Source organism: Oncorhynchus mykiss, chromosome 5 (assembly GCF_013265735.2).
Source record: "Oncorhynchus mykiss isolate Arlee chromosome 5, USDA_OmykA_1.1, whole genome shotgun sequence".
NCBI classification, from domain to species: Eukaryota; Metazoa; Chordata; class Actinopteri; order Salmoniformes; family Salmonidae; genus Oncorhynchus; species Oncorhynchus mykiss.
The window spans coordinates 65,594,933-65,739,111 of NC_048569.1; the positions used below are offsets into that span (position 1 = coordinate 65,594,933).

At 43.0% G+C, this 144,179-nt stretch overlaps 5 protein-coding genes across 5 annotated transcripts; 4 read left to right on the forward strand and 1 right to left on the reverse strand.

The window, feature by feature from the left end:
* The first annotated feature begins 9,186 nt into the window (after nt 1-9,186).
* notch2 (notch receptor 2) lies at nt 9,187-66,517 on the forward strand. Its single transcript, XM_036978102.1, has 34 exons — nt 9,187-9,536; nt 30,066-30,147; nt 42,933-43,198; nt 43,494-43,835; nt 44,186-44,308; nt 44,476-44,709; nt 44,864-45,019; nt 45,169-45,354; nt 45,464-45,577; nt 45,676-45,789; nt 48,656-48,889; nt 49,646-49,756; nt 49,872-50,064; nt 50,344-50,489; nt 50,630-50,743; nt 50,853-50,972; nt 51,061-51,213; nt 51,401-51,629; nt 51,863-52,064; nt 52,205-52,358; nt 53,345-53,529; nt 53,606-53,738; nt 54,250-54,501; nt 54,607-54,719; nt 55,185-55,729; nt 56,355-56,708; nt 56,824-56,966; nt 57,190-57,394; nt 60,103-60,184; nt 60,287-60,440; nt 60,559-60,878; nt 61,004-61,151; nt 62,484-62,581; nt 62,746-66,517. The coding sequence occupies exons 1-34, from the start codon at nt 9,464-9,466 to the stop codon at nt 64,132-64,134; spliced, it is 7,467 nt and encodes a 2,488-aa protein (XP_036833997.1). The 5' UTR covers nt 9,187-9,463; the 3' UTR covers nt 64,135-66,517.
* A 512-nt stretch (nt 66,518-67,029) lies between these two features.
* slc35a3a (solute carrier family 35 member A3a) lies at nt 67,030-82,909 on the forward strand. The gene is made up of 8 exons (XM_036978103.1): nt 67,030-67,395; nt 67,981-68,193; nt 68,363-68,517; nt 76,119-76,241; nt 76,336-76,510; nt 77,030-77,148; nt 81,442-81,575; nt 81,689-82,909. Exons 2-8 carry the CDS (start codon nt 68,004-68,006, stop codon nt 81,777-81,779), a joined length of 987 nt encoding a protein of 328 aa, XP_036833998.1. The 5' UTR covers nt 67,030-67,395; nt 67,981-68,003; the 3' UTR covers nt 81,780-82,909.
* Nucleotides 82,910-83,181: 272 nt separating this feature from the next.
* On the reverse strand, nt 83,182-87,040 carry fam78bb (family with sequence similarity 78 member Bb). Its single transcript, XM_021603936.2, has 2 exons — nt 85,751-87,040; nt 83,182-84,859 (listed from the first exon to the last, which is right to left on the reverse strand). Exons 1-2 carry the CDS (start codon nt 86,011-86,013, stop codon nt 84,337-84,339), a joined length of 786 nt encoding a protein of 261 aa, XP_021459611.1. The 5' UTR covers nt 86,014-87,040; the 3' UTR covers nt 83,182-84,336.
* A 21,594-nt stretch (nt 87,041-108,634) lies between these two features.
* Nucleotides 108,635-110,497, forward strand: foxe3 (forkhead box E3). Its single transcript, XM_021603937.2, has one exon. The coding sequence runs from the start codon at nt 108,819-108,821 to the stop codon at nt 110,067-110,069; it is 1,251 nt and encodes a 416-aa protein (XP_021459612.2). The 5' UTR covers nt 108,635-108,818; the 3' UTR covers nt 110,070-110,497.
* Nucleotides 110,498-118,533: 8,036 nt separating this feature from the next.
* On the forward strand, nt 118,534-120,935 carry foxd2 (forkhead box D2). Its single transcript, XM_021603939.2, has one exon. It carries the CDS (start codon nt 119,019-119,021, stop codon nt 120,129-120,131), a length of 1,113 nt encoding a protein of 370 aa, XP_021459614.1. The 5' UTR covers nt 118,534-119,018; the 3' UTR covers nt 120,132-120,935.
* The last annotated feature ends 23,244 nt before the right edge of the window (nt 120,936-144,179 follow it).

Genomic DNA, 144,179 nt, shown 5'->3' on the forward strand with positions numbered 1-144,179 from the left:
TATGATGGCTGCGTGGTCCCATGGTGTTTATACTTGCGTACTATTGTTTGTTCAGATGAACGTGGTACCTTCAGGCATTTGGAAATTGCTCCCATGGATGAACCAGACTTGTGGACTTCTACAATTTGTTTTGAGGTCTTGGCTGATTTATTTTTATTTTCCCATGATATCAAGCAAAGAGGCACTGAGTTTGAAGGTAGGCCTTGAAATACATCCACAGGTACACCTCCAATTGACTCAAATTATGTCAATTAGCCTATCAGAAGCTTCTAAAGCCATGACATAATTTTCTGGAATTTTCCAAGCTGTTTAAAGGCACAGTCAACTTAGTGTATGTCAACTTCTGACCCACTGGAATTGTGATACAGTGAATTATAAGTGAAATAATCTGTCTGTAAACAATTGTTGGAAAAATGACACAAAGTAGATGTCCTAACCGACTTGCCAAAAGTTTATTAACAAGAAATGTGTGGAGTGGTTGAAAAACGAGTTTTAGTGACTCCAACCTAAGTGTATGCAAACTTCCGACTTCAACTGCATTAGGAAACTATTCAGACCCCTTTACTTATTCCACATTTTGTTACGTTACAGCCTTTTTCTGAAATGGATTAAATAGTTTTTTCCCTTATCAATCTACACACAATACCACATAATGACAAAGTAAAAATTATTTTTTAGAAATATGACATTTACATAAGTGTTCAGACCCTTTACTCAGTATTTTGTTAAAGCAGCTTTGGCAGCGATTACAGCCTCGAGTCTTCTTGGGTATGACGCTACAAGCCTGTTTTTGGGGAGTTTCTCCCATTCTTCTCTGCAGATCCTCTCAAATTCTGGCTGGGCTCTGGCTGGGCCACTCAAGGGCATTCAGAGACTTTTCTCGAAGCCACTACTGCGTTATCTTGGCTGTGTGCTTAGGGCCGTTGTCCTGCTGGAAGGTGAACCATCACCCCAGTCTGAGGTCCTGAGCACTCTGGAGCAGGTTTTCATCAAGAATCTGTCTTTACTTTGCTCCGTTCATCTTTCCCTCGATCCTGACTCGTCTCCCAGTCACTACTGCTGAAAGGCATCCCCACAGCATGATGTCACCACAATGCTTCATCGTAGGGATGGTGCCAGGTTTACTGCAGACGTGACGCTTGGCATTTAGGCCAAAGAGTTCAATCTTGGTTTCATCAGACCAGAGAATCTTGGTTCTCATGGTCTGAGCGTCCTTTAAGTGCCTTTTGGCAAACTCCAAGCGGGCTGTCATGTGCCTTATACTGAGGAGTGGCTTCCGTCTGGCCACTCTACCATAAATCCCTGATTGATGGAGTGCTACAGAGATGGTTGTCCTTCGGGAAGGTTCTCCCATCTCCACAGAGGAACTCTGGAGCTCTGTCAGAGTGACCATCGTGTTCTAGGTCACCTCCCTGACCAAGGCCCTTTTCCCATGATTGCTCAGTTTGGTCGGGCGGCCAGCTCCAGGAAGATTCTTGGTGGTTCCAAACTTCTTCCATTTAAGAATGATGGAGGCCACTGTGTTCTTGGGGACCTTCAATGCCGCAGACATTTTTTGGTACCCTTCCCCGGATCTGTGCCTCAACACAATCCTGTCTCGGAGCTCTACTGACAATTTCTTTGACCTCATTGCTTGGTTTTTGCTCTGACATGCACTGTCAACTGTGGGACCTTATATAGACAGGTGTGTGCCTTTCCAAATCATGTCCAATCAATGGAATTGACCACAGGTGGACTCCAATCAAGTTGTAAACATCTCAAGGATGATCATTGGAAACAATATGCACCGAGCTCAATTTCGAGTCTCACATAGCAAAGAGTCTGAATACTTTTCTAAAAACCTGTTTTTGCTTTGTCAATATGGGGTATTGTGTGTAGATGGATGCAACAAAAAATAAATCATCAGTTTTAGAATAAGGCTATAACAAAGTAAAACGTGGAAAATGTCAAGGGGTCTGAATACTTTCCGAATGCACTGTATATATATTTTACAAAGTGCAGAAAACCACCTTCCCCTTTAACTCTAGTGTGGTTATATGAGAAGCCACAAGCTGGTTGTCAACATTCCAAACAACAGCCCTGTTCCGTCTGTGACATGTACTCTGTAGTTAGAGCGTGCATGATTCGTGTGCCCTTCTGAATTGTGTGCCCTTCAAATGTCCTTTTTAATATGTATCAGCATCTCGCAACTTCAGCATCTCGCCCCTTCAGCAATTCCTTCCTCGCCCCTCTGTTCTTTGCAAATCTCAAAGCTCCCATGTTCCCCTTGCTGCTTGTAAACAATCAAGTCACAATGTTTTTGAGGCCTGCAAAATCTCTCACTGCCCTGTCCCCCCTGTTATATCTTTCGATATTCGGTAAGTTCTCATACTCCACCTCAGACACAGATCTACTATGTAGCATTAGCAGGGAATGGGGAGTAGAATTTCACCACATGGGAAAGCTGAAATGTCAAACTGAGAAAAGGATCGAAGGAGTTGAGAGAGTGATGTATTGCTCCCCCTCCTGTCCTTTCTCTCACCCTCCTCTGTATGTTACCATGGCAGCAGGGGGTGCGTGACAGTCATGTGAAAACAAAGCTGATTGGATTAAAATACTTAGAGTGATCAGGGGTCAGGTAAAACTGCACACGCACTAAACACACCATAAACTGATTATATATACACACACACGCACGCACGCACACACACACACACACACACACACATTAATGGCATAGAGCTTGGCATACAAATTTAGACCACAGCGACATAGATACAATAGACAATGCATGACACGCTAACTTGATTAAAGACGTTTACTGCAAAAGACTCGCAAACACACAAATAGATACACATAGTCCCTTATGTCTCCTGCACATTTTCTACTTTAAAAAGCAACAGCACCTTTAATTGATGACAACCAAGCCACATGCTGTAAACCTTGTTTGATGGGAAATTCAATGGCAGATTATTGTTCCAAGCTTATGAAACATGGATTCATTCAGTCCAGGCCAAGAGCCTCACTAGACAGGATGTGAGAATAAAGGCCCACACACACAACTGTCCTATGTAAAGTACCATGACTTTAAATGATGGATGTGACTGTGCAACGTACATGCAGTGTTACCAGTTTCTACTACAGTAATACAAGCCCCTCTATTGTAGTTCTACAACTTAGACATAATCATATTTACTATAACAGTATTGAATAATATCAATAACAATCAATGTCATTAAACCAGTGTGTTTCTCTTCTCCTAGCTTTCCTTATGCTTCCCTGTCTCTTCCTGTTCCTCTTCTCTCACGCTCCCTCCCATTCAGCTCCCTCCCATCCAGCAGCTGCACGGTAGTGGACGATGGGGTTGTAAAAGCGAGGGCCGAAAGAGGAAGTCAGCGGGACCTTGTGAGTTATTATCCCCCCAACCCCCAACGTACACACAGGGGCCTGGGAACTGTCCTCTTCTCATAGAGGACCACAGTGCAGCGTGGAGCAGGGCTGTTCTCCGGGCCTGCTTCCTCCATCCCCATCTGTGTACCTTACCACCCGATCACAGGCCTGCTATATGTCCACAGCCGTCATAACAACACATGAGCATATGTGTACAACAAGACAGCATTTTCTTCATAATAAATCCACTTGCTCACCATTGCCTTACAACAGATTAGTTCCCACCGTGATCACTTGCGGGTACTGCCCAAGGTGTCTGTTGCTGTGTGGCCCTAAACACGTCAAAACGTGATAATTCATGGCAAAGCCATGGGTCTGCCAACAGAAATAGAAAATGTACGTAAATGTATAACTCAATAGGTCGGACATTATACCGGGTACACAAAGATATAGACCATTTACAACACAGTCAGATTTCACCTGTGGAGGCCCATGGTTATGGTGTTGAGATGCACCATCTGGGTTTATTAATAGTGTCCTATCTGGATCCCTGGCCTCTGGTCTGAGAGAAAACTGTGAGGTGTGAATAACAGTCATGCCTTTCCTCTAACAGCTGGTGATGATACAATTAACCTCCGCCTGGAGAAACGCCAGTCTCACTCACTTTACACTCGGGACTCCCGAGTGGCGCAACAGTCTAAGGCACTGCATCTCAGTGCAAGAGGCGTCACTACAGTCCCTAGTTTGAATCCAGGCTGTATCACATCCGGCTGTGATTGGAAGTCCCATAGGGCAGAGCACAATTGGCCCAGCGTCGTCCGGGTTTGGCCGGGGTAGGTCGTCATTGTAAATAAGAATTTGTTCTTAACTGACTTGCCTAGTTAAATAAATAAATAAAAAACACAATTTCTCTGTATGTCAGACACTAACTCACAAACATGAACAAACACACACACCAGTGCTTTCATCTCACTTGCACCTCACTGATAAACACTCATCACTGATATAGAAGAACATCTGACTTACAACAGCAACACTTTTTGTATCCCCCCCCCCTCTCTCTCTCCCACTCTCCCCTCCCTCCCTTTCTTTCTCTCTCTCTCTCTTTCTCACTCACTTTCTCACCCAGTCTGTGTGTCAGTGTGGTTAAAATGGACTATGGCAGATTAGTTTGACCTTAGTGTACCGACAGGATATGACTCCAGAGGGGAGAGAGCTGGCACCATGATCTCCAACTCCAGCCCATATACCAAGTCAAACGACAAACATACACATGCATTTGTTATTGTGTATTACAGAGGTCCTGGTATTGACCTGAGAACCTCAGGGCTCACCATATTCCTCTAACTAATCTGCTCCAGTCATATCAGCTCCAACTCTACCATACCACAAACAGACCTTGACCCAGCTAGGAGCTGGTTCTATGTATCATGTCTTTGAGTCTCCAGGTCATAAATATGACAGGGAAATAAACCCTGCAGAACCCAGCTCCCACTGCTGGGGCCATCCTTTTCCCACAGTGCAGTATAAATAGCCCAGAATAGTGTAGACCGGGTGACAGCATGGCCACTCAGGAAAGGATCCCACACGCAACAGCACATTCCAGCCCACCTGGCCTTGACAGCGCCCAGGTCACCTTTCAGGATATACATCCCCCTCCTGGCTACCCAAATAACCTCACACATTCAAACCGCTTCCCCCCCGACCCTCTGCTTTCTCCACATCCCCCTCAGTAGGATCCCTTTGCAGTGAAGGCATCCAGGCTACCTCATGCCTGCCTGGTTACTGGGTCCTCGGCTGACGCTCAATGACCTTCCAACCCTGACCACTGTGGAACGCCATGACATGGCACGTTGTAACTAGGGTTTGAGTTTTAGTGAGGTCTGGAAAGAGGGGAGGGGGGTTTGAAAGTTGAAATGTTTTGAAAGTTGAAGCTCATTTATTGCATTTCTATTAAATTAAAAAAACTTTAAAATGCTATTTGGAAAACCCTATCCATTATCACCTTAACTGCTGTAGGTTCATTCACCTCAGTAAATCTATAAAATAGACTATTAGCTATACAATTGTAATATAAAAAATGGGGGGAAATATATCGGACATATCTGTAAGCGACTATTTGTTTACTAGTTGTGCACTCATTCTCCGAGAGTCGGTTTTTGTTTGTTTGTGGGATGTCAATAGACACCGCAGGAGTCGCGGGACAAGTTTAAAATAGCTTTTTGCCCGGCATCTCGCCAAAACCGTCAGCAGCGTCTCTAGACTAATGCCCATTGCGCAGACTGCGCGTTGGGGTAGTTCGTTTTACGTCCGCGAGAAGGCGAAGATAGCCGTTTTAGAAAGTGGTTAACGTTTTGGTAAAAAGGCACATCCAGGAGGCAAATCCGGGGGACGCAGGTGAACATAACGAACTAACCACTGTTAATGATTCCATTCGTTAGCACAGATGCAAGCGCCAAGTCAGATACATAATATGAGTTCTGAGCTTTGATCAACTGGGAACAATGTTGACCGGTAATTTATTTTCAATATATATTTTTATTGTATTTATTTTTTCGAATGAGAAAAAAATTACCGAGGTCCGGACTTCGGTGTCTTCATATGTAGGCCTGGTTACGGCCATAAGCGCGCCAATGACAACACAAGCACAAGTAAGCGCCTCACGCGCTTCTCACCAACTTGTTGTGATGTGGTTGTGAAGTAGCCTTAAGCATATTTGCATGTATGAACATCAAGTGCAAAATGATATTGTGTGCTGCTGTAGAACTGAATTGGGTTTTGTAGGTCACACTGCATATCTCAGTCAGTGTGTGGAGACATTGTGGAGACCCAGGCCTAGTCACTTATCTATAGTCTAGTCATAACAAATAGTTGAGGGAATCAGTGGTTAGTTGTTATTTAAGGTCTGAACTTGTGACTTGACAAGACCAGAATTCAACAGTATTTATCCAACTTTATTATCCAGCGTGTATTGTCAGTCAATGTCAAAAGTCAGCAAGGTAAAGGAATACCACAATGTGTAAATAACATTTGATATGGGTTTCTGTCAAGTCAATCATGTACTGTAGTTGAATTATGAACATGTTTAATGATCTGGGTCTTCTCTATTTCCTGACATTAACATTGGCTCATGTAACCTCAAGTCACACCAACATGATTAATGCAATGCGCTTCTTATTTTGGAAGTGCATTTCTGCTACTGTATCACTTCATCTCTAGCATAGACTAGAAACACTAAAGATATGTTAACAGTACAACATGAAAACAGTTGCCTCAAATGCTGGGGAGGGGGGGGGGGTTATAAGGCACTGCATCTCAGTGATAGAGGTGTCACTACAGACCCTGGTTCGATTCCAGACTGTGTATCAAAACTGGCCGTGATTGGGAGTCCCATAGGGCGGTGCACAATTGCCCCAGCGTCGTCCGGGTTAGGGTTTGGCCGGGGTAGGCCGTCATTGTAAATAAGAATTTGTTCTTAACTGACTTGCCTAGTTAAATTAATAAAATAAATTAATAAAAAACTATCACCAACTGTATAATTATTTCAATATTTTGGTCTGTGTTCAGATATTTTCTGTGGATTAGTCCAGGAGCCTACTAGTGGCCATGTTTCATAGATGAGTGTCGTGAATTACATGTAAACAACTCCACCAACCATCATTGTCTATATGTCTACCTCAGAGGAGGCTTGTAGTAGGAGCTATAAGAGGATGGGCTCATTGTAATGGCCAGAATGGAGTTCATGGAACGGAGTCAAACGTGGTTTCCATATGTTTAATACCGTTCCATTTATTCCATTCCAGCCTCCCACCAGCCTCCTCTGGTATAACTATATATTCCTCTCACTTGCCAACTATGCCCCTACAGAAGGTTACTTCTTTCTAGAATGACATCCAGTGATTTGGTTTCCCACGGCTATGAAATCGGGGTGGGAAGGGACCAATCCACGGGCAATCACTCTTCAGCCCTTTATCTGCCCCCTGACACCAATGTCCACCGCTATAAATCTTTTGCCTGGCAGCTAGAGTCTTCCTGATAATCCCTACAGTGGTGTGAACCACACTAGTCCAATATTGACAAACACACACATTGAATCTCCAGAACTATACACACACAGAACTATACAGAACAATTCAATATATGTTGGTCTACATCTTCCTCAATTGAACAGATCAATTTATCTTAGTTTGTATTCTTGTTATGCCTCCCAAATCATTAAATGGGTACTACCGACTCAAATACATAATTTGTGACACTGCACTGTTCAATCAAAGACTCTGAAATGAGTGGGGTAGTTTCCAGGTGTATGTCCTTGGTTATTAAACATATTTGAGTTGTTAATAAAAAACAGTCATTAATGAACATATTCTAGCCAGACACCAATGCATCAAGTGAAGGATGAACAGCAACCAGGTGAAGTACAGCAACCAGGTGAAGCTGGTTGAGAGAATGCCAAGAGTGTGCAAAGCTGTCATCAAGGCAAAGGGCGGCTACATTGAAGAATCTCAAATGTAAAATATATATATATATATTTTTTTTACTGGTATTGTATGTCTCATTTTCAAGTAACTTATGGTCTTGGGATAAAGTGCCATTTTACGATCTAACTCATGATGTATCATAAAACTATTTTGATATTTGTTGCATGAAATGTTTCTACAGCAGTGAATTTGTGTCCTGTCTGTTAAAAGAGAATACAACATGTTTATTGAAGGCAGATGGGAGAACTGAGAGAAAGAGAAAGTGGTGGCTCTGTAAATGAATAGAAAGTGAGCAAATTTTTTTTGTTGTTGTTGTTGCTTTACATTGCATTAACCCTGCTGCCATAAGGCTTGTCTTGACATTGATTACCACTACAATAGAGTTAGGTGGAATCCCTGAGGAGATCAATTTGCTCCCCCTGGACCCAGCTCTTTCATGAGCAGTGAATAGGTACAGCGGGAAGTCCCAACAGCAGGGGTCCTGCAATGTTTCTCTAACAGAGTGTGAAGACAAACACATCACTGTGATGAGTTCTTTGTTTAGGTCATGAGTCTGTTATTTACACCTGGATCAGAATGATATGACCATGTCAACCTGCAATAATTTTTGTAATTATCTGTGGATACAGTAATAGATAATTCAGTTTGTTGTTATATTGGAGGTTGAATGATACCAATAAAGTGATGCTCTTTTGCTCAAACTGCATGATGGAAATAAGATTTTGATAAGATCACTAACCTGTTTCTAATATTGAACTATGTCAAGACCTACAATAACTCTAATGTATGGCATATCACCCACTATTTTACTGTAGACTACCAGATTGCTCTGTGACTCATTTTTATTTACATTGCTTTTTTACTAATCTATTTAAAGTAATTTTGTTCATCAAAACAACATTGACAGTAAATACTATGGTATACATATTGAAGGCAATATTCTTTCACAAATACCAGTAAACCTGCCGATGAGGGCAACCTATAGTTGCACAATGTGTAAGTGGAAGTTAAAAGGCAGAACGGAAAATCGTCAACGTCTATTCGGAGAAAAATACAAATAAATATATCAACGGGTTCGTTTAGAATCGTACGAAGCTTTGAGAAGTTGAAAAGGAGTGAAAATTCCTCCGCCGCGGCGACAGAAAAAAAATACAAGTTCAATTCGAAAGGTGGGTTTTTAAAACAGTTCTACAATTAAAACCACTCAAATATCTCAGTAATCCAATTGTAATGCAATGTTGGTTGGGTGAGTGTCAAGTGTATATTCAAATGTGACGACACTCAAACAGATAGGCCAACTCCTCAGATAGATCCTCCTCTGTAACTTCTGCGGAGGAATATATTTTCCTTTGAGTGACTTCAGTAGTGACGGGGTGAGGGGATAGTAGTGAAGAAACTTTGACCAGGGTGACGTTGTCTTTTATAGGAAAATATAAACAAAAAATAATATTTTAAAGTTAGAACAGACGCGGAAGAAATAAGGGGAACGGGTGTTTTATTATTTTTACTCAGTAACAGTATTGTTCTTGGCGACAGACTTGGAGTTCATTTCACCTAACCAGAGACGGAGCTCAGCCTCGCGCTGGCGACTCTATGTGGATTTTACAGAAATCATGGGCCAATTACCCGGTTTTGCTTCGGACAAAGTATTAGTCTTCGTCGTCTGCTGCATTCGGCTTTCTTTGGGTAAGATACTGCGATGTTTTTTGTAATACCTTTTTTCGACCTAAATCGTATTCTCTCGCTAGTTTCTTAGCATCTCTGCACACATGTCTGCATAACAACGCAGATGTGATTTTGACTTATTGATTCGCAAGGTGATTGGGCTACGTTTGATACAAAGTAACACATTTCGATACTTTGAAACTTTGTCACTTGCTTCTATATGTCAGTTTAGTAAATACCCAGAAAGAACGTTGTAGTGGTTACATGGCCTTAGCAGATCGAGAAAAGGTGAAGAATGGGAAAATGTTGAAGGACAGCTACTGTTTTCTTTAGCAGTTTATTGTTCAGGGTACATTGCATAGGCCTATTTCTATTTTAAATATGTGATATAGTACGCACAATATCACGTAAGATTGATAGATGATGTTTAATTATAAATTATATTTAGTTGCCGAAATTGAGCTATATTGACTTTATTCTCTAGAGCTCGCACCGCTGCCCAGATGTTAGCTAACCATTGCGCTCGTCCATTATAGCTAGGGCTACAAGTGAAAGGAATTCAAAATGGTTGTGTTGTGTTAGCTGTGAAAGTCGGAATTAAAATCTACGAATAAATCTATTCTTTGTCATTTAATTGAGTTTGATGGAGTGTAGATTTGAGATGTCCATATGGTATTTTTTGTATTTTTTTGTTTTGGCAGTATGTGTTTAATGCTTATTGCTGATTGGCTCAAACAATATTGTTTTCTGACAACACGCATATTGTCACATATTGACGACAATCACAACAATCATCGTGATAACAGTACTATTGTTAATACACGCATTCAAATCATCACACCATGAATTATTAGGCAAATACCAATGATATACATACAGAAATTGTTATTGTAAGGGACAGATCGAAATATACAGGGGGGTGGTCCAAAATAGCGAGAGTTGTCAAACTTTTTTTTAGCTTTGGGGAGGGTAGTGCTTTTTTCCCCTTTGGTTTACATTTGCTCTTTTGCTTGTATTTTCCCTATAAACAATGGCTTGAGTTATTTTTATATTACCCTAATAAAGTTGAGAAACATTTGTGAATGTTTGGTATTGTGTTGCTATTACTATCTCTCTGGGGTTAGGCATATGCTTTTCTTCCTATGTACTGTTGAAGTCGAAAGTTTACATACACCTTAGCCAAATACATTTAAACTCAGTTTTTCACAATTCCTGACATTTAATCTTGATAGAAATTCCCTGTCTTAGGTCAGTTAGGATCACCAATTTATTTTAAGAATGTGAAATGTCAGAATAATATTAAAGAGAAAGATTTATTTCAGCTTTGATTTCTTTCATCACATTCCCAGTGGTCAGAAGTTTACATTCACTCAATTAGTATTTGGTAGCATTGCCTTTAAATTGTTGAACTTGGGTCAAATATTTTGGGTAGCCTTCCACAAGCTTCCCACAATAAATTGGGTGAATTTTGGCCCATTCGTCCTGAGGAGCTGTTGTAACTGAGTGAGGTTTCTAGGCCTCATTGCTCGCACATGCTTTCTCAGTTCTGCCCACACATTTTCTATAGGATTGAGGTCAGGGCTTTGTGATGGCCACTCCAATACCTTGACTTTGTTGTCCTTAAGCCATTTTTCCACAACTTTGGAAGTATGCTTGGTGTCGTTGTCCATTTGCGACCAAGCTTTTACTTCCATGTCTTGAGATGCTGCTTCAATATATTACAAAAATGTCCTCCCTCATGATGCCATCTATTTTGTGAAGTGCACCAGTCCCTTCTGCAGCAAAGCACCCCCACAACATGATGCTGCCACCCCCGTGCTTCATGGTTGGGATTGTGTTCTTCGGCTTGCAAGCCTCCCCCTTTTACCTCCAAACACAACGATGGTCATTATGGCCAAACAGTTCCATTTTTGTTTCATCAGGCCAGAGGACATTTCTCCAAAAGTACGATGATCTTAGTCCCCATGTGCAGTTGCAAACCGTAGTCTAGCATTTTTATAGCGGTTTTGGAGCAGTGGCTTCCTTGCCGAGTGGCATTTCAGGTTATGTCAATATAGGACTCGTTTTACTGTGGATATAGATACTTTTGTACCTGTTTCCTCCAGCATCTTCACAAGGTCCTTTGCTGTTGTTCTGGGATTGATTTGAACTTTTCGCACCAAAGTACGTTCGTCTCTAGGAGACCGAATGCGTCTCCTTCCTGAGCGGTATGACGGCTGCATGGTCCCATGGTGTTTATACGTGCATACTATTGTTTGTACAGATTAACATGGTACCTTCAGGTCGTTTGGAAATTGTGTAGGTCTACAATTTTTGTATGATGTCTTGGCTGATTTCTTTAGATTTTTCCATGATGTCAAGCAAAGAGGCACTGAGTTTGAAAGTAGGCCTTGAAATACATCCACAGGTACATCTCCAATTGACTCAAATGATGTCAATTAGCCTATCAGAAGCTTCTAAAGCCATGACATAATTTTCTGGAATTTTCCAAGCTGTTTAAAGGCACAGTCAACTTGGTGTATGTAGGCTTCTGACCCACTGGAATTGTGATACAGTGAATTATAAGTGAAATCTGTCTGTAAACAATTTTTGGAAAAATTTGTTGTGTCATGCACAAAGTAGATGTCCTAACCGACTTGCCAAAACTATAGTTTATTTAACAATAAATGTGTGGAGTGGTTGAAAAACGAGTTTTAATGACTCCAAGCTAAGTGTATGTAAACTTCCGACTTCAACTGTATATACAATACTAGTCAAAAGGTTTGGACACACCTACTAATTTCAGTGTTTTTCTTTCTTTTTACTATTTTGTACATTGTAGAATAATAGTGAAGACATCAAAAATATAAAATAACACATGGAATCATGTAGTAACCAAAAAAGTGTTAAACAATTCAAAATATATTTTATTTTTGAGATTCTTCAAAGCAGCCACCCTTTGCCTTGATGATAGCTTTGCACACTCTTGGCATTCTCTCAACCAGCTTCATGAGGTAGTCACCTGGAATGAAGGAGTTCCCGCATATGCTATCATGTAGTAACCAAAAAAGTGACTTCCCTGACTTTATTGTGCAATCCTGATCACTTTATAAAACATCTTTGTGTGTGTGTGTATATATATATATATATATATATATATATATATATATATATATATATTCTTTACTCACAAATAAAATCAATCAATCCAAACCGTGCAGCAGCCAATTGATGAATGAAAAGAGACGTCTGTTACAAAACACCAAAAAGTTGAATGACATTCGGAGATTGTCAAGTCAAGCCTTCTTTACTGGGTAAGCCTACAAGGTAGGGAGGGATGTATTTTCTGTTTGTGAAGATTTACATAGTATATTTATTGTGGTGTTGATAATGCAAACCATGAGGGGGGAGGGTGTTCTGTTTATTTTACAGTACAAGGGGAGGGTCATGTGAAAATATTTGTATTGTTGGGGAGGGCACATTTTGTTTGACACCTTGAGTTGGACCAGCCCCCCACCAGTACATTTCTATATAGAGGTTGACCGATTATTTGGAATGGCCTATTAATTAGGGCCGATTTCAAGTTTTCATAACAATCGAAAATCGGTATTTTTGGGCGCCGATTGTTTTTTTATGATTATTTTTTATACCTTTATTTAACTAGGCAAGTCAGTTAAGAACACATTCTTATTTTCAATGACGGCCTAGGAATAGTGGGTTAACTGCCTCGTTCAGGGGCAGAAAGACACATTTTCACCTTGTCAGCTCGGGGATCCAATCTTGCAACTTTACAGTTAACTAGTCCAACGCAATAACGACCTGCCTATCTCTCGTTGCACTCCACGAGGAGCCTGCCTGTTACGCGAATGCAGTAAGAAGCCAAGGTAAGTTGCTAGCTAGCATTAAACTTATCTTATAAAAAACAATCAATCATAATCAGTAGTTAACTACACATGGTTGATAATATTACTAGATATTATCTAGCGTGTCCTGCGTTGCATATAATCTGACTGAGCATACAAGTATCTAAGTATCTGACTGAGCGGTGGTAGGCAGAAGCAGGCGCATAAAAATTCATTCAAACAGCACTTTCGTGCGTTTTGCCAGCAGCTCTTCGTTGTGCGTCAAGCATTGCACTTATGACTTCAAGCCTATCAACTCCTGAGATGAGGCTGATGTAACCGAAGGGAAATGGCTAGCTAGTTAGCGCGCGCTAATAGCGTTTCAAACGTCACTCGCTCTGAGCCTTCTAGTAGTTGTTCCCCTTGCCCTGCATGGGTAACGCTGCTTCAATGGTGGGTGTTGTCGTTGTGTTGCTGGTTCGAGCCCAGGGAGGAGCGAGGAGAGGGACCGAAGCTATACTGTTACACTGGCAATACTAAAGTGCCTATAAGAACATCCAATAGTCAAAGGTTAATGAAATACAAATGGTATAGAGGGCAATAGTTCTATAATTCCTATAATAACTACAACCTAAAACTTCTTACTTGGGAATATTGAAGACTCATGTTTAAAGGAACCACCAGCTTTCATATGTTCTCATGTTCTAGGAACTGAAACATTAGCTTTCTTACATAGCACATATTGCACTTTTACTTTCTTCTCCAACACTTTGTTTTTGCATTATTTAAACCAAATTGAACATGTTTCATTATTTACTTGAGGCTAAATTGATTTTATTGATGTATTATATGAAGTTAAAATAAGTGTTCATTCAGTATTGTTGTAATTATCATTATTACAAATAAATAAATACAAATCGGTATCGGCTTTTTTGGTCATTCAATAATCGGTATCGGCGTTGAAAAATCACAATCGGCCGACCTCTAATCTGCACTGTACTATTACTCCTTTGTGATATTAACCAGATTCAACAGTCCTGGTGCAGACACAGTCATAGCACATAAATGGTGGTCAATAGAAAAACATGAATTCCAGCCAGGTAAGGGACACTAACATAAAAGTGATTACATGTGACTGTAATTTATCAATTTTACATGGACTCTCACAGTTTACAACAGAGGAGTCACACAAAAGAACACAAGACAATGCAAAACTGCTGCATGTAGGAGAAGAAGCGGGTGGAATGTTGCTGTTGGTGTTTCACATTCCTCCCCCTTTCTTTCTCTCTGTCCCTCATGCTTTCTCTCTTCACTCACTCTCACAGTGCAGCACTCGGCTGTAACCTCCCTATTGTGTCAAGCAGATGATGCTGTCTTCTGTTGTGCTGTATTAAGTGTCATCACTTGAGGAGGGAGCCTCTGCCTATTTTTGTGGCACACGACCTAGTACTTGCTCTTAGTGATGGCTGCATGTATTTACTCAGTCCATAAGGCATGTGTGTGCACTGAAAAAGCCCAGTGATTGTGCCTGTAACTGCATTGCTTGTTCTGCAGTCCGACCCATGCTGGAGCGTGGTGTGAAATGTAATTTATCTGTGACATGCTGCACCCTCCGCATGGAACACAAGCATCTGTTTATTGACCTGCCCACAGTTCTGCATTACTGAGCAGCTGGTGGCTGAGCGCCTGCTCTTTCCACTGCCAGTGGTGGGCACCGTGGTCGGCGCATCAATCCGTCCCAGCTCTGAGTCTGCCTCTACAGACAATTTTTGATATTGTTCTGTTTGTTGCTCCTTCCTCTCAACCCTTTCTCCTTCCTAAGCTATAATGCTCATATTAGAATAAAACACCACATGTGTTTTTGCCCTGTTATTTTGGTTCGGGTAGTAGTAAAAAAAATAATCAAGTGGCGTTACAGCAGAAAAGAACAGAGCTGTGTGACAAGGTCAACGGGCAAGAAGCTATGGTGCTCCAGATGTGTTTTTAGTCAAGTAGAGGGGGTGCGATCTGATGGGGGTCTTGGTCTGGTTAATGCATACATCAAAAGCACAGGCTGCCAAACTGAGCCTGAAGTGGTATCAGTGTTGGATGAGTGAAATAGCAGAGGAGGTGAGAGAGCAGCATGGAGTAAGAGAAGGGGGTGCTGCTGTGAAAGGTGGGGGGGGGGGGGGGGGGGGGGTTACAGAGTGTTGTCTGCATTGTTGAGCAGGTTAGCAAATTAACAGGGAATTAAGATGTCCTGCATTCCTGCCCTAGCAGAACCCAGTAATCCTGGAGCCACCAGGGCAGAGAGCTAGTGCCCATGTACAGGGCTCTACAGACTGTACACTACACCCCTGCCCGCAGTGTGAAGGCCACTCCACCAGCAGAGCATAGCCCTCCTCTGTGTACACAGCTTTAGATCAGGGGTGCTAACTACTTGAAACAGCAAGATTATCATTGGGACTTAATTGTCGCTCTTAGCACTCTGCATTTTTTTTAAAGTCACCTCCCTCACTGTATGTGACCTAGTCCTAGTACAAACCTAGCTTGATGTTGATGCTGCTGTTTGTGCGGCCACAGATGTAAGTAACCCTTTGACAAAGTTGTTGAGCTTAGTTTCTCTGCATGCTGAGCCAGGGTATTTTATTGCAGGCTCCCATGGCAACTGTTTGGCCCCTGGATATGGGCTATAGCAGTGTTTCCTAACTCCAGTCCTTGAGTACCCCTAATAGCACACATTTTTGTTGTAGTCCCTGACAAACTCATCTGATTCAACTCATTGAGGGCTTGATGATTAGTTGACAAGTTGAATCAGGGGTGCTTATCCAGGGCTACAACAAAAATGTCTACGGTTGGGGGTACTCGAGGACTGGAGTTAGGAAACACTGGGTTAAAGCAATTCCAGGAAACTGGGTTACTTCCTCAGTCGGTGCGAACAACTTCCTGTCCTCTCCAATATTGGACTGGAGCCAGTGCTCGGGGACGCCCATGTGTGTGCATCCTTTGTCAGTGTTTCATAATTACTTCCCCATCTCACTCCTCAGCCATTAGTTCAAATCCCCTTCGTCACTCATTCCCTCTCCGCAATGGGACCCAACTAACAGAGCCTCCCCTCCCCAGGGTTTGTAGTGGTTTCAGTAACAAAGCAGTGGTGAGCATTGAGGGGGGAATCAACGTGTGCCAGCCAACTGCACAGCAACATGCCAAGGCCCCTGGCCCTGACTAGAGACACTGTTTGTTTGTCTTTGATCTGTGCCCTTTTTTCAATTCCCATTTGTTCCAAAATATTTTCATTAATGACTGTCTTGTGATATATCCTCATTGGAGCTTCTGAAATAGACATGGAACTGGTTAATATTGAATTTCTGAAATGGACAGAGATCTCTGGTTGTCAAATGTCTTACAGTGCACAGACCAATGCAGGCGCATGCACACACGCACAGAGAGAGAAAGGAAGAGGGAGCGTGAGGAAGAGGGATAGGTATTCACTTCCATTTCTACTCATGTGGTCATTTCATTGTCCAGCCCACACAGTCTCTGACCGCAGTCACACATGCACCTGCTCGCATCACTACACGTGTGGTGGAGGAGTCATTACTGGCTCTCTGTGTGTGTGTTGTCACAATACCAGAAGTTTGACTTTGATACTAATACCAGGTTTAGTATCACAATACTCTATACCATCACGATACGCAATACTGAAACGATACCAAAACACTAAACCACAGCAAAAAAAGAAGGCATATTAGCCAAAGTCATAGATTGGGACTTGATACAGACAGATAAACTCAGCTACTACTTTGTTCAATCATTGGGCATCTTTTGAATTGCATTTAAATAATTTTAAAAAACTATATGTAAACTTTTTTCAGAGACTGCCATGTATGCGTTAATGAATCAATTATACAATAATACAATCAATTTGACTTTGTTTTTACCAATATAACTTGTATTTGAATGTTAAATCAACATGTAGCCTAGACCTATTCACAGTACAGGTAGCCTAGTGGTTAGTGTTGGGCCAGTAACTGAAAGGTTGCTGGATCGAATCCCTGAGCTGACAAGGTAAAAATCTGTCGTTCTGCCCCTGAACAAGGCAGTTAACCCATTGTTCCCCGGTAGGCCGTCATTGTGAATAAGAATTTGTTCTTAACTGACTTGCCTAGTTAAATAAGGGTTACATTTTTGTATAAAAAAAATGCATATCAATAGGAGTGTGTGTGCATGCATTGAGTTATTTATCTGGTTTTGGCTGATTTCATGGGTCTACTGATCAACAACGTTTGCATGGATGTAGTTTTTCTTGTAAAAATGTGCGCTGTATCTTTTAACAAGTAATTACATCATTCATGAAGCAAGAGGGGGGCGGCCTGTCAGAGCACAGTCAGTTTGCTGGGGCAATAGATCATCTCTGGGAGAGATGTGAGAGAGAGACTGAATAAGTGAATTAATAATGTTTTTGGTGGCAGAGGAGAGAGAGGCAGTCGGGACTGGGCTGTATAGACAGACGCCTGCCCCAGTCGCCCCTCCGTTCAGCCTCTGCTTCACATTAGCTCCTCACAGCCTTACACTCACATCAGCGGGGATCACAGGCTGCTCCCACCCAGACACTGTAAATCTCATCTGTTCTTCCTTTCTTCTCCTTTCCTGTCATGCCATCTCTTTTTTTCTTCTTCATCTCTGTTCCTGCACTCACTTTAGCCATCCCTCATTCAGTTGCAATGTTGAGGAAACTAGATGGAGGAGCTGAGGAAAATTAATACAAATATAGCTCTAGTAGTATGTGTGGGAAGGAGGAAGGGTATGTTTTAGTCATCTAATACCCTTTGTGTTCTCCCTCTCCTGTCCAACTGACCCCAGTTTTCCTTAGCTGCCTGGTTCTTATCATGTCTACAATGTCAGGGAATTCCCCTAAAGTACATTTCACTGAATAGGAGAGCCTCCATTAGGGGGAAGAAAGAATGTCAGTTTGTAGTTACAATAGGCTGGTAAAAGTTATTTATCAGCGGGGTGTGTGGTCGTGTGGTGGTACTGTTTGTTGTGTCTGTGTGAGAGGAGTGGGGCCAAGCTGCAGTGGGGAGGACCCTCTCCTCCCTCTCCCAGAGTCCCCCCAGAGTCCTCCCTCCTTTCCTTCCTCTCCCAGAGACAAGGCCTGCTTCAAGGGCTGTCCCTGACAAAATAATGAAATAAGTATTGGTCTGCCGGAAGTCATCTGTTCTTTTGACCAATTGATTGGTTGACATTTTTAAATGTCTATTTTTTCGTATATAGACACACCCTATGTGTTTCAATAAAATCAACTATATGCATTCTATATGCATTGAGCTTGTCTGATGCTTTAAGTTTACGGTTGGATTAAATAAGACAAACACCTCGAGGGCGCCGTTTTCATATCTCAAAATAATTGTCATGTGTTTAATCAAAATTCTATCCAAATCTAAACGGAAATGATACAAACCTAAAAAGTAACTTTTATTTCCATTGCCAGCTATGTAAAAATAGCCTACATAAAACCAACAAATAAAAACTTTGCAGCCTGCAGGTAGAAATGATCCTGATAAAAATCCTATAAATCACATTGGCTACACATGGCCTGTCTTCAATGAACTTGAAACATTGTATCAACTATTAACTTGGGTCTGGCCTGAAGCTTGCACTAGCGAACTTGCAACATTGTATAAAATATTCTGGTCCCTCAGAGTTTCCTGTACCAGTGAGCATTTTTCTACGGATGGCCATGCTTTCCACCTGGCTACCCCTACCCCGGTCAACAGCTCTGCAACCCCCACAGCATCTTGCCCAAGCCTCCCCATTTCTCCTTCACCCAAATCCAGATAGCTGATGTTCTGAAAGAGCTGTAAAATCTGGGCCCCTCCAAATCAGCTGGGCTAGACAATCTGGACCTTCTCTTTCTAAAAGTATCAGAGAGTAGTACCCTGAACAGCTAATCAAATGGCTACCCAGACTATTTACATTGTCGTCGTCCCCCCCTTTACACTGCTGCTACTCTCTGGTTATTATCCAACTTTAACTCTGCCTACATGTACATGTTACCTTAATTACCTTGACGAACCTGTGCCCCAGCACATTGACTCTGTACCAGTACCCCCTGTATATAGCCTCGCTACTGTTATTTTACTGCTACTCTTTAATTATTTGTTATTTACAGTGGGGCAAAAAAGTATTTAGTCAGCCACCAATTGTGCAAGTTCTCCCACTTAAAAAGATGAGAGTCCTGTAATTTTCATCATAGGTACAAATGAGAAAAAAATCCAGAAAATCACATTGTAGGATTTTTAATTAATTTATTTGCAAATTATGGTAGAAAATAAGTATTTGGTCAATAACAAAAGTTCTATTTTGGTTTCATCTGACCATATGACATTCTCCCAATCTTCTTCTGGATCATCCAAATGCTCTCTAGCAAACTTCAGACAGGCCTGGACATGTACTGGCTTAAGCAGGGGGACACGTCTGGCATTGCAGGATTTGAGTCCCTGGCGGCGTAGTGTGTTACTGATGGTAGGCTTTGTTACTTTGGTCCCAGCTCTCTGCAGGTCATTCACTAGGTCCCCCCGTGTGGTTCTGGGATTTTTGCTCATCATTCTTGTGATCATTTTGACCCCACGGGGTGAGATCTTGCGTGGAGCCCCAGATCGAGGGAGATTATCAGTGGTCTTGTATGTCTTCCTAATAATTGCTCCCATAGTTGATTTCTTCAAACCAAGCTGCTTACCTATTGCAGATTCCTTCTTCCCAGCCTGGTGCAGGTCTACAATTTTGTTTCTGGTGTCCTTTGACAGTTCTTTGGTCTTGGCCATAGTGGAGCTTGGAGTGTGGCTGTTTGAGGTTGTGGACAGGTGTCTTTTATACGGATAACAAATTCAAACAGGTGCCATTAATACAGGTAACGAGTGGAGGACAGAGGAGCCTCTTAAAGAAGAAGTTACAGGTCTGTGAGAGCCAGAAATCTTGCTTGTTTGTAGGTGACCAAATACTTATTTTCCACCATAATTTGCAAATAAATTCATTAAAAATCCTACAATGTGATTTTCTGGATTTCTTTTTCTCATTTTGTCTGTCATAGTTGAAGTGTACCTATGATGAAAATTACAGGCTTCTCTCATCTTTTTAAGTGGGGGAACTTGCACAATTGGTGGCTGACTAAATACTTTTTCGCCCCACTGTATTTACCTAACACTTATTTTTTTTTAGAACCGCGTTGTTGGTTAAGGGTATGTAAGTAAGAATTTCACTGTAAGGAGCATATGACAATTTCACTGTATTCGGAGCATATGACAAATACATTTTGATTTGATCAGGTAAGCCTATTTTTTTATGACGTTTCCACTGGATCAGAGCATGACATTTGAGTGGTTATCGAAAGGGAGAGAGCTGGATAGATTTTTCAAATACATTGAGGAACAACGTATTGTCGTTCTCAATGGATGCAAAAACAGACTTTGTTTGCTTGATGTTTGAGGTAAAGAAAACATTACTTTGTGAAGCTCCACAGGTCATTAGTGGAGGTGCGTTAAGCCAAGCAGAAATACTATCAGTTCCCCAAATGGGCACATGTTCTATGCCTACATTTGTGTGCAGGCCAGGTTGCCTATAAACCCACTTCTATGTGTGTGCGTCCTTACTCAACATTGACAGGGGCGCTCCAAACAAAAGACTGACTAAATTGACAAAACTCGTAAATGTAATGAAATAAACCAAAATTTGTTTCTCAAATTTTCTAGCGTAGGTTGTGCACTCTGCAAACAATGTGTCCACTCCTACAATGAGAACGGAAAGACTGACTAAATAAACAAAATATAATAATATTGAATGCATTAACAACCATAACCAAAGTAACACACATTGTAGATTAGAAATGATAGGAATTAACGGTAATGTACTACTGGTGATATATGTAATGGGGAATTGATATACATTAACAATCAAACGCAAACAAAAACAATTCACACAATGAAGTTATGAAACAATGAATGTGCACAAATTGGCAGGAGAGAGCGCATTCTAGACTGAGAAATGCATTATGCATCTGGGCGCATGGTCAATCTGAAGTCTGCATTGGCCATGCAGCATTTACGTGATAAGGTCTCAGCAGAAGTCAGGGCAAGAATGGCCTCAGCCGAAATCAGGGCATTCATACTTTTTGCGCTTTGCGGAGTAGTACAGATCTGTTGTCAAGGAAGTGAGTTTGTGTTTTCTACAGGATGTACCACCCCCACCTACTGTCAACCAATCATGTCAATGCAGAGCTATACAGTGTTACAACATTTGGGGGGGTGAATGGCGATGCAGTACAGAGCTCGATTTGGCCTCTGCATGCCTCTGGAGGCTCCGCAATTGCCTCACAAACCTTTTATATGGAGCCTCCGACCACATTTTCGGATCAAGTATTGGCTTTTAGTCTAGGCCTCAGCAATTGATTAGTTCACCGAGATGGGCACAAATATATATACTTCTGGACTAAAACAATCTCGGTTGACCAACAGCCTAACAACCAAGCAATCGACCAGTCGACTAATTGGGGTCAGCCCTACTTGCTTCAGAATGTAAATGTAGTACGTAGTGACAGCCCATCCCAAATCCTGAGATCATTGCTCCTGCAGTGCTTCCCCTAGGATTTTCTTCAGCAGCAGTGGCAAAGTTAGCTTGGGATAGTGGGCCTGGCCAATTGTGCAGTCTCCAACCAAAATGTTTTGAGATCGGCCTCTTGGCCACAAGAAAGACAAAGAGCTAATTTCCTGAAATTATATACTTTGCTATGGGCAGAGAGAAAATTACACAGTTTTAAAGCTAGTTTCCTGCAATTGTACACATTTTGACATGGCTTATGCAGTGTTCTTATGCTATCTGAGTGACTCAAACATTAAAACAAAATCAGTGGCCCCATGCCATGCCATTTTTTTGAATTTTAGATTCTCCCTAATGGAGAGTTAGTTTTTAATTTCGTGATTGTTAGTTCTCAAAGATGTTATTTAAAAATATATAACTCCATTATCTTTTCTACATACTTTATATCTGGTTTTAGTCATTTAAGTTTACACTGAAAATGTTTTACCGACCACTGGTAAATTAATATAGGGTAAACACTGGCCTGGCATTGTGACGGCGTGTATGTGGAGCTTGTCAAACCAGCCAGGGGAAAGATCACAGCTGCTAACTCGCTCACTCTCTCCTTCTTGTTGCTCTTTTTAGCGCTCTTTCTTGTCGCTATACTTTGCTATTTTTTCTGTCCTCCTACTCAGTTCTGTTTTTCGCTTGTCTTTTTGCTTTCTGTTTCTTTACCCCTTTATATTCTACTTCCTGCTTTCTGTCTATTTCTCTCCTTCGTGTCTAAAAAGTTGTGAATTTTGGATCAATGTGGTGGCTGGCTTGAGCAGTTTTTACTGAAGAATTTCCTATTAATGAGCCAGTGTCTGTAGAGTGAAGCCCCAGACATGAATTTCACTGTTCAATCATGTGCATATTTTTGGCCCCTCTTTTTTAACCACAATGACCACAAATGAGACAGGACAGGAAAAGTATGTCTGCCTGCAGCACTTCCAAGTGTGTTTCTGTCACAAGAAGGCTAATAAGCCTAGCATATCGTTTTAGAAATGTTTTGATTTGCATTTTCTTGCAAATATCCCGTTGATAATAGCCTCTTTATGCCTATCTGTGGTTAATGCACATGTAGGATCAGCCTTGAATCATCAGTCACATGGGGACAAAAGTGAAGGATCCAGACAGAGAGTCACCTCAGTGTGATCTGTAATGTCTTCGTGTCTAAGTAGCATGAATAGTAGGTGTATTATTTTCATGGTCAGTTAACATGCAAAGTCACACATGGTATCACAGCATAGTTGTACACTGTACATCAGTATCTGGTCTGATATGTCAGCTGATGAGTGTGTGTTTTTGCCTCAGGTGTTCCAGGCTCATTCGGTTGCCCTAAATGGTAGTGGTAATTTCCATGTAAAAGGACTAGGACTGTCAAATGATTAAAATAATGAATTGAGTTAATGGCATTAGTTAATCGCGATTAAGTGCATTTTTGAATTTGCTCATGTGGACCTAAATAAACAATTTTCCATTTAAAAAGCTGTGCATTGAGTTATAGGCATACTAGACTGAACACAAATATAAACGTAACATGCAACAATTTCAAAGATTTTACTGAGTTACAGTTCATATGAGGAAATCAGTCAATTGAAATAAATTCATTAGGCCCTAATCTATGGATTTCACATGACTGAGAATACAGATATGCATCTTTTGGTCACAGATATCTTTAAAAAAAGGTAGGGGTGTGGATCAGAAAACTAGTCAGTATCTGGTGTGACCATCATTTGCAGCGTGACACATCTCCTTCACATGGAGGTGATCAGGCTGCTGATTGTGGCCTGTGGAATGGTGTCCCACTCCTCTTCAATGACTGTGTGAAGTTGCTGGATATTGGCGGGAACTGGAACACGCTGTCGTACACGTCGATCCAGAGCATTACAAGCGTGCTCAATGGGGGTTACGTATGGTGAGTATACAGGTCATGGAAGAACTGTGACATTTTCAGCTTACAGGAATTGTGTACAGATCCTTGCGACATACAGTGCCTTGCGAAAGTATTCGGCCCCCTTGAACTTTGCGACCTTTTGCCACATTTCAGGCTTCAAACATAAAGATATAAAACTGTATTTTTTTGTGAAGAATCAACAACAAGTGGGACACAATCATGAAGTGGAACGACATTTATTGGATATTTCAAACTTTTTTAACAAATCAAAAACTGAAAAATTGGCCGTGCAAAATTATTCAGCCCCCTTAAGTTAATACTTTGTAGCGCCACCTTTTGCTGCGAAGTCGCTTGGGGTATGTCGCTTGGGGTATGTCTCTATCAGTTTTGCACATCGAGAGACTGACATTTTTTCCCATTCCTCCTTGCAAAACAGCTCGAGCTCAGTGAGGTTGGATGGAGAGCATTCGTGAACAGCAGTTTTCAGTTCTTTCCACAGATTCTCGATTGGATTCAGGTCTGGACTTTGACTTGGCCATTCTAACACCTGGATATGTTTATTTTTGAACCATTCCATTGTAGATTTTGCTTTATGTTTTGGATCATTGTCTTGTTGGAAGACAAATCTCCGTCCCAGTCTCAGGTCTTTTGCAGACTCCATCCATCATTCTTCCAGAATGGTCCTGTATTTGGCTCCATCCATCTTCCCATCAATTTTAACCATCTTCCCTGTCCCTGCTGAAGAAAAGCAGGCCCAAACCATGATGCTGCCACCACCATGTTTGACAGTGGGGATGGTGTGTTCAGCTGTGTTGCTTTTACGCCAAACATAACGTTTTGCATTGTTGCCAAAAAGTTCCATTTTGGTTTCATCTGACCAGAGCACCTTCTTCCACATGTTTGGTGTGTCTCCCAGGTGGCTTGTGGCAAACTTTAAACAACACTTTTTATGGATATCTTTAAGAAATGGCTTTCTTCTTGCCACTCTTCCATAAAGGCCAGATTTGTGCAATATACGACTGATTGTTGTCCTATGGACAGAGTCTCCCACCTCAGCTGTAGATCTCTGCAGTTCATCCAGAGTGATCATGGGCCTCTTGGCTGCATCTCTGATCAGTCTTCTCCTTGTATGAGCTGAAAGTTTAGAGGGACGGCCAGGTCTTGGTAGATTTGCAGTGGTCTGATACTCCTTCCATTTCAATATTATCGCTTGCACAGTGCTCCTTGGGATGTTTAAAGCTTGGGAAATCTTTTTGTATCCAAATCCGGCTTTAAACTTCTTCACAACAGTATCTCGGACCTGCCTGGTGTGTTCCTTGTTCTTCATGATGCTCTCTGCGCTTTTAACGGACCTCTGAGACTATCACAGTGCAGGTGCATTTATACGGAGACTTGATTACACACAGGTGGATTGTATTTATCATCATTAGTCATTTAGGTCAACATTGGATCATTCAGAGATCCTCACTGAACTTCTGGAGAGAGTTTGCTGCACTGAAAGTAAAGGGGCTGAATAATTTTGCACGCCCAATTTTTCAGTTTTTGATTTGTTAAAAAAGTTTGAAATATCCAATAAATGTCGTTCCACTTCATGAATGTGTCCCACTTGTTGTTTATTCTTCACAAAAAAATACAGTTTTATATCTTTATGTTTGAAGCCTGAAATGTGGCAAAAGGTCGCAAAGTTCAAGGGGGCCGAATACTTTCGCAAGGCACTGTAGGTCTGTGCATTATCATGCTGAAACATGAGGTGATGGCGGTGGATGAATGGCACCACAATGGTCCTCAGGATCTCATCACGGTTTCTCTGTGCATTCAAATTGCCATCTATAAAATAAAATTGTGTCCGTAGCTTATGCCTGCCCATACCATAAACCCACTGCCTCCATGGGGCACTATGTTCACAATGTTGACATAGGGCAAACCACTTGCCCACACAACGCCATGCTATTTGCCTGGTACAGTTGAAACCGGTTACGACACCGAACTGCAGTCAGGTCAAGACTCTGGTGAGGACGACTAGCACGCAGATGGCCTTCCCTGAGACAGTTTCTGACAGTTTGTGCAGAAATTATTTGGTAATGCAAACCCACAGTTTCATCAGCTGTCCGGGTGGCTGGTCTCAGATGATCCCGCAGGTGAAGAAGCCGGATATGGAGTTTCTGGGCTGGCGTGGTTAAATGTGGTCTGCGGTTGTGAGGCAGGTTGGACGTACTGCCAAATTCTCTAAAACAACGTTGGAGGCAGCTTATGGTAAAGAAATTAACATTCAATTATCTGGCTACAGCTCTGGTGGACATTCTTGAAGTCAGATTGACAATTGTACCTGTGTAATGATTATGCTGTTTAATCAGCTTCTTGATATGCCACACCTGTCAGACAGGAGTGGATTATCTTGGCAAAGGATAAATGCTCACTAACAGGGATGTAAACAAATTTGTGATGTACATTTTTTTGTGAGAAATAAGCTTTTTGTGCATATCTAACATTTCTGGGATCTTTTATTTCATTTCATGAAACATGAGACGAACACTTTACATGTTGGGTTGATATTTTTCTTCAGGTTACACTACCGTTCAAAAGTTTGGGGTCACTTAGAAATGTCCTTGTTTTTGAAAGAAAAACACATTTTTTGTCCATTGAAATAACATCAAATTGATCAAAAATACAGTGTAGACATTGTTAATGTGGTAAATATTTTAATGGCTGATTTATGGAATATCTACATAGGCATACAGAGGCCCATTATCAGCAACCATCAGTCCTGTGTTCCAATGGCACGTTGTGTTAACTAATCCAAGTTTATCATTTTAAAAGGCTAATCGATCATTAGAAAATCCTTTTGCAATTATGTTAGCACAGCTGAAAACTGTTGTTCTGATTAAAGAAATAATAAAACTGACCTTCTTTAGACTAGTTGAGTATCTGGAGCATCAGCATTTGTAGGTCCAGTTACAGGTTCAAAATGGCCAGAAACAAATACCTTTTTTCGGAAACTTTGTATTCTGGTTAGAGCCAGTTTGCGCAGTTCTGTGAAGGCAATATTACACAGCGTTGTACGAGATCTTCAGTTTCTTGGCAATTTCTCGCATGGAATAGCCTTAATTTCTCTTAACAATAATAGACTGACAGGTTTCAGAAGAAAGGTCTTTGTTTCTGGACATTTTGAGCATGTAATCGAACCCACAAATGCTGATGCTCCAGAAACTCAACTAGTGTGTAGAATAATACCCAAATATGCAAAGAAGGATATCACATATCTATATAACTTTTGTGTACCTATTCAGGATACATCACCATGAAGAGATTCATTCATATGAATCTCGTCATCCATAATTATGCGTTTACATGTAGTACAGATCAGGGACCCATGATGAAATTCCGTTACTGGGTGTAAATCCACTTCACTTACTGTAGTTCAATAAACAAAATATTTTTTTTTCAAATTCAATGTGTCGTGTCATAGCTGACACCCACCCCATTCTTTCTACAGACATAGTTGAATCTTAATTCAGAGCAGATATTCAAGAGTTTTTGGAAAACGAGGACACGTAAAAAACAGTAGCTTTGGATTTGTATGTGAGCCTGCATCGTGTAATTCCTTTCAGAATGGTATGCTTACCATATGTGACAGTCTTCTCACAGGAAGTAGTGTTAACGCTGAGCACACTTCCTGTGCTGTGATGACTGTCCTGTCACACAAGGGTTGGCGTTGCTGTGAAGTCGTCTGACCTGCCCTCTTTCTTCCTGGAAAAGCTCCCTCTGGGTTTTGGCAGTGACTCATCCACTGGTTGATTATGGCAGTGAACCCCAGGCAAATACTTAGACCACACTAAATTAGGCATCAATTTAAAAGGCTTACACTTTATTTTTTAACGTTGTCTTTCTAGCAGCTAAAGATTTTTACAAATGCATGTTCTGTTCCTTCCTGTTGAAAATACACATTTTTAGAATGGTGCATACATGGTGATCTGAAATGCTGTCAGCTTTTTTCATACCTTGAGTTTAATCAACACTATCAGCGCTCATATTAAATTTGAACATTTATATTGGCAAGTAACATCATCATTCTATTTGGCATGTGCCACCACCTGGTATTCATCAGAACCACTTGAGTTTAGTCTCTGGTTGAATCCTCACCACACGATAGAGGATGTGTTTGGGCCTAAGTGTCTGATTGGCAGCCAGATAAATGAGCTTTGTGGTCACTGATGTCTCTGTCTGCTGTGTGTTCACTCGCTGAGCTATCTGGCTCTAGTAGTTTCCTATGTTGCTATGATCCCCTGGGGATGGGTTTTGCAGTACTGGTGAGTTATACATGAGTTTGATTGGTATAAGACTGTTGAAATATATATTAGGATAATTTGATCTACACTACAGTATGTGGACACCTGCTTGTCGAACATCTCATTCCAAAATCATTGCCATTAATATGGAGTTGGTCCTCCCTTTTGCTGTCATAACAGCCTCCACTCTTATGGGAAGGCATTCTAGTAGATGTTGGAACATTGCTGTGTTGACTTGCTTCCTTCCATTCAGCCATAAGAGCATTAGTGAGATTGGGCACTGATGTTGGGTGAGTAGGCCTGGCTCGCAATTCATTCCAAATGTGTTCGATGGGGTTGAGGTCAGGGCTCTGTGCAGGCCTGTCAAGTTCTTCCACCCTGATCTCGACAAACCATTTCTGTACGGCCCTCGCTTTCCTGTTTCAGCATGTCAATGCTTCTGTGCACAAAGGGCCTTCCCCCAAACTGTTGCCACAAAGTTGGAAGCATAGAATCGTCTAGAATGTCGTCGTATGCTGTAGAGTTAAGATTTCCCTCTGGAACTAAGGGGCCTAGCCCGAACCATGAAAAACAGCCCCAGACCATTATTCCTCTTCCTTCAAACTTTACAGTTAGCAGTATGTATTGGGGCAAGTAGCGTTCTTCTGGCATCAGCCAATTTCAGATTCGTCCGTCGGACTGCCAGGTGGTGAAGCGTGATTCATCACTCCAGAGAATGCGTTTCCACTGCTCCAGAGTCCAATGTCGGCTTCACACCATTCCAGTTGACACTTAGCATTGCACATGGGGGTCTTAGGCTTGTGTGCGGCTGCTTGGCCATGGAAAACCATTTCATGAAGCTCTCAATGAACCGTTCTTGTGCTGACGTTGCTTCCAGAGGCAGTTTGGAACTAGGTAGTGAGCATTGCAACCCGAGGACAGACGTGTCCCATTCTATGAGCTTGTGTGGATTACCACTTTGCAGCTGAGCCATTGTTGCTCCTAGACTTTTCCACTTTACAATAACAGCACTTACAGTTGACCGGGGCAGCTCTAGCAGGGCAGACATTTTACAAACTGACTTGTTGGAAAGGTGGCATCCTAAGACGGTGCCACGTTGAAAGTCTTTTTTACATTTAAAAAATTTTTTTTTACCCCTTTTTCTCCCCAATTTTGTGGTATCCAATTGTTGTAGTAGCTACTATCTTGTCTCATTGCTACAACTCCCGTACGGGCTCGGGAGAGACGAAGGCTGAATGCCATGCGTCCTCCGATACACATCCCAACCAGCCGTACTGCTTCTTAACACAGCGCGCATCCAACCCGGAAGCCAGCCGCACCAATGTGTCGGAGGCTACACCGTGCACCTGGCAACCTTGGCTAGCGCGCACTGCGCCCGGCCCGCCACAGGAGTCGCTGGTGCGCAATGAGACAAGGAGATCCCTACCGACCAATCCCTCCCTAACCCGGACGACGCTAGGCCAATTGTGCGTCGCCCCACGGACCTCCCGGTCGCGGCCGGTTACGACAGAGCCTGGGCGTGAACCCAGGGACTCTGATGGCACAGCTGGTGTTGCAGTACAGCGCCCTTAACCACTGCGCCACCCGGGAGGCCCGCCACGTTGAAAGTCGCTGAGCTCTTCAGTAAGACCATTCGACTGCCAATTTTTGTCTATGGCGATGTTTATCTATGGCTGTGTGCTCGATTTTATACACCTGTCAGCAACGGGTGTGGCTGAAATAGCCGAATTCACTAATATGAAGGGATGTCCACATACTTTTGTATATATAGTGTATGTTTTCAAGAGGGTTCTGAATAAACAGATATTGGAAGGCCTATAGAAAAATATCAATAGCATTATTTATTATTTATCCCGGGAAAGGGGAGTGGGTTTGGATGGAAAATCCCAGTAAATTTTGGTAACCCAGTTCCAACCATTAAACCCTATTCTTGTTGTATTCCTGTCTGTTACAGCTCTTCAGTGTCTGGATGCTGTTAAGCCGTGTGTGAACAATGCTACGTGTGCCACCTTCACCAACGGGACAGGGTACTGCAGGTAAGACTGGCTTGGCTGAGGAGGAACCCCTCAGCTGATTGTTGATTCCAGGACTAACCCAACCCAGGGGATAAATCCAACCCCATCTTTCCACAGGCACAGGGAACACTGACTAAAACCAACACGGAGAGCACCACCAAAACATATACCTCCAAAGAGATCTCGGGGGATCTCCCAAGTTGTTGTTGCCAAATTAGTGACTCTGCCACTGTATTCATTGGTAACACTATCATTCACTGTCTAAATCCAGATAGGGTATTGCTTTTTAATGTTGGGGAATTCCACATTAACAGAGTGACACTGAGACTGACTTTTCACTTTAAAATGTATGTGAAACAGAACCCAATGATTGCAAAATTAAACATTTTCCACATAAAATTTGACAAAAACACATTTACTTGAAGAACAGTGCAGATGCAAAGTTTGATAACAGAATACCGGCACCAACAGCACTAACAGTCATTCTGTTACCAAACCTTGCATCTGCACTGTTCTTCAAGTTCTTCTCTTAACACAGGGGCCCCCCAGGGGTATGTCCTCAGCCCTCTGCAGTACTCCATGTTCACTCACGACTGCGTGGCTTTGTATGACACCAACTCCATCATTATGACCATCCTGTGTCACTTTACTTGGACTAAGAAAATACACTTTATGACACTGTCAATAAGCATTATGACCAGCATAATCATATAAGCCAGATAGGCCTATCACGTACATGTCCTTATGTCAATCATCAGTCAAAAAGAGGGTGTCTTGTCCTGCTCCTGAAATATGCATTAGGGTAGGTGCATGTCTGACATCAATGTGTGCGCAATTACAATGGTTATTTAATATGGTACATTTCAGAAAATTGTATATAACATAAACATACTGTTGACAAGTAGGTTATGGTGTAATGGAATGTTTTGCCTTGTGTGGTAGGTTTTGTGAGTTTTGACACTTATGTAGGTGTCATAACCAGCCATAAAATAATGCAGGTCTAAATATATGTTGTGACGGTGTTATGACCATATTATGACAGGTTATGTCAGCTGTTATGACATAAAGACATGGTATTGACTGTGTCATAATGTGTTAGGTGGCTGGATGTCAAGTACAGTGCTACCTAATTTTCATTGGAAATTGTTAAGTAGACCTTTTGCATAAACAAACCATACAATTTTAACTTTGCAATCATTGGTTTTTATTTGACATACATTTTACAGTGAAAAATCTGAGTCTGTGTCACTCTGTTACCATGGAATTGCCTTGTTCTGTAAAGGTCTGTAGTTATTTAGGTTTGTCATGACATAGTCCTAAACCTAATTCCTTTGAAAGTGCTTGTAATTATGACCTTAGCAGAGAAAGAACAGATACTCCCAATCTGATCACCAATTATGGAAGCACACAGCTGGATCATAAGCCTATTACGTTTCATTTAATGGTATGTGAATCACACTCTGTTTCTGTTCCCAAAGGTTTGCTGCTTTCAAAATAAATAGAAAACATCTAGGCTATAATCAATGTTTGCAAATACACTACATGACCAAAAGAATGTGGATACCTGCTCGTCAAACATCTCATTCCAAAATCATGGGCATTAATATGGAGTTGGTCCCCCCCTTTGCTGCTGTAACAGCCTCCACTCTTCTGGGAAGGCTTTCCACTAGATGTTGGAACATTACTGAGGGGACTTCGATGGGCTTGAGGTCAGATCTCTGGGCAGGACAGTCAAGTTCTTCCACACCGATCTCGACAAACAATTTCTGTATGGACCTCACTTTGTGCACGGGGGCATTGTCACACTGAAACATCAAAGGGCCTTCCCCCAAACTGATGTGACAAAGTTGGAATCACAGAATCGTCTAGAATTTAATTGTATGCTGTAGCACTAAGATTTCCCTTCACTGGAACTAAGGGGCCTAGCCAAATCCATGAAAAACAGCCTCAGATCATTATTCCTCCGCCACCAAACTTTACAGTTGGTGCTATGCATTGGGGCAGGTTGCGTTCTTTAGGCATCTGTCAAACCCAGATTTGTCCTTCGGACTGCCATATTGTGAAGCGTGATTCATCACTCCAGAGAACGTGTTTCCACTGCTCCAGAGAGCAATGGCGGCGAGCTTTACACCACTTCAGCCGACGCTTGGCATTGCGTGTGGTGATCTTAGGCTTGTGTATGCAGCTGCTTGGCCATTGAAATCCATTTCATGAAGCTCCCGATGAACAGTTATTGTGCTGACGTTGCTTCCAGAGGCAGTTTGGAACTCGGTAGTGAGTGTTGCAATCGAGGACAGATGATTTTTACGAGTTACACACTTCAGTACTCGCCGGTCTCTTACTGTGAGCATGTGTGGCCTACCATGTTGTGGCTGAGCCATTGTTGCTCCTAGACATTTCCACTTCACATTAACAGTAGTTACAGTTGACTGGGGCAGCTCTAGCAGGGCAGACATCTGACTTTTTGGAAAGGTGGCATTCTATGACAATGCCACGTTGAAGGCCATTCTACTTTCGATGTTTATCTATGGCTGTGTGCTCGATTTTATACACGTGTCAGCAACGGGTGTGGCTGAAATAGCCAAATCCACTCATTTGAACTGGTGTCCACATACTTGTGTATATATAGTGTATGTTACTCTACAGGTGTAGGGAGTCCATTGTGTGTCTTCTCCTGGTCTAGAACACGACAGTGACCTTGGTAGCTTTTTACCATCAGTGGTTGTAATGAGAACGACTAGGAGGATAAGGGAGCCGAAGGAAAATAACACTGAACTTGAGTCAAACACACTGGTTTTAAGGGTGACTATTGAGTAACTGGCATTGACTGCCCCAGAGGGAAGTTTCAACATTCGAGTTTGTCCCTCTTCTCTATTATCTAAAAATATAAATGTACTCCTTTGTCCCATATTGAATGTCTATGATGATAACGGTAGCAGCAGAGTTGAGTATGTGAAGGCTGAGGGGCCTGGCAGCGGGCTGCGCCTCCTGAAGAGAGGAGTCTTTCAGTCCAAGGCCAGTCAGGTGACCGAGAGCAGGGCAACTGTTAGACTGATTAACCAATCAGTCTATGTGCCGTCGTCACACAGTCACGGCTCCTTCCCGCCGGCCGACCTCAAAAGAGTCATTGTGTGAAAATCCCATTATGTATTTATTAGACTTCCAACATATTAAAAGGCAAGCAGTGAAAAATAAACAGCGACCTTCCATTCCCCCTCAAGACATGTGTAATTATGGACTGTTGAGCAGCCCAGGGGTGAGAGAGATAATTATGATGACTACTGTTGTGTTGACATGTTGTCTTTTGGACAAGACCGGACATTGGCAGGGGACGAGGAAGGCAGGCTGAAATGTGCTTGAAGGCGGATTGATGGCTGCCTGTTGGCTTTTGTGCAAATGGACAGGAGGATTCAGAGAAGGGAACAGGATAATTCAGAGAAGGGAACAGGAGGATACAGAGAAGGGAACAGGAGGATACAGAGAAGGGAACAGGAGGATACAGAGAAGGGAACAGGAGGATACAGAGAAGGGAACAGGAGGATACAGAGAAGGGAACAGGAGGATACAGAGAAGGGAACATGAGGATACAGAGAAGGGAACAGGAGGATACAGAGGAGGGAACAGGAGGATACAGATAAGGGAACAGGAGGATACAAATAAGGGAACAGGAGGATACAGAGAAGGGAACAGGAGGATACAGAGAAGGGAACAGGAGGATACAGAGAAGGGAACAGGAGGATACAGAGAAGGGAACAGGAGGATACAGAGAAGGGAACATGAGGATACAGAGAAGGGAACAGGAGGATACAGAGGAGGGAACAGGAGGATACAGATAAGGGAACAGGAGGATACAAATAAGGGAACAGGAGGATACAGATAATGGAACAGGAGGATACAGATAAGGGAACAGGTGGATACAGAGAAGGGAACAGGAGGATACAGATAAGGAGATAGGGGTACATTCAGCTGATGCTTAGTAATGCTTTTTCATTGAGGTGACACCCAAGCATTCCTCTCTCTCTATCTTTTTGCTTACTGGGAACGTATGAGAGAGATGAGTCTGGGAGGGAGAGGCTGGTTGGCTGGCTGGCAGAGCAGAGTCTGGGAGGGAGGGGCTGGCTGGCAGTCTGGGAGGGAGGGAGGGAGAGGCAGGCTGGCTGGTTGGCAGAGCAGGGTGTGTTTCAGCTGTTGGACCGGTGGGACTACAAACCTTCAGCCAGGGTGTGTGAAAGAGGCGTGTGTCACCGCTGTGTGTTTTGTGTCGCCTGTCCGTTGAGCCTGGGCCCAAGTGTACCTATATGTCACAGCACAGTGTTGATCTTAACATTTAGAAAACATAAGCTACGCTAGACCAATAAGGCCCAAAGAGAATGGCCGTTGGAGGATGTTCCTGTTTTTAGGAACATTCGCAAGATACAAGAGCCTAGTACCTGAGCACAGCAACCCTAGGGCGAGTGATGGCATCCAAACTTTTTTTTCTTTGCTGAACAAAATCCCTTTGTCTACTGCAGTGCCATGGTGCAAACTGATTATTTCTCCTCTTACTCTCTTGGTCTCTCTTTCTTTTCTGGCTAGATAATTTAGTGTGTAGTTTGTTTGACCTGACAAGTAGAATTTGCCTTGGGGCAGAGGGAGGAAGAAAGAGAGAGTAAAGAAAGGAGGATGTCTCTTTAGCAGTAATTTGAGGAGAGTATCTCAGAGCAGACTCGTCGCTGATGAGCGGTGGGGAGGAGGGGAGAGAGAAATTACCCTGTCACTGCCCCTCACTCATCACTCTGTCCGTCAGTCATCTCTCAGTCTGCCGGGCTAGATGCCTCTGGACACAACTTGCCTGGCTTCTTAATCCTTTGCTCTCTCTCTCCCTCAATGTATCTCCCTTTTCATTATTCCCACCATCTCCTCCCTTTCTTTTCATTTAACCCCTCCACCCTACTTTTTGTATCTCTGTCTCAGTCCCTCAATCACTCTGTTACCCCTTGTCTTTGTCCCACTGACTTAACGTTACCCCCTTTCTACATGTCTGTCAGTCCTTTCCCTGCAGAGAGCCATGATGTGATTTCCTATCCCAATGGAGCATCACACAGCCTCAGGTGAAACAGGAGAGAACCAGAAACTCTAGCAGTAAGGAGGGAGAGCAGAGTGGCAGAGCACTGCTGTAGCTCAATCACTTCCTCACTCCTTTCACTGCACTCTACTCCATACCTCTACTCCACTCCAGCAGACTAGCAAGCATACAGCCGCAGTAGCTGATAACACGCACACACACTGAGTGGCCAGGCAAACACATGACCAAAACCTAAGTCAATAAAACCCTGTGATTTTGAAGAAACAAACCCAAGGCGTTGATTTTTCTCTTCCTACTCTCGAGTCATCACAGTCCTCTTACCACCACAGCTCAACTATATGCATTGATAGTGTGGAACCACACAGATAAGAGGCTAAAGCCAGGCCCAAGGGCACCTTGAGACTAGGGAGTGGCTGGCCTGGCACTGGGACAGTCAAGCAGGGAAAGAGCTGAAGTGTGGCTGGCACAGAGGGCTAGGAAGAGGTCTGCCAGCAGGGGTGTTGGTGGATGTTAGGGAGGGGTATGACTGGGGGCTGTGTGTATGGTCTATGGGAAGGTTCAGGACGGGGTGGAGATGAGACCATTCATCATTATCAACTCTTGTCAACATGACCCGCTAGCCAAGAGGGACTGTCCCTTTTGAGGGTGTGTGTTTGTTCCTGCCACACACACACACATGCACCCCCACCTCCCACATGCACCCCCACCACCCACTCTCACCCTCAATGGGAGGAAGACTTACAGAATAGTGGGGAATATAACAACCAGATTCTAAACCCACAAGACACTGCAGTGACAAGTGGAACTCTGTGACAAAGATCTGTGGTGATAATGACAATAATGAAGAGGTGAAGCCACTCTGAAGCCATCCCACTGTGGTCTAATGTCCCATCTCTGAAGCCAGTACAGTTAAGCTGGGCTAACCATGTGAAGTTTAAAATGAGAGCCTTTTCAAAGGCCCAGTGGTTGTATGACCTCAATGAAATATGTAGGCCTCCTAGACCTTAATAACTAAATGGCACCACACAACAGAGGAAAGCAGATGGAGCATACAGACTCAAAATGGATTCCTCCTTCTGTCTGTCAGATCTTGATTCTTTTGGAGTGTGCTTTTAAATACAGTTTGCTATTTTACCACACAGCCCAACATTGGACTCCACCCTCCAACAGTCTCTTTTTCTCTCCTCTCTTCCGCCTTTCATTCCCCTCTCCCGTCTCCCCGCAATCCACCCTTTTTCTCTCTCTATTAATTACTTTCCATTCGCACCCCTCCCCCTTTCCCCCCCATCAGTCGTGTTGTTTTTGCAGCCTTTCTTTCTTCTCTTTATGAAAATAGGTTAAAGCTGAAGCTGAACGAGACCAAGTGTTTGCTTCCAAAAATACCACTCTGACATGTCTTCTGAGTAAAGAGCGTAGAATGCAGTGAGCAAAAAGGAATGGGAGAGTTTTATTGTAAAGAAGCCAAGAAAAGCAATACCTTTTCTATTATGCCCATGGAGTGTCATATAGCCTAGATCACACAGTCCCACAAGGATGATTCTGTGATTCAATTTTTACAGCTAGGAAATATAGCACATTTTCAGTGTGGACCTCCAGACCTCATTGAATACCAAATGTGGCCCCCGGGGAAAAATGAGTTTGACACCCCTGGCCTAGATCTTCTAAAAAGAGGCACACATCTCCCAATATTTTCAACCTACACCATCATTTTTGGTTTTGAATTTTTACTCTCTACTGTAGAATATATACTACATACTTGCACCAGAGAGTCCACCTACGCTCCAGTCCAACCAGCCAAAGCTAATGAGTCGAGTGTGAAATGTGAACAGGAACTCTGTTTGTGCAGCCCAGTCAGTGTGTGATGGCCAGAGGGAGAGAAGAGAGGAGGAGGGCATGACAGAGCTATTAGGCATTAGTGAGCGGGCGGGGATAAATGAGAGAGTTAGAGAGGCGAAATCCTCCCTTTAGCCCTCACCCACGCCCCAGTGGACAGGACCGGGAGAGGTCAGCCATCGGAGAGCCAGAGGTAGAGGGAGAGGGGGTGCAGGGACTGGACGGGGCCTCTAATGTGAACCAGCTGTAGAAACCTGACACCACGAGAAGAGAGAGGAAAGCTGCAGGGAACTGAACTGAGAGAAGGAAACGGGGAGGGAAAGAAAAATCCCACATTGAGGTTAACAAAGAATCCTATAGATGAGTTTGGCTGCAGAAACTCTGGGTTATTCCTGAAAGTAGAGCTGACTACAGTCTAGCTATGTGGTGAGGAGCAGTCTGGACCCTATTTGACTGAAGGGCTTTGTGCATGATTTATACAATTTATTTTTTTGTTCGAGTTCAAAAAAATGTATTTGTTCAACATTTCTGTGAACAGACTCCACAGGCCAACATGTTTTGTTGTATTATATACACTGAGTATATCAAAAATTAGGAAACACCTTCCTATTGAGTCGCATCCCTTTTGCCCTCAGAACAGCCTCAATTTGACGGACATGAACTTTCACAGCCATTGAAAGCGTTCCACAGGGATGCTGGCCCGTGTTGACTCTAATGCTTCCCACAGTTGTGTCAAGTTGATTGGATGTCCTTTGGGTGGTGGACAATTCTTGATGGAAACGGTTGAGTGTGGAAAAACCCAGCAGTGTTGCAGTTCTTGATACACTCAACTGTGTGCCTGTCACGTATTACCTTAACCCGTTCAAAGGCACTTCAGTATTTTGTCTTGCCCATTTACCCTCTGAATGGCACACACACAATCCATGTCTCAAATGACTTAAGGCTTAAAAATCCTTCTTTAACCTGTCTCCTCCCCTTCATCTACACTGATTGAAGTTTATTTAACAGATGACATCAATAAGGGATCATGGCTTTCACCTGGATTCACCTGGTCAGTCATTGTCATGGAAAGAGCAGATGTTCCTAATGTTTTGTACACTCAGTGTAAGTCATTTTAGGTCCTCTCCCCTAATAGTAATGATATGTGTCATGCACAGCCTTGTTCTTCTGTTGCAAGGGATAGGTACTGATTTGGTTAGGGGCAATATTATACTGAAGTGCAGCATGCAACAATTTCAAAGAGAGTTACAGTTGATATAAGGAAATCCTTCAATTGAAATTAAATCTGGTGTGACCACCATTTGCCTCATGCAGCGCGACACATCTCCTTCACATAGAGTTGATCAGGCTGTTGATTGTGGCCTGTAAAATGTTGTCCCACTCCTCTTCAATGGCTGTGTGAAGTTGCTGGATATTGGCGGGAACTGGAACACGCTGTCTTACACATCAATCTAGAGCATCCCAAACAGGCTCAATTGGGGACACGTTTGGTGAGTATGCTGGCCATGGAAGAACTGTGTACAGATCCTTGCAACATGGGGCTGTGCATTATCATGCCGGAACATGAGGGGATGGCAGGGGATGAATGGTACAACAATGGGCCTCAGGATCTCGTCATGGTATCTGTGCATTCAAATTGCCATTGATAAAATGCAATTTTGTTCGTTGTCCGTAGCTTAGGCCTGCCCATACCATAACCCACCGCCACCATGGGGAACTCTGTTCACAATATTGACATCAGCAACAACGCCATACATGTGGTCTGCGGTTGTTAGGCCGGTTGGACATTCTTACAAATTCTCTACAACTACAGTGCCTTGCGAAAGTATTCGTCCCCCTTGAACTTTGCGACCTTTTGCCACATTTCAGGCTTCAAACATAAAGATATAAAACTGTATTTTTTTGTGAAGAATCAACAACAAGTGGGACACAATCATGAAGTGGAACGACATTTATTGGATATTTCAAACTTTTTTAACAAATCAAAAACTGAAAAATTTATACGGAGACTTGATTACACACAGGTTTATCATCATTAGTCATTTAGGTCAACATTGGATCATTCAGAGATCCTCACTGAACTTCTGGAGAGAGTTTGCTGCACTGAAAGTAAAGGGGCTGAATAATTTTGCACGCCCAATTTTTCAGTTTTTGATTTGTTAAAAAAGTTTGAAATATCCAATAAATGTCATTCCACTTCATGATTGTGTCCTACTTGTTGTTGATTCTTTACAAAAAAATACAGTTTTATATCTTTATGTTTGAAGCCTGAAATGTGGCAAAAGGTCGCAAAGTTCAAGGGGGCCGAATACTTTTGCAAGGCACTGTATGTTGTAGGTGGCTTATGGTAGAGAAATTAATATTAAATTCTCTGGCAACAGCTCTGGTGGACATTCCTGCAGTCAGCATGTCAGTTGCATACTTCCTCAAAACTTGAGACATCTGTGGGATTGTGTTGTGTGACACAACTGCACATTTTAGAGTAGCCTTTTATTGTCCCCAGAATAAGGTGCACCTGTGCAATGATCATTCTGCTTACTCAACTTCTTGATATGCCACACCTGTCAGATGGATGGATTATCTTGGCAAAGGAGAAATGCTCAGTAACAGGGATGTAAACACATTTGTGCACATCATTTTATTGAAATAAGCTTTTTGTGTGTATGGAACATTTCTGGTATCTTTCATTTTCACTCATGAAACATGGGATCAACACTTGACATGTTGTGTTTATATTTTTGTTCAGTGTAATTGAATAGAGCACAAAAACCTGAAGGACAACCTATGTATCGCTGACGCTGTGACATTTCATTTTGTCAACACCGGTTTGATAATACCAATTTAATTCAATCAAATTTATGTCATCTTTTCTTTCAACACTGTTAAATTTCAGACAGATTTTTCAAATAAGTGCACATTAGTTTATAGCCATCTACACAGTAAAACATATTGTTCCCTTTAATCATACAGTATAGGTCTTACTGCTGAAACATAAAACGAACACTAACGTGGACATGGTCGGCTTTGTTTGACAGGCTGCTAATGTGATCTATGTTAGGGGAGCAGGGGCCGTGTCATCATTCTTTCAGAGGGTTGAGAGGTTGTCATGGAGTAGAGGGGAGTGCACATTCCCAGGGCATTAGTATTGTTGCGATACCTCTTAGTACAGCCTGTCGATGGTGTGGATAGTGTAACTGGAGAGAAGTGCTGAGACAGGGAGGAGACAAGATGGAGGGATGGGGAGGAGTTCTGGGGAAGTAGCTATGCCTGTGGAGCATGTCCAATCGGAGAGAGGTGAGGTGAAGAAGTCACAGCTCTTTGAAGATCTGTTTTCCTTGTCTTTCTAGAGGTTGTGTGTGTGAAACAACAAGTGTGTTAAAACAGGTGTGTGAACCCTCGGACTGTGTGATGAATACTTGGGTGAAGACAACACACACTTTCTATTGATCTATTCTGGGCTTCTCTCTGTCATTAATCATGACAGCTGGAGTTTCCCATGCTCTCTCAACCTAATATTTTCAAGCTGCATTTAGTGCAGAATAAATATAGTATGTGTGAGACTCTATTTAAAAAAGATTCAAATGATTCTCATTTACTGTGGTCCTGCATGTTTGTCTGTCAATTATCTGCAGGGGAAAAAATATTACCGGTTTGAAAAACTGTGTGTATGGGGTAGAGGTCGACCGATTATGCCTCATGCAGCGCGACACAATGACAATTACAACAATACTGAATGAACACTTATTTTAACTTAATATAATACATAAATAAAATCAATTTAGCTTCAAATAAATAACGAAACATGTTCAATTTGGTTTAAATAATGCAAAAACAAAGTGTTGGAGAAGAAAGTAAAAGTGCAATATTTGCAATGTAAGGAAGCCAACGTTTAAGTTCCTTGCTCAGAACATGAGAACATATGAAAGCTGGTGGTTCCTTTTAACATGAGTATTCAATATTCCCAGGTAAGAAGTTTTAGGTTGTAGTTATTATTGGAATTATAGGACTATTTCCCTCTATACCATTTGTATTTCATTAACCTTTGACTATTGGATGTTCTTATAGGCACTTTAGTATTGCCAGTGTAACAGTATAGCTTCCGTCCCTCTCCTCGCTCCTCCCTGGGCTTAAACCAGGAACACAATGACAACAGCCACCCTCGAAGCAGCGTTACCCATGCAGAGCAAGGGAAACAACCACTCCAAGGCTCAGAGCGAGCGAGTGACGTTTGAAACGCTATTAGCGCGAGCTAACTAGCCAGCCATTTCACTTCGGTTACACCAGCCTCATCTCGGGAGTTGATATGCTTGAAGTCATAAACAGCACAATGCTTGACGCACAACGAAGAGCTGCTGGCAAAACGCACGAAAGTGCTGTTTGAATTAATGTTTACGCGCCTGCTTCTGCCTACCACCGCTCAGTCAGATACTTAGATACTTGTATGCTCAGTCAGATTATATGCATGACACGCTAGATAATATCTAGTAATATCATCAACCATGTGTAGTTAACTAGTGATTATGATTGATTGATTGTTTTTTTATAAGATAAGTTTAATGCTAGCTAGCAATTTACAGGCAGTCTCCTTGTGGAGTGCAACAAGAGGCAGGTCGTTATTGCGTTGGACTAGTTAACTGTAAGGTTGCAAGATTGGATCCCCCGAGCTGACAAGGTGAAAATCTGTCGTTCTGCCCCTGAACGAGGTAGTTAACCCACAGTTCATAGGCCGTCATTGAAAATAAGAATTGGTTCTTAACCGACTTGCCTAGTTAAATAAAGATTAAATAAAGGTGTAAAAAAAAAATCTGCCACTCCGATTAATCGGTCGACCTCTAGTATGGGGGGGTGAGATGTGAAAAGGCTGTGTTTGTGTTCCTGTCGTCTGTTACCTGAGCCTCCTCAGGGAGATAGGTGTGGTGGCCTGTATCTGAGGCAGCAGTTCACTCTATGGCTGAGAGTCTCTCCACAATATGTTGGCAGTGTGCCAGACACACACACACACTCAACAGCACTGAGGAGCAAAAGGCCCCTGAGACAGTGTCTGTCTAGAGCAGGGTGACTGACCACTGATGATGCTTCAACATCAGTCTCTGACCACAACCCGCAGATAGAGCTTTAGAAAATACAGACACAACCAAGACAAAATACGAGACTTAAATACACACGTCTAGCTGACTACAGTACAAATTACACTGCCAAATAGAAAGAGACAAACTGAGAGGGAAATGTCAGACCGAGAGAAGCGGAAAGTGAAAGTAGGGGGTGGTGGGACAGGGGTAGGGGATAGAACGGGTGGAGTGCAGGTTTTCATTTTTCCTCTTGTGCAATATTGTAATTCCCTCTGTGCTGTTCGTCATGTGGTTAAATCACTTTACAGAGAGAGAAGAAAAGAGAAATGTATTCCCTATGTCTTGTGACCTAGTACACACACACACACACACACACACACACACACACACACACACACACACACACACACACACACACACACACACACACACACACACACACAGGTTCCAAGTGTTTGTCCAACTCCACATACGATTGTTCTTGTTTTTAGTTTTTGCCACTTGGGTAACTTCCATGTAAAACCACCTCGTCACATCCTTCTGCTTTTTGATATTTCAAAAACTTGACCTTGCTGTCAACCTTTCCCCCACTCAGTTCTTTTCAAATGTTTTAGCTCCAGCAAAATGTACATGACTAGTCCAAATAGTATTTTCCCTGTATGAATCACACACACCCTCTCCAATATAAGATTCTCACACTATGACATGTACTGTCCACTAGTACTGCTTTTCTTCCTCTTTGATGTATAGTGTTTGTTGTGTATGTTTCTATAGCTGATAATATGCTGTCTTTAATGTAGTAGCTAGCTGAGAAAACACCTATTGTCCTCTGTCTACAGGTGTGCCGCAGGCTTCCTGGGTGAGTACTGCCATCACAAAGACCCGTGTCATCCTGGTTACTGTCTGAATGGAGGGAACTGCTCAGTGGCTGTGTTGGGCATCCCGGGCAGCCCCACCTGCTCCTGTCCCCTGGGCTACACCGGGCAGCACTGTCAGACCCCCCAGAACTCCACCTGCTATCCCAACAACCCTTGTGCCAACAGAGGAGTCTGCACCTTGCTCTCCCTCGACAAGTACAAGTGCCAGTGTGCTCACGGATGGACAGGTCAGCTCCTCTCTGACTCAAAGTACTACTGTACAGTCCATTCCTGACAAGTGCTGTGCAGTTCACTAGTCCAAACCCCAATACATTATTTCCACTAGTCATCATATGTTTGGTACACGTGTTCAGGACAGTTCTTGGCCTTTGCATTGATCATAACTCTGTACTGTATGTTGTGGTCATGATAAGTAACCAAGGTTACAAGGACATGAGGCTCTGTTTCCTCTATTTTTCTGTTTTATAACCTTATATAAGCCCACTCATCTCTCTCTCTCTCTCTCTCTCCCTGTGCATCCAGGCATACGATGTGAGCGTGTGGACACCTGTCTACCAGGACCCTGTGCTAACGGAGGCACCTGCAGCTCTCTGTCCGGGGACAAGTTCAGCTGTACCTGTCCTCCAGGCTACTGGGGTCCTCGCTGCCTCAACGACACTGACGAGTGTGCTGCCTCTGCCCCGGTGTGTCAGAACCAAGGGGCGTGTGTCAACACCCCCGGCTCCTACAGGTGTAACTGCGCCCCCGGGTTCACCGGCCGCCACTGTGAGACCCCCTACATCCCCTGCGCCCCCTCGCCCTGCCTCAATGGGGGCACGTGTCGCCAGACTTCTGAGACCAGCTACTGGTGCCACTGCCTGCCAGGTAAGAGAGACCGAGGGAGGGAAGGAAGGAAGGAAATAAAGAAAGAATGAGAGAAAAGAACTAGAGAACGGCTTCATGAGGCCTGTAGCATATTGTTGCAATCAATGTTTGAGGTGCAAGCACTAGAATCCTGCTGGCGCTGCAACACTATTCACCATGTATTGAAACCCTACTGTACCCAGCAGAGCTATGGGCACAACAAGCACTGTCAACCATAGCCCATGTTATCTTTTTACATTATAACTTGTTATCACTATGATAACTGATACATGATATGACAGAGGTTGCCAGCCAGGTTGATAGCAGTGAAATAATAAGTATCATTCCTATTTTTGACACTCTCATGGAAGGTTTCAATGGGACTAACTGTGACAACAACATTGACGACTGCCCCGACCATCACTGCCGGAATGGAGGGACCTGCATGGATGGCGTCAATACCTACAATTGCAAATGTCCCCCGGAATGGACTGGTAAGTATAGAGAATAGTCTATGATTTTTTTTCTGTCTGTCTTTTTTTCTTCTTTGTTCAGTGTCTGTGTTTCTGTGTCTGTCTGTGGTTTCTCTCTGTGTCTAAATGGGGGACTTTTTTCTGCTCTTGTCTCACGTGTCCAACTCTCTTCCCCAAACCCCCAACAGGTCAGTCCTGTACAGAGGATGTGGATGAGTGTCGCCTGCAGCCCAACACGTGTCAGAACGGGGGGACCTGCAGCAACATCCAGGGCAGCTACACCTGTGTGTGTGTCAATGGCTGGAGTGGCCTGGACTGCTCTGAGAACATAGATGACTGTGCTACGGCTGCCTGCACCAAGGGCTCCACCTGTATCGACCGTGTGGCATCCTTCCTCTGTGTCTGCCCCTACGGAAAGACAGGTGTGGACAAACAGCCTGTCTGCTGCGTAGACATATACAGCTGTCTCCTATAGACTGATCAATGGATAAGTAGAAAGATAGTGTATTAATCCCCAAGGGGAATCTATAAGCACAGAAAACACAGGCCAAGTGACTGTTGAATATTCCCTGCCAGGTTTGCTGTGCCACGTGAACGATGCCTGCATCAGTAGCCCGTGCAGGGACGGGGCACAGTGCGACACCAACCCCATCAACGGCATGTTCAACTGCAACTGTGCCCCAGGCTACAAGGGAAGCACCTGCAATGACGACATCAACGAGTGCATCATTGGTGAGGGACAGATCAAAGCACATGATGCCCAAAGTGTTTTGTGAATAGACTATACAGACTATTCTGTAAGAAGTATCCTTCCTCTCTGTTTGATACTTTCTGTACTCCTTTATAGTTCTGTTTAACTAACCTCTCAGGCTTCCCCTCAGGTCCAAACCCCTGTGAGCATGGAGGATTGTGTGTGAACACGGATGGCTCGTTCACATGTAACTGTGCAAGAGGTTATGGTGGGCCGCGCTGTGAGACAGACATCAATGAGTGTGTCTCCAGCCCCTGCCAGAACGATGGCACCTGTCTGGACCGCATAGGAGACTACAGCTGCATCTGTATGGAAGGTAAGTGTGATCAGTGATTCCCTATCTCTCTTTCTCACACACACACACATACACACACACACATACACACACACAATACTGTTGTGTAATATTCTCTCTCTGTTTCCAGGATTTGAGGGAACACACTGTGAGATTGACATCAACGAGTGTGCCAGCTCTCCATGTCTGAACCAAGGGATCTGTCTGGATCAAGTCAAACGCTACGTCTGCCAGTGCCCTCTAGGTTCGTCTGCCTTTTTCTAATCAAATTCATTTCTCAATAGTGTTTCAGAAGGTGTCTAGCTACAGTATTTGACGCTGAGTTCCATCCCTGGCCTTTAGGATTCAGTGGGGAGATGTGTCAGATCGACATTGACGAGTGTTCCAGCACGCCCTGCCTCAACGGGGCCAAGTGTATCGACCGACCCAACGGATACGAGTGTGAATGTGCTGAAGGTACTAACCGCGCGCGCGTGTGTGTGCACTAATGTTCAAAGGTTTGGGGTCACTTAGAAATGCCCTTGTTTTTGAAAGAAAAGCACCTTTTTTTGTCCATTAAAATAACCTCAAATTGTTCAGAAATACAGTGTAGACGTTGTTAATGTTGTAAATGACTTTTGTAGCAGGAAACGGCAGATTTTTTTTTATGGAATATCTACATAGGTGTTCAGAGGCCCATTATCAGCAACCATCACTCCTGTGTTCCAATGGCACGGTGTGTTAACTAATCCAAGTTTATCATTTTAAAAGCCTAATTGATCATTAGAAAACCCTTTTGCAATTATGTTAGAACAGCTGAAAACTGTTGTCCTGATTTAAAGAAGCAATAAAACTGGCCTTCTTTAGACTAGATGAGTATCTGGAGCATCAGCATTTGTGGGTTCGATTACAGGCTCAAAATGGCCAGAAACAAAGACCTTTCTTCTGAAACTCGTCAGTCTATTCTTGTTCTGAGAAATGAAGGCTATTCCATGCGAGAAATTGCCAAGAAACTGAATATCTCGAACAACGCTGTGTACCATTTCCTTCACAGAACAGCGCAAACTGGCTCTAACCAGAATAGAAAGAGGATTGGGAGGCCCCAGTGCACAACTGAGCAGGAGGACAAGTGCATTAGAGTGTCTAGTTTGAGAAACAGAAGCCTCACAAGTTCTCAACTGGCAGCTTCATTAAATAGTACCTGCAAAACACCAGTCTCAACGTCAACAGTGAAGAGGCGACTCCGGGATGCTGGCCTTCTAGGCAGAGTTGCAAAGAAAAAGCCATATCTCAGACTGGCCAATAAATAGAAAAGATGAAGGTGGGCAAAATAACACAGATACTGGACAGAGGAATTCTGCCTAGAAGGCCAGCATCCCGGAGTCGCCTGTTCACTGTTGACGTTGAGACACCCGTACCCTGTCAGAACACAACTGAATGTCTCAAACGCATTAAGAAGGAAAGAAATTCCACAAATGAACTTTTAACAAGACACACCTGTTAATTGAAATGCACTCTGGGTGACTACCTCATGAAGCTGGTTGAGAGAATGCCAAGAATGTGCAAAGCTGTCATCAAGGCAAAGGGTGGCTACTTTGAAGAATCTCAAATAAACAAATCAAAATATATTTTATAACTATTGTTTTGGTTAATACAATATTCCATATGTGTTATTTCATAGTTTTGATGTCTTCACTATTATTCTACAATGTAAAAAATAGTAAAATGTCGAAAAACCCTTGAATGAGTAGGCGTGTCCAAGCTTTTGACTGGTACTGTGTGTGTGTGTGTGTGTGTGTGTATACATATATATATATATACATACATACACACACACACACACACAGTTGAAGTCGGAAGTTTACATACACCTTAGCCGAATACATTTTAACTCAGTTTTTCACAATTCCTGACATTTAATCCTAGTAAAAATTCCCTGTCTTAGGTCAGTTAGGATCACCACTTTATTTTAAGAATGTGAAATGTCAATAATTGTAGAGAGTGATTTATTTCATATTTTATTTCTTTCATCACATTCCCAGTGGGTCAGAAGTTTACATACACTCAATTAGTATTTGGTAGCATTGCCTTTAAATTGTTTAACATGGGTCAAACATTTTGGGTAGCCTTCCACAAGCTTCCAACAATAAGTTGGGTGAATTTTGGCCCATTCCTCCTGACAGAGCTGGTGTAATTGAGTCAGGTTTGTAGGCCTCCTTGCTTGCCCACACTTTTTCAGTTCTGCCCACAAATTTTCTATAGGATTGAGGTCAGGGCTTTGTGATGGCCACTCCGATACCTTGACTTTTTTGTCCTTAAGCCATTTTGCCACAACTTTGGAAGTATGCTTGGGGTCATTACCCATTTGGAAGACCCATTTGCGACCAAGCTTTAACTTCCTGACTGATGTCTTGAGATGTTGCTTCAATATATCCACATAATTTTCCTGCCTCATGATGCCATCTATTTTGTGAAGCGCACCAGTCCCTCCTGCAGCAAAGCACCCCCACAACATGATGCTGCCACCCCCGTGGCGGTTTTGGAGCAGTGGCTTCTTCCTTGCTGAGTGACCTTTCAGGTTATGTCGATATAGGACTCGTTTTACTATGGATATAGATACTTTTGTACCTGTTTCCTCCAGGATCTTTACAAGGTCCTTTGCTGTTGTTCTGAGATTGATTTGCACTTTTCGCATCAAAGTACGTTCATCTCTAGGAGACAGAACGCGTCTCCTTCCTGAGCGGTATGACGGCTGCGTGGTCTCATGGTGTTTATACTTGCGTACTATTGTTTGTACAGATGAGCGTGGTACCTTCAGGCGTTTGGAAATTACTCCCAAGGATGAACCAGACTTGTGGAGGTCCACAAGATTTATTTTTGATTTTCACTTGATGTCAAGCAAAGAGGCACTGAGTTTGAAGGTAGGCCTTGAAATCCACTGGTGGACCTCCAATTGACTCAAATAATGTCAATTAGCCTATCAGAAGCTTCTAAAGCCAGGAATTTTCCAAGCTGTTTAAAGGCGCAGTCAACTTAGTGTATGTAAACATCTGACCCACTGAAAAATATAGTGAAATAATCTGTCTGTAAACAATTGTTGGAAAAGTGACTTGCACAAAGTAGATGTCCTAACCGACTTTTACAAAGCTATAGTTTGTTAACAAGACATTTGTGGAGTGGTTGAAAAACGAGTTTAAATGACTCCAAAATAAGTGTATGTGAACTTCCGACTTCAACTGTATATGTATATACATTTCTTGCATGTTAAAACCATGATGTCTAAACTAAAGCTTTAACACAGGGAATATTTAACCATTACTCAATGTGTGGTTTCTCTCCCCAGGCTTCTATGGGCCACTGTGTAAAGAGAACATAGATGACTGTGACCCGGAGCCCTGCCACCATGGTGTGTGTCGTGATGGCATCGCCACCTTCTCCTGTGACTGCGACCCGGGCTACACCGGCTCCATATGTAACATCCAGGTCATGGAGTGCCACAGCCTCCCCTGCCAGAACCGCGGACGCTGCATCGACCTGGTCAACAAGTACCAGTGCAACTGTCTGCCTGGCACCTCAGGTGAGCGCAGCGAAAGAATGGGTGAAATATTTATCGTATTTCTTTGTTTTTGGGTTACAAAAACGTTCGTAATAAAGAGGAAACCAGTGCAATAACAGAATGTTTGGGCAAACAAAAAAACTCACATACACTGTGCGGTGTGGACGGTGCATCTCTGTCTGCAATCTATTTGTGAAACTTTGGTCTAGACTCTAGACCATGACTGATTTCTAGTTTGTGAAACTGTAGAAGACCATGACTTAATTGGTGTTTGTTATTTATCTCCAACTGACCCTTTAACTGCTACTCACTCAGTGCTGTCAGCCCCAAAGCTCTGTGCTGTGCTCCTGTGAACTTGAAACACCAGCAGCTTCTACTCTATTCTGTGGAGTAGAAGTGGCTTCCAGCAGGGTAGAGCAGAGCTCTCAGCTCAGAGCACCCAGACAGGAGGGGATCAGTCATAAGGGTAGGCCCAGCTCTGCTCTGCCCAGTACGCTGCCCTGGCCTGGGGGATTTGTGCAGGCCAGTGCACTGGTACTGTACACACACACGCAGGAGACAGCTTAGGTCGCACATACTTTCACTCGCTCAGCTAGCTCACTGTCTTTGTAACACACCTGTTAAACATGGTCAGCTAGTCCACTGCTCCCCCTGGTGGATGCCATTAGAACTGCAGCCAACGTAATGGAGTGCATATTCAAAAAGCTTCCAAATGCATCCTTCCTTTCTTACATTTGACTCAAAGCTAAATGGTTTGTCTTCTGGTTTTCTTCTCAGGGGTGAACTGTGAGATCAATGTTGATGACTGCGCCAGTAACCCCTGTGAGTATGGAGAGTGCCAGGATGGGATCAACGAGTACAAATGTGTCTGTGCTCCAGGGTACACAGGTAAACACACACACTTTCCCCTCTCAACTAATCAGATGCTTCTTCATGTTAATGACAGTACATGCCTGATTGTTCCAGTGAATTAATTAAGTCATTTCTGAATTATTTCTCTCAGGTGCAAAATGTGACGTGGACATCAATGAGTGTAATTCCAGCCCGTGTATGAGTGGGGGCACATGTGTAGACAAGGTGAACGGCTTCATCTGCCAGTGCCCCCCTGGCACCCACGGCCCCCTGTGCCACTCTGGCACCGACCACTGTGCCCCCCGGCCCTGTGTGCACGGAGACTGTGTAGAGCAGCAGAGCGGGTACGCCTCTCCTCACCTTATCTATTTCTCTCTGTCACTCTAGCTCTCTATCACTCTTTCTTGAGTCATTTTTGAGTCATTTTTCCTACCCATCGACATATATGATTTCAGGTTATATGAATGGAAATGTTGAATTGTATTAGTAGCCAAATTAGCTGACACCATGACGTCAGCTGATCTTCCTGGGCTCCAACACATAGTTCATATGATAGAAATGCATACTTTAGGTTACTCTCTGTCTGTCATGAACCCTTACTCCCTCCCTTGGTCTGTGTGTAGGTACCATTGTGAGTGTGAGTCTGGCTGGGTGGGGCAGCACTGTGACCAGGAGAAGGATGAGTGTCAGTCCAGCCCCTGCCAGCACAGTGGCAGCTGTGTGGACAGACTCAATGGATACTCCTGCCAGTGTCGCCCCGGATTCACAGGTCTGAATCAGGCTTTTCTAAATCCTTTATTCATTATACAGATGATCCCATTAAACTGCAGTCCTCAATAGAGTAAAGTGTTATTCTGTTCGCTGTTTTATTTAAAAACCCACAAATTTCCTTCCTCCCTTTCCCCTCAGGTGTGAATTGCGAGGTCAACATAGAGGAGTGTGCATCAAGCCCGTGTGAGAACCATGGTACCTGTGTGGACGGAGTCAACAGCTACACCTGCCTGTGTGCCGCTCCGTACTCAGGTAACAATACCATCCGCTCTACGGTACTACCCAGGACATATTCCCTCTGGTGGAGCTGACGTTGATTGTGTCATGGCCATTTTGGATATGAACAATATTGTGTCCACAGGAAAACACTGCGAGGAGGAGTTGGTTCCCTGTGCGTCTCATCCATGTGAGCGGGGAGGTGTGTGTCAGCCAACCCCAGACTACACCTTTTACACCTGTAGATGTCCCAGTGGCTGGCAAGGTGGGTATTCACACAGAGGGTAAAGGTGTGAGTGTGTGTTGGGGAGATTTTCTACCATGATGTTCATTAAAATGGGATGTTTGAATAGGCCCTCGTTGCACTGAGGATGTGGATGAGTGCAGGAAGAACCCGTGTCAGAACAGCGCCCGTTGCATCAACAGCCAGGGCAGCTACGTGTGCAAGTGTCAGCCAGGCTACAGCGGTCTCAACTGCCAAACCAACATCGATGACTGCTCCCCCAGTGAGTTATCACCCAGCTCTTGTGCATACTCCCACGGATAGCCCAGGCATACTCACACTACATATTGTGTATATTCTCTATGAGCATCTTGTGTACTGTACTCCTCTGGAGCTAATGTATCGATCTTCACAAACAGCTTCTATTGTGGGTCTGTTGAACTTCTTGTCTCTCTCTTGCTCTCTCCCAGACCCGTGTCTGAACGGCGGTTCCTGTGTGGATGGAGTGGGAGGGTTCTCCTGTGACTGCCGGCCAGGGTTTGATGGGGAGCGCTGTGAGGCAGAGATGGATGAGTGTGCCAGTCAGCCGTGCCGGAACGGAGCCGTGTGCCGGGACTACGTCAACAGCTTTGTCTGCGAGTGCCGGCCAGGTTTCGACGGAATCCTATGTGAACACAACATCCCAGAATGCACTGAGAGGTGGGTTACAAAGGACTATAACTACAGTCACTGTGTTAAAGTGTTTGAAGTTGATTCACTCAAAATTATTCTTCAATGAGTTTTCTTTTTTGATATGTGGCTACATGTGGACTGGGACGCATTTAGTAACAAGTATTGAAAATTGATTTCCGTTGCAAAACGCAACGACTTCCATCATGAATGACCACATATCTTTGTTTCTCTCTCTCTCTCTCTCCCTCTATTTCCCTCAGTTCCTGTCTGAATAACGGGACCTGTGTTGACGACATCAACACCTTCTCGTGTCGTTGTCGTCCTGGTTTCTACGGGACCTTCTGTCAGTATGAGCAGAATGAGTGTGACTCTCAGCCCTGTAAGAACGGAGGGACCTGTACAGACGGCCTAGGATCCTACCGTTGCACCTGCCCTGTGGGCTACAACGGGCAGAACTGCCAGGTAGAGAGAGAATGTGTAAAACGGTGTTGAACTGAAAATGAAAAATGACTTAAAGTTATCTGATTATAACATCTCTCTTTGTCTGGTTCTTCATATGAAACTCAACACTAACATTTCCTACTCCATTTGTCCCATTGCAGAACTTTGTGAACTTGTGTAGCCAGCCACTGTGCAGGAACGGAGGGTCCTGTTCCCAGTCACAGACTACCTGGTCATGTCACTGTCCTGTGGGCTGGACTGGTCTGTACTGTGATGTCCCCAACATGTCCTGTCAGGACTATGCTGCTCGGAATGGTGAGCATTCCATGTCTCTACAATCCACTGTGTTTTATTCAGTAACCTCTCTCAGTAAACGGTCAAATAGCCCACAGTCAACCAAAGGGAAAGTTCAGGATTTTGGCAATGAGGCCCACTATCTACTTCCCTAGATTAACCAGATTAACCATTTTTATGTATTTGCGTCCACTATGAAGGAAGTTAAAGGTAGTTTTGCGAGCCAGTGCTAACTAGCGATGACTTGTTATCAACTTCCTTCAAACTGCATGCAGATACATAAAAATGGTCTCCACGAGTTCATCAGACTCTGGGGAAGTAGATAAACGGCCTCATTGCCAAAATACCAAACTATCCCTTTAATCAAATGAAATGTTTACAAAGACAGATGGATGAATATAAAGAACATGACGATATAAAGGTATTTATAAACTGGGTGGTTCGAACCCTGAACACTGATTGGCTGACAGCCGTGGTATATTTAAGCAATAAGGCCCAAAGAGGTGTGGTATATGGCCAATATACATGGCTATGGGCTGTTCTTATGCAAGACGCATCGCAGAGTGCCTGGACACAGCTATGGGTGTATTGGCCATATATCTCAAACCCCCGAGGAACCTTATTGCTATTAGAAACTGGTTACCAACATAATTAGAGCAGGAAAACTAAATATTTTGTCATACCCGTGTTATAAACTGGGTGGTTCGAGCCCTGAATGCTGGTTGGCTGGAAGCCGTGGTATATGAGACCGTATACCATGGGTATGATAAAACATGTATTTGTACTGCTTTAATTATGTTGGAAACCAGTTTATAATAGCAATAAGGCACCTCGGGGTATATCGCCAAAATACCACGGCTAAGGGCTTTTTTCAGGCACTCCACATTGCGTCGTGCATATGAACAGTCCTTAGCTGTGATATATTGGCCATATACCACACCTCCTCGGGCCATATTGCTTAAGTAAACCATGCTGATTATGGCTAATATGTTGTGTGTGTCTGTCAGGTATTCCAGTGGAGATGGTGTGTAAGCACATGGGTCGCTGTGTGAACGTCGGTAATGCCCACCAGTGTCAGTGCCAGCCTGGCTACACAGGCAGCTACTGTGACAAGACTGTGGACGAGTGCCAGTCTAACCCCTGCCGCAACGGAGCCACCTGCATGGACTACCAGGGCACATATGAGTGTATGGTAAGTTTTGTGTGTGTGGGTGTGTGGGTGTGTGGGTGTGTGAGTGAGAACATCTAACAATGTGTCTCTGTTCCAGTGCAAGGCTGGCTACCAGGGGGTGAACTGTGAGTATGACGTAGATGAGTGTCACTCTAACCCTTGTCGTCATGGAGGAACCTGCATCAACCTCATCAACCGCTTCTCCTGCGCCTGCCCACCTGGTACACATGGTAAGCAGATACCAGAAGATTATTTCTAGTTTTATCTATCTCTTTCGCTCTCTTGTTTTCTGGCACATTGGTTTTACATAATGTACAACTACAACTCTGACCTCAACTGATGGTCTTTCCTCTCTTTCCCCTCTCCATTTCCTCTCTCTTTCCTCTCTCTTTCCCCTCTCTCTTTCCTCTCTCTGTCCCCTCTCTCTTTCCTTTCTCTTTCCCCTCTCTCTTTCCTTTCTCTTTCACCTCTCTCTTTCCCCTCTCTCTTTCCCTTCTCTCTTTCCACTCTCTTTCCCCACTCTCTTTCCTTTCTCTTTCCCCTCTCTCTTTCGTCTCTTTCCTCTCTCTTTCCCCTCTCTCTTTCGTCTCTTTCCCCTCTCTCTTTCCACACTCTCTTTCCCCTCTCTCTTTCCTCTCTCTTTCCCCTCTCTCTTTCCTCTCTCTTTCCCCTCTCTCTTTCCTCTCTCTTTCCTTTCTTTTCCCCCTCTCTCTTTCCTCTCTCTCCTCTCCCCCTCTGTAGGTGTTCAGTGTGAGGTGAACATGGACGACTGTGCTCCCAAGCCTGGCTCCTGGGGGCCTCGCTGTCTGAACGGGGGCCAGTGTATGGATGGGGTGGGCCGCTACACCTGCTCCTGCCCCCCTGGCTTCGCTGGGGAACACTGTGAGGGGGACGTCAACGAGTGTCTCTCTGGACCCTGTCACTCTCCTGGCAGCCTGGACTGTGTGCAGCTGGCCAACGACTACCAGTGCCGCTGTCGCCTGGGCTACACCGGTAGAGAACTACACCCCTCTGTATATGTTATAAGACACATCAACAACTGTTATCTAGCTTACCCCACACTCATGCTGTGTAACATGACATCGGTCTCTTTTTTAGGACGCCTCTGTGAGTCCATGGTGGATCTGTGCCAGTCTAAGCCGTGCCATAACAGTGGCACCTGTTCCATGAACATGAGCTCAGTGCATGGATACTCATGCACCTGTCAACCAGTAAGTCATTATAATGTTACTCTACCCTTTTATAATGTTGTTTTTCCAATGACTGCTGTGTTTCTAAGTACTCCATGTACCAGCTTGCTGATCTTTATCTCTTTCTTTTGAATGGATTGGCAGCCCCATTGATATTGCATTGTGCTGTATAACATTGTATTTACCTCAAATGTAGCTATGGATTGAGTGGCTGAGTGCATATTCTTTCACTACTGGCTTGTTTTCCTAACTACTAACCATTCTCCTCCTCCTTATTCTTACATTTGCTTCAGAGGGCGAGACAACATAGTTCAGGTATGACTGAGAAACAGCAGTGTTCTAGGAAGAGACCAAACATTCTCACAGGTTTTCTGACTAGTCAACTGCAGGAATGTATGTTATGAATGTAAAACCCAGTCCACAGGTGTCTGTCCAGCCAGTCAGTTCACATGTCTGACGCCTTCTCTGTCTCATCTCTTTACTCAGAGTTTCACTGGCTTCAACTGTGGAGAGGTAGAGGGCTACAACTGTGCCCAGCTGCGTTGTCAGAACGGCGGGCACTGCCAGGATTCTCAGGGTGGTCAGCTGCACTGCCGTTGCCAGCCAGGCTTTAGTGGGTCGCGCTGCGAGACCGTGCACAGCTGCCAGAACCGACCCTGTTTGAATGGAGGCACCTGTATGAAGGACCCACACAACCCATACCAGTACAGCTGTCGCTGCCCAGCCCACTTCTCAGGCAGGCACTGTGAGAATGCCATCTTCGACCAGACCCCCCGCACCCCCTCCTGCCCTTATGTAGAGTGTGAGCAGCGGTCCGGGGATAAGGTGTGTGACCCGCAGTGCAACAACCATGAGTGCCAGTGGGACGGAGGGGACTGTTCTCTACATTGGCGCCGGCCATGGGTCAACTGCACCGCCTCCGTGCCCTGCTGGGAGCTGTTCCGCAACGGCCGCTGTGACCACGAGTGTGACAACTCTGGCTGCCTCTTCGACAGCTTTGAGTGTCAAGAGAGCACAAAGTCCTACTGCAAGTATGTACAAAAGTTGTTAACAACATAAACACATCAATACACATGTTTATTAGGTACACCCATCTAGTACTGGGTCAAACCCCCCTTTGCCGCCAGAACAGCTTGAATTCTTCAGGGCATGGAAATGTTGCTCAATTGGTATCAAGGGACCTTAACGGGTGTCAGGAAAACATTCCCCAAACCATTACACCACCACCACCAGCCTGTACTTTTGACACCAGGTGGGATGGGGCCATGGACTCATTATGCTTACGCCAAATCCTGACTCATCAGCCATGACGCAACAAGAACCGGGATTCATCGGACCGGGCAGTGTTTTTCCACTCCTCAATTGTCCAGTGTTGTTGATCACCCATTTTGCCCATTCTAACGTTCAATCGAACAGTAACTGAATACCTTGATGCCTGTCTGCTTTATATAACAAGCCACGGCCAAGTGACTCAGTCTGTAGGAGCGAGCCATTATTGTGAACCTAATAAACTGGCCAATGAGTGTACATGTCTTATTAAGATTATTACGAGAAAATGTATACAATAAATTCAGATTCAAATGCTTTTTAACCCATAGGAACTCCTAGAGTCTTCCAAATTCCATAAACCCTCCCTCTCCCCTTTCCTATCTACAGGTATGATGACTACTGTGCGGACCACTATGCCAACAAGATCTGTGACAAGAGCTGTAACACAGAGGCATGTGGCTGGGATGGCCTGGACTGCTCTGAGGACACCCCTGCTAAGGTGGTTGATGGCACTCTGGTGATCGTAGTGTTACTGCAGCCTGAGGAGCTGCTGGGAGACGTGAGAGGCTTCCTGCGCTCCCTGGGAACTCTGCTGCACACCAACCTCCGTGTTAAGATGGACGCCCAGCAGAAACTCATGGTGTATCCTTACTATGGCCTGGAGCATGACAACACCATTGAAGGACAGTCTGCTACAATGAAACGTAGAGGCAAACGGGAGCTGGACAAGGAGGTTATCGGGTAAGGAAATGTCTTTATCCTGACTGTCTCTCTCTCTTTCACTGCTAGATAAGATTAAGTGTGTATAGTCCTCCATGTTGTGAAGTAAGCCTAACCGAAGTTTTGTTTGTTGCAGGTCTAAGGTTTACCTGGAGATCGATAACCGAGAGTGTGCTGAGAGCTCCATGGACTGTTTCTCCAGCACAGAGCTGGCTGCATCCTTCATCGCTGCAGAGTACCTGAAGTCTGCGCTGCCCTACCCTGTGGTCTCTGTCGACAGTAAGTTCCTCTCCTTTTTCCCATTGTGACACCTCTAAACTACCCTAATGGTAATGTTACATCAGCACACACTTCATTATCTTTGATTATAGACCTGATTAAACTCACTTATCATGTTCTTTGGTAAACATGGACACTTTCCTCCATTACTCATGCTCTGAATGCAGAGCCCATTTCAGATAGCGTCACCTAGTTAAGAGTTCCATGTCTCCTCCTCCTCCAGGTGACCATATGGACCCCCAGAAGCCCCCCTTCATGCTGTACCTGGCTGTGGGAGCAGCTGTCATCATCCTGCTCATCCTGGTGCTGGGTGTCCTGGCCGCCAAGAGGAAACGCAAACACGGCATCCTCTGGCTCCCCGATGGCTTCCTGGCCAAGAAAGACGACAAGAGGAGGGAGCCCCTGGGTCAGGACGACTTCGGCATGAAGTGAGTGTAGAAAAGACAAAGGTTGCGTCCGAAATGGCACCCTATTCCCTGTACAGTGCACTCCTTCTGACCAGGGCCTGCGTATGGTCCATATATACAGTGCATTCGAAAAGTATTCAGACCCCTTGACTTTTTCCACATTCTGTTACTTTACATCCTTATTTTAAAATGTATTAAATGTGTTTTTTTTCCTCATCAATCTACACACAATACCCCATAATGACAAAGCAACATTTTGTTTTAGCATATTTGTATATATAAAAACAATAATGAAATTACATTTACATAAGTATTCAGACCCTTCACTTCATTGAAGCACCTTTGGCAGCGATTACAGCCTCAAGTCTTCTTGGGTATGACGTTACAAGCTTGGCATAATTGTATTTGGGGAATTTCTCCCATTCTTCTCTGCAGATCCTCTCAAGCTCTGTCAGGTTGGATGGGGAGCGTCGCTGCACAGCTATTTTCAGGTTTCTCCAGAGATGTTCGATCAGGTTCAAGTCCGGGCTCTGGTTGGACCACTCAAGGACATTCAGAGACTTGTCCTGAAGCCACTCCTGCGTTGTTTTGGTTGTGTGCTTAGGGTTGTAAACATGTTTATTGAACCTTTATTTAACCAAGCAAGTCAGTTAAGAACAAATTCTTATTTACATTGACGGCCTACCAAAAGGCCTTTTGGATGGTGCTCCAGTCTGAGGTCCTGAGCGCTCTGGAGCAGGTTTTCATCAAGGATCTCTCTGTACTTTATGCCGTTCGTCTTTCCCTTGATCCTGACTAGTCTCCCAGTCCCTGCCGCTGAAAAACATCCCCATAGCATGATGCCAGGTTTCAACCAGACGTGACGCTTTAAGTTCAAATAGTTCAATCTTGGTTTCATCAGTCCAGAGAATCTTGTTTCTCATGGTCTGAGAGTCCTTTAGAGGCCTCTTGGCAAACTCCAAGCGGGCTGTCATGTGCCTTTTACTGAGGAGTGGCTTCTGTCTGGCCACTCTACCATAAAGGCCTGATTTGTGGTGTGCTGCAGAGATGGTTGTCCTTCTGGAAGGTTCTCCCATCTCCACAGAGGAACCCTGGAGCTCTGTCAGAGTGACCATCGGGTTCTTGGTCACCTCCCTGACCAAGGCTCTTCTCCCCCAATTGCACAGTTTTACCGGGCGGCCAGCTCTAGGAAGGTTCTTGGTAGTTCCAAACTTCTTCCATTTAAGAATGATGGAGGCCACTGTGTTCTTGGGGACCTTCAATGCTGCAGACACTTTTTGGTACCCTTCCCCAGATCTGTCCCTCGACACAATCCTGTCTCGGAGATCTACAGACAATACCTTCGACCTCATGGCTTGACTTCATGGTTTTTGCTCTGACATGCACTGTCAACTGTGGGACCTTATAGAGACAGGTGTGTCCCTTTCCAATCATGTCTAATCAGTTGAATTTACCACAGGTGGACTCCAATAAAGTTGTAGAAACATCTCAAGGATGATCAATGGAAACAGGATGCACCTGATCTCAATTTCAAGTCTCATAGCAAAGGGTCTGAATACTTATGTAAATAAGGTATTCCTGTTTTGGTTTTGCAACAATTTTTTAAAAAATGTTTTCACTTTGTCATTATGGGGTATTGTGTGTAGATTGATGAGGATAATGTTTTTTTTTTAATCCATTTTAGAATAAGGCTGTAATGTAACAAAATGTGAAAAAAGTCAAGGGGTCTGAATACTTTCCGAATGCACTGTATATACTGAACGAAATATGAACGCAACATACAAAAATGTCAAAGATTTTACTGAGTTACAGTTCATATAAGGAAATCAATTGAAATAAATTCATTAGGCCTTAATCTATTGATTTCACATTACTCTGAATACAGATATTCAGCGGCAGGGTAGCCTAGTGGTTAGAGCATTGGACTAGCAGCTGAAAGGTTGCAAGTCGTTCTGCCCCTGAACATAAGAAGTTGTTCTTAACTGACTTGCCTAGTTAAATAAATAAAAAAAATAAAAATATGCATCTGTTGGTCACAGATACCCTTAAAAGAAGCGGGGGTGTGGATCAGAAAACCAGTAAGTATCTGTGACCACCATTTGCCTCGTGTAGTGCGACACATCTCCTTCACATAGAGTTGATCAGGCTGATGATTGTGGCCCATTGAATGTTGACCTACTCCTTTTCAATGGCTGTGCTAAGTTGCTGGATATTGGCGTGAACTGAAACGCTGTCGTACACATCAATCCAGAGCATCCCAAACATGCACATTGGGTGACATCTCTGGTGAGTACACAGGCCATGGAAGAACTGTGACATTTTCAGCTTACAGGAATTGTGACATAGATCTGTGCGTAATCATGCTGAAGCATGAGGTGATGGCGGTGGATGAATGGCACAACAATGGTCCTCAGGATCTCGTCACGGTTTCTCTGTGCATTCAAATTGCCATCAATAAAATGCAATCATGTTCGATGTCCATAACTTTTATTTCAGCTCAAGAAACATGGGACCAGGAACTTCACATGTTGTGCTTCTTTTGTTTATATTACATTTCGGCACTATACTGGGAATGAAGACAAATAGTGTACCTCTATAGTGTACAGTACCATACTCTAGTATGTTCAAACTGGTACTGAACTGAGAAAAATGTTTGACCAATGTACCATAATGTAGAGCCTCATTCTCCTGATCCATACCATGTCTTCTTCTTCCTCTCCTCCCTGCAGGAACTTCAAGACCCAGGATGGAGGGATGATGGATGGAGGCCAGAGATGGATGGAAGAGGAGGCTCCGCCCAAGAAATCAAGGGTGAGAATGAGAAAGGGGAGAGACATTTTGGGTCAGAAGGCTCACCAGTTGCATACCAGCATGATGTATTTAGTTAGTATCTAAACATCTCCTCTCCCCCAGACTGAGGACAAGCCCCTGCTGCCACTGGGTGTGGATGGAGGAGTGGACCGACGGGAGTGGACTTTACAGCACCACAAGGCTGCTGACATCTCTCTCACTCCACCACAGGCTGATCTGGAAGCAGACTGCCTTGATGTTAATGTCAAAGGACCAGGTAGAGTTTAAGGTTGATTAGGATTGTTGTCAATCAAGTATAAGGATACCTGACGGATTGCCCTTGGTGTAACTGTATAATTCTTTACTCTTAACCAAATAGAAAAATTATCTTCCAGATGGCTTTACCCCCCTGATGCTGGCTTCTCTACGAAACGGAGGGGCATCTGATTGCGGCCTGCAGGCAGAGGAGGAAGAGGAGAGTGGGGGAGATGAGCCGGGACCCAACGTCATCTCAGACCTCATCACCCAGGGTGCAACACTCATAGCCCAGACAGATCGCACCGGGGAGACGGCACTCCACCTGGCTGCTCGCTACGCCCGGGCCGATGCCGCCAAAAGGCTGCTGGATGCCGGGGCAGATGCCAATGCTCACGACAACATGGGTCGCACACCTCTCCACGCTGCTGTGGCAGCCGATGCCCAGGGAGTGTTCCAGGTAAGAGGCTTGAAAGACACTCTTATTAGAGCAGTTAATTAACTAGTGGTGGTACTGTGCTCACATGGGCAAAGGTTGAAAAATCATATTGAGCTTATTGAGTTAACACTCTGTTCCCTTCTCAGATCCTGATCCGTAACCGGGCCACCGAGTTGGATGCCAGGATGAACGATGGAACCACACCTCTGATCCTGGCTGCCAGGCTGGCTGTGGAGGGCATGGTGGAGGAACTGGTCCACTGCCACGCGGACATCAATGCTGTCGACGACCACGGTGAGCCCTGGCATTGTTTTTACATGTAAATTGTATATCAAGGGTCTCCAACAGGTTGATTGTGAGCTACCAGTAGCTCGCAGCCCACCTATGAGTAGCTTGGGAAAGAAATCTGAAAGTACATGGAATTTTTCACGTGCTCCACCGCAAAGTATCATTAACAAATCTCACAAGTATCAGACACCCCAAGGTCCCAGCTACTATCTAATCTATGCAACACTGACATTATCACACCCCTGGTTAGCCACTATTGGCTTAAATAGCCAAATCTAACACAATATCTGCCAATTAATTTCCAGCAATATTTCCCCAGTCTGTCTGTGTGTTATGTGCTTTTGTCTATCACTCCATGTGTAGCCAGTTGATGTGACAACTGTCTTGTAGGTTGACCGAAAAATACTTTCCCCAAATCCTCCTCAATTAAAAGGTAGCTGCAAAGTAGGCTTACCAGGCTTAAGTATATATTTTGTATCTATTGTTATTTGCTAACTTTGCCATGAAATTAGCGTCAGCAGTACAGAACCATCGCTAGCCCGGCACATTCGATGGAACATTCCTCACTCATTAGATGCGCGATTAAAGGGGAAATAAACAAAAAAATGTAAATGTGTTAGTTTTCTTCCAGACCCCAAAAATGTGTCTTCCGGTGTGATTTAAGCATTGACATGGACTCAGAACATCCTATTTCATTGTTTCTCTATGAACAATAGTAATTTTGAGTGAAAAACTAACTAAATCTCAAACCAGGAAAAATAAAACTGAGAACATAATTTGGGAAAATATGATATTGCATTTGGGGGGGGAAAATAACAGATTTTATAGGGCCCACTTAGAGTTGTTTATGAACCATTATTTTACCAGGTATATTGGCAGAAAACAGTGCACTACTTTCTATTGTATACTAAGGACCTGGGGAAGAGTTGTAGGCGAGAAGAGAAGAATGTGCCAAATTGAAAGCTTTAAAAAAATGTTGCTCTCATGCTAGAAAAGGTTGGAAGGTATGGTATGTTTTTACATTATTTTATACAGTTAATCACATTGGGATGAGAGACTTGTCCTAAACTGAGACTAACTGTTCAGTAATACTGTACACAGGAAATATTGTTTCAGCCATTTTCTCACTGAGTGCTGCCATACAGAGCAAGAAATAGGGAAACAAATAGGAATGGAGTCCAATTACCATTATAGTACGATTAGAGCTGGGTCTTTAGTTTGCGTTGCGGTTTTGTCATTTGCATTTCCTTCATGCTATTGCTCGAGAACCATAACAGAGCAATTTGCATATTCGTCTCAATGACCAGTATTCTCTCTCTCTCTCTCTTTCTCTCTCAGGTAAGTCTGCTCTGCACTGGGCAGCTGCTGTGAACAATGTGGAGGCCACCCTAGTGCTGCTGAAGAATGGAGCCAACAGAGACATGCAGGACAACAAGGTTTGTATTTCACATCCCCGTCTTGTTTTACACAAGTTTTCCTACCTCAAACGTAGCTTTTATGTCAAGCTTTGTCCCATATTCTATCACTTTAGTATCATTTTTTATTAGCTCTGTACATTTACATGTCTTCATGGGTTGTTTTGCCTGTTATGTTCCTCCAGGAGGAGACCCCATTGTTCCTGGCAGCCAGGGAGGGTAGTTTTGAGGCGGCCCAGGTTCTGCTGGACCACTACTCTAATAGGGACATCACAGACCACCTGGACCGGCTGCCCCGTGACACCGCGCAGGAGCGCATGCACCATGACATTGTTCGTCTGCTCGATCAGTACAACCTGGTCCACAGCCCTCACAACGGCCCCAACCACATGGGCGGGGGAGTGGGACACTCCCTGGTCTGTGGGGGCAACGGAGCGGGCTACATGGGCATGCGGCCCGGGCCCCAGGGCAAGAAGAGCAGGCGGGGCGGGGTGAAGGTTGGAGGTCCTGGCGGAGGTACAGCCAAAGAGCTGAAAGACATGAAGGCTAAGCGGAGGAAGAAGCCAACAGGAGGAGAAGGGCCTGCAGTGGGAGCTGTTGGAGGAGCCAGTGGCAACGGCACTAAAGCTGCAGGAGGGCTGTCAGAGAGCTCAGTCACCATGTCTCCTGTGGACTCCCTGGAGTCTCCACACTCATACACAGGAGATGCTGCCGTGGCATCCAACACAGCCAACTCTCCTCCTCTCCTGAGCAGCCCCTCCTCTAGGCCCCTGCTGCCTCCCGTCAGCCACATGCTGGGCCAACAGCAGAGCTGGCTGGGTTTGAAGCATGGATACGGCGGCCACATGTTCAGCCTCCTTCCCCAGCAGATGGGTAACGGCCATTCTGGTATTTCCCAGCACCACGGCCAAGGCCTGCTCACCCCCATGAATGTCACCATGAGCCGAGAGCAGCTGCCTCCCATCGTTACCTTCCAGATGATGGCACCGGGGGGCGGGCAGTCCCTGCTGAAGCAGCCCCAGCCTGGGCAGGTGCAGTCACAGGGGCAAAACCAGGGCCAGCCCCGCTCTCAGCAGGGCCCTACTCACCTGCACTGCACCCAGGGCATGATGTACCAGATGCCCGGCGTGGGCCTCCAGCACAGCCTGTCCCACAGCCTTCCCCACTCTCATGGCCTGGCCCACAGCCACGGCATGGTGCATGACGGCCAGTCCCGCCAGCAGCTCCCTCCATATCAGGCTATCCAGAGCCCCGTGGATAAGTACCCCACCCCTCCCTCTCAGCACAGCTACGCCACCGCTGGCTCGGAGGGCACCACCCCGGGGCACCCGGCTCACCCGCCCAGTGAGCACCCGTACCTCACCCCCTCCCCCGAGTCCCCTGACCCCTGGTCCTCTTCCTCCCCCCACTCCAACTCAGACTGGTCTGACGTCACCACCAGCCCCACCCCCCTGGGGAACCCTCATGCACTGCCGCCTCCCCGCCACACACATATTCCGGAGCAGCCACAGTCCCAGCAGACGCAACAGAACCCCCAGCAGCCTCAGCATGGCAACATGCAGGTGTTTGTATAGATGAGGACTCTCTTAAAGCGCTCAACTCTTAAAAATGTTGTTGATCTTTGTAGTTAAACTACAACACTTAAACTCTTATCCGTCACTTCTTTCATAATTTGTTTTTGTCTTATCGTCTCTCTGGTTACAGTAATCACTTTTACACTTCATTGTTACATGCTTTTCTTACGTTTTGCACTTAAAGATAGAGTGTATAGTCTGGTTTGAGCATTGCTAACTATAACCAAAAACTGTTTGAGTACCTTGGACAGTTTGAAAGTGACTGATCATCAGAAATCAAACAAGGAACCAGAGCCAAACATTGATCATGTAATTTAAGGAAAATGGACTGTTCAAGAAGGCACCAAGACAGAATCAACATTGGATATTCTTCATTTGGCTTAATCGACTTCTTTTTGTCATCCCTTTTGGGCCGTTTATTTTGGCTGAGCCTTATTTTTGACATTTTTGAAGGACATATTTGCTCATTTAACATTTTATCGTTTTCATTCACTTTGTTTTATGTAGACCTGCCAATGACATACTAATGTTTCGTTGAAAATTAACTCTACTTTTTATATGATGAGTCCGTTCACTTATGTTAAGTTGTGTTCTTTAAGCAAAAACGTAGGCTTTGTATTCTGGAATGTTTCTTAGTAGGATGTGGTGAGGCTATTTTGAGGGGCTGTCATCGTGTGGTTAGCAAGATACACACAACCTAAAAACATATAGATACATTTCTTCAATGTTTGGTTCTAAGCTAAACTGTGGTGTAAATAGTTGTCATATAAGTCACTGTATTCTTTTTCATTCTCGCTTCTGTTACAGTGTAGCCTCTGTACTCCCTCACACCCTGGGAGGGATGTTAGTAAGTTGTGGCTGTGGTGTTTCTGTGTCAGGAGAATCTGTGTTACTGAAGAGTTTAACATTTATGGTACGTTTATGGATACAAAAAGAATATATGGTGACTGATGAAATACCAGATGAAAGAGAAGGGCATAATTGGATGTTGCACTATGTCTCTCTCTATAGATGGTCTTTCACCATAGGGGTTTCACTATGGTGTGTGCAATACGATGAATAGGCTTTACATCACCAAGCCAACCCCCTTAGTAAGTCCCCACTGTTAAAGAACTTTGACTATGATACCTGTTACTTTTACAGCTGTTTTTACTATTCTATTTTACATGAATATTGTTGTATATTATCACTTCTCTCAACAGTTTGACTGGTTCTGAAGTTGTACTTTTTTTGTTTGATATGGCAGTTGCTTTTTCCCCAAAATCATTTAATCGCCTTTTTGCTCAATTACAATCAGTGTATTGGTGCACCTTCTTTAATTGTTTTGTGATTCATAAGCCAAGTCTGAATATGTTTAGGATCTTTGTTTTGTGATTCATAAGCCAAGTCTGAATATGTTTAGGATCTTTGTTTTGTGATTCATAAGCCAAGTCTGAATATGTTTAGGATCTTTGTTTTGTGATTCATAAGCCAAGTCTGAATATGTTTAGGATCTTTGTTTTGTGATTCATAAGCCAAGTCTGAATATGTTTAAGATCTTTGTTTTGTGATTCATAAGCCAAGTCTGAATATGTTTAAGATCTTTGTTTTGTAATGAATAGTTTTGTTTTCGTAATGTTTCTCATATGAGCACAGCCTTATGTGACCACTCTGTGACTACAGACAATCATTGATTGTTTCTATATTGCACCGTTAAATGGTACATCAATGTCTCCAAGACCAAATTTACTTGTTAGCCAAAAACGAATTGCAAATCATTGTATATCCACAACATTGTTCACAGTTTAAAGTGTTGATTGGAAATGTTGCATTTGGACGTATTGTCTAATCAAAGTAGATTATTGTCACAATGTATTCTAGATTCATGTATTTTGACAGAGCAAGATCCAAATACACACACTCACACCTGACAAGGTGATTTGCAGTCAACCATTATAAGTCTGTTGTAAGGTATATTGTTTTGCCTCCATAAGCAAACCACAAACCAAAGTCATTTCCCATTCCCCATCTCTGGCACTTAATATCCTCCACTACAAATGACTTCCAATGTGCTATCTCTGAGTCCAGGCCTTTTGGCTCATTGGACCATCAATCCACATGATCAAATCAGCAGAGCTCATGGAGCATGGTATTTACACTTAAATGCCTCATTATTCAAGGCTATTTTTTACATGCTGTATATAAACTATTTTTGTATGTTTATTGTTCTTTATTTTTCTGTTAACCATATACATGTTATATGAATGAAGTAGTTTCCCCTCATGTTTGTATAATGTAGAAGGTGCCTGTTTTATAAAGAACAAAACCTATCTAATTGAAATAAACCAAACAAATGATCAAGTGCATATTATATACATAAATAAAGTCAGACTTTTCAGATCCATCTGCCTATTGTGCATGTGTCATTCTTTCATGGTTATTCACAGGAATTGTTTTAAGAAATGAAAATAAATACAAACGGTGTAATTACAACAAATTGTGCTATGTATTACACTGAACAAATTCAGTGATAAAGCAATCAATTCAAAGCATTGATATTATGCTGCCTGGCAGACAATTTTATCCAAAGTGGCTTACACAGTTTAAATGTATGCACTCACTGTACTGTATGTGATCTCTGGGGGGATTGAAGCCATAACTTTACCAATGGAGCCAGGAGGAACACGCAGGATGTAAACCATCGTTGCCTCAAACCACATTTCATGTGACCTTACTTGCCAGTATGAGCATACTTGAATGATGCCTGGACAGAAATCTTACATATAGTAAAGACCCGATTATTCTAAAACTCACAATGCCACCACAGTTTGCAGCAGAAACCTGTCCACCGGATTGAAATATAATACATTTTATTTCTATGGTCCACCCATCCAGCAGACGGCAGTAGAGAGCGGGCTGGAGGTTAGTTCTTAGTGTTCTGAGCAGATGAGGAAGCAAAAATACCGTACAAGGAAGTAAAATAATATGAAATGCTTTTGACTTAGCTATGTCGTTGCAACTTTAGAATATATACTGTCATAACGCAGACAACAATTATGGTATTATGGACAACAACATCGGTATGAAGGGGCGATGGTAGAATCCGTTGCTGTTAGCCAGCCTGGGTCAATGGACGCGAGGACTTGAACTGTGGATAAGTTACCTGGCTAGCTGTTAACAGACAGCTGAGCTCATTAGCTAGCGCTACAGCGCTCGCTTGAAGAATTACAGCTCAAGTTCAACAACTGTTGTATTACCTAGCTAGCTTTCCAGTGATACCAGGTAGGTCTGCTAGTCTTGCACTATCAAACTGTATGAGATTGGGTCAGTGTCTCGAGCGTAACGTTATCTTGCCTGCTTCCTTGTTGATGAATGATTAGACACCTGCGCTAGCTAGCTACCCAACTTTCTTGGAATGTGTCACTTGCTTTGACTGTAATCAAACCGAATTAAAAGTTGAAGTATTAAGTTGATAATTGAATGGTTAGCTTTCTGTCATTTGTTCAATGTAGCCTGACTTGTTTTGTCTAATCCTCATTGAAAGGGATTCTCCAATCATGAGAAGGTCCAAACGCACCTCGCACACTACAAATGAAAGGTAGTTCGTCTTTGATGGACAAGGAAACTGTCAGTATGGCATTTGCTGGTGCCCTTGATCTTGTGGACAAAGAGAGGATTGTGTGGTGTTTGTTAGCCTGCAGGAGGAGGCCAGCTTGGCTGCCGGGCTACAGTGTCAGTGTGAGCAAATGTTTCTTCACAGCCACCGAAGCTTACTCCAGTGCCAGACCACAGGAGCAAAAGAGTTGCAGCCATTTGGCCCATCGGTCCTTCCTTTGAATGTTTTAAGACTGTCCCCTCTCCCTGCAGACTGACTCCCGTCTGTCCCCAACATGGCATCCTCCAGGCTGAAGTACCTGTCTCTGGGGGTGCTGGTGTTCCAGACCACCTCTCTGGTGCTGACCATGCGCTACTCCCGCACCCTGCAGGGGGACGGTCACCGCTACCTGGCCTCCTCGGCTGTGGTGGTGGCTGAGTTCATGAAGATCATTACCTGTTTGCTGCTCGTCTTCAAGGAACACAGTGAGTGGTCTGGATAGAGCTGCCTACTTCCCATCTGCAGTATAGGAAAATAATACTTTGTGTTGATGTATAAATTTAGGCCTAGAGGAAGACACATGGAAGGGTTATGCAAGTTATATCTCGGTATCTAACTTTCCCTCTATCTACACCTCTCTCCTGTATGGCACAGGCTACAGTGTTCGGGCTCTGAGCAGTATTCTGAGGCAGGAGATAGCCCACAAACCTATAGAGACCCTGAAGCTGGCCATTCCTTCTGGGATCTACACCCTACAGAACAACCTGCTCTACGTGGCTCTGTCTAACCTAGATGCTGCCACCTACCAGGTAGAACAACCTGTTATGGAGTGTTTTTTTCTCACCATCTCTACACACAATGCCCCATAATGACAAAGTGAAAACCTGTTTTAGACATTTTTGCATATGTATTGAAAATTAAATGCACAAATACCTAATTTACATAAGTATTCACACACACACATTCAATACATGTTAGAATCACCTTTGGCAGTGATTATAGCTGTGACTCTTTCTGGGTAAGACTCTAAGAGCTCCTTGATTGTACAATATTATTCAAGGTCTGCCAAGTTGGTTGTTCATCATTACTAGACAGTCATTATCATGTCTTGCCATAGATTTAAGTCAAAACTTGTCTTGGTAAGCTACTCCAGTGTATATTTGTTCTTGTGTTTTAGGTTTTTGTCCTGCTGAAAGGTGAATTTGTATCACATTGTCTGTTGGAAAACAGACTGAACCAGGTTTTCCTCTAGTATTTTGCCTGTACTTAGCTCTATCCCACTTCTTTTTATCTGAAAATAACTCCCTAATCCTTGCCAAGTACAAGCATAACCATAACATGCAGCCTGGTCTCTTAGACTACACATAACATAGAAATTGTAAATCTAGAACAGTCAAATTAGTATGATATGTTACAGTTGGTATGGTTACATAAGACAGACACTAACTGAAGGCAAAAACTAAAGGACTGGAACATCTAGCAAACTAAAGGTTGCGTGTTCAAGTCTCATCACGGACAACTTTAGCAATTTAGCTAGTTAGAAACTTTTTTAACTACTTACTACTTTTTAGCTACAGCTTCGATTGCCCTTTGCTTGAATTCCCTCCAAAAATAATCCTCACTGAGTACATTTTAGGTCTGCTGAGTGCAAACTTGAACGTTGTGCGCTGGAAGTTGCACAGAATTTTCAGAGGTTGTACCTGCTTTTAAGTTAGATTTAACAGTGGCCAAGAATGCTAATGTGGCTATTTGATCATAATGTTGGCCTACCATAAAAAGCAATGGTAAAAATGCATCTCATAACATTTTAACATAGAAATAGCTGTTCTATCATTCCGCCTACAGTAGCAGCCAATGTGTGGTGTTCAATGTAGGCCTACATTCCATGAGACATTTGAAAGAAACATGCAGGGCTTGACATTAGAGGTCGACCGATTATGATTTTTCAACGCCGATACCGATTATTGGAGGACCAAAAAAGCCGATACCGATTATTGGAGGACCAAAAAAGCCGATACCGATTATTGGAGGACCAAAAAAGCCGATACCGATTATTGGAGGACCAAAAAAGCCGATACCGATTATTGGAGGACCAAAAAAGCCGATACCGATTATTGGAGGACCAAAAAAGCCGATACCGATTATTGGAGGACCAAAAAAGCCGATACCGATTATTGGAGGACCAAAAAAGCCGATACCGATTAATCGGACATTTCTTTTTTTTTTTTTTTTTGTAATAATGACAATTACAACAATACTGAATGAACACTTATTTTAACTTAATATAATACATCAATAAAATAAATTTAGCCTCAAATAAATAATGAAACATGTTCAATTGGGTTTAAATAATGCAAAAACAAAGTGTTGGAGAAGAAAGTAAAAGTGCAATATGTGCTATGTAAGAAAGCTAACGTTTAAGTTCCTTGCTCAGAACATGAGAACATATGAAAGCTGGTGGCTCCTTTTAACATGAGTTCAATATTCCCAGACGTTTTAGGTTGTAGTTATAATAGGAATTATAGGACTATTTCTCTCTACCATTTGTATTTCATTAACCTTTGACTATTGGATGTTCTTATAGGCACTTTGGTATTGCCAGTGTAACAGTATAGCTTCCGTCCCTCTCCTCGCTCCTCCCTAGGAACACAATGACAACAGCCACCCTCGAAGCAGCGTTACCCATGCAGGGCAAGGGAAAGAACCACTCCAAGGCTCAGAGCGAGCGAGTGACGTTTGAAACGCTATTAGCGCTCGCTAACTAGCCAGCCATTTCACTTCGGTTACACCAGCCTCATCTCGGGAGTTGATATGCTTGAAGTCATAAACAGCGCAATGCTTGACGCACAACGAAGAGCTGCTGGCAAAACGCACGAAAGTGCTGTTTGAATTAATGTTTACGCGCCTGCTTCTGCCTACCACCGCTCAGTCAGATACTTAGATGCTTGTATGCTCAGTCAGATTATATGCATGACACGCTAGATAATATCTAGTAATATCATCAACCATGTGTAGTTAACTGGTGCTTATGATTGATTGATTGTTTTTTTATAAGATAAGTTTAATGCTAGCTAGCAACTTACCTTGGCTTACTGCATTCACGTTACAGGCAGTCTCCTTGTGGAGTGCAACAAGAGGCAGGTCGTTATTGCGTTGGACTAGTTAACTGTAAGGTTGCAAGATTGGATCCCCGGAGCTGACAAGGTGAAAATCTGTCTTTCTGTCCCTGAACGAGGCAGTTAACCCACTGTTCCTAGGCCGTCATTGAAAATAAGAATGTGTTCTTAACTGACTTGCCTAGTTAAATAAAGATGCAATAAAGGTGTACATTTATTTTAATTTTTTTTTAACGGCAAATTCGGTGTCCAAAAACACAGATTTCAGATTGTTATAAAAACTTTAAATCGCCCCTAATTAATCGTCCATTCCGATTAATCGGTCGACCTCTACTTAACATGAACCTGTTTATCCACTTGACCTTCAGACAAGGTGGCTGAATTTTTTTTATTTGGTGCAAGAAACCACTTTACAAAGTAAAACGCATTATTACAGACAATCAGACAAATTTTGCTACCCACTGCCTATTAGTTACTTAGCTTATTCAAGGGTGTCTCAAAATACAACACTGCCCCTTTAAGGCAAAAAAATAGCTCTTTACCTGACTCGCTTTTCAAAGATGTCTAGAAATGTACATATTTTGTGCTCTTGTAGGAAGCAATCACTACCCTATTGCTAACTACACATGATCTATAACTGGGCTAATAACTTGCTAAATATATTAATAGAATGTGCACACATGGCTACATGCTGATCTCAAAACAGGCAGCATCTACTCACGACTGCTCATGCTGTAAACACAGTACAGTTCAAAGTAAATGGCACAGATCCATATAAACAATGGTCTATTTGCATATATGGCTACTGCAGCGCTGATTGTTTATGCTGCACTGGTCTGTGTAGAATATGTCAATGCATATGGAATCCTACTCCCATGCATTATGCCTACAACAATCTTGTGCATTGTTAGTTTTGTTTCGGGATGTTGCGTTTGAAAGTGGCTAATATTGCATTTATTCGATGACAACTGCTGCAGATTTTCACCTTGTCAGCTCAGGGGAGCCAATCTTTCAACCTTACAGTTAACTAGTCCAATTGATAGTGTTAACAGGGAAAACGCTCAGAAAAGTGCTACCAACGTTTTCTGAGTCAAGATCACTTTTTGAGTCATAATGCAAGCCGAGATCTAGCCTATGCAATATTAACCAATTACAAACAGTACTGTAACAATTAGATTGTTGTAGTAAGCTATAGGCCCAATACATTATCACCGCATATTGGCTTTGCTTGAATTGCCCTACCAATGCATTGTTGTTTGGGCCATTTAAAAAATATATATATTTTGAAATTTGAGGTAGGTTATATGATCACATTGGCAATAGCTCTGTTGTTGTATTACTTGTGAGGCACAGCTGAGTGTGCATACATAAAAATAAAAAATTTTAAAAAAGCTTTTCATTTGTATTTTGCTGGTGCCTGCATCTAATGGTCAGTCTAATGGGAGAGAGCAGCAGACTGAGGGGCCGCCTCAACATCCTTCCACTCTCCCTTACCAAAAAGGGACACCGTCTTCCAGCTGATGGCGAAACTTAAGTCGGATCTCATTATTTCTGCCTTATGCACAAATTCATGTTACGCCTATGAACAGAGAAAGGGAAATATTCCTCGACATTGAAAAAGACCCAAGACGCTAATAATAACAACAACGTAAGCCTATAGACTTTCCTACTCATTTACAGTGCATTCGGAAAGTATTCAGACCCCTTGACTTTCTCCACATTTTGGTACGTTGCAGCCTTATTCTTAAATTGATTAAATTGTTATTTTTCCTCATCAATCTACACAGAATACCCAATAATGACAAAGCAAAAACAGCTTTTTTAAACACTTTTGCAAATATGTAAAATATATATTTCTGTTTTTTATTTTTAATATAAGTGTTCAGACCCTTTACTCAGTACTTTGTTGAAGCACCTTTGGCAGCAATTATAGCCCAGAGTCTTCTTGGGTATGACGCTACAAGCTTGGCACACCTGTATTTGGGAAGAGTCTCCCATTCTTCTCGGCAGATTCTCTCAACCTCTGTCAGGTTGGATGGGGAGCGTTACTGCACAGCTTTTTTCAGGTCTCTCCAGAGATGTTAGATCTGGTTCAAGTCTGGGCTCTGGCTGGGCCACTCAGCCAGACTTGTCCCGAAGGCACTCTTGCATTGTCTTGGCTGTGTGCTTAGGGTCGTTGTCTTGTTGGAAGGTGAACCTTTGCCCCAGTCTGAGGTCCTGAGCAGGTTTTCATCAAGGATCTCCCTGTACTTTGCTCTGTTCATCTATCCTATTCCCTCGATCCTGACTAGTCTCCCAGTCCCTGCTGCTGAAAAACATCCCACAGCATGATGCTGCCACCACAATGCTTCACTGTAGGTTGGTGCAAAGTTTCCTTCAGATGTGACGCTTGGCATTCAGGCCAAAGAGTTCAATCTTGGTTTCATCAGACCAGAGAATCTTGTTTCTCATGGTTTGAGAGTCCTTTAGGTGCCTTTTGGCAAACTCCAAGTGGGCTGTCATGTGCCTTTTCCTGAGGATTGACTCCCGTCTGGCCACTCTACCATAAAGGCCTAAATGGTGGAGTGCTGCAGAGATGTTTGTCCTCCTGGAAGGTTCTCCTGGAAGGTTCTCCTGGAAGGTTCTCCCATCTCCACAAATTAACTCTGGAGCTCTGTCAGAGTGACCATCGGGTTCTCGGTCATCTCTCTGACCAAGGCCCTTCTCCCCAGATTTCCTCAATTTGGCCGGGCGGCCAGCAAAAGGAACAGTCTTGGTGGTTCCAAACTTCTTCCATTTAAGAATGATGGAGGCCACTGTGTTCTTTGGGACCTTCAATGCTGCAGAAATGTTTTGGTACCCTTCCCCAGACCTGTGCCTAGACACCATCCTGTCTCGGAGCTCTACGGACAATTCCTTCGACCTCATGGCTTGGTTTTTGATCTGACATGCACTGTCAACTGTGGGACCTTGTAGAGACAGGCGTGTGCCTTTCCAAATCATGTCCAATAAGTTGCATTTGCCACAGGTAGACTCCAATCAAGTTGTAGAAACATCTCAAGGATGATCATTGGAAACAGGATGCACCTGAGCTCAATTTACAGTCTCCTAGCAAAGTTTCTGAATACTTATGTAAATAAGGTATTTCTGTTTTTTTCTGTATTGTGTGTAGATTACATTTTTTATTTTTATTTAATCCATTGTAGAATAAGGCTGTAACGTAACAAAATTTAGAAAAAGGGAAGGGGTCTGAATACTTTCCGAATGCACTGTATTACTGCTGCAGTGCTTGTTGTAGCGCAGTGGAAATAGGAAGAATGTGCATTTTATGGATGTATTTAACACTTTTATAAAAGTGTTGACAGTGCTGAGTAAGAACTTAAACATGAACTCACTCTTAAAAACAGTAGCTTTTTGCTGTATTCGTTGACAGTCTCTCTAGTAATGGTTTGAAAATCTCACAGTATCAACTTTGCTGTAGCTTTCTTTTATGCCTGCTAGTTACTGCAGACACTGTCATCTGAGCCATCCGAATGGCCAGCGGTAGGCCTATGGTGCACTTGATTTGCTCTCCGGGCACGTCGGGAAGGCAGAGTTTGTACCTTCAGACACATGTAATGGTTCAAAAGGGCAACAATTTGCCTATCTGGCGCGCAGGGCAGCTGAATCGGGTGCACCTACCGCCAACATCCCCAGACTAAATAAAAAGATGTAGGAACACAAGGCTTTTTATCATTGGTTTTTTACAGAAATGTTTGGTGATCGACTAGGAATGCTTTGGAGATCGACCACTGGATCGTGATCGACCAGTTGGTGACCACTGCTCTAGAAAGTTGAGTGAAGTTCAGTCTCGTGCTTCTCTCTGTGGGCTGATATTTCTTTTGCGTCGCAGTCTCGGGGCTACTGCGTGCTGCTTTAGAGGGAACATTGTTTGCAACTACTTAGCATGTTAGCTAACCCTTCCCCCTAACATGAACCCTTTTAGCTAACCCTTCCCCTAACCATAACCCTGTTAGCTAACCCTTCCCCTAACCATAACCCTTTTAGCTAACCCTTCCCCTAACCATAACCCTGTTAGCTAACCCTTCCCCTAACCATAACCCTGTTAGCTAACCCTTCCCCTAACCATAACCGTTTTAGCTAACCCTTCCCCCTAACCTTAATCCTTTAACATAATACAATACATAATACTAGCAAACATTAGCCACTACAAATTGGAATTTGTAACATATCATACAAAATGGATGCTGGACATCCAAAAATGAATACATACCATACGAAACGTAACATATATCATGCTAAATGGAGTGTCTCGGATTTACGTGTACAGAATAATACGAAATCTTCTGAGACCAGGTTGTAACATGATGAAGCCATCACCATACTTGAAAAAAATAAAGAGTTGGGTTTGCCCCAAATATACCACTTTGTATTCAGTACATAAAGTGAATTTTTTTGCCACATTTTTTGCAGTTTTACTTTAATGCCTTATTGAAAACAGGATGCATGTTTTGGAATATTTTTATTCTGTATAGAGTTTCTTATTTTCACTGTCATTTAGATTAGAATTGTGGAATAACTGCAAGGTTGTTGATCCATCCTCAGTTTTCTCCTATCACAGCCATTAAACTGTAACAGTTTTAAAGTCATCATTGGCCTCCTGGTGAAATCCCTGAGTTTCCTTCCTCTCTGGAAACTGAGTTAGGAAGGATGCCTGTATGCTTGTAATGACTGGGTGTATTGATACACCATCCAATGTGTAATGAATAACTTCACCATGCTCAAAGGGGTATTCAATGTCTGCTTTTTATTTTATTTTTTACCAGTCTACCAATTGGTGCCCTTCATTGTGAGGTATTGGAAAACCTACCTGGTCTTTTTGGTTGAATCTGTGTTTGAAACCTTACAGATAATTGTCTATGTGTGGGGAAACAGAGTCATTCAAAATCATGTTAAACACTATTGCACACAGTGAGTCCATCCAACTTCTTATGTGACCTGTTAAGCAAATCTTTACTCCTGAACTAATTTAGGCTTCTCCATAACAAGTGTTTTTGAATACTTATTGACTCCTTTCAGCTTTTAATTTTTAATTAATTTGTTAGAATTTCAAGAAAACATTCCTGTTTGACATTATGGGGTATTGTGTGTAGGCCAGTGACAAATAGTAAGTTCAGGCTGTAACACAACACAATGTGGAAAAAGTCGAGGGGTGTGAATACTTTCTGAAGGCACTGTATTAGTGTCTGGAGTAGTATATTTTTTTATGGTTTCAAAATGGTGTCCCCTGTTTTCCCCTTGTCTGTCTCCACCAGGTGACCTACCAGCTGAAGATCCTTACCACAGCTCTCTTCTCAGTGTCCATGCTGGGCCGACGACTGGGTGTGTACCAGTGGCTCTCCCTGCTCATCCTCATGGCTGGGGTTGCACTTGTGCAGGTAAACTCTACTCTTAACTCCTTTACAATCCACCTTTTTTTTTCAAACCTGCATTTTACACACTCCAGTATGTTTGTGTGTGTCCAATGTCTAGTGGCCCTCTGAGTCCCCTGGGACCCCTGAGAAGGAGCAGCTGTCTGCGGGGTCCCAGTTTGTTGGCGTGGCGGCGGTGCTGGTGGCCTGCTTCTCCAGTGGCTTTGCTGGCGTTTACTTTGAGAAGATCCTCAAAGAGACAAAACAGAGTGTCTGGGTCCGCAACATCCAACTGGGTCAGTATGAAACGGTTCTACTATACTAGGGTTGTAAGGGCACTTGTTCCAGTTTTCCGTCCCAGAATTACTCTGTTATTATCAAATAAATATTATTTATGACAGAGCTCTAGTACTGTGTCTTTGAAGTGAGTTCTTAGTGTTCCTTCCTCCTCACTGAAACCCTGCGTTTTTCTCTCAGTGCCAAATGAGTCTTCCTGCTGAGTTTTTTTTTTATTTTTTTTTACAGCCGAACATGTGAAGCGTGTGTTAATTCTCCTGTGATTAATTTCCTGGTGTGAACTTGTGCTAGTTTTCTGTATAGAGTTTCTGCATCGAGAAAATGCTGCATTCATCCTCATACACATTGGATGAGACTAGTGTTTAACATTAATATCTATGGATGTAGACAGTTTTTTTCAGTCAATCACTGCAGGTTATTGTTTTTGGTGAAAGCTGGCAGGGTTACGTTAAATCCATTTTCCTATCATTCATATTCAGGTCAAACTCACATCATCTGACCTGTTTGTCTGTGTGTAGGAATGTTTGGCCTGGTGTTTGGTCTGATGGGGATGTTTGCGTACGATGGGGAGAGGGTCCAAGAGTCTGGGATGTTCCAGGGATACAACACAGTCACCTGGATAGTGGTGGCTCTGCAGGTACATCTCACTATTATTTGTTTTTACTTCACCTGTGAGCTGCAGGTCAAATGTAGTCAGTATGTACTGTTAGTTCACAAGCTACAAATGTGAAGAAATGGTGTTGTTAAATTCTAAATAAACAGAGTAAAACTCACAGACCACTAGTAAAGATCAAACCAAGTTTATTCACCCACTGGGTCACACCGCTGCATAAGACAAAGACATATTTACACAAGCACTGGTATTTAAACCGTCCTCCTATGCTGAGGCATCTCGCACATCTGGACAGCCAATACATCTCTGTTGCTCGACAGGACTTTAGTGATGCCTGTTCTTTCTCACTTCATCTGGCTTGACCTGACCTCGGCCCAAATTCCTCACTCCTCCCCAACTCACGGCTGTCCTGTTGACTTGTACCAGACTGTGGCCCTTCTCTCCATAGGATACCTGAACAATAACATGTTCTGACAGAATGTAAACATTCTGCGTTCCCCTTTCTCCCTCAGTAACATGGAATAAGGATATTTCAAGTTTAAAAGTCAGAACCAGTCGTGGCCAAAAGTTTTGAATGACACAAATATTAATTTCCAAAGTTTGCTGCTTCAGTGTCTTCAGATATTTTTGTCAGATGTTACTATGGAATACTGAAGTATAATTACAAACATTTCATAAGTGTCAAAAGCTTTTATTGACGATTACATGAAGTTGATGCAAAGAGTGAATATTTGCAGTGTTGACCCTTCTTTTTCAAGACCTCTGCAATCCGCCCTGGCATGCTGTCAATTAACTTCTGGGCCACATGACTGATGGCAGCCCATTCTTGCATAATCAATGCTTGGAGTTTGTGTCAGAATTTGTGGGTTTTTGTTTGTCCCCCCACCTCTTGAGGATTGACCACAAGTTCTCAATGGGATTAAGGACAGGGGAGTTTCCTGGCCATGGACCCAAAATATCGATGGTTTGTTCCCCGAGCCATTTAGTTATCACTTTTGCCTTATGGTAAGGTGCTCCATCACGCTGGAAAAGGCGTTGTTCGGCACCAAACTGTTCCTGGATGGTTGGGAGAAGTTGCTATCGGAGGATGTGTTGGTACCATTCTTTATTCATGGCTGTGTTCTTAGGCAAAATTGTGAGTGAGCCCACTCCCTTGGCTGAGAAGCAACCCCACACATGAATGGTCTCAGGATGCTTTACTGTTGGCAGGACACAGGACTGATGGTAGCGCTCACCTTGTCTTCTCCGGACAAGCTTTTTACCGAATGTCCCTTACAATCAGAAAATGGATTCATCAGAGAAAAGGACTTTACCCCAGTCCTCAGCAGTCCAATCCCTGTACCTATTGCAGAATATCAGTATGTCCCTGATGTTTAGCCTGGAGAGAAGTGGCTTCTGTGCTGCCCTTCTTGACACCAGGCCATCCTCCAAAAGTCTTTGCCTCACTGTTAGAGGTCGACCGAGTATGATTTTTCAACACCAATACCGATTTTAAAAAAATACTTTATTTATTTGTAATAATGACAAATACAACAATACTGAATGAACACTTTTATTTTAACTTAATATAATACATCAATAAAATCAATTTAGCCTCAAATAAATAATAAAACATGTTCAATTTGGTTTAAATAATGCAAAAACAAAGTGTTGGAGAAGAAAGTGAAAGTGAAATATGTGCCATGTAGAAAAGCTAACGTTTCAGTTCCTTGCTCAGAACATGAGAACATATGAAAGCTGGTGGCTCCTTTTAACATGAGTCTTCAATATTCCCAGGTAAGAAGTTTTAGGGTGTAGTTATTATTGGAATTATAGGACTATTTCCCTCTATACCATTTGTATTTCATATACCTTTGACTATTGGATGTTCTTATAGGCACTATAGTATTGCCAGTGTAACAGTATAGCTTCCGTCCCTCTCCTCGCCCCTACCTGGGCTCGAACCAGGAACACATCGAAACCCTAACCCCTTGCAGAGCAAGGGGAACAACTACTTCAAGGTCTGAGCGAGTGCTGTCACCGATTGAAACGCTATTACACCAGCCTAATCTCGGGAGTTGAAGTCATAAACAGCTCAATGCTTGAAGCATTGTGAAGAGCTGCTGGCAAAACGCACGTAAGTGCTGTTTGAATGAATACTTACGAGCCTGCTTCTGCCTACCACCGCTCAGTAAGACTGCTCGATCAAATATCAAATCGTAGACTTAATTATAACATAACACACAGAAATACGAGCCTTAGGTCATTAATATGGTCAAATCCGGAAACTATCATTTCGAAAACAAACGTTTATTCTTTCGTTGAAATATGGAACCGTTACATATTTTATCTAACGGGTGGCATCCCTAAGTCTAATTATTGCTGTTACATTGTACAACCTTCAATGTTATGTCATAATTATGTACAATTCTGGCAAATTAATTACAGGCTTTGTTAGGAATAAATGGTCTTCACACAGTTCACAATGAGCCAGGCGGCCCAAACTGCTGCATATACCCTGACTGCTTGCACGGAACGCAAGAGAAGTGACAATTTCCCTAGTTAAAAGAAACTCATGTTAACAGGCAATATTAACTAAATATGCAGGTTTAAAAATATATACTTGTGTATTGATTTTAAAGAAAGGCATTGATGTTTATGGTTAGGTACATGTAACGGATGTGAAGCGGCTAGCTTAGTTAGCGGTGCGCGCTAAATAGCGTTTCAATCGGTGACGTCACTTGCTCTGAGACCTTGAAGTAGTAGTTCCCCTTGCTCTGCAAGGGCTGCGGCTTTTGTGGAGCGATGGGTAACGATGCTTCGTGGGGTGACTGTTGTCGATGTGTGCAGAGGGTCCCTGGTTCGCGCCCGGGTATGGGCGAGGGGACGGTCTAAAGTTATACTGTTACATACACATTGGTGCAACGACAGTGCTTTTTTCGCCAATGCGCTTGTTAAATCATCACCCGTTTAGAGAAGTAGGCTGTGATTCGATAAGAAATGAACAGGCACCGCATCGATTATATGCAACGCAGGACACGCTAGATAAATAGTAATATCATCAACCATGTGTAGTTAACTAGTGATTATGTTAAGGTTGATTGTTTTTTCATAAGATAAGTTTAATGCCAGCTAGCAATTTACCTTGGCTTCTTGCTGCACTCACGTAACAGGTAGTCAGCCTGCCACGCAGGCTTCTTGTGGAGTGCAATGTAAGGCAGGTGGTTAGAGCGTTGGACTAGTAACCGGAAGGTTGCAAGATCGAATCCCCGAGCTGACAAGGTAAAAATCTATTCTGCCCCTGAAAAAGGCAGTTAACCCACCGTTCCTAAGCCGTCATTGAAAATAAGAATGTGTTCTTAACTTACTTGCCCAGTTAAATAAAGGTATAATTTTTTTTTTAAATCATCCACAATCGGTGTCCAAAAATACAGATTTCAGATTGTTATGAAAACTTGAAATCGTCCCTAATTAATCGGCCATTCCGATTAATTGGTCGACCTCTGCTCACTGTGCGTGCAGATGCACTCACACCTGCCTGTTGCCATTCCTGAGCAAGCTCTACTGGTGGTGCCTCGATCCCGTAGCTGAATCAACTTTAGGAGACGGTCCTGGCGCTTGCTGGACTTTCTTGGGCGCCCTGAAGCCTTCACAACAATTGAACAGCTCTCCTTGAAGTTCTTTATGATCCGATAAATTGTTTATTTGGGTGCAATCTTACTGGCAGCAATATCCTTGCCTGTGAAGCCCTTTTTGTGCAAAGCAATGATGATGGCACGTGTCTCCTTGCAGATAACCATGGCTAACAGAGGAAGAACAATGATTCCAAGCACCACACTCCTTTTGAATCTTCCAGTCTGTTATTCGACCTCAATCAGCGTGACAGAGTGATCTCCAGCCTTGTCCTCGTCAACACTCACACCTGTGTTAACGGGAGAATCACTGACATGATGTCAGCTGGTCCTTTTGTGGCAGGGCTGAAATGCAGTGGAAATATTTTTGGGGGATTCAGTTCATTTGCATGGCAAAGAGGATCTTTACAATTAATTGTAATCATCTGATCACTCTTCATAACATTCTGAGTATATGCAAATTGCCATCATACAAACTGAGGCAGCAGACTTTGAAAATTAATATTTGTCATTCTCAAAACTTTTGGCCACGACTGTACAGTTTTAATGGAAAAATCTTGCACTGTTAATCATGTTGAATGAATATTGCCATGCCTATTGACTAAGGTGCTATTGCTTGATCTCGTTCCAATTGTGTGAGCTTTGTAGTATTATAGTGTCCCTTTGCCCACTGCTCATCCAGTCCATATCTGGTGTGTTTCTCTAGGCACTAGGAGGGCTGGTTATAGCAGCTGTCATCAAGTATGCAGACAACATCCTGAAGGGTTTCGCTACGTCACTCTCCATCATTCTGTCAACACTCATATCCTACTTCTGGCTGCAGGACTTCGACCCAACTAGGTTCTCACGCAACACACACATTCTCTCTTGAGCTGGGTTATTTTAATTACCTAATTGAATGTCGTTTGTCTCTGACACGTGTAATGCTGTGTCTTGTCTTGTGTCCTCTCCAGTGTGTTCTTCATGGGTGCAGTGCTGGTCATCACGGCCACCTTCCTGTATGGCTACGAGGGCAAGCCCTCCCCCAACCCCAGTCGTGCCTAGGGGACATCGCAGAGGGGGGAAAAGGAGGTCCGAAAGAGAGATCAGGTAAAAGAAGATATGAGAAGAAAGTGGAGAGGAAGAAAGAAGTGGAGTGAAGGACACTAGACTAGTGGCATTGAGATGGGCCTCTGACACCATGAAGTGCATCAACTATGAAATGTGACCAGGAAGTAGCCAGACAAGGCTGTTCCTCATCATGGTTACCACTACAGAGAAATACACCCATGAGAAATAGACCCATGAGTCATGACCAAGCTGAGCAGTGTACTGGTCAGCCAGCTTACCGCACTGGGCCAAAACTAGTTGGGGTGGTTCCCCTGTCTTAATGTTACTGTCATCAGCTAAATCATGAAGATGATAGGTAAACAAAGACACCATAATGTTCACACATGACTTGTGACAATAGTCCAGATGTATTGGACTCCACAGACATACTGATGACATACTGATGAACTATGTTGCTGTCTCACTGCTGTAGAGACTGTTTGTGGGTCGTTCCACAAAATGTGTGCCTTTTGCGCCCCCTTTGATATTTTAAGTAAACATGGTGCACCAATATTACATTTTTTAAAGTCTGTTATATTAATTGAAGTGCCCTTTTGTGTATATACTGTATTTCTAAAGATGATTATTTATTTAATGTGATTAGTTATTAATTTACATTTTTCCCTCATTTTAATGTCAACCCTGTTACCTGAACATCATTCTCATTTTAAATGTAAAGAAACACTGAACATCTAATAGTCAAACCATAGTGTAAAAAAATCTGGTTTTACTCTTTTTGGCCATTTTCTGTCACAAGGGGATTTATGGCTGCTTTTGAGATTAAATCGTCAACCCTGTTACTTTAATTGGCCTTTACTATAGTATTTCTTTGAGATGGGAAAATTTGTTTTTATGAAGTTGAACATGTGGTCTTTGACAGAGTGTTAAATTACGTGAAATCAAACACTTTTTTTCCCAAGTTACACTACTCAAAAGGCACCCAATTGGTGAAACGACCCTTGTACTTCTCCTCTCTTTGTCACTTGATTTGTTATTTGGGGAAGTGGGTGAGGATGACTTTGTTACTGTATTTACCAATCATGAGGAACGCACGTCCATAAAGAAAATGTTTCCTACATCAAAGACGAGTGTGTCATTTAGAAATTCTACAAGTGCTCTGATCCAAGAGATGCGAACAGTCACACATGCTCTCCCTATTATATCTGACAGTAATACATCTTCTGAGTGCATATTGTGCATGAGACCTATAGCTCAGAGGATGAACTGATTCCACTGACCCTCTGTCAACACCGAAATATGAATACGCAGCAGCTGTGTGTACACTGGCAATGTGGGACTGAGGGGAACAACTATTACACTTGCAGATTAATTCAAAGACGTTCTTATAACACGCAAACATGTTTTACCTTCATTTTATTGAATTAAAAACAATGCTTGCATGCTAAATCTCCCACCCATCCATAATGAAACCCTTTGGAATACCTGCCTACGTTGTCCCACTGTACATATGATTGAATGTACAGTTCTGTTCATCCTCCAGTCCGAGTCATTCTGTTCTCAGGCACATCTGTTACTGTGAATGACTGGCTCTCAATGGACGTTTGTCACCATACACAGTATGTGATATGACCTTCAATATAAACAATTGATTTGTAATATCCTATTCAACCCACTTGTCCCTCATAGAATTATGGCTTGGGTGTAGTCACAGAGGGGGTGTGTGTGTGTGTGTAGTCGCAGAGGGGATGTGTGTATCAGTGTAAAGGCTAGTATGGTTTGCACCTCAGTAATGAGCAGCATGTGGAGTTCATTTTGTTACATTTTCAGACTGTCTCCTCTGTACATCATACCTGACCTGGCCCACACTGCTGTTCTCATTGGCCATTCTGTAGGTGGCTATAGAGAGCCTGTCTTCCCCTTCTACCAGTAACACATTCATCCTTGTCTGTAACTGTACTGAGCATGAAGGCTGCATTTAAATGTACTACAATCTTTGTTCTTACATATAAAATACATTATACTCCCCAATCTCACCTGTATTATACCCATAAAGCCACATACATATACTGCTGGGCCTCTCACACCTCAGGTTAGTCTCAAATGGCCACCTATTCTCCACATAGTGCATTACCTTTAACCAGAGCCAAAGGGGAATGGGGTTCCATTTGAGACACAACCCTCTACATCACTGTCATAGAGCCAGAACAGTCTGTAATTAAAGATGGCTGCTCTCATCTCGGTGAGGCAGCATGGTGTGCAGTAGGCTACAGGCTGCTCCCCTAGAGTGTAGCCTACTCTGAGCCCTGCTGGGCCTGGAACACTCACAAAGGACTAGTCCTCTCTGCTTCTCCAGGACAGAGGATGTTATTAAGGCAGAGGTCCCTCTGTGGGTCTGGTCTGTATTTAGGCTCTGGTCCAGGCAGCAGTCCTCTCTCTCTACTCAAAGGCAGTGGTGGGGATTTAAGGCGGCTGTCCCACAAGTCTCTGTCCATATTGATCTCATAATGGCAGGATGTCTGGGCCCAAGTTACACCTCCCTTCCCTCTCTCTGCTACTTAGGAGGGATGACCACTAGGGGTGGGCCCTTCCTGGGCCTCCACATCAGCACCTGGGCGTCGTTGGCGTTGGGCCTCCCCAGGGCGTTGGGGGGGATGGGCTCCATGTGGGTTAGGACGCGGGGCTGGTCCTGGTGCGTCCGGCCCGTCAGGGTGGCTCTGGAGCCCAGGGGCATGGAGGGGTCCACCAAGATGTCCACCCTCATGCGCCACTTGACCGTCTGCAGCAGGATCTTCTCCCGCGTGGCCGTGTTGAGGGCCACCAGCCAGGTGGTGAAGCTCTGGTCCCTCTTGATGCGGGTGAGCAGGGGCAGGTTGCTGTCGCTGATGGGCACGGCCCAGGTCACACTGGGGTAGAAGTTATCGTTCATGCTGACGGTGAAGCGCAAGGGCTCGGAGGTGGGCCCCGCCAGGGTGACCGTCTCGGTGGTGTTGCCGTACCAGGGGTAGCTCACCCCGTCTGAGTCACTGATGGCCCTCACAAGACCTTCACGCAGCTCTGGTAGCTCCCAGCTAGACCTGCAGGAGGACAACAAGTCAGAGGTCAAACTACAGTTGAATAGATGATGGGTTGGAACCTGTTCTTAGTGGGTCATGGATTAGCACTGTGTTGAACTGTAGATTCACAAGGAGATTCAAAGGGCTTTAGCTGTCTTACGCAGCACATTACATTTGGGAGCCTCTGTGTTAGACATTCTCAAAAAGACATACAAATACATAAAAGATGTTTGATAAATGTATTTCACCTCAGGGCTCCATACTGTAGACTATGTATGATAGATAGATGAGTCAGTGGAATAATATATTGTGTTTTCCGGCCAATGAGAGGGTGTCGGCTGGTGTGATCTGATGCCACGTTCCCCCCTGCAGATCAGCTCCTTTTGTTATGTTTTTCTGCTGCACCCCTAGACCCCCCCCCCCCCCCCCCCCATCCCCAGTCAGGATTAAACACCTCCTCACATATGCCTCCTCCAGAGAAAAACACCCCCAGGCAGTGCTGGAGGAGGCTGTATGTGTTACTCGTCAGTGGGTGTGTGATTCTGTCTCCTGGAGAGAAGGGAGTGTGTCAGTGCATCTCTCTCTCCCTCGTTTCTGTGAACACAATGTATGTCTAGGAGCAGTTGTGTAGCTCCTCTGTCATCTCTATTTTGATGGTGAAGTCACAGGAACAGAATCAATTGGTGTGGGTTTGAATGAAGGAGGGTGAGTGCATAGTTAACCTTCTGTTTGCACAAATGCTCTGCTACACATACACTCACACATATCCACATATCAAGTGTTGCATTGCATTCATGTCAATTTTGATGGCACACAAAACACACACACTTCCTACAGCACCAGAGAAGTGACAGTTTGGAACAGAGCAGCTGGGGAGCTTCAATCAGCAGCCTGGAGGAGAACTCAACTCACATGCCAATGTCATTGTAGGTGTTGTAGAATTCCATCTGTGTGCATGCCTGGATCCAACCCACCACCCAAGTCTCATTACGGGGAATAGGGGGCATCACTATCCGTGCAGAGGCCTTGAAATAGGCCGTCTTGTAGCGCAACACTATAGGAGAGTTCTCCTCAATGATTGTCGGGGAGTGATCGATAGTGGCGGAAACGTCATAGACCACTATGTTTTCGCGTTTGATGCGCGATTTACAGGCGATGCTCTGTATGCAGCCCATGATGAGATTAGGGTTCTAGTCAGTTGGACCAGACAGGATGATAACACTGTCACGTCCTATCGACTTACAAACAATATGCTTAATATGTCACATTAGTCAATGCATTGTATGCATCCAAAAAGGCAATCAGTACCATTTACATTTATGCACAAAGATAAAACAGATAGGTGGTCAGATCTTAGGACAGGGGAGCAGATTAATTAAATAACAGCAGTTGGTGGTATTGGATCCTCTCTACGCCTCGGATCGCAAGTGTAGCCTATCCGTGTCTGCGTGGCACTGCCCTCTCTTCCAGTCCGGGCTTCCGTGGGCTCCAGCCCCTCAAAATGATTCAAATCCATACGTCCTCTTGCAGGTCTGTGCCGGTTGATGCTCTTCTTTCGTCCCCGGGCTGTCATGTCACAAGCCGGGGGAGAGCGGCACACTCAGAGGCGTCGTGTCAATGGCCCAGTCGGGTGGTTGTCGTGATGCATTATGAAGCGGCGCTGGCGGCTCACGAGGCGCGCTTGATCCGAGCGATGACAATCTAGACCACCAGGCATTCCTCACCATGAGTGTAAAACGAAGGATAAAACACAGTCAATGCAGGGAGATCCCCCATTTTTTATTCAACGCTTCCTCTGCAGAATTGGCTGAACAACAGACTCGCGCTTTGATAAATCAGCGGGTGAAAAACAAGTGTTCAAGAACATAGAAATCATAGACAACAGTTCTATCCAATCCGAAAATCAGTGTATCAAATTGTTGCTGCATGGCTTGATAAAATCCCCGTATGGACACATTAAGGATGCTGTCTTGCCTCCTCTTCTCTCCCAAAGCGATGCATCGTCTGGCGCTGTTCAGCTTCCTTGGTGCTGATGATGCTGAGTGAACCAATGAACAGCAGAGGGAGAATAAGCGCGTGGGAGTGCCGGGAGTCCTTTATTTGGCCGTAACAGTATGTGCATTTCCTCCATGTCTTGAATGGCTATAGCCTATGACTGCTAGGCTACTCACATTCATCAAGTGTCTGCCTGGTGATAAGAATAGACCAATTGATGGTTGAATTTTTTATGAGCTGCATATTCACAATCATGCAATGGCAAGTCATTGTCAATTCTAGCCCCATTCTTTGATGGCAGCACAATTGATAAGGTCCGGACATAATTGTATCATATGATTTTAGGGCAAATCAAAATAGATACGAGGAAAGCTTGATATTGTTATAAATAAATAGTACTTTTCCTAAAATAATTTATAGCCTTCGTCACTAGACTTTGTTTGACATGATGATGAACCACTGTCGAGTTTTTTCCTTAGCTAATAAATCAACAAAGCTAAGCCTGACATTATGAGCAGACAATACTGCCCATTTTCAGCTAATAAGGACAAATAGGAGGTTCTACAGTTCATTTATGCCACTTGGTATCACATATGCGATCGGCTCTGCGAGTGAATCTGATGTGTACAGTAGACAGAAGTAGCAAAGCACCTCCCCTTAATGACACACTGGAACTCTGCTGTCATCTTTCAGTGATCCATTTGTCTTGGAGTTGGTTAAAGATCACTCCTGCCTCCGAGTAGGCCTACTTTTAACAAAATAATTTTTGCGTGTTCCTGATGATACTACAGGTTGTGTTTCTACTTGAAGGACTGGGCGCAGGGAAATTAACCCAGTGTGCCAAAATTGTGGAAGTATGTGAACATTTGAAATTAGAGGCTATCAGTCTAAAAGGCTTACCTGTTTTGCATGTTATTTTGGCATTAATACGTGTCACATCAGTTTGCAAACAATGTAAAAAATATATATATAATATTGAGTTAATAATGCCGCAGACACACATGGTCTCTTTTTTGTTTTCTTGAGTAAGGCAGCTCCAAAATGCAGGTGTTTCAGCCTAGCTCAGTGTTTTCTGTGGCGGTGGGGGAGCCAGCAAAAACAAAATAGGAGGATTGCGCTGTGATTGGCTCAGTGTTCTGTCACTCATGGGGACACTACATCATTACAAAGTGTATGTCCTTAGGGGTAGACATCCAAAATGTCAGCCCTTTGGGTCCTGCCATAGAGTTAAATTTCAAGTGCCCTTCCAAGAAGGCTCAAGGTCATTGGCCACAGATAAAATGACATCACATCATGTTATATGTACAGTAGCTTTGGTTGGACTGATCATGTCAACATCTTACTTTCAAAGTCTTACCTAGCAGTCATCATTATGAATCAAGTTGACAATTTACTGGCAAATCCTTTTAATCCTTGTCATATGAAGAGAAATAATGAAGATAAATTATAGATAAAATGTATCGGTGCTCATCAGTCATTGGACATAAAGATTGCGCAACAAAGTTGGAAATCGCATATTCAACAATAAGTCGTTTGGAAGGAATCAGTGGCTAACTGCCAGCAGTGCAAAACAACCAGTAGCCTGCTATTCAATGGAATGGCTGTGTTTTTTTTTTCCAGAGTTCCCACCATAAATCCAGAGAATACCAGAATTTGATTTGATGACAAAGTTTGAATACAAAACCGCCGCGCCACCTTCATGTTTAAGTGAGCACAACACAAGCTAAGGTGAGTCCAAAAATGTCTTGTATGCTGCTGTATAAATTATGTAATATGCCATGGAGATATGTATACTGTAGCTAAGAAAGTAATACTAAGTGTATGTTGTATAGTAAGCTGTTAGTAGCCCATGTGCCTCACCCTAATAATTTGGTCTATTTTCACCTCTTAATTTCACCTAACGTTACTGTTCTGACTCGGTGGTGCTGCACATGTAGCCTATATCCTGTTTTAGAGAAATGTCATCATCTAATATTGTAAGAGGTTTCATTGTCTGTTTATATGCACCCTTTATTTATCCTATGGTTCTGACTTGGTGTACAGGGAAAATACTGTAAGATCAGCCGATGTGCAGCATTCTGTCGCTGTACATTTCAAAAGTGCTGAACACATAGTTAAATTGACTACGTCCTTCGTCACTCGTTAATGTCTTAATCGAAATTACAGAACGCCTCTTATCCACTCATTGTTCCCTTATGCCATAGTTTGTACATTTCAATTGTCAGTAGAAACCACATTTGTTTAAGCAAGTCAGCCATATCACCTATCTTTTTTTAAAAGGCAGTGGACGAGGCTGAATTAATTATTTCACTGCCAGACAAGGCTCAGCTGAAAGCCAGGTGTAGCAGTGGTAAGGTGTTGGCACTGCTGTTCGGACTCTGCTGTTGGGACAGCTTTATGTAGGCCTTAACAGTTTGTGGGCACCGCTTGTCGCCGTTATAGTGCAATTAATGTATTGTTTAGTGTTGTGCCAACCAAGATTTACATGCTAAAATCGCCAGTGATATGTTTCGAATTTGCATAACTTATATGTAACAAATTATAGCTAGATGGTTAGCTGGCTAATGTTAGGTAGGCTAGGAGTTAGGGATAGCTAAAAGGGTTAGGGTTACTTTTATTAGGACCCCCATTAGCTAACGCCGTAACGCTAGCAAATCTTCCTGGGGTCCAACACCAATTAACAAGACATTACATTTAAAATACCTGACAGGAAACACATTTAACATTCAGTTGATGCTTTCTATTTCCTGTCCAGTCATATGGTCTATTGCATTAAATGTTATTTTATTTTTTTCTTGAAGGTGGATTTACTTTTTGCCTGAGAAATATGGATTGGTAAAGAGTTCCATTCAGCTATGACTCTATATCAAACTGTAGATTTAAGGCGATTTGTCTTAGTTGGGTTGTCTTAGCTGCCCTGAATTTGCCTTTCTGGTTTGGTGGTTATGCGTGTTGCTAGTATGTACTAACTGGCCATGAAAAATACTGTGTTTAAAAAAATATATATAACATTTCTAAAGAAAATCAGAAGACTGATAGTAATTTGTTTTCAACGTGAAGCCATGAGAGATTCTGATACATTTGGATAATATTCATCTGGTTAGAGCAATGAAGAGCAAATCTGGCAGCCCTGTTTTGAGCCATTTAGAGCTTTTTTATATCTCTTTCTTTGCTGCATCTGACCATATACAGTTGAAGTCGGAAGTTTACATACACTTAGGTTGGAGTCATTAAAACTTGTTTTTTCAACCACTTCACTAATTTCTTGTTAATAAACTAGAGTTTTTGCAAGTCGGTTAGGACATCTACTTTGTGCATGAAACAAGTCATTTTTCCAACAATTATTTACAGACAGATTATTTCACTTAGAATTCACTGTATCACAATTTCAGTGGGTCAGAAGTTTACATACACTAAGTTGACTGTGCCTTTACACAGCTTGGAAAATTCCATAAAATTATGTCATGGCTTTAGAAGCTTCTGAAAAGCTAATTGACATAATTTTAGTCAATTGGAGTGTACCTGTGGATGTATTTCAATGCCTACCTTCAAACTCAGTACTTCCTTGCTTGACGTCATGGGAAAATCAAAAGAAATCAGCCAAGTCCGCAGAAAAAAAATGTAGACCTCCACAAGTCTGGTTCATCCTTGGGAGCAATTTCCAAAAGCCTGAAGGTACCACGTTCATCTGTACAAACAATAGTACGCAAGTATAAACACCATGGGACCACGCAGCCGTCATACCGCTCAGGAAGGAGACGCATTCTGTCTCCTAGAGATTAACGTACATTGGTGCGAAAAGTGCAAATCAATCCCAGAGCAAAGGACCTTGTGAAGATGCTGGAGGAAACAGGTACAAAAGTATCTATATCCACAGTAAAACGAGTCCTATATCGACATAACCTGAAAGGCCACTCAGCAAGGAAGAATCCACTGCTCCAAAACCACCAAAAAAAAAGTCAGGCTATGGTTTGCAACTGCACATTGGGACAAAGATCATACTTTTTGGAGAAATGTTCTCTGGTCTGATGAAACAAAAATAGAACTGTTTGGCCATAATGACCATAGTTATGTTTGGAGGTAAAAGGGGGATGCTTGCAAGCCGAAGAACACCATCCCAACCGTGAAGCACGGGGGTGGCAGCATCATGTTGTGGGGGTGCCTTGCTGCAGGAGGGACTGGTGCACTTCACAAAATAGATAGCATCATGAGTCAGGAAAATGATGTGGATATATTGAAGCAACATCTCAAGACATCAGTCAGGAAGTTAAAGTTTGGTCGCAAATGGGTCTTCCAAATGGACAAATACCTCAAACCTACTTCCAAAATTGTGGCAAAATGGCTTAACTTCCTTGCACTTACCATGTGGCTCTGTTATTAAGATTCTGGGTAATACATTTTTAAAATAGTTTTTCACACTTTGTTGTATGCATGTTTGAAGATAGGAAAGTATACATCTATATTAGTATTAAGCAGATTGTTGTGCCATGAGGTATAATGTATCATGATGAACGGATATCAAAACCGTGAGGCAAAATGGCGTTCAATGATGAGACGACCCATTCCCAAATTTCCAACTTTTAATGGTAGAGGCAAATACAGTATCCTGCTGTAAAACCTACAGTTACTGCTGGTGGAAGGAGCACTGTGCTCAACGATGCCTGACAAAATGGGTTAAACTGACAAATGATCAGATACCTAAATCAATGAAAATACTCCAGAATAAGTTATCTAATTCTGCACTAGACAGGGTATTAAACACCATAATACTATTTAGAAGCTTTAGAGAGAGGAAACAACACCAAAAGAGAAGGTATCTAATTCTGCACTAGACAGGGTATTAAACACCATAATACTATTTAGAAGCTTTAGAGAGAGGAAACAACACCAAAAGAGAAGGTATCTAATTCTGCACTAGACAGGGTATTAAACACCATAATACTATTTAGAAGCATTAGAGAGAGGAAACAACACCAAAAGAGAAGGTATCTAATTCTGCACTAGACAGGGTATAAAACACCATAATACTATTTAGAAGCATTAGAGAGAGGAAACAACACCAAAAGAGAAGGTATCTAATTCTGCACTAGACAGGGTATTAAACACCATAATACTATTTAGAAGCATTAGAGAGAGGAAACAACACCAAAAGAGAAGGTATCTAATTCTGCACTAGACAGGGTATTAAACACCATAATACTATTTAGAAGCATTAGAGAGAGGAAACAACACCAAAAGAGAAGGTATCTAATTCTGCACTAGACAGGGTATTAAACACCATAATACTATTTAGAAGCATTAGAGAGAGGAAACAACACCAAAAGAGAAGGTATCTAATTCTGCACTAGACAGGGTATAAAACACCATAATACTATTTAGAAGCATTAGAAAGAGGAAACAACACCAAAAGAGAAGGTATCTAATTCTGCACTAGACAGGGTATTAAACACCATAATACTATTTAGAAGCATTAGAGAGAGGAAACAACACCAAAAGAGAAGGTATCTAATTCTGCACTAGACAGGGTATTAAACACCATAATACTATTTAGAAGCATTAGAGAGAGGAAACAACACCAAAAGAGAAGGTATCTAATTCTGCACTAGACAGGGTATAAAACACCATAATACTATTTAGAAGCATTAGAGAGAGGAAACAACACCAAAAGAGAAGGTATCTAATTCTGCACTAGACAGGGTATAAAACACCATAATACTATTTAGAAGCTTTAGAGAGAGGAAACAACACCAAAAGAGAAGGTATCTAATTCTGCACTAGACAGGGTATAAAACACCATAATACTATTTAGAAGCTTTAGAGAGAGGAAACAACACCAAAAGAGAAGGTATCTAATTCGGCACTAAACAGAACTTGAAATACTAAAATAGTGTTTTGAACCTTTTCCGGTAGTGCTCCCAGTCCCTGGCAATGTGTTGCACAACACCTGATTAAGTGGTGTTACAACACCATGTGTCATGTTTCAAAACATCTCAGGATGATGTGTTTCAATACTCCAGAAAAATGAAGGTTTTGTCTCCTTTGCATTGGTGACAGCTCAGTTGCCATTAGTTTTGGTGTTACAAAAGCACTTTATTTTAACAGTGTACCTCGTCATGTGATGTTTGCTATTAATTTGTTTGCACTTAAAGAGGAACTTCATTTTGGTATTATTTCCAATGAATCCACTGTTGATACAGTCCCAAAATGTTTTGCATGTCACCAGTCATGCTTTTAAGATATTGGACTGTCAAGAAGCAAAGTGTCAACGGCCACATCATCATGATGATGTAAAATGCAACCCTACATTATTATTATTATTTTATTTTTTTAATTGCTACAAATGTGGGATCTTAATTCTATCACCCTGTTGCAGGATAACTTTCCAACATTGCAGAACATTTAAAACTGGTAGTGTATTTGAGGTTTAAAAAGGCTACTGAAGTGTGTTATTTACACTTTGAAATGTCCGACATGATTTTCCCTTACGAAAAATATATTAACCCCTACAAAATGTCCATGAATTATAATCCACATAATAATTCACATTTCCAGTTTCTGCAAGATTATTTTCCTGCTGTAGCAAACTGGCTCAAATTAAGATCCTAGATCTATACTGGGCCCGAGTAGAAAGGCTTGACAAGGCATTATTTTGAAAGGAATTGAGTAAAACCCTACATACAGTCATCAGATCCTGTTTGTACCCTTCCAATTCCTCTGCCCCCGTCCTCTCCCAGGCGATGGAGGAGACGATGTAGTTGAACCAGCATTCAGCAGCCTAATTGATGGCTTTCCGCGTAACCAAGACAACCTCCAGGGCTGGACCCATGTCATGTATGGGACTGCTGACGTCCGATATGTTCTCTTCTTTGACTGCAGTAATCAGATGGGAGGCAACTAACTACAGCGCCTTGAATAGCAGGGAAAGAGCAGTGTGCTCTTGGATACTTTTCTTCTAAATGAAACTGTCCATGTGAGGAAATGACCTGATCCAAGAGAAGGTGGTCAGTTACATTTTGTATGTGCAAGTGTGTATTGACAGGTGTCTGGAGAGAGGGAAAAGCAGTAGATGCTCAGATGACAACAGAGACAGTCTACAGAAGCAATAAGGCCCCATCTATCCCAAACCACCAGACATGTATTCTTGTTGTACTGAGATGTTCTGTGTCATGGATGTGCCAGTTTGTGTGTGTCATGTACAGGTAACTGCCAAAATAAAGTAAATGAGGGATAAAAGAGTATATTGAAAGCACGTGCTTTCACACAGGTGTGGTTCCTGAGTTAATTAATCAATTAACATCCCATCATGGTTAGGTTCATGTATAAAAATGCTGAGCAAGCCATTATGCTGGCCATAATTTTGCATACCATGTCTATGCCCCCCACAGGATGAGAATATGCCCATCCACAAGGCACAAGTGGTCACTGAATGGTTTGTTGAGCATGAAAATTATATAAATTATGGCCATTTTAGTCACCAGATCTCAGCCCAATTGAACAGTTATGGGAGATGCTGGAGCTACGATTGAAACAGCGTTTTCCACCACCATCAACAAAAAAACTAGAATGCTGTCGCATCCATCCAATAGATTTACAGACAATTGTAGAATCTATGCCAAGTTGCATTGAAGCTGTTCAGGCTTGTGGTGGCCCAGCGCCCTATCTCAGGGAACATCAACTAGGTGCAGCTGCGGGCAGATTTTTTCTTGAGACGATGGTAAGGATTTTTGAAAATTGACCGCAAGAAGCCCAAACAGATAACTAAAACACTTCAAACATGGGTTACATTTCTATACAATCAAATACACACTTCATGATCAAAAGTATGTGGACACCTGCTCGTCGAACATCTCATTCCAAAATCAAGGGAGTTGGTCCCCCCTTGCTAATATTACATCCTCCACTCTTCTGGGAAGGCTTTCCACTAGATGTTGGAACATTGCTGTGGGGACTTGCTTCTATTCAGCCGCAAGAGCGTTAGTGAGGTCAGGCACGGATGTTGGGCGATTAGGCCTGGCTCGCAGTCGGTGTTCCTATTCATCCCAAAGGTGTTCCATGGGGTTAAGGTCAGGCTTCTGTGCATGCCAGTCAAGTTCTTCCACACCGATCTATGCAAACCATTTCTGTATGGACCTCGCTTTGTGCACGGGGGCATTGTCATGCTGAAACAGGAAAGGGCCTTTCACAAACAGTTGCCACAAAGTTAGAAGCACAGAATCTAGAATCTCATTGTATGCAGTAGCATTAAGATTTCTCTTCACTGAAAAACAGCCCCAGACCATTATTCCTCCTCCACCAGACTTTACAGTTGGCACTATGCATTGGGGCAGGTAGCATTCTCCTGGCATCTGCCAAACCCGCCAAACCCAGATTTGTTTGTACTTTTGGTCATATAGTGTAAGTTCCCAGGCTGTTCAGTCACACAGAGAGTGTCACATATCTGTTTCACTGTCTTCATATGACCACATCTGGATTGCTGTTTCAATATTAGCAGCTTTCCAAAAATTAGACTGGGGCAACTCAGCAGGCCAAACCAGCTGTCCAAACACGTGTGGCAGACATGTGCAACACTCCTCTCATTCTATCCATGTACAGAGTTGTGTGATTGTGGTGTTGTTAATTGAATGGAAATTCATTAATATCCCCTAATTAACTGTATCCTGTCTCCTCCAGGTATTGTCTCCTCCAAGTCAAGAGAATGTTAACATCAAGTTGGGTCCATTGAAGTCATACCACCAAGCCAATAATTCGTTTTTTGAATAAGTGTGTTTTGCAAAGGGATTTAAATATGAGGATTGTTGTAAAACTGTGGCCATTGGTGTGTGGGGCAGACTCCATGGTGACTTGTTTTGAATGAAGGCTCCAAGTTTTGCAATGCTGCCTGCCTGCTGCACCAAAATAGAGTTTGTATTTGAGTGTGTTTCAGGAGATGGCTTCCTGAATTCTCCCCAAGCAGCTGATTGGTCAGCCCCATTGATTATTGGCGCTGACCCCGCCCCCTCGTCAAGTTACAGCTGTATTTGATTAGACTCCTTCTGAAGCTATATAAAAGCCAGTGTTCTGTTCAGAAGAGAGATCATTGCTGGGAGGTCATTGCAGAGATATAGATTGCAGAAAGATCATTGCTGTGTTGGTTGTTCTCAGAGGGAGATTATTAGTGTGTCCTGTATTGGTTGAGTGAGGGAGCTGATTGGTTATGTCTGTTGTGTGTCAATAGGACGCAGTGTTTTGATTATTGAACTTGTTTGTGTTATTCTGTTTCATTTGTTCCCAGGGGGGTAATGGGAAGGCACCTAGGGAGTGCTTAGGCAAGAGGCCCGTGGGAATACATAACCTGTAGTATTCACTGTATTCACGCTAGGTAAGACCTGGGAGGACCACCCCCTGTATTTTGGTTAGGGCACCAGGTGGTGGGTGCTAAGTTAGGTAAGTAGTGGGTAGGCAGGTAAGATAGGAGAGGGGGGGGCTTTGAGATTTACTTTCTTTGCTTTGGTTCCGTCCATCCCCTTTTCCCCATATTACGGTGTGAAGGAATAAATTCCTTGTAAACGTTACCACTCTCTCTGCCTTTGTCATCCTTACTCACACCTACAGTCCATACCTCTTTCACTTCACGGAGAGTTGAGTTGTTGCAGGGTGTTGCGTTCCCTCTTCATAGAGGTGTGCGTAACAGTTAGTTCTTGTTTTATTTATAAAGAGGTCCATAGCAAATAGCAACAATATGTTTTTATGTATGCTTTTATTCTGCTAATACAGAATCTCTGCTCTAGTGGCAACTCTGTAATCAAAGTTAATGGTTTTAAATTATGTGGCCACTGGAGCGCTCCTCTGAAGGACCACGCTGCACCGGCTACAACAGTCCAGTAGAGGGTAGTATGGTGTGTTTTGTTATCTGTTGTCTATGTTCCGACAGCCTGTCTGCTGACATCTTTACTATTGGGCCTAGTTTTCAAATCCTGACCTGTAAGCAGTACAGTGTTACTGACTCAGCCATATGCTTACCTTTTTTAAATTCCCCATCTCAATGTTTGATGCTGCTACTGACCAACATTTGAGAAAAGGAGTGTGTCTGCATCTGGTTGTAATAAATCTACATTTAAATGAACCCTAGAACTCATTCATCTAATACATTGTCATGCACATTTTTGTTTGAACGAAGTGATAGTAAAGAAATGAGCTTTATGAGTGCAGTCTACAGTCTTATGATTGAATGTTTCACTGCTTTGGAACCTTGCACTTCAGGAAGTGAAGTCTCCCCATTCCATATGACCAAATGGATGTCTCAGACTGGGATGACATGCTCCAGTGGAATGGAACCCCTGACACTGCACTAAGGAGGGAGGGGGTGGGGGGTGTTGGAAGCTAGCTGGGAGTCTACCAGGTGAATGGCCATTTGTGTGCCTAAGTTTTGTGGAACCTAATGGGGGCTGATCCCACCTGTCTGAGCTGGGCTTGGGCTCTACAGGACAATGGAAGGAAGGGACAAGGGATGTAGGGAAGATAAAGACATGTGATGGGGGGAGGGGCACACTGACCACAAGCGGAATGGTTTTAACCACAGGTGAATGAGAGAGCGATCGAGAGTAATCTGCTGGCTGGCTGTTAATTAATAAGGGGTTAAAATGACCATAAACCTGTGAGGGGACAGATATCATTTATATCAAAATGGAAATATTTAGCATAAAATATATATTTTTACAGTTTTTAATAGGTCTCTAGATAATACTAGTGAACTAGGGAGGTGGGGTGTACAAGGCGTAATCACCTAGCCTGCCTGCCTGTGAAATGTGTTTGCTGCTGACCTTTCTGCTTTTAATGAAGTTTCACAAAGGTTGAACACTGGGACTGGAGCTTGGCCCTCAGTGTGTGTGTTTTTGCGTGCACACACATGCCTCCCCCTGCTCATGTGGGGTGAGCATGTGTGCATCTGCGCAAGCATGAATATGTAGGCTGGGATGGGACATTGGGATTTCTTGTGGAAGTGTGTGTAGCTCTCCCTATCTTGTCTGTGTGTATAAAGGCTGTGTCTTATCACTGCTCCTCCCTCTGCTGTTTGTCTGCCGATGGACTGTCTGTCATCACCAGGCAATGCCAGGGCCAAGTGATGCTTTGAGGTGAACAACTAATGCTGCTGATGATGTCTAGGGTGACAACAATAGGCTAGATTGGCAATCATTTAATCAATTGGGCCTTGGGTTTAATGAATTATAGATAGATACACAGTGCCTTCGGAAAGTATTCAGACCCAATTACTTTTTCAACATTTTGTTACTTTACATTCTTATTCTAAAATTAATTGAATAGTTTTTCCCCCTCATCAACCTTCACACAATACCCCATAATGACAAAGCAAAAACATGTTTTTAGAATTTTTAACTAATTTATAAAATAAAAAAACTGAATTATCACATTTACATTAGTATTCAGACCCTTTACTCAGTACTTTGTTGAAGCACCTTTGGCAGTGATTACAGCCTCGAGTCTTCTTGGGTATGACGCTACAAGCTTAGCACACCTGTATTTGGAGAGTTTCTCCCATTCCTCTGTGCTGATCCTCTCAAGCTCTGTCAGGTTGGATGGGGAGCATTGCTGCACAGCTATTTTCAGGTCTCTCCAGAGATGTTTGATCGGGTTCAAGTCTGGACTCTGGCTGGACCACTCCAGGACATTCAGAGATTTGTCCCTTAGCAACTGCTGCGTTTTCTTGGCTGTGTGCTTAGGGTTGTTGTCCTATTGGAAGGTTAACTTTTTTGAGGTCCTGAGTGGTCTGGAGCAGGTTATGGTCAAGGGTCTCTCTTTACTTTGCTCCGTTCATCTTTGCCTCGATCCTGACTAGTCTCCTAGTCCCTGTTGCTGAAAAACATCCCCACAGCATGATGCTGCCACCACCATGCTTCACCGTAGAGATGGTGCCAGGTTTGCTCCAGACGTGACGCTTCGCATTCATGCCAAGGAGTTCAATCTTGGTTTCATCAGACCAGAGAATCTTGTTCCTCATGGTCGGAGAGTCCTTTAGATGCCAAACGGGCTGTCATGTGCCTTTTACTGAGGAGTGGCTTCCGTCTGGCCACTCTACCATAAAGGCCTGATTGGTGGAGTGCTGCAGAGATGGTTGTCCTTTTGGAAGGTTCTCCCATCTCCACAGAGGAACTCTAGAGCTCTGTCAGAGTGACCATCGGGTTCCTGGTCACCTCCCTGAACAAGGCCCTTCTCCCCCAATTGCTCAGCTTCTCCCCCAATTGCCAGCACTAGGAAGAGTCTTGGTGATAACAAACTTCTTTCATTTAAGAATGATGGAGGCCACTGTGTTCTTGGGGACCTTCAATGCTGCAAAACAGTTTTGGTACCCTTCTCCAGCGCTATGTGTCGACACAATCCTGTCTTGGTGCTCTATAGACAATTGCTTCGATCTCATGGCTTGGTTTTTACACAAGTGTGTGCCTTTCCAATCATGTCCAATCAATTGAATTTACCACAGGTTGACTCCAAGTTGTAAAAACATCTCAAGGAATGATCAATGGAAACAGGAGCTCAATTTCAGAGCTCAATTTCAAGTCTCATAGAAAAGGGTCTGAAGAGTTCTGTAAATAAGGTATTTCTGTTTTTATTTTTAATACATCTGTGTTCGCTTTGTCATTATGGGCTATGGTGTGTAGAGTGCAGATTTTTTTAGATATGTAATCAATTTTAGAATAAGGCTGTAACGTAACAAAATGTGGAAAAAAGTCAAGGGGTCTGAATACTTTCTGAATGCACCGTATATATAGTATATAGCAATGGCAAGATAACTTTTTGTCTACTTTCTTGTATGATGCATGCAGTAGAATAATTTCATTTGTGATGAGATGCTGTAGATATTCAGTAAAAAGACATTAATACTCATAAATTGTAGGTAGGAAATATTGCATTATGATAGAACAACACTTAGTTGTTACCTTCTTTTCAGTGGCGAATAGAGGGAGCAAGGGAGAAGTGCCTGTTGATAGCTATGAAGAGACAGTGAGGAGAGGGGTTTCAAAGAAACTCCTTGTCCCCTCTCACAGTGTGTGGCTCTCTCTCATCTATCTGCCCTCTGAAACTCTGACATCCAACGCTGAGTCTACCTGCGTCACCTCACTGATACCTAATTTAGCCCCGTGGAACATTATTGGTTAATGAAATCGGGGGGTGTAATAAAACTCCCAAATTCAGAAGCTTGTGTTCTGACATTTGAACAGTAGGTTAGGCTACTTTCATAGATATTCAGTCGACAACCCCTCCCCCTCTTTACACATGCACACACCCAAAAATACTTCCCAGACACCCGACCCAAACCTCATCCCATCCACCCCTGCCACAAGCTCTTACTCATCCTCCTTCAGTCTGGGCCACATAGCCCCCCAGGAATGCTCCACACAGACACATCCATATTTAGCTACATCACAGCTTGGAGGAAGGTTTTGTGAGTTTTCATCTCACAGAAAAGGCCAAAATCCTATTTTTGAGAAAATAGTAAGATCTTAAGATATTTAAAAAAAAACTGTTCTTCCTCCCCTATGATCTCTTTGATACAGTATGATCCTCTTGTTTGTCCTTCTCCTCGGTGACCCTGTGAAGAGCAGGTAGGCCGACAATACCCACCCTGTCAGACAGGAGCTCAGAGCTTTACGTTATTAGGCCCTTTTTGTTGGTGTGTGTCTATTTCAAAACTTTTATAAATGTTATTTTAACATATATTATTCACATGATACATTACCTTTGAGTCATAACATAAGACATGCCTACATGAGGCCTATGTAGATTAATGGGTTGGCTACATTAGGAAAAATCAAATTTTCACAAAATCAAAGACTATCTTCATACAGACCTATAAGTAAATGTACAGTAGCTAGGTTTCATCCAATTTGCAACAGATTTTCATGTGAATATTATCAAATCTGCATTTAAAGCATATGCGCATTTTTCCACAAATTTTGTGTCCATCAAAACTGACTTGTTGCGGATAAATGCCTGTACGTGATTGCGTAGTGCAAATAAAAACATTTTTGCTCTAAAATTCTCCCGTACCGAATAAAAAAAATATATAAGTTCAACGTGTTTCGATTGCATTTTCCACTCTATCGATGGTTTCGTCACACAAACTGTTGAGATACAGTGGGGCAAAAAAAGTATTTAGTCAGCCACCAATTGTGCAAGTTCCCCCACTTAAAAAGATGAGAGAGGCCTGTAATTTTCATCATAGGTACACTTCAACCATGACAGACAAAATGAGAGAAAAAAATCCAGAAAATCACATTGTAGGATTTTAATGAATTTATTTGCAAATTATGGTGGAAAATAAGTATTTGGTCACCTACAAACAAGCAAGATTTCTCGCTCTCACAGACCTGTAACTTCTTCTTTAAGAGGCTCCTTTGTCCTCCACTCGTTACCTGTATTAATGGCACCTGTTTGAACTTGTTATCAGTATAAAAGACACCTGTCCACAACCTCAAACAGTCACACTCCAAACTCCACTATGGCCAAGACCAAAGACCTGTCAAAGGACACCAGAAACAAAATTGTAGACCTGCACCAGGCTGGGAAGACTGAATCTGCAACAGGTAAGTAAGTAGCTTGGTTTGAAGAAATCAACTGTGGGAGCAATTATTAGGAAATGGAAGACATACAAGACCACTGATAATCTCCCTCGATCTGGGGCTCCACGCAAGATCTCACCCCGTGGGGTCAAAATGATCACAAGAACGGTGAGCAAAAATCCCAGAACCACACGGGGGGACCTAGTGAATGACCTGCAGAGAGCTGGGACCAAAGTAACAAAGCCTACCATCAGTAACACACTACGCCGCCAGGGACTCAAATCCTGCAGTGCCAGACGTGTCCCCCTGCTTAAGCCAGTACATGTCCAGGCCCGTCTGAGGTTTGCTAGAGAGTATTTGGATGATCCACAAGAAGATTGGGAGAATGTCATATGGTCAGATGAAACCAAAATATAACTTTTTGGTAAAAACTTAACTCGTTGTGTTTGGAGGACAAAGAATGCTGAGTTGCATCCAAAGAACACCATACCTACTGTGAAGCATGGGGGTGTAAACATCATGCTTTGGGGCTGTTTTTCTGCAAAGGGACCAGGACGACTGATCCGTGTAAAGGAAAGAATGAATGGGGCCATGTATCGTGAGATTTTGAGTGAAAACCTCCTTCCAGCAGCAAGGGCATTGAAGATGAAACGTGGCTGGGTCTTTCAGCATGACAATGATCCCAAACACACCGCCCGGGCAACAAAGGAGTGGCTTCGTAAGAAGCATTTCAAGGTCCTGGAGTGACCTAGCCAGTCTCCAGATCTCAACCCCATAGAAAATATTTGGAGTGAGTTGAAAGTACGTGTTACCCAGCAACAGCCCCAAAACATCACTGCTCTAGAGGAGATCTGCATGGAGGAATGGGCCAAAATACCAGCAACAGTGTGTGAAAACCTTGTGAAGACTTACAGAAAACGTTTGACCTCTGTCATTGCCAACAAAGGTATATAACAAAGTATTGAGATAAACTTTTGTTATTGACCAAATACTTATTTTCCACCATAATTTTCAAATAAATTCATTAAAAATCCTACAATGTGATTTTTTCTGGATTTTTTTTCTCATTTTGTCTGTCATAGTCCAAATCAAATCAAATGTTATTTGTCCTTGATGATCTTTATGGCCTTCCTGTGACATCGGGTGGTGTAGGTGTCCTGGAGGGCAGGTAGTTTGCCCCCGGTGATGCGTTGTGCAGACCTCACTACCCTCTGGAGAGCCTTGCGGTTGTGGGCGGAGCAGTTGCCATACCAGGCGGTGATACAGCCCGACAGGATGCTCTCGATTGTGCATCTGTAGAAGTTTGTGAGTGCTTTTGGTGACAAGCCAAATTTCTTCAGCCTCCTGAGGTTGAAGAGGCGCTGCTACGCCTTCTTCACGATGCTGTCTGTGTGGGTGGACCAATACAGTTTGTCTGTGATGTGTACGCCGAGGAACTTAAAACTTACTACCGTCTCCTCTACTGTTCCATTGATGTGGATAGGGGGGTGTTCCCTCTGCTGTTTCCTGAAGTCCACAATCATCTCCTTAGTTTTGTTGACGTTGAGTGTGAGGTTATTTTCCTGACACCACACTCCGAGGGCCCTCACCTCCTCCCTGTAGGCCGTCTCGTCGTTGTTGGTAATCAAGCCTACCACTGTTGTGTCGTCCGTAAACTTGATGATTGAGTTGGAGGCGTGCGTGGCCACGCAGTCGTGGGTGAACAGGGAGCACAGGAGAGGGCTCAGAACGCACCCTTGTGGGGCCCCAGTGTTGAGGATCAGCGAGGTGGAGATGTTGTTACCTACCCTCACCACCTGGGGGCGGCCCGTCAGGAAGTCCAGTACCCAGTTGCACAGGGCGGGGTCGAGACCCAGGGTCTCGAGCTTGATGACGAGTTTGGAGGGTACTATGGTGTTAAATGCTGAGCTGTAGTCGATGAACAGCATTCTCACATCCTCTTGTCCAGATGGTTTGGAGCGTACCTAATGATGAAAATTACAGGCCTCTCATCTTTTTAAGTGGGAGAACTTGCACAATTGGTGGCTGACTAAATACTTTTTTGCCCCACTGTAAATGGCAAACTGTTCGTTGATAAAGTTGACAGGTTAGGTTTTATGATGACCCTCCATGTGTATCGTAAAAGAGCATCAACCTCATCACTGTGCACTTTCATCACCCTGTGGAGTTTATCGTAACTTGTTTTATCTGTGTTTTTTTCTATACAGTATGTCTTTACTTGCATAGAAACTGTGGATGGAAACGTGGTTATTGATCATGTTCACAGCAGAACTTTGGAGTTGATACTGTTACAGGTGGAAGGAATCATAAGAATAACAATGTCACATGACCAACTTTCCAAATGCTTATATTACAACTAAGTGACACAGGTGGAAAATACCAGAAGTATTTTGTCAACAATTAATAAATCGAACGTGTAAACAGCAGACAATTTGTGTAGTGTTGTAACATTTAACTAACAAATTGAACAAACAAATGTATGCCTTAACTGCTTGTTTGAAAAGTAGGCTATTGCCACCTGCTTACTGCTTAAACGATATGTGGGAGCATTTTGCCATGAAATGGTAACCCTGTCACTGGCTATCCAATCGTTCCTACCAGGAGATTGATTTGAATGTGACATAACTGTTCACTCGACAAGGTGTGTAATTTAGCTTTGAAATAGTCCACAAAAAACATGGTTATGCAAGTTGGACCTGTATTTAATTGCAGACCAAATAAAAGGAGAGGATGAAGGTTTATGAGGTAAATGGGTTAGTATTGAAGAGTTTCTGGGAGCCACAGCAGGTGACTAGGCCTACATATGCTCCACAACAACAAAGACTTTAAAGGTCCAATGCAGCTGTTTTTATCTCAATATCAAATCCCTTCTGGGTAACAATTAATAACCTTACTGTGATTGTTTTCAATTAAAATGGTCAAAAAGAAACAAATAGCTTCTTAGCAAAAAAACTATTTCTCAAGCAAGAATTTTGCTGCGACTGTCTGGGAGTGAGGGACCTAATTGGAGGAGCCTAATAGGAGGGATATATAACCTGAAACAATCTGTTATTGGCGAAGAGGCTAGAAACTCTCTTTGTTATTGGCAGACAAACTCCACCCATGCAAAATTAGCTGAAATTGAATGTGGTCTTTTCAAACAGCTCTTACATTAAAAGGGTAATATCATAATTTTCACCATTTCACAGTATTATTCCAATCTCATAGTGGGGAAATGTATATAAAACACAGGAAAATCAGCCTAGCTATTTTGTTACTGCACTGCCCCTTTAACCATAATCTGTAATTGCTTGTCAAGAGCTAGACTTTATATGTAGGTAAGGGAGGTTGAAAATGACCCAAAAGCATTATAAAGTAAAACATGCCCAACAGGGCCTGATAACCCCAGTCCTTCAGTTGCCAAATCCTGGGGGTCTTCCACATTTTGCTCTCCCCCCTCGTCACCTGATTGCTCAACTGCTCTGCTTACCTGTAAGCAGGATTTCACCTTATTTTTGGTGTCAGTGGATCATTCCTCAGACATGCATGAGGCGTTGGAGGGTGGGAGTTGCTCGCCTCATACCTGTCATAGGGGGTTTCCTGACCTGATAAAGACCTTGGAGACTGAACACATCAGTGTCTGAACACATCAGTGACCAGTGGATTATTCTTCACCCTTGTTTTGTTTTAACATTTTGTTGCTAGACAAAATGCATTAATGAAAAATGCAACTAATAAATCTTGATTTGATAAGTATTCACCCCCCGAGTCAATACATGTTAGAATCACCTTTGGCAGTGATTACAGCTGTGAGTCTTCTTGGGTACATCTATAAGAGCTTTGCACACCTGGATTGTGCAATAGTTGGCCATTATTATTTTTCAAATTCTTCAATCTCTGTCAAGGTTGTGACTAGACAATTTTCAAGTCTTACCATAGATTTTTTCAAGCAGATTTAAGTCAAAACTGTAACTTGGCCACCCAGGAACATTCACTGTCTTCTTGGTAAGCAACTCCAGTGTAGATTTGGCCTTGTGTTCTAGGTTATTGCCTTGCTGAATTAATCTCCCAGTGTCTAGTGGAATGCAGACTGAACCAGGTTTTCCTATTGGATTTTATTTGTGCTTAGCACCATCCCGTTTCTTTATTTTATTTTATTTTTACCCTTAAAAAAATGTGTCTTCTGCATTTTATGTGGAAGACATTAAATGCCATAATCAACATCCACGGCACCCGGGGAACAGTGGGTTAACCGCCTTGTTCAGGAGCAGAACGACATATTTTTACCTTGTCAGCTCGGGGATTCAATCCAGCAACCTTTCGGTTACTAGCCCAACACTCTAACCACTAGGCTATATGCCGAAATTCAAAACTTGACTGAGGGACCTTAAAGATGTTGTATGTATGTGGGACAGAGGAAGGGTTAGGCATTCAAAATCATGTCATCCCTTATTATTTTGAATTGTTTGAATTGTTCTTCCACTTTGACATTACAGAGTATTTGGTGTAGATCAATGAAATTAATTTCAATCACAATTTGTAATGGAACAAAATGTGAAGAAATAGAAGGGGGTGAATTCTTATGATACCCACTGTATATATTAATCCATTATAGGTTTCATAGAGATGCATTGACAATCTTTGTTAGTATTTATTTAATTTCTATATTAACTATGCCCCCAAATCACCCAGATGTTTGCCTGTTGGACTTGGCTCTGAGGCAGTAGCAGTGAAGCTAAGTAACAGAACAAGTCCTTTATCTCACTTACTATCTGTCCCTGTGTTCACTCTGTACATTCAGTTCTTTCTGTGTCTGGTCTCCACAACGTGTGTGTGTGTGTGTGTGTGTGTGTGTGTGTGTGTGTGTGTGTGTGTGTGTGTGTGTGTGTGTGTGTGTGTGTGTGTGTGTGTGTGTGTGTGTGTGTGTGTGTGTGTGAGAACCATATGCGGTGCTATAGCAGGGCAGTGTAGCGTGCAGTGCAGGAGCGAGCAGGGCCTAGCCGGCCCAGGAGAGCCCCAGTACTCTGGTAATCCCTGTGTTTTCAGGAGCCCTGGCCCGTACTTGATGAGCTTGGGCAAGGAAAGGGGTAGCGTTCTCTCTAGTGCGTTTCTCTCTTTTTCTCCCTATCCCGCTTTCATTCCCCCCTCTACCCCTGGAGCCGCTTCGCGAATGAATGGGTTCCAAGTATTAACTCAGCAACTCTCTCTTTCTTTCTCTTCTTTTCCTCATTTTCTCCCAAAGAGAGGAAGAGAGCCAGATGTGGGGATGCTAAACGCGTACCCAGAGAGAAACAGAAGAGAGATTCTTATCCTCTTTCTAGCTGTGAACATTCTAAATGTTGCCGTGAAGTCTGTGTGAGTTGAAAATGGCATTCAGACATGTTGGACATATCTGACACCTTGAATTATTTTTAGCTGTACATGAATTATATGCAGAATCTTAAACGTTTCTAAACAGAACTATCAATATTCATGTTAATTTGTAATTTTCTAAATTAATAACCAATTGAAGATTTGAATTTAGATAACACTTGCATGTTGCACATACCATACATGTGTTGCTCCCTCAGTGCCTGGAGTGTGTTGGTGCAATGTGTTGGTGGTTAAGGGGTTAAGGGGCAGACTGAGTGTGTGCACGTGCGTGCATGTGTATGTGTGTGCACAGGGAGGTGGGAGGGTACAGGGATTACTGTGAGGCTCTAGGCCCCAGGGCAGAGTGGCTGTTTCCTGGCCATAGCCCCTGTTTGTCCTGCCTGACCTGGCAGCTCTGGGGCCAGATCCTGCTTGGATACACCCCCGCTCCCACGCCTGTCTGAAGCTGTTAGCCACTAGCTGTGAGTGGCTAGCTGGGCTTAGTGCGTCTGAGCTATGGGTGGGGTGGGTGCTGGAGGGGGGGGCAGGGGACTTTGTGTTGGGATGGCTTAGTGGGGAAAGGAGGGGTGTAGAATGGGGTGGTTATGGTTTATGACTTTGGTTTGATTCATTACACCATTTATTTAATATCAGCCTGTGAGAGAGCCAAGTGAATGAGCCCTGTTGGTATAACCTTTGCCTTAAACACAGTGTCTCGCTGCCCCTTCATCACACACGCTCTGACTGCCCCCCATCTCTTTTTGGCTCTCTCTATCATGCACACATACTCACACTCAGATAAACAAATCTTCTGAATATTTTTCTATGTATGACCTCCATCTGAAAAGATAAAATGCATTTTCATAATTTTGTCATAAAGCTATTGAAGCAAATTAGGATTAATTGTATGTTGAAAATGAATATGAAAATAATTGTCTTGGAACATTGTCTTCTGTGTCTTTGATTGGGTTGTTAATGTAACACCCCCAATTTGACCTAACCCTTTACAAGTGGGATCATGTGATATCCAAGCTTGTCTATAGGGAGACTTTGTGCAGTATGCTGTTGTTACTACAAAGTCCCGAAACATAACACCTCCCTCTCTGCCCTGAGGACTGTTTGATTATCGATCTCAAAAATTCCTAATGAAATGGAGGGATATTTACTTTTTACCCCAAAAAAGCTTTCACAGCTCAATTGTTTGTTTTTAATGGGTTGTTATTATTTTTCAATTGGTGGATTGAGCGTTGGGTTTTGAATCCCATAGAGTAGCTCTGTCCGTGTTTTTCTGGCCTAGATATACACTGCAGTCCAGAGCAAACCCACAGAGCCTCAGACACATGGAGAGAACAGAGAGGGAGGGAGCGCTCCCTGGTCCTTCACTCACATACTAACTTGTGATTGGAGCACTTACACTGACTGTGCTTGTGCCAACAATTTAACACCATTTTGACTTTTTACATTCATACTGTAATTGAAACAGTTTGGTAGTACCTAACATGTAAGTATTGGCTGCTTGGTCTGAATATCTGAATGTCACGGAGCCTATGCATTCCAACTTCACATTATGCATTATGTCAAACAAATGTGTTTTAGCTGTTTTAATATAACTGACATAGGTCACAATCATTTTAAAATGAGGATGTGGTCCTTTCAGTAAAAGAGGCTAACTTCATCCTACTCTCGAAATAAAATGGTCTAGTATCATTAAGTTATTACTCCTAGAGTTACAGTGCGATTTACCGCGTATCATTTTGAAGTGTAGATAGGCCTACTGGAAATCATGATCTGCCAGGGGCCTGTAGCCCCCCACCCCCACGCACACACACATTGTCATAGGGTAGCCAGTGTTGTCACTCGAACCCTGTTTATAAAACTGTCCACGCCACTCACATGGCAAGAGAGAAAGCTCATTGACGGCGAGGGCGACAGGGACTCAAATTCAGGCTCTCAAGTTAACATAGGGAGGGACCCGAAAGGCAGACACTGTCTCTGAGCAAAACAATACATCCCTTTTAACTTCATGGTGCCTGCATTTTTTTCAGCTGCTATTTGAAAAAGCTATTTCATTTCAAGCATACATAAAAACATATTTTTTTATGAATCTTGAAAATTTCTCTTACTTTTCGGGCATGTGTAACATGACGGCTGAGTCACAGGACTCACCAGCCGAGCTAGCCAGCCCGCTGGTCATGTCGCCTAACGTGAGTCTGGACTCCCCTTTACCGCCATCGCCTCTGATGCTGCAGGCCCGGATCAAAGATGGGGTTCTGATCAAGTCTGAACCACGGGCAACAAGTCCGAACGCGGATCGAGAGGAGGGAGCTACTCTGGGCCAAACCGAGGAGCACCTGCCCACTGGGAGTAGACGTAGGAAGAGGCCCGTTCAGAGAGGGAAACCACCCTACAGTTACATCGCTCTCATTGCCATGGCCATCGCCAACTCCCCCGAGAGAAAACTCACACTTGGGGGTATTTATAAATTCATCATGGAACGTTTTCCCTTTTATCGAGAGAACTCAAAGAAGTGGCAAAACTCCATCCGCCACAACCTCACCCTCAACGACTGCTTTGTCAAGATTCCCCGGGAACCTGGAAGGCCTGGTAAGGGCAACTATTGGACTTTGGACCCCGCTGCTGAAGACATGTTCGACAACGGGAGTTTTCTGCGGAGGAGGAAAAGATTCAAGCGCACTGACGTAAGCACCTATCCTGGGTACATGCAGAGCTCTAGTGCGTTCACCCCGAACCCCATGGGCAGACCGGCATACCCCAACACCATGTACCCAGGAATAGGATCGGGTTACGGCTCGCAGCTGGCAGGGACCCCCCACCCGGTGATGCTGCATCATTATCAGACCCCTGCCGGGGTCAGTCAAGGACAGCCAAGGATGTTCAGCATCGACAACATCATCAGCCAGCAGTCGGTGATGCAGGGAGCAGAGCTCAACCCGCTGGGGTTAGGCGGTGGAGACTTGGGCACCATGTCTGCTAGCTGCTCCCTCACTGGCACTGACCCCTCCAACTGCTTCCAGATGCAGACTGTCAATCCCTCGGGGAATTCACTGGGCAGAGGCGGTGGGGGACTGTCATCAAACCTGGCACCCGGGTATCCTTACTCTTCCTCGGCATCCCCCCCACACCTACCTTCCATGATGCAGTCCAGTTTCTCTCCAGGTAGCTCTCAGGTGTACTGCACGGGGAACCGTCTGTCTCTACCCCCCGTGCGCTCCGGGTCTTGCGCGGAGCACACTGAGCAACTACTGGGTCTCTCCAGCACAATGAACTCTTACAACAACTCTTACATGAGACAAGCCAATTTTGCATCAGGATTAGATCGGTATATGTGAAAAACTGATTTTTATAGAGACAAACAACGATAGAGCCTCAATTACATTCCATTTGAAATAGGTGTGAAACCTCATCTTTGTTTGAAATGCAAATCGACATTCCATTATAGTTGTGTTCATATTTCAGTGCTATTGGTTCGTTTATCTTATGTGTTTTATAACATCAATATTGATGGGTTTTTAGATGTTCTGTAGCCTATCTACTTGTACTTCCTTGTCCGAGAACAATTCCAATTACTGAACCTTACATTTTTGTCATTGTCACCTGTAAAAAAAATAAGAGTTCTCAAACAATATTATTAGCCATATACCTGTATACTGTTCTATTTTGTGAAATGTAAATAGTTTATTTCTTTGTGAATTATATTGAAAGGCCTACATTGTTATTTACCGTGTTTGGTTGGTGTAATAAATACATATTTTCATATGCACGGTCTTGTTGCTTGCATTTGTTGAACTGAATAGGTCTACATGGTTGATACTCGCCTCTCTGATAATAATTATGACTACTTTAAATTAATAGTTGATCGTTCATTAGACTTTAAATCCAATTCCCATAAGCCGTATACTCATAAATTAGTGTTTAATTGCATACCTATACATTTCTATTAAGCGAACAAAATCTTTACTGATTTATTCACGATTGGCCTGCTTGGGAATTTTCGCAGACTCTCTCTAATTTATTAACTTCATTTATAAAGTCGCTAATTATGTTGATATGATTCGTTTCCCACCTGCTAATAAAAATGACCAAATCAGAAATAGATTGTCAAATGTATAGGGTTGAATTGGCCTAAACAAATGTCTCCTAATTTAACCTTGTGTTCTATTACAAACTTCCAGATGGATATGCAGTATTTAATTTAATTTGCCTGATTTGTAAGATCATTTATATGCATTGTTGATTGTAGCACAGAAACGACATGCTCTACAGTTATTTGAAGTAATGTCGCAGTATACATATTTGTGGTTGTATCATTATGAATCCACGTACACACGTGGATATCCATATATGCACAGGTTTTGGACTTGACCTAGTTGATCAAGAAGATTGTAAGGCAAACGGACTTCTTAGTCTAGCCTTATTAAGGCCTAAAACATATTTAGAACACGTGTGTTGCTGTTATCTGCTTTTGTAGATTAAAATATATATATATATATATATACATTTGGAACATTGGATTGGGCCAGAACTGTTTACTATCGCCTCGAGTCTGCATGCATGCGTAAAATAGCGAAGTCTATTGACTACATATACAGTGCATTAGGAATTTAGAGTTATTTGTTAACTTTAGCTGTGAATGATACAAAGCTTAGAATTTCTTAGAAATATACACACAGTGTCTTTGGAAAGTATTCAGACCCCTTGACTGTTTCCACATTTTCTTACGTTACAGACTTATTCTACAATTGATTAAATATGTTTTTTCCCCTCATCAATCTACACACAATACAACAATGTCAAAGCGAAAACAGGTTTATAGATATTTTTTGCAAATGTATTAAAATTAAAAACAGAAATACCTTATTTACATAAGTATTCAGACACTTTGCTATAAGACTCGAAATTGAGCTCAGGTGCATCCTGTTTCCATTGATCATCCTTGAGATGTTTCTACAACTTGATTGGAGTCCACCTGTGGTAAATTCAAGTGAATGGACATGATTTTGCAAGGCCCACACCTGTCTACATAAGGTTCCACAGTTGACAGTGCATGTCAGAGCAAAAACCAAGCCATGAGGTGAAGGAGTTGTCCGTAGAGCTCCGAGACAGGATTGTGTTCTGGGGAAGGGTACCAAATAATATCTGCAGCATTGAAGGTCCCCAAAAACACAGTGGCCTCCATTATTCTTAAATAGAAGAAGTTTTCGAACCACCAAGACTGTTCCGAGAGCTGGCCGCCTGGTGACCAAGAACCCAATGGTCACTGACAGAGCTCTACAGTTCCTCTGTGGAGATGGGAGAACTTTCCAGGACAACCATCTCTGCAGCACTCCACCAATCAGGCCTTTATGGTAGAGTGGCCAGACGAAAACCACTCCTCAGTAAAAGGCACATCCTGCTTGGAGTTTGCCAAAAGGCACCTAAAGACTCTCACCCTGAGAAACAAGATTCTCTGTTTTGATGAAACCAAGATTGGCCTGAATGCCAAGCATTCAGTCTGGAGGCAACCTGGCACCATCCCTAAGGTGAATCACGGTGGTGGCAGCATCATGCTGTGGGGATATTTTTCAGAGGCAGGGACTGGGAGACTAGTCAGGATCGATGGAAAGATGAACGGAGCACAGTAGAGAGAGATCCTTGATGAAAACCTCCAGAGCACTCAGGACCTCAGACTGGGATGAAGGACCACCTTCCAACAGGACAACAACCCTAAGTACACAGCCAAGACAACGCAGGAGTGGCTTCGGGATAAGTCTCTGAATGTCACACCAAGAAAGTCGTGAAGAGGACAACCCTCTTTCCCCCTCAGGAAACTGAAAAGATTTGGCATGGGTTCCCAGATCAGATCCCTACGTACATGTACAAATTACCTAAACTAACCTGCATCCCCACACATTGCCTTGGTACCGGTGCCCCCTGTATATAGCCTCGTTATTGTTATTTTATTGTGTTACTATTTATTATTTTTTACTTTAGTTTATTTGGTAAATATTTTCTTAACTCTTTCTTGAACTGCATTGTTGGTTAAGAGCTTGTAAGTAAGCATTTCACGGTAAGGTCTACACCTTTTGTATTCGGCGCATGTGACAAATAAAGTTTGATTTGATTTGACATCTCTGGAAAGACCTGAAAATAGCTGTGCAGCGACGCTCCCCATCCAACCTGACAGAGCTTGAGAGGATCTGCAGAGAAGAATGGGAGAAACTGTTCCAAGCTTGTAGCGTCACACCCAAGAAGACTTGAGGCTGTAATCGCTGCCAAAAGAGCTTCAACAAAGTACTGAGTAAAGGGTCTGAATACTTATGTAAATGTGATAATTCTGTTTTTAATTTAGAATACATTTACAAACATTAATAAAAAACAGTTTTTGCTTTGTCATTATTGGGTATTGTGTGTAGATTGATGAGAGAAAAAAAATATTTAATCAATTTTAGAATAAAGCTGTAACGTAACAATGTTGAAAAAGTTAAGGGGTCTGAATACTTTACAAATGCCCTCTAGCTTGCTTCCATTCAGCCACAAGAGCATTAGTGAGGTCAGGCACTGATGTTGGGCGATTAGGCCTGGCTCGCAGTCGGTGTTCCAATTCATCCCAAAGATGTTCCATGGGGTTGAGGTCAGGGCTCTGTGCAGGCCAGCCAAAATCTTCTACACCGATCTATACAAACCATTTCTGTATGGACCTCACTTTGTGCACGGGGGCATTGTCATGCTGAAACAAGAAAGAGCCTTTCTCAAACGGTTGCCACAAAGTTGGAAGCACAGAACCATCTAGAATGTAATTGTATGCTGTAGCGTTAAGATTTCCCTTCACTGGAACTAAGGGTCCTAGCCCGAACCATGAAAAACAGCCCCAGACCATTATTCCTCCTTCACCAAACTTTACAGTTGGCACTATGCATTGGGGCAGGTAGTGTTCTCCTGTCATTCGCCCAAACCCAGATTTGGACTGCCAGATGGTGAAGCGTGATTCATCACTCCAGAGAACGGGTTTCCACTGCTCCAGAATCCAATGGCGGTGAGCTTTACACCACTCCATCCGATGCTTGGCATGGTGATCTTAGGCTTGTATGCGGCTGCACGGCCTTGGAAACCCATTTCATGAACCTCCAGATGAAGAGTTATTGTGCTGACGTTGCTTCCAGAGGCAGTATGGAACTCGTAATGAGTGTTTTAATTGAGGACATACAATTTTTACAAGTTTCAGCACTCGGCGGTCCCGTTCTGTGAGTTTGTGTGGCCTACCACTTAGCAGCTAAGCCGTTGTTGCTCCTAGATGTTTCCACTTCACAATAACAGCACTTACAGTTAGTTGACTGGTGCAGCTCTAGCAGGGCAGAAATTTGACAAACGAACTTGTTGGAAATGTGGCATCCTATGTCAGTACCACATTGAAAGTCACTGAGCTCTTCAGTAAGGCCAATCTACTGCCAGTGTTTGTCTATGGAGATTGCATGGCTGTGTGCTCAATTCTATACACCTGTCAGCAACTGGTGTGGCTGAAATAGCTGAATCCACTAATTTGAAGGGGTGTCCACATACTTCTGTAATTATAGTGTAGCTAATAGGCATATTTGAGTTGAGGAGACATGTAGGGCCTACCTATGCACGACTATGCAATTGAATCCATACACCTGTGCTGTGCTGTTCTAATCATACTTCTGGCGAGTCTATACTAAGCATTATTGGTATTTATTATTTTTAAAGACAATTTATGCGATATCTGAAAATGTGGTCTGAGGCACCATATGCGTTCGCGGAGCCTCGGAAAGTAAGCAGACGCCAAATTGAGCTCCTTGCTGCATCGCCGTGCTCCACCCAAACAATGTGGAGGGCTCCAGATTGACATGATTGTTTGACGGTAGGTGGGGGCGGGAGGTCCTGTATAAACACAAACTTACTTATTTGACAACTTCCTTCACAACCGTTCTGCTCAACAGCTATGCTCTGCTCCGCGAAGTGCAAGAAGTATGAATGCCCTGACTTCTGCAAAGGCTATATCACCGTCAATTCTGCACGGCCAATTCAGATGTGGAGTTGACCATGTAGCGCCTAGAGATTATGGAGTTTACCTCAATCTGGAGGTGGAGAGACACCTGGCGGTTTTAATGAAAAATTCGTTTGTAGTGATTTGTGGATTGAAATTGGAACCTTATTCTACAGTTTGTCCACTAGGGGTCATGTAATACTAAGAAGTCACAAACTAAAAAGCATCGAGTAAAAATGAAAGGGAATGTGTAGCAATGTGATATTGTTGAGGTATGCAACATTCGGATGTTTTGTTTGTTAAGTTTCCAGGCTACAGTCCAATATGAATGGAAGTGAAATCTGTTCTCCTCCCTTGAAGAAAATAACATATTTTGAGGCAAAAACAAAAATCGTTTAGGCTACCATGTCCACCACTATAAAAGCTGCACAAAACACTATTTTGAATTGACTGTCCATGGTCCCAAGCAATCAAGACAGAACTGTTGGTTTATATCCTGCAAAAGCCATTTTACAAGCAAGTTTTTTATCTCATGTGATTTTGAAATAGACTAAGGTTTATTCCATGATTAGCCCACAATAGAGACTTCTCTGTAGCCCATCCCTTGTATTTTATCTCAATACATGTCTGATCCAGGTTCTTGTCGTGGAATGTAGAATAACGAACAGGTGAGCACACATATCAAGAGTAAGAACTGGCTCCTAAGTAGTTCGTTTTTTTCAGTGTCAGTGTAGGCCTGTGGTGGAAATGCAGACCCGCGAGACTGCGAAATCCAAGTCTTGGTTAGGGTGATGATCAATTGTAAATGTGCGTCTACAGGTAACTACCACAATAAAGAAAAGACTTGAGTAAATGAGGGATACAAAGTACAGCATATTGAAAGCAGGTGCTTGCACACAGTTCTGGTTCCTGGGTTTGGGGCGGCAGGAAGCCTAGTGGTTGGGCCAGTAACCAAAATGTTGCTAGATCAAATCCCCGAGCTGACAGGGCAAAAATATGTCATACTGCCCCCGAACAAGGCAGTTAACCCACTGTTACTAGGCCGTCATTGTAAATAAGAATTTGTTCTTAACTGACTTGCCTAGTTAAATAAAGGTTAAATATTATTTTTTTAAATGCCCTGTTGCTTATTCTTTTGGCTACCATGGTTAGAAGAAGGGTGTGTGTTACCCACTTGTGGGAGATTCTGGAGCGGCGCCTAAGACAGCGTTTTCAACCACAAAACAGCATATTATAGAATTTCTCGTGGAAGCATGGTCTTGCATCCCTTCTGAAGAGTTCCAGACAATTGTAGAAGATAAGCTAAGGCGCATTAAGGCTATTCTGGCGGCTCGTGGTGGCCAAGCGTCCTATTAAGACGCTTTATGTTGGTGTTTCCTTTATTTGGTCAGGTACCTGTATAATCAGCCTATACATAATGTTATTTATCGCCAAATCAACTCAAGCCTAAGATGGCGAGATAGCTTCATGAGTGAACAATTATGAAGTAAGATTTGGCATTCCTCCCATGCAGCTGTCTGGGTCCTCGGCTGAGCTCAACGGTGTGAGCAAGGCAGCCGCTGCCAGCTGGAGGGTAGACTTGCCCAGGGCGGTGGAGGATTCGGGATGGGTAGGGGTTCTGTGACCAACTAGCTGTGAGTGTGTGCACGGTGAAGGCTCCGTGCAGATTTCGCCACAAGATAAATTACAATTGAGAGGATCTCACGGTCGACTCTGAAAACTTTAACTTCCCCACGGTTAGGCTACCTTCACCTGCTCTCCACCTCAGTAAAAACTGAACTTGAGTCATGAGTCATCAACAAATAAAAAAATGTGGGCCTATAGCAAATTGACTTGGCCTGAATGAAATATAACTTTGTTTATCATTGATGTGCTATCTTTTGTAGATAGGGATAGCCTAAAATGTAAGTCAAATAAATTTCATAATTTATTTCGAATGACTTTTGGGTCTGTATCGGGGAAATCATGAAAGGCTCATTGAAATATCGATTTGAATATTATATAGATGAAAGAAAGCCATTTTAACCCACCCAAACATTGCCAATACAGTTGATGTGGTGTTTTGGGCAAGATAAGCCTGTGCTTGTAACGTGGAGGGGCCCTGTTATACAGATAGCTGATAGTCCTGTACATAGATGGATCAGGTGCTGATGTATGCATTACAATAACACCATGTTTCTGCAACACAATGAACTGGAATGCAAGCGCTGCTCCCCTCCTGTCATGGAACACATAGACCCTTACACATTAGGCGTACATGCCATGTCATCTGTTCTGCCCAGAGCATCCTCTGACAAAGACCAATTGGAGCAGGTTGCAGGCGCATACGTTTGTGTTTGTCTACATGTGAATTATGTAGAAAATGTAGATGGATATTATTGATATGACTTCTTGACAAGTAACACATAAAACCCGTGAGAAGTGATCGAGGAATGAATGGTAAAGCCCTGGAAATAGATTCCATAGCTTGTGCTGCCTTTCTCCTCTGAAAATTCATCATAAAAGGTATTAGTAAACATTGTTATTATTATGATAATTATGCTATTATTCGTATAATTATGATAATTATTATTAAACAGTAGTCATATATTATTATTTTATAATTCAAAGAGGATTATTTCATTGGAAAATGCATCCCATAGTCTCATTTCTGAAAAACAGTGCTTTCAATAGTCACACTTGCATGTGGATTTAAAGAATATTTACCGGTCAATTTCGCTTGTGAATTAGTATATCAGTGTTTCAGTTAAATAATCAGTATATGTATACATACTGTATATAGCCATAAGTGAAACTGAGGAGATCTCCCTTTCGATAACATTTTGTTTACAGAAGTAAGAAGTCATACGTTTGTTTAAACCCAATGGACTCAATAATAATAATAATACTATCAATAGGCCTAATATTAATCCTATCATTAATAATAACAACACAAAAAATATGTATTGATTTGACTGGGTTAGAGTTGGGGTTTCAATAGTGTATTATTTACAGTCAATAACGTTTACAATTATATTGCAATGACTGTGCATTATTACTGGTTAATAGTATATGTGGCCATCATGGTACAGGCTTATAATAACATGGGACAATATTTGACCCAAAACGTATATCATTAAATAACTGAATAAACACTTATTTAATTAACTGTAATGATAATAAACAATTATTTAAGCACTTTTAAATCGTAAGCCTTGGTTTAAGCGATTGTGGATATTTAATTGCATCTATAGCATTGTCTTTTGTTTGTTTAGAAGGGTACAAGAGTGTGCATAATTGCAAATTGCAAAACAAAATATTTAGGATATGTTACACATCAGATTCGGAAATTGATGAATACATCAGATTCAAGTGAGAACTAAAATAATCCACCGACTAACAAACAATCAAACTAACTTGTTTTCGACTTGAAAGCCATGACCATTAATATGCAAATTATGTTGTTCTGGTTCTGGACTTATGTATTGTTTAGCCAATCAACTTACTCAGATTCTTAAGAATTGACCACTATGAGGTTTCAACACTACTGACACTGTGTAAACGTCCACACTGTTTTTATATAACATGCATTCCATCAACATAAAACCAATACTTTTGATGATATTCCATATTTAGAAGATGTACGTGCAGTAGAGTATCGTTAATAACCCAAGATAATGTGTAAGGTAGCGCACTCACCACTCCTCACCTTGTCCGTCTTCTCTTCCCTTTGCCCTATCCTTCATTTCCTGGTAACGGTGACACGTTAACCACGTGATATAGATGGCTGAATAAATAGCTTTTGAGCGCTATGAAAAGGAATAGTATGAAGCTCACGCAGGATACTTACTCTGTGCCTGTGCGTAAAGATATTCATACAGATATACAACAGTAGATTAACGGCCTAAAATACAAACGCATGCAAGAAAGAAATACTTAATTAATGATTAATGTACCTATTAATGAATAAAGACAGCTTGTAGTGAACCTCAAGTAAATAGCCTTACTGATGTATGACTTTTCCATTCAAGTTTTGTTTTCCTGCGCTTGAAGTCAGAAGAGTTTCTTCCTCGGTGAAACGAACCATAGCCTCCATACCAACTGGTTGGAGTGGCGTTACACCTGGTTACAAGCGTCGTCTTGCTCTCTTCTATATTCCAGTAATGTTTCTATGCAGCTCGTCGAATTAAACAGGAGTTAACAGTGGTCCTCCGAGGAGCTGGAGAGTGCTATACGCACGGACTGAGTACACCCAGCGTCGGAGCTGAAAAAACTCAGTACGGAACGAGAGGGAGGAAGAGAACCAGTCTCTCCAAGGATGACTCTAGGGACGGATATGTCGGACAACTCTGCTTTGTCTGATGATGTGGACATAGATGTGGTTGGGGGAGACATTTCCGTTGGCAAGGATGGGAAATACCTTCATCGCGATTTCCTAGACAATGACTCGGACGATAATTTGTCTCAGAACGCGGGGGAGAGGGGTTCCTCTCCCGGCCTCAGCAGCTCAGAGTGTCCGGCTGACCAGGTTGGAGTTGGTGGAGATTCAGGGGCCATGATAGGAGATAAGCCTGGTAAGAACGCTCTAGTCAAGCCCCCGTACTCCTACATAGCCCTGATAACCATGTCTATCCTCCAGAGTCCCAAGAAACGCCTCACTCTCAGCGAGATCTGCGAGTTCATCAGCAACAGGTTCCCGTACTATCGGGAGAAATTCCCTGCTTGGCAAAACTCCATTCGTCACAATCTTTCTCTCAATGACTGCTTTGTCAAAATCCCACGTGAGCCTGGCAACCCCGGAAAAGGCAACTACTGGACCCTCGACCCAGAGTCCGCCGACATGTTCGACAACGGGAGTTTTTTACGCAGGAGGAAGCGCTTCAAGAGGCACCAAGCCAACGAAATCCTCAGGGACGCTGGGGGGTTCCTGCCCGGGTTCGGATACGGCCCTTATGGGTACAACTATGGACTCCAACTGCAGAACTTCCATGCTCATAACCCCTATCATCCTCACCTCACAGCAGGCGCTTTCCCTTTCCATAATACACCTTGTGGACTCCCCTCGCCAGCCTCAATATTCCCCACGCCACATCCCCTGCCCTCTCTATTAGGGGCTGATTTACGAAAGCCATTCTACCCTCAACTAAGCCCTACCTTGCCCGGCCTGGCGCCTCTCAAGACGGACACTAACACGCCAATTCGGCCTTCTTTCTCGATAGACAATATAATCGGTGCAGCTAACTCCGTGGCCTCCCCGTACAGTGCACAGTCGGGCAGCCACAGTCACAGTCAGGCTCAGATCCTGGCCATGTTGAACCCTGCACTCACCTCAGCTTCGAACCACTTGAACCTCTCGCAGGAAACCATGCTTCAGCCTGGTTCACAGACATTCTCCAGCAAAACTGCAAATCTTAACATTTGTCATTTCTAAACTGGCAGCAAAAACAAAACTCGCAGAAATCCTACCCGTTATGGTTCTGTCGTCTTATGTGAAGGTAGGATAAACGTTCTTTGAGAAATAAGAGTGTTGCTCTACCCCCTTTTCTGATCGGAGAGAGGAAAGTTAAATGTATATTTATGGATTGTAAATATGTATAGGATACAATAAATGGAAGAAGCATGATGGTCAGATAGCAAATTCTAAGACAACATTAAGTGTATTCGTTGGCCCAGGCCCTCAACTATCTGAGCAAATATCCAGCTATTTTAACACAAGTTAAATGTCACGTATCTCACTCTGTGGGGAATATTTAATTGTTTCTTAACTATAATAGAGATTTTATTATGATTTGTATTGTTATATATATATGTGTGTGTATATATATATACATATGTATATACATATATATATATATATTGTGCGTTGTGAGATAAGAGATAAAGCACTGTTAATACCGAGACCGCAAACTCAGGTTTTAATTGTTAGAAAGCACATTGAGACAAGGAGGGTTATTAAATACAAATCTAACCTTTCCCACTGCCCCTCGTTCCCTTAAAAGCGGTGTTGTGGTGACTTTGTATGGATATTATTTCATGTTGTCAGTGGACAGATATGTGGTTTTGGTGTAAAGCGCATTACCTCACATCCTGTTAAACTGTTGTGCTTTAGTTCCTATCTATTTCATTGAAATTAATATGTGAAACGTATGTTATGTGTATAGACAGAGACACTTAATGTTCATAGGTCATTTTTTGTTGTAATGACAAGAATAATAAATGTTTGTGAATTTAAAAAGACTTTCGTTAACTTGTTTATTGGAACGTTTTATTGGCAATATGCCTGCACACATGTCTACTCAAAGCCTAAAATCACCTTAGGAAATATAGAATGTGTGCGCCTACGTTTTTAACTTGTATTTTTGCATTTATCTAAGTCATCATTGTTGACCCGAGATCAAAGTTCAATCTTTATGTGTAGGGCCAGTTTGAACCGTTTAGTCTTTGAGAGGCCTACAAGCGCACTTTCTGAAACGATTATGAGCATACATGGTAGTTTACGCATTGGTGCCATAGGTTTAAATCTGCAGTTACATTTTGCGTGCAATCTGTAGGAATTAGGAGCATTTATTACTAGTCTATTATCAATTTCAATATCACCAGTAGCCCATAAATTTGCCGATATACCACTACAGCCAACAAGTGTTATGATGACAGACATGCACATATAGATACAGATTTGTGATGTCTGAACTCTCACATTCTGCAGTGATAAATATTCTGGAAGGGTGCGCATGTATTCCTCTAGTGTGTCTCTAAGGGCGTTAATAACTGACCATTTTTTTGGCAAGTAACAAAGGGTTAAATTAATGGGGACATCAGGAATTTTGAGGCCTGTAATTGATTGTGAGCGTTCTGCATGAATACCCAGATTTTTGGGGTTTGGTTGCTAATTTGTAGCAGTATTGTTCATCAGGATCCTAATCCACGATAATGCGGATTTTTGCCCACTTGTTGATGTTGTCACTGAAGACCGAGTGCCCAGGGGCCTCATTTATAAACCGTGCGTACATACAAAATATAGCCTACGCCAAAATGTGCGTGGGCCTGTTTTCACGCAAAAGTTGGCATTTATAAAAATGTAACTTAACGTGAGAATGTGCTCACCTCCCCGCAAACTTTAGTACGCACATCTCTACTAGTGGTTGAAATATTGTAGGCCTATTGCAAGCGGGCAGGTAAGTAGGTCTACTTTGTTCAGATGGGGGATAGGGTGATAACCTTATTCAATAAAAAACTAAAGACAGGAAAACATATTAACAAGAATGCAGCAGTTTTCCATTAATGAGAAGAGCTATAATCGGTGTTTAACTTTTAGAATCCGACATATTTCATTTTCATAACCATCGCAGAAAAGATTCCTCACGTGTCTGTGATGGGTTCATGTTCTCGAAGCAGCCATGCAACAAATTACATTACATTACACACACTATTTGAAGTTTTGCAATCCCATAGGTAGCGCGGTTTATAATATACAGTTGAATTTAAGACGTGAACAGTTGATATGTTATATTGAAATAGGCCTATGTATGCTCCTGTAAGTACTGTAATTACTTGTTTTGAATAGCCTGCCTTAGACAATGTTTCAGAATTCGCAGGCAGTCCATTATATTTAGGTTGGGGGAAAAGTCGATGCAAAACATTGTGGAATTCACAGGTTCTGCCGACAGGTCCACAATAATGGTCCATTGTTTTCTTTTCAGAAACTGACACAGTCCTTTGCCAGATACAACTTAAATCACTGGAAAATATGAAAACCTTCTGCCAACAAAGTAGATAGTCTGGTATCTTATGTAGAATATTTGACAGTATAGGTAGGCTCCAGTATTGCTGTGCCATAGGAGCGTGACATCATTGCCTATTTAATCTCAGAGTCTATACCAAGGAAGGATATGAAAACCAAATAATATTTTGATAAACTAAACATTGAACAACAATGAATCTGTTGCTTAGAAGTGTGGGCTGTAGCGTTTAGCCTACTTTTACGTAGTTTACAATATCCAATCAATATCAATACTATAACACAATACAATCAATAAAATACAATCAATCTTGCAGAATGTGCTGGACAGTCACTACAGAACTGTGATCAAAATGACCGTTGCTATTTATTTTTAAAACTGCCATGGCCTATCAAATAGTTCCAAATTATATACCAAATGAAGGGCGTTATTGTCACCATAAAATGTTAATGGAGGACATTTTCCAGGTGGAGTTTTCATGCACAATTTTGCAACAGGTCGGATTTATAACTGGAAACATGGTATGTAATGGCGTGCACCACGTTTATACATCTCAATATTTTTGGAGGCCTACATGACTTAGATGTGTAGTGTGAAATGTACGCAAGGGCTATAAATGAGGCCCCTGGGCATAAATGCGCCCTGCAGCTAGTGGTCCCCTCCGAGACAAGCCACACACATTTGCCTCTGAAAAGCGATCTTCTCAAAAGGCGCGCGGCTCTCCGCTTTCATTTCATCTGTGTTGTCTGTGGACAGATACAAAGGAGCCAGCGGGACTCATCCCGGTGTAGAAAACAGACCGATGATTTCATTTTTTGTCGTTGACTAAACACATGTTCCGAGGCAGAGGGGGGTGTAAAAGCTTATTTTATTTACCAGATCTGTGTGCAAATGGTTAAATGACTTGGTGTGGTGTTTTTGACAGCTGATTATTAAGGATAAAGGGTGGGAGGGCTGACTCCTCTGTTCCACTTTCCCCTTCAGCTCACCCAAAGCCTTTGAAGAGAACGCAAACATGATGGTTTTACTTTTATGAAGTCTCATGCATTTATTTTGTTGGTGTTAAAAGCCCTCAGAGTAGCTTATACATTTTATATTATCTTCCTTAATTTCGGTTTCTGTGATGGTGCAACTTTAAGAAATAAACTAAACCAAATCTGATTTGATTTGACGTACAGTAGGCCTATACAGGGAAAGCTCCCTTTACACATTGTGAAAAAAAATCGAAAGGCCCTTCATTGGAACTTTCCTGCCTGTGAAATTAGGCTGTCAATTAATTCACTTAATTCTCTATACATTGCCGATGCACTTGGTCTATGTTAGCCCTTCATGCAGAAGCTATGTGCAATAATTATTCCCCTAATAATGCTAAGAAGTGAATAATTATTCCCATAATAATGCTAAGAAGTGAATAATTATCCCCCTAATAATGCTAAGAAGTGAATAAGTATTCCCCTAATAATGCTAAGTGAATAAGTATTCCCCTAATAATGCTAAGAAGTGAATAAGTATTCCCCTAATAATGCTAAGAAGTGAATAAGTATTCCCCTAATAATGCTAAGTGAATAAGTATTCCCCTAATAATGCTAAAAAGTTAATAAGTATTCCCCTAATAATGCTAAGAAGTGAATAAGTATTCCCCTAATAATGCTAAGAAGTGAATAAGTATTCCCCTAATAATGCTAAGAAGTGAATAAGTATTCCCCTAATAATGCTAAGAAGTGAATAAGTATTCCCCTAATAATGCTAAGAAGTGAATAACTATTCCCCTAATAATGCTAAGAAGTGAAACAGTGAAATCAGAACAGATAAAAACTATCTACATGACGATACTGTTTGTTTTATTGAAAATGAAAACACATGACTAAGAGCGACTTACAGCACAACTGTCTTGCAAGTAATGCTTGCAATATTTTTGTTCAATATTGAATGCATTATTCATAAATTCATGAATAAGAGGTTAATTATATGCCCTGCATTTATTTTGTGCATTGGACTAGCAGGAGACAAAATGACCGTTATGACAAATACCTAAAGACACATATCACTAAACCGTCACGCCTGTACCTTAATTATGGTGGGAAGGAGTTTATTTGATTACGATTAAAATGGTAAAAGGAAGGTCGAATCATTTGCTGACAGGGTAAGATTGTTATTTTATATCGGCACATATAGGCTACCTCTGTCAAACGTAGATAACTACAGGGCTGCGCCTCCTATTCACCCGATGGCATATTGAATATGTTAGTAAATGTATTGAATAATATATTCATATAGTTTTGAGTAAAATATTCACTATAGGCTAACTAACACAGGGATCAATTGCATGCACCACCGTCGATAACCTCGTGCAACAAAGGCTGCTATCTGTCATCCAGAGAGCACTTATCATTGGAAAAGATGGTCTACCGAAATGGTGTCTCGTCTCCTTCTTTACGGTGACCCACAATAAAAATTGGATTACTAACAATACGTCTTGCACAGGTCACAAATCACACAGACGTCCTTTAATCCAATTATATGCAAGACAATTGGTTATCGTCTTAATAGCATGTTCCTTCTGCTTTCATTTGTTCTACATGCAGTGTAGTTGTCACACGAGGACCACCCACAGTCTCCGGACAGAACGTGTTTCTTTATATGTCTCTGCGACAGTCGTCTGTCCTACAATTACAGTCTTGCGTCTTGGCTCACTAAAATTAGTTACATGCTTTGAGTATATTTAAAACATGATGACTAGGCCCACTCCTCGCGTTTCTGAATAAAATAAATGTAGCCTAATCTTTGACAAGGATTTGCTTTTGATTGGAATGTTTTTCTCACTATGGCACCTCACCAGTGTCTTTCGTCGAAGTGTGCAGACGATAGTTCGTGCTCCTATTCAGATAGGAACAGGATAAATAGGCCAACCAGTGTCCTCCAATTTTTGATATGGGTGTTGATTATGGCAAATTATGGAATTATAGATTATCGATTTTTATTTGTGTCATTGAATGTCTTAAACATAATTTGTTTGGGGAGACCAATGGGCTATGACTTTACCCAACACCATATATACTTTTTGCCCGTGTCACCTTGCTACAAAATATTGCAGCCTTGCCTTTCCTTGGCGTGCAGGGGATTACACGAAATCGTTGTGCTTAAACCATCCATATCCCACTCTCGCTCATATGCTAATTACACCACCAATCAATTTGCCACTGCTAGTTGTGCTGTAAAAGACACTAATGATTTTTTAATTAGGGGCATCAAGATGTGTCTCTCTCCAGTAATGCCTGGAGAGAGAGAAAATGGATATCAAGGCAGCTAATATTTGACACAACGCCCAGTTTGGAAAATAAAATGTAGGCTAATGTTAGTCGTTTTTTTAACCTTATATTGTAATACAATATTCCAGAGAACACGTCTCTCTGTAGGACTACCTACACGGAAATGATGCACCATAATAGGGACAGAATGGTGAATATTCAGAACGGGTATAGGGGATGGATTGCCATGCACTTGTTCCAAATGTTAACCTCTATATTATGTTACAAAAACAGCAATATTATAGGCTGTAGACGAATTTCCATAAGCTATAGATAAAACATATAATAAAACGGCCAAACATAAACAAAAGTATCATCATTCTTATTATTATATTCATAACGTTAGAATTGTTGTTGGTTTAATAATAAATTGAGCACGTGTAAAATAAATCGATATGCAGGCAGTTGCATATAGTCCTAATAGTTATAATGTCCAAATGTAATCTTATTATTGTGTCATGTATGCCTACATCGATAATATCCTTTGCTTGAACAAGGTCTACATTTATTTTAATGTCTTGAAATGTATCATAGGCAAGCATCTCTACTATAAACATTTTCTGTGGTCACCTGGGCTATGTTTTTTTGTGGGGGGGGGGGGGGGGGGGGGGGATTCCTAGTAACAGAGAGAGGCAGTGTATTGGTATTGCTTTATCAAAAACACTTATCATATTATCATGGCTTTGGTTAAAGTCTTTATGAAAAATTGTCAAAGTTCCTGTTCAGCTTTGTCTTAACATTAGCGTCTGTACATGAACTATCTGCAGCGCGAGGCCAGACAGCCCTGCTTTACTTTTTCATGGACTCTATTCCAAATTGGGGTTACAAAGTGAGTTTAGCCATGTATACAATTTTCAATGCAAGTTTATTATTGCAATATGGTCGATGCAGATGTCATCCAAGGCTTGTTCCATTAAAATCCGCATTGCAGGAGGCTATTGACGCAGTGGAAAAAATGAAATCCCAGAATGGAATAAACCAACAACGTAAAATATAGGAGAATAAAATATAGAAAATGAATGAGAACCATTGTTTTGATCACATCAAATGTTTTATTGGTCACATACACATATTTAGCAGATGTTATTGCGGGTGTAGCGAAATGTTTGTTTTCCTAGCTCCAACAGTGCAGTAGTATCTAACAAATCACAACAATAGACAAATCTAAAAGTAAAATTATTTAATAAAGAAATATAGAAATATTAGTATGAGCAATGTCGGGGTGGCATTGTCTAAAATACAGTACAATATACGACAGTATATATATATGAGATGAGTAAAGCTGTATTTAAACAGGATTAAAATTAGCAGTGATTCCATGTCTATGTATATAGGGCAGCAGCCTCTAAGTAGCCTGGTGGTAGCCAGCTAGTGATGGCTATTTAACAGTCTGATGGCCTTGAGATAGAAGCAGTTTTTCAGTGTCTTGGTCCCAGCTTTGATGCACCTGTACTGACCTCGCCTTCTGGATGATAGCAGGGTGAACAGGCCATGGCTCAGGTGGTTGATGTCATTGATTATATTTTTGGCCTTCCTGTGACATCGGGTGCTGTAGGTGTCCTGGAGGGCAGGCAGGGTGCCCCTTGTGACGCGTTGGGCAGACCGCACCACCCTCTGGAGAGCCCTGTGGTTGCTGGCAGTGCTGTTGCCGTACCAGACGGTGATACATCCAAACAGAAAGCTCTCAATTGTGCATTTGTAAAAGTTTCTGAGGGTCTTAGGGGCCAAGCCAAATTTCTTCAGCCTCCTGAGGTTTAAGATGGGCTGTTTTGCCTTCTTCACCACACTGTCTGTGTGGGTGGACCATTTCAGATCTTCAGTGATGTGAAAGTCGAGGAACTTGAAACTTTTTCCAGTTCTCTACTGTGGCCCATCGATGTAGATAGGGGGCTGCTCCCTCTGCTGTTTCCTGAAGTCCATGATCAGCTCCTTCATTTTTTGTTGAAGTTGAGGGAGAGGTTATTTTCCTGGCATCTTTCCGCCAGGGTCCTCACCTCCTCCTTGTCGGCTGTCTCGTCGTTGTTGGTAATCAGGCTTACTACTGTTGTGTCATCTGCAAACTTGATGATTGAGTTGCAGGCATATGTGGCCACACAGTCATGGGTGAACAGGGCTGAGCACGCACCCTTGTGGGGCCCCTTTGTTGTGGATCAGCGAAGTGGAAGTGTTGTTTTCACCTTCACCACCTGGGGGTGGCCTGTCAGGAAGTCCAGGACCCAGATGCACAGGGCAGGGTTCAGACTCAGGGCCCAGAGCTTAATGATGTTCTTGGAGGGTACTATGGTGTTGAATGCTGAGCTACAGTCAATGATAGTTGTAAAGATTCTATTGAGGTGTTTCCTTTGCTGCTGATATAGGCCTACCTAGCCTGCAAAACACTTTAGTTTTCAAACTATTTAACTTTGGCCTTTGTAGACTGTGAGCTGTTAGGCTGTGAAAGAGGCAGGCAGATGAGAGGTCCTCTGCGCCCACATAGTGCAGGAATGCGTTGGCCGGGGTCCCCAGGCACCTCGAAGCCTGGAGGAGAGGAGCCGAGGGCCTACTGCTACAATAAATCAGGGCCTCCCTTCTCTGCTCCACATCGCCCCCTCCGTGTTTTTACAGCGGACAGAGGAATCCTCTGCTTAATTAATTTAGAATGTGTAAATAAAGCAAAGACAGTGAACTCCCCTCATCTCTGGAAGCAAAATATTAACTTTGGAAGCGCTCGCCTCATCGACTTTTGACACAGTGTGAAACACTGACGGACACCTGCTGCTGGTTTGGCATCCCACACACAGAGAACACAGGGGGATTAATTATAGTGGATATTAAACTGCACCGATTACCAGACTATGATAACAGGTGATCCAGCCCGCCGTTCACGTGCATGTCTCGATGCACAGCTCCTTGTCCCGTCCCTCTCAGAGAGCACGCGCGGGGTGAGGGGTAAGACATGGGACAGCTCAGGGTTTCCAGGGTGAGGGGTGTGATGTATACTTCTTTAATATGATTATTATCTCCATGACAACCTAGCCACCCCTGTCTTTCTTTTGGAGTGGGACGTCTCTTCGAGTTGTTGTTGGCTTATTGGAGCAGCGCCCGGGACTTGAGAGGGCGAGTGTTGTGACCTTCCAGGTATTGCTTTGATAGAGAGGCACAGCTGTTGGCCGTTCTCGAACACACTGATATTACTATCGGAAGTAGACAACAACATACGTTAGTAGAGTAACCTAGTAGGTCCATTTTATGCGGGGATGTTGATAGGCTACACGTCCCTTCGCAAATCAATGAGGGTGTGAATGGAACAAACTAGAATCAATGGAAGCTGGAAAAAGGCGCGTCTTATGAGTTGGAATGAAAAGGCTTCCGAAATCTGAATGTATAGGCAAGAGCAAAATATACCAAACTCTTAGAACTGCAAATTAGTTAACCTCTATATTATGAGGGGCAATGAGGCCTTCCTTCTTCGTTTATTAGCCTTGAGGTTAACTGTTGCTGGCCTAGTTTTCCCATAACTGCTGTGGCCTATTTGTTAACCTATTACGCACAAAAGATAGGCCTGTTACGCACGGAGTATAAGCCTAATCATACATATAGGCTAGTTGTAATTTCATGTCCAATAATTGCCCATAGAGAATATTAAATAATCAGTATATTTTTTTTTATTATGCAAATTTACTTTCTAGCTGGTAAGACTTGATCTTCGAGCTCTCCAAACATAATTCTTTTTTTTCTCACAATGGAACATTTCTAAATTAATTCTGACACTACACCAAAACATTTGAACACGAAAATGTGCACTTAATAATGTGTTGATCAACTTTTCCCTAAAATGTTACAAAATACAAAATGTTGTATTAACATTTATTTATTTGTGTATGTGTTCTGTTTCAATTTAAAGAATATTAAGGTGGAAAATATGATTAACCTCTCAAATTAGGTTTACTCGACTAAGGAACATGTGGTATATTTTGGTACACTAAATAAAAGTTGTTTATTTTTTGTTTTATTTTTAGGTCTATTCTTCCAATATATATTCCAATCAGTATAACAAAACACAAGTCTGTGCTGCATTTTATATTTTGCAGAGAAAATACCTCAAGTACAGTATCTCCCCAAGAAAGGTGAAAAATCAACTTTGTTTAAGTTGACACGTAATATATTTTCGAATGTGAGCTTGTTTTCGGAAAGAAGGGGAAAACCTCGCGATAAAAATATAGTTTACTATCCAGAGTGAAATGCGATCATGATGGGGTCGAGGGGCCAAACTTTTTAAGACTAATGTTTATTTAGAGAAGTGAGCGCTGTCTATGCGACTCCCGGTTCTCCTAGAATTGTAGCACTAATGTCTTTAGCAGAGTAGTGCAGACCACGGCTTGAAAAGCCCACCACCGTTACAAAGCTCTGCTGGCTGCCGCGCTGTACAGAGCCGCACGAGGGGACTGCAGTGTCAAAACAACGAGCTGTAGCCTACATGCAGAATCGATTGTCGACTGTATAACTTCCATGAAGTTACATTCATTCGAGTTAGTTAGTTCCTTTCAGTGTCCAAAGATGTGCGAATGCGTAACGAAACAAGAATGCGCCAGATGCTGATTACAGTCCCTCATTCCATTTGAGGAAGAACGCGTCTGTAGCCGCTACTATGTTGTACCCGGTGTTTTCTTACAGTTTGTGAAATTGAATTAGTAACGGTGGGGATCTGACCTTTTACCATACCCACACATTTTTCCACACCCTCAAGTTTGTGGTGTTTCTGGGTGTTTTTGTTTGCTCAGCTGGAATCTCCACCAGACACTGTGTCCGAGTCGTCCATGTCTATCTCTCCTATACCCTCCCCTCTTCTCTCCTCTCCTACTCTACTGCACTCTCGCCATAGGTCCTAACGAACTCCCCCCACACGCTCGCAGCCGGGCCTCGCCACCAACATGGATCTGAGGGAGGGCAGATGTGGAAGAAAACACACACACAAAGAGAGTAATAATGGTACCTTACACAGCACATACATTTATTTGATTTGTATTTATTTATTATTGTTAAACTTTTCAACAAAAATAAAGCAATGTATTATTCTTTAAGGTAGCGCCATAATAAAACGTTTACTAGTACTACCTTATTCTGCTGCTACTTGTGTTTGATATTATTAGAAGGGTCTTATTTTTTAAGAACTCATTATGTTTAAAAGGCAGTTGTCAAAGTAACTGTTTCTTCTTTCACAATCTAACATGCTGTGATGCACAACACTTGAAGCTGTGTAACAGGCTATTTACAGCATCACTCTGAGACATTTTGTTTGGTAACACTATTGAATAAATCTATTTTGTTATGGTTACAATCCAAGTACTTTGTATGCTTTTACACAACATTTTTGTACACAGGCAGATTCATGCTGCAAACGTAGGAGTTTGTTTTAGATATTATTGTGTACTGTCAGAATACATAACTGTGTATTCTAGGAATTTTGCTCTTGAAAGACAGATTTCCTATTCCATGCTGTTCCAAGTGATTTGTTGTTTTCCTCAAAAGTGCCACTGCAATTTGACAAAATGTCGTTCCATATGATGCCGCATCAGATAACAGCGCAGAGCAACCACAACAGCAGCTATAGAGTGTCACGTCACACCCCAAGAACACACTTATGTGAAGAGGCAGTGGTGGAGAATGCAGCATCCCAGCTCTCTCTACATCCCCACCTCCTCCCCACCACACACCTCCCTCCTGCCCCATTTTCTCAAAACCGTCAGGTCGAGGTGCACAGGCTCTGACTGAACCCTGAGTAAGTGCACAAAGGGAACTCAAGTTCTCCGGGGGACTCAAGACTCTTAATGTTCCACCGCGCTCCAGAACCTTTCCCCTTCCCACTCGTCCCCCTCCGAGACAGCCTCAATGGGAGGCAGTTGGGTGAAGTAATGAGAAAAGAGAAAAGGGGAGAAGAGGGGGAAGGGTTAGAGAGTACAGAGAGCCTCTCATTAATAACTCAATAACGCATAATCTGCTTGGGCAGGACCTTCACTGACAGGGTCTGCTTTGGCATTGTGTGAAGTGGCAGCAACCCCCTCTTCTGCAGCTAGCATGTCCTGGTTTAGACATGTGAAGTGTGTCAGCTGGCCTAAATATATCCAGTTGTTTTCAAGAAGCAGAGGTTTGACAAGACTCAAGAGCACTTTTTATGTGGTTCAGCACCTTGCGAAAAATGTGTGCAGTCAGACAAAACATGTTTGAAGTCAATTTGAATTATATTCTTGTAGGAGTTTTCAATGATAGGAAGTTAGGAAAGCTGTTTTGATCTACACCACTACTGTTTGTATCAATTCCACGAAGCCAGATCCAACGAAAAGCCTTGAAGAGATTGGATGATTTATAAATGCAAGCCTGGCTTACCACAGAGAGACAACAGGCTATAATTAGTGCATGTTAGCTATAATCTGCAAGGAAAGTCTAAAATGTCCCACCTGGAGCCAAAAGTAAAGCATCTTTGAGTCACAGGGTTTGTGTAGGCCATATGTATTTATGCAGGAGTGGATGTTGGCAGGATAGGTCATATGACAGTGGAAGCTGCAAAGATACGTAGGCCACACATGCAGACGTACACAGACACATTATACACACACAGATCAATATCCTTCTTTTGTGTGGCTGATCGAACTAGACTCCTGGGCTAACACTTGTTATGCAGTTGGAAAGGGAGAGAGGGGGGCGCAATGTCTGTCATTCCCAGAGTGAGATCTCTTCTCTGTTCACCTCCTCTTTCCGTTGCTGTTATTCATCCTGCTGGATCCACATAATAACACAAAATAATGACTGCTGCCCGCTGTACGTGTGCACGTGTGTTTGTGTGTGTGTGTTTCACATCTGTGTCTGCCATATTAGCACCAATTCAACGTATTTCTAAGCGCATTAAACAAGATGGCGGTGAGGTATCATAAATGGTATTGTGTGCGTGTGACATGCCTGGTTTTGAAGAGGGTTGCGGTGGTAAGCTCCCAAGTTCAAAGCTAAAGAGAGTAAAAGGGGGAAAGATGACAAGGCCACTCTAATGCTTCTTATTTAGAGAGAAAAAAATGTAGATAAAGAAATAAGAGCTGTAGGGGAACAATGGCGTCTGTGGTGAATGGCTGATACAGAGGTGAAGTGGCCTGAGATTGCAGCCTCAACAGCAGTGTGGAGGGGCATCTGGTCGTGTGTGTGTGTGTGTATATGTGTGGTGGGGGGTCATAATGCTCCTTATTATTAATGCTCAGAGTCATTTCAGTGAGGAGTTTTTTCTGATGGGAATGGATGAATGAATAGATGGATTGAGAGAGGAGGCTGAAGTGTTGGGGGGATGGTAAGGAGCAGAAAAATTGAGGTTAAGTGGAGGTGTTTAAATGCTGCAGATGCAGAGAGGAGGGAGAGAAAGAATAGGAGAGTAGACATCACAGGGCTGTGTGTTCTCAGTGTGTGAGTAGGACCACAAATAGGATAATTGAGTACAAATATCCTTATTTTAGCATTGAGCCTTTGGGATGGTAAGGATATCTTAGGCCACTCTGAGTGCAGAGCTCATTGATGAATAAATCTTCCTCCAACTCAACAGCAATAAGACAGAGGCAATGCTGATAGGCACCCCACATCAGATCACTATCATCCTCCCTGCCATAGATGGCCATACCATTTCCCTCTCCTCAGTCATTAATAACTCGACCCTACTCTCTCCTTCAATGCCCCTATTACTCACGTCTGTAAAACTTAATTCCTTCACCTGAAGAACATCTCCCGCCGAAGACCCTCTCTCACCACGTCTGATACAGAAAAGCTCATTCATTTTCTCCAGAATTGATTAGGGGAACACAGTACTTGGGGTATCTGCCTGCAAATTCAATTCACAAATTACAGCTCATCTAAACAGTGCCGCAAGGATTTAGTCAAAACCCAAAAGTATGCCCAGATCACCCCCATCCTTGTGGATCTGCATTGGATACCTGTCCCTCAAAGAATTGACTTAAAAAATTAAGAGTTAAAAAAAAATAGTAGAAATAGAAAATAGTTAAACCAAAGAAAAACCCTGGAATGATTAGGTGTGTCCACATTTTTTTGACTGGTTTTTCATTGTCCATTTGGAAGACCCATTTGCGACCAAGCTTTAACTTCCTGACTGATGTCTTGAGATGTTGCTTCAATATATCCACACAATTTTCCTACTTCACGATGCTATCTATTTTGTGAAGTGCACCAGACCCTCCTGCAGCAAAGCACCCCCACAACATGATGCTGCCACCCCCGTGCTTTGCGGTTGGGATGGTGTTCTTCAGTTTGCAAGCCTCCCCCTTTTCCTCCAAACATAACGATGGTCATTATGGCCAAACAGTTCTATTTTTGTTTCATCAGACCAGAGGACATTTCTCCAAAAAGTACGATCTTTGTCATCCATCTGCAGTTGCAAACCGTAGTCTGTCTTTTTATGGCGGTTTTTGAGCAGTTGCTTCTTCCTTGCTGAGCAGCCTTTCAGGTTATGTCGATATAGGACTTGTTTTACTATGGATATAGATACTTTTGTACCTGTTTCCTCCAGCATCTTCACAAGGTCCTTTGCTGTTGTTCTGGGATTGATTTGCACTTTTCGCACCAAAGTACGTTCATCTCTAGGAGACAGAAGGCGTCTCCTTCCTGAGCGGTATGACGGCTGCGTGGTCTCATGGTGTTTATACTTGTGTACCATTGTTTGTACAGATGAACGTGGTACCTTCAGGCATTTGGAAATTGCCCCCAAGGATGAACAAGACTTGTGGAGGTCTACAATTTTTGTCTGATTTCTTTAGATTTTCCCAGGATGTCAAGCAAAGAGGCACTGAGTTTGAAGGTAGGCCTTGAAACACATCCACAGGTACACATCCAATTGACTAAAGCCATGACATAATTTTCTGGATTTTTCCAAGCTGTTTAAAGGCAGTCAGCTTAGTGTACGTAAACTTCTGACCCACTGGAATGGTGATACAGTGAATTATAAGTGAAATAATCTGTTTGTAAACAATTGTTGGTAAAATTACTTGTGTCATGCACAAAGTACATGTCCTAACTGACTTGCCAAAACTATAATTTGTTTTAAATTGTGGATGGGTTGAAAAACGAGTTTTAATGATTACAACCTAAGTGTATGTAAACTTCTGACTTCAACTGTATATACAGTGTAATTGGAAAGTATTTAGACCCCTTGAGTTTTTCCAAATTTAGTTACTTACTACAGCCTTATTCTAAAATGGATGAAACTGTTTTTTTACTCATCAATCTCATCACAATGACATAGCAAAAACATTTTTTTTTGACATTTTTGCAATATATTAAAAATAAAAAAATGAAATGTCACAGTACTTTGTTTCGAGCACTTTTGGTAGATGGGTATGACGCTACAAGCTTGGCACACCTGTATTTGGAGTGTTTCTCCCATTCCTCTCTGCAGATCCTCTCAAGCTCTGTCAGGTTGGATGGGGAACGTCGCTGCACAGCTGTTTTCAGGTCTCTCCAGAGATGTTTGTGTTTTCAGGTCTCTCCAGAGATGTTTGATCGGGTTCAAGTCCAGGCACTGGCTGAACCACTCCAGGACATTCACAGACTTGTCCCGAAGCCACTCCTGAATTGTCTTGGCTGTGTGCTTAGGGTTGTTGTCCTGTTGGAAAATGAACCTCCCGCCCAGTCTGAGGTCCTGAGCGCTCTGGAGCAGGTTTTCATCAAGGATCTCTCTGTTCTTTGCTCTGTTCATCTTTCCCTCAACCCTGACTAGTCTCCCAGTCCCTGCTGCTAAAAAACATCCCCACAGCATGATGCTGCCACCACCATGCTTCACCATAAGGATGGTGCCAGGTTTCCTCCAGACATTTCGCTTAGCACTCAGGTCAATGAGTTCAATCTTGGTTTCATCAGACCAGAGAATCTTGATTCTCATGGTCTGAGAGTCTTTAGGTGTCTTTTCTAAAAAAAACTATTTTTTTAATGGGGTATGTAGATTGATGAGGGAAAAAATCTATTTAATCAGTTTTAGAATAAGGCTGTAACGTAACAAAACGTGCAGAAGTGAAGTGGTCTGAATACTTTCAGAATGCACTGAATACTGAAAACAAATATAAACGCAACATGTAAAGTGTTTGTCCCATGTTTCATGAGCTGAATTAAACAAAATGTACAAAAAGCTTATTTCTCTAAATCTTTGTGCACAAATTTGTTTACATCCCTGCTAGTGAGCATTTCTCCGTTTCCAAGATAATCAATCCACCTGAGGGGTGTGGCATATCAAGAAGCTAATTTAACAGCATGATCATTACCCAGGTGCACCTTGTGCTGGGGACAATAAAAGGCCACTCTAAAATGTGCCATTTTGTCACACAACACAAAACCACAGATGTCTCAAGTTTTGAGGGAGCATGCAATTGGCATGCTGACTGCAGGAATGTCCAACAGAGCTGGCGCCAGAGAACTTAATGTTCATTTCTCTATCATAAGCCACATCCAACGTCGTTTTAGAGAATATGGCAGTGTGTCCAACCGGCCTCACAACTGCAGACCGAGACCATGCCAGTCCAGGACCCCACCTGCGGGATTGTCCGAGAGGGAGATTAGTATTTTGTGAGAAAAACTTGTCATTAATTTTGTAATTTTTTTATTTATGTATATATTTGTTTACCCCTCTTTTCTCCTGAATATCCAATCGGTAGTTACAGTCTTATCCCATCGCTGCAACTCCCGTATGGTCTCGGGAAAGGCGAAGGTCGAGTGCCGTGTGTCCTCTGAAACACGGCCCTGCCAAGCCGCACGGCTTGTTGACACAATGCCCACTTAACTCAGAAGCCAGCGATTTCCAGAGGAAACACCAACACCTGACAACCGTGTCAGCGTGCACTGCGTCCGGCCCACCACAGGAGTCGCTAGAGCGTGATGGGACAAGGACATCACGACTGGCCAAACCCTCCCCTAAACGGGACGACGCTGGGCAATTGTGCACCACCTCATGGGTCTCCCAGTCGCGGCCGGCTGCGACAGAGACTGGACTCGAACCAGGATCTCTAGTGACACAGCCTTAGACCACTGCGCCACTGGATAGGCCCGGAAAAACTCCTTCAGATTGGCTGGGCCTGGCCCACCCATGGCTGCGCCCCTACCAAGTCATGTGAAATCCATAGATTAGGGCATAATTCATTTATTTCAATTCATTACCTTACATGAACTGTAACTCAGTAAAATCTTTGAAATTGTTGCACATTATATATATACATATATATTTTTTTTGTGACAATTTTTCTATTTATGGTTTTATTTTATGCACTTAAGAGAGTATTCTTGTATAATAAAAAGTGATTTACAAATGTAATAAATTATTATTATTATTATTGTCCAGAGTTTTTCATTATGAGTAGGTCAAAGGAAGAAACTACACAGACTGACAGCCTACCTCTCTTCTGTCCCTATACATCCTTCTCTCCATTCCAAACTTCTCTCTTTCTGTGCCCACCCAGGCAGTCTCTCTCTCATTTGCTTTCTGTCTCCAGTTTTTCTCCTTCATCCTTTTTTTCCCCTGCACCTCTCATTCTCTCCCCTGTCATTCCTCCAGTGTTTGGGTTGGGAGCAGGAAGTTTGTCCTGGGGATGTGTGCGTTGGGAGGATGTGGTGTGATGGGCCAGGCCGGGTGAGAGCTGGGCCTGGCAGAGTGGGGCGATGCAGCACGGGGGGGGGGGGGGGGGGGCTGCGTGCCCATGGCTGTTTGTCTTCCTCATTGCCCTGCTTGGCGATGTCACAGGCCATTGTGGCTGGCCAAGATTGATGAGGAGCAGGGACAGGAAGCCCAGGGCTGAAGGGCTGGTCCTCGTGCTGGCGGTTTGGTGCTGAAGGACTGGAGGGCTGAAGCTGGACGGCTGGAGCTAGAAAGCTTGTGCTGGAGGGCTGGGTCTCTAGTGGTCTCTTTGTGTAGTCTCATAGATCTAAATATATATCCCTGCCTCTTTTCTATCCCTCTTTCTACATCCCTCTCTCTCTCTTTCACCACATTTCTTTTTATTTTTCTTTCTGATTGGCCTCTTTTGTATTTCTGCCACTGTACAGCAGGGTTTCCCAGACTCAGTCCCTATCTCTCCTTCTCCATCATTCCATCCGTGCCGGTACCATTTCCTCTCTTTCTGGACAGATTTTTCAGCCTCAGGGGATGTAACGGCTGATGTTGAAATGGTAATGGTCCTCCTCTTCCTCCTCACACCCCTCCTTTCCTCTCTTGCTCTCCTCTGCTCGCTCCCCTAATTCAATTCTACATGCTTTCCTGGCATGACCGCCTAGAGCCCCCTTTCCTCTAAACCCTCTCTCTGTCTCTCTGTCTCTGTCTCTCTCTCTCTCTCTTTCTCTCTCTCCCTTTCTTTCTTTCTTTCTTTCTTTCTTTCTTTCTTTCTTTCTTTCTTTCTTTCTTTCTTTCTTTCTTTCTTTCTTTCTTTCTTTCTTTCTTTCTTTCTCTCTCTCTCTCTCTCTCTCTCTCTTTCTCCTTCTTTCCCATATCTTTCTCCCTCACACCACTCTTCTCTTCCCTCTTTCTGTTGTCCTCTACCCCCCTCTCTCCCCTGCTTCTTTATCTCCCTCCCTACAGTTGTTCAGTTTTAGTGCTGCTCTGTCTGATTTGCAGCTCCTGGAAGGTCTCCATCTCTCTCCCCTCTCTCTGCTGCCTCTGTGGGAGCTGCTTATGAGGGCTGGAGACGGGTCACTCCTGGGTGAGTGATGTCACTGCTCTTTTCCTCCCTCTCTCCCCATCTCTCTTCCTCCCTCTATCTTCGCTCTGTGGATTACCTGCAGGCAGAGTTCGCCACCAACACAGTTCCATGTTTCCATTAGAGTTTAGCCTGAAAGCAAATGCTTGTATGGTGACACATTTTACGACATTTATCTTAGTACACAATAAAAAATTGTGCAAGTGTCTGCGTGTGCTCACGTGCATGTGTGTGTTGGCATTTTGTGTTGACCCAGGGCTGATATAGGGAGAAAGGCCTGCAAGTGAATGAATGAGTGAGTGTATGTGTACGTGTGAAGGGGATCCTGTTGAGAGTGGTTGTGTACACAGATGCAGATCAGGGGGAGAGACTGGCCAGTGTGTTACTGTGGGGGCAATTGAGGGGATCGTCTTCCCCCCTCAGCCCCTCCCCGGCCCCAGCCAGGAGCCTCCAGGGGTCCCTGGGTTCTTTAGGAAAAAGATCCCGGCCCCCATCACCCCTGAACCTAGCGCTGGGCTGTTTACCTTGGCTGGGCCGGCTGACAGCTTTACTGATGTTACATACAGGCACACAGGGAGGGAGAGAGCAGGATGACGAGAGGAGGAGGAGAAGAGGAGAGAGGTAGGGAGAGTTAGTTTACTCAGAACTTAATCAGCACATTTGAGGGAGCCATTTTTAGACAACCTGCAATGGCAAGACTTGTAGGTAGAAGTGTGTGTGTGTGTGTGTGTGTGTATGTGTGTGTGTGTGTGTGTGTGTGTGTGTGTGTGTGTATGTGTGTGTGTGCATGTGTGAAGGTGTGAAGGTGCATGTGTGTACATGTCTGAAGGACCTCTCTCTCTCTCCCTCTCTCTCTCGTGACTACAGGCCCAGCTAGCACAGGGAAAGACAGACGGGGCAAATGCCCCTCTGCTCACCTCTGGACCTGAATGTTACAGAATTACTGGCTGAAATACCAGAGAGGGAGAGAGGGTGTGTGAGAGGAAATGAGAGGAAAACACAGACCGGAAATGCTTTTCTAACGGAGCAAATTTCTAAGAAATATACTCTTAATTATCCATCACACAGAAAAAAACAGTTTCCTGCTCTTTGGAGTGACACTTGTCTCTCTGTGTGTGTTTACTTGTCCATCCCTGGGCAGCTGCTAAGGAGTGTCCAGAGTTTTGGGCTAGGGTGTGCTGGGGTGGGAGGTCTGTATCTCGGAGAACTAAGTGTTTGTCTGTTCTGAGCAGCTGGGCAAGCTGTAATAACACAAACAGGCCTTTGAACAGGGCCGGGCTTTAGTTACGTCCCTGCAGCCTGCAGCATACTGGTTCTGGCCAGGGGACTCACTGGATCATTCATCACACACCAATCAGCAGGCCTTGGTGTGATCACTGATCACTCTGCTCGTGTTACTCTGATTGATCACCACTGAGCCTGAGCTGAACTCAGACGTCACTCTGTCGGTCTATCGTTTGGTTTGTTTGTTTGTTTGTTTGTCCGATGGCTTGTTTGTTGTTAGCTTTGCGCTGATCATTATCATGATAAATGATTTGAAAAGTCTCCAGAGCCTAAATTTGAAAAAAATCGAACTCAATCTTATTGGACTTTCGAAAACGTGTCCCCCTGTCACTAACGCTCATCGGAAACATCAGCTAAAAACACCAGAGATGGATCATCTCATGTTAGCCCTAATATAGTGTGTCACAGTTCAGCGCCATCCTAGAGCATTGCATTAATGGATGATGTCCTCCTTCATTACATAACACATAACATACCGCAGGGTCTCACCTGCCCTGAGCCCAGGATCACTATACATACACATGGGGATGGCTGGATAGGGAATAGGGCTACTGAGTCTGTTGACTGGTGGAACGTCAACATCCACACACACTGGGCCTCACTACTCTGTCACCCCCTGTCTGCAGGGCAGAGAGTGGTATGGTGAAGTCCAATAGCAGTGGTGTAAAAAACTTAAGAAAAAATCATTGCATTGTGACCAGATATCCGGTCGCTCCCTGTATGCAAATTATTTGACAGATATTTTTTCAAAATAAACATTTTAGACACATATCGATGCCATAAGTCAAAGTCAATCATTTTAGAGGGCGGGATAATTATCATTTAAATAGTTTCACTGTACAGATCCATCTACACAATACGTGTCTGACAATCTCTGGAGGTTGTCAGGGCGATCTGATCACAATCGTCTACACTTGTCCAAAGCTGTGGGCACAATCAAAATATGGACAAGATCGGGACAAAGGATGCATGTTGGAACCAGGTATAAACAGGTCTTATGACATCATGGGCTCTTATGGACACAGGGAAGTGAGGGTGCCAGTGGGGAAAGATAGAGAGTCAGGCAGGGGAGACGGGATGCAGGCAGGCTCAGGGAGCTGTCTGGATTAGCCTGCCATGGGTTATACAGAGTTTAACATCTGGTGAGGGCCTGCAGAGATAGTTACTTATCCCAAATACCTATCCTGGGGAGGATGAGCGAGAGAGCTAGAGAGAGAGAGAGCGCAAAGATACCTCCAGGTCTCCTCCATACATGTACACACACACACTTCTACCTATGTCTTGCCACTGCAGGCCTTCCTTTCAATTCCTCTGACACCAGCTGATATAGAGGTCCTATATGGCAAGCAGCTTACACCCTAGGCAGTCCGCACCTCCCTTTGTAGCGCTTTGCGGTCAAAAGCGGAGCATTTGCCATAACAAGCAGTGATGCAGCCAGTCAAGATTCTCCTGATGGTGCAGCTGTAGAAAACTTTGAGGATCCAAGGGCCCATGCCAAATCTTTTCAGCCTCCTGAGGGGGAAGAGACTGTTGTGCCCTCTTCATGACTGTGCGGGTGTGTGTGGACCATGTTTACTGCATTGTTAGGATCTAGTAACACAAGCATTTCGCTGCACATGCTATAACATTTGCTAAACTTTGTAAGCGACCAATAAACTTTGATTTGATTTGATGTTAAGTGCTTAGTGATGTGGACAAGAAGGAGCTCTCAACCCGCTCCACTACAGCCCCGTCAATGTGGATGGGGGTGTGCTCTCCCCTCTTTCTCCTGCCGTCCACGATCAGCTCCTTGGTCTTACTTGAAGGAGAGGTTGTTGTCATGGCACCACACTGTCAAGTCTTTGACCTCCTCCCTGTAGGCTGTCTCATTGCCGTCGGTGATCAGGCCTACCACCGTCATATCATGAGCAAACTTGAAGATGGTGTTTGAGTCGTGCGTGGACTGTTGGAGTCGTGGGTGAACAGGGAGTACAGGAGGGGACTAAGCACACACCCCTGAGGGGCCTTCGTGTTGAGGGTCAGCGTGGCAGAGGTGTTGTTGCCTACGCTCACCCCCTGGTGTCGGCCCATCAGGAAGTCGAGGATCCAATTGCAGAGGGAGGGGTTTAGTCCCAGGGTCCCGAGCTTAGTGATGAGCTTGTAGAGGACTATGGTGTTGAACGAACGCTAAGCTGTATTTTATGGACAGCATTCTCACATAATTATTTCTCTGTTGTCCAGGTGGAAGAGGGCAGTGGGAAGTGCAATTGCGATTGCTCCATCTGTGGATCTGTTGAGGTGGTATGCAAATTGGAGTGAGTCCAGGGTGTCTGGGATAAGGGTGTTGATGTGAGCCATGACCAGTCTTTCAAAGCCCTTTATAATGACAGATGTGTGTGCTAGAGGGCGATAGTCATTTAGGCAGGTTACCTTGGAGTTCTTGGGAACAGGGACAATGGTGGTCGGCTTGAAACATGTTGGGATTACAGACTGGGACAAGGCGAGATTAAAAATGTCTGTAAAGACACTTGGCAGCTGGTTTGTGCAAGCTCTGAGAGCACGCCCTGGTATTCCATCTGGGCCCGGCGGTCTAGGTTTTACTCACATTGGCCACGAAGCGAAATCACACAGTCATCCTGAACAACAGGGGCTTTCCGACAAGACTGTGTTGTTTTTCTCGAAGCGAGCATAAAAGGCATTTAGCTCGTTTGGGAGTTCTGCGTCACTGTGCATCTCACGGCTGGGTTTCTCTTTGTAATCCATTATCATCTGCAAGCCTTGCCACATCCGACGAGCGTCGAAGCCAGTGTAATAGGATTCCACCTTCCTCCTATATTGTCCTTTTTCATATTTGATGTCTCGTCAAAGGTCGTAATGGACTTTCTTGTATGCGTCCATGTCCTATTCCTTGTAAGCGGTAGCTCTAGCCTTTTTCCAAGTGCGGATACTGCCTGTAATCCATGGTTTTTGGTTTGGATACTTTCGTATAGTCACTGTGGGGAGGACGTAGTCTATGCATTTATTGATGAAGCCTATGACTGTTGTGGTAAATTCCTCAATGCTATCGGACGAATCCCGGAACATATCCCAGTCTGTACTAGCAAAACAGTCTTGTAGCCTCGGACCTGCTTCCTTGGACCACTTCCGTATTGAGCATGTCACTGGTATTTCTGGTTTGAGCTTTTGTTTGTAAACAGGAAGCAGGAGGATAGAGTCGTGGTCTGATTTGCCAAAGGGAGGGCGAGGGAGGGCATAGTATGCATTTCTGTGGGTAGAATAGAAGTGGTCTAGAGTTTTAGCGCTCCGAGTGGTGCAGAAGACGTGTTGGTAGAACGTTTAAAGTCTCTGCCCCCAGAAACGCTGCCTCTGGGTGTGAGGTTTCCTGTTTGTTTATCACCCCAAGCAGTTTGTTGAGTGCCAATTGGTGTTGGCTTGTGGAGGGATGTAGACAGCAGTGATAATTACACATGAGAATGCTCTTGGTAGATAAAAAGGTCTGCATCTTACCATGAGGTATTCTATATCAGTTGAGCAAAAGCTAGAGATTTCCTTCACACTGGAAGCAGTGCATCAGTTGTTGTTTATGAAAAGGCACACCCCTCCTCTTTATGAAAATGCACACCCAAGGCCAATGTCGTCCAATTGTGCTGCTGCATGGATAAACCACTGAGTGCCATGTTCTTAGATTCAGCCAATCACGTCTCTGCAAGGCATATAATATTGCAGCTTTTCAAGTCTCTCTGATAGGATCCTCTTGTATCCATCTTATTCCTGAGTGACTGGACATTTGCCAATTAAACGGAGGGGAGAGCCGAACAATTTTCTCACCAGAACGCCAGCCCATCTAATGCAGCTACGCCTGCAGCGTTTTGGTAGCCCATGAAGAAAGGAATAGGGTCCGGTGTGAACAAGGGAACATCTGAGTCGGAGTTGAAGTCGGATTTGAAGTCGAAATCAAGGTTAGTAACTGTCGATCTGATGTCCAAAAGTGCTTGGCGGTCATATGTGATAATAGTATGAACTTTCTGTACCAAAAATAAATAAAGATAAACACAAAAAGTCAATACATTTCAAAGTCGAGTTGGAACTCGTAAGATGTCGGCCTTCTCCGTCGGCACCATCTTGTACCCCATCTCCCACCTCTTTCACCACTCCCCGTAATACACCCATACAGACAGTGACACCTAGAGCCAACTCTATGAGCTATTTGGAACAGTATCATAATACACAGATGATTTCTCTGGTGTGTCGTTCCAAAGTACATAAATGTCATCTGTTTGGATTTTTGTCTCTTTGTTTATTATCTGTTTTTGATTTGAGTGTGTGTGTGTGTGTGTGTGTGTGTGTGTGTGTGTGTGTGTGTGTGTGTGTGTGTGTGTGTGTGTGTGTGTGTGTGTGTGTGTGCATGTACGCATATTTGTGTAAGCGTGCGTATGTGGGTGTGCTTGTGTGTTCCTCTTTGTACCTGTGTGTA

Coding starts and splice junctions, on each gene's coding strand:
- notch2 (XM_036978102.1), top strand. CDS start 9,464: ATGGGCCAATTACCCGGTTTTGCTTCGGACAAAGTATTAGTCTTCGTC. Junction 44,309..44,475: donor ATGTCCCCCGGAATGGACTG/GTAAGTATAGAG, acceptor AACCCCCAACAG/GTCAGTCCTGTACAGAGGAT. Junction 60,441..60,558: donor TGTTAATGTCAAAGGACCAG/GTAGAGTTTAAG, acceptor ATTATCTTCCAG/ATGGCTTTACCCCCCTGATG.
- slc35a3a (XM_036978103.1), top strand. CDS start 68,004: ATGGCATCCTCCAGGCTGAAGTACCTGTCTCTGGGGGTGCTGGTGTTC. Junction 76,511..77,029: donor GGTCCGCAACATCCAACTGG/GTCAGTATGAAA, acceptor GTCTGTGTGTAG/GAATGTTTGGCCTGGTGTTT. Junction 77,149..81,441: donor GGATAGTGGTGGCTCTGCAG/GTACATCTCACT, acceptor GTGTTTCTCTAG/GCACTAGGAGGGCTGGTTAT.
- fam78bb (XM_021603936.2), bottom strand. CDS start 86,013: ATGGGCTGCATACAGAGCATCGCCTGTAAATCGCGCATCAAACGCGAA. Junction 84,860..85,750: donor ACCTACAATGACATTGGCAT/GTGAGTTGAGTT, acceptor GTCCTCCTGCAG/GTCTAGCTGGGAGCTACCAG.
- foxe3 (XM_021603937.2), top strand. CDS start 108,819: ATGAATCTTGAAAATTTCTCTTACTTTTCGGGCATGTGTAACATGACG.
- foxd2 (XM_021603939.2), top strand. CDS start 119,019: ATGACTCTAGGGACGGATATGTCGGACAACTCTGCTTTGTCTGATGAT.